Source organism: Capra hircus, chromosome 16 (genome assembly GCF_001704415.2).
Source record: "Capra hircus breed San Clemente chromosome 16, ASM170441v1, whole genome shotgun sequence".
Lineage (NCBI taxonomy): Eukaryota > Metazoa > Chordata > Mammalia > Artiodactyla > Bovidae > Capra > Capra hircus.
In genome coordinates, this window is record NC_030823.1 from 40,302,604 (window position 1) to 40,412,841 (window position 110,238).

The 110,238-nt window shown below is 50.7% G+C and overlaps 5 protein-coding genes across 12 annotated transcripts; 3 read left to right on the forward strand and 2 right to left on the reverse strand.

Moving 5' to 3' along the window:
* NPPB (natriuretic peptide B) lies at positions 8,919-10,358 on the forward strand. Its single transcript, XM_018059984.1, has 3 exons — positions 8,919-9,109; positions 9,387-9,633; positions 10,167-10,358. The coding sequence occupies exons 1-3, from the start codon at positions 8,984-8,986 to the stop codon at positions 10,181-10,183; spliced, it is 390 nt and encodes a 129-aa protein (XP_017915473.1). The 5' UTR covers positions 8,919-8,983; the 3' UTR covers positions 10,184-10,358.
* On the forward strand, positions 20,663-21,867 carry NPPA (natriuretic peptide A). Its single transcript, NM_001287236.1, is given in 3 exon segments — positions 20,663-20,816; positions 20,912-21,238; positions 21,763-21,867. Coding segments are annotated over 3 exon segments (459 nt in total). The 5' UTR covers positions 20,663-20,696; the 3' UTR covers positions 21,775-21,867.
* On the reverse strand, positions 23,955-57,231 carry CLCN6 (chloride voltage-gated channel 6). Of its 2 annotated transcripts, XM_005690671.3 has the most exons (23): positions 56,979-57,231; positions 56,133-56,192; positions 50,326-50,391; positions 49,609-49,674; positions 46,959-47,025; positions 44,890-44,996; positions 44,024-44,150; positions 42,902-42,969; positions 41,555-41,613; positions 40,574-40,706; positions 39,445-39,558; positions 39,031-39,197; positions 38,361-38,487; positions 35,929-36,055; positions 35,503-35,656; positions 34,992-35,151; positions 34,796-34,902; positions 33,624-33,810; positions 32,527-32,684; positions 32,254-32,410; positions 30,666-30,773; positions 30,397-30,522; positions 23,955-27,161 (listed from the first exon to the last, which is right to left on the reverse strand). In XM_005690671.3, exons 1-23 carry the CDS (start codon positions 57,063-57,065, stop codon positions 27,081-27,083), a joined length of 2,613 nt encoding a protein of 870 aa, XP_005690728.2. In that variant the 5' UTR covers positions 57,066-57,231; the 3' UTR covers positions 23,955-27,080. The 2 variants fall into 2 exon arrangements, 1 of the variants encoding a protein (XP_005690728.2); XR_001919283.1 differs by lacking the exon at positions 23,955-27,161 and having other exon boundaries at positions 32,254-32,376; positions 56,979-57,173.
* MTHFR (methylenetetrahydrofolate reductase) lies at positions 57,355-72,073 on the forward strand. Of its 7 annotated transcripts, none has more exons than XM_018060336.1 (13): positions 57,355-57,450; positions 57,789-57,950; positions 59,870-60,195; positions 61,572-61,810; positions 62,620-62,730; positions 65,997-66,190; positions 67,137-67,387; positions 67,663-67,797; positions 67,955-68,135; positions 68,391-68,573; positions 69,677-69,778; positions 70,605-70,724; positions 71,179-72,073. In XM_018060336.1, exons 3-13 carry the CDS (start codon positions 59,891-59,893, stop codon positions 71,395-71,397), a joined length of 2,040 nt encoding a protein of 679 aa, XP_017915825.1. In that variant the 5' UTR covers positions 57,355-57,450; positions 57,789-57,950; positions 59,870-59,890; the 3' UTR covers positions 71,398-72,073. The 7 variants fall into 7 exon arrangements, with proteins under 7 accessions (XP_017915825.1, XP_017915826.1, XP_017915827.1 ...); XM_018060337.1 differs by having other exon boundaries at positions 59,950-60,195; XM_018060338.1 differs by having other exon boundaries at positions 59,953-60,195.
* C16H1orf167 (chromosome 16 C1orf167 homolog) lies at positions 72,547-94,841 on the reverse strand. Its single transcript, XM_018059944.1, has 19 exons — positions 94,772-94,841; positions 92,435-93,696; positions 92,188-92,231; positions 91,538-91,745; positions 90,312-90,448; positions 87,817-87,872; positions 87,090-87,276; positions 83,118-83,293; positions 82,453-82,639; positions 80,629-80,806; positions 80,391-80,545; positions 79,516-79,724; positions 78,496-78,640; positions 76,797-77,195; positions 75,986-76,262; positions 73,996-74,146; positions 73,560-73,759; positions 73,144-73,503; positions 72,547-72,755 (listed from the first exon to the last, which is right to left on the reverse strand). Exons 1-19 carry the CDS (start codon positions 94,839-94,841, stop codon positions 72,573-72,575), a joined length of 4,584 nt encoding a protein of 1,527 aa, XP_017915433.1. The 3' UTR covers positions 72,547-72,572.

The window sequence follows — 110,238 nt, forward strand, 5'->3', positions numbered from 1 at the left end:
CTCTGTTGGTGGGATTTTCCAGGCAAGAAAACTGGAGTGGATAGCCATTCCCTTCTCCAGGGGATCTTCCCAACTCAGGGATCAAATCCAGGTCCCCTGCGTTGCTGGTCAATTCTTTACTATCTGAGCCAACAAGGAAGCCCCTGTGACCTGACCTGGGCTGGATTTTAAAGGAAGGATGAACTTAAATTCTGTTCTGTTCTTTATCCCGCTCTTACCTAAGATGCTTTCTCTCCCTAGTGGGAGTGGAACTCTGCCCCAAGCAAGAAGGTGACGATGAACTAAATGTGCAGGAAAAGCAAACTCTACCTTGATCTGATGCCGAGCAGAAAGGGCACCAAGTTCCAAGAAGAAACTAAGCTGTTTGACTATGGGAATTTTAGAGAATGCTCACTCGCTAAAGGACCACTCAAGACCAAGAGCCTAACATAATCCAAACACAGTTAGTATGATAAATGTTTGACAATGTTTAGTCATAACATGAAAGATCTCTAGGGAAAGATTCCATGGTCTTTCCTGCAAGGACAGGATGGAAGTTCCAAAAACCGTTGTCTAAGATGGCACTGTGGGGAAACGCAGAGCGCAGGGATTGGAAAACAGCCAGCCCAGCAGCCAAGGTTTCTGAAAGATTGTATCCGCTTGGCATTCTCCTTTTATCTTCAGTCCCTTCAGTCGTGTCCGACTCATTTTGGCCCCATGGACTGTGGCCTGCCAGGCTCCTCTGTTCATGGGATTCTCCAGGCAAGAATACTGGAGAGTGTTGCCATTTCCCCCTCCAGGGGATCTTCCCGATTCAGGGATGGAACCTGTGTCTCCTGCATCTCTTGCATTACAGGTGTATTTTTTAACCACTGAACTGCCATGGAAGCCCCTTAATCCTCCCACAAGACCACACTGTTCCTATTTCATGGATGGGAAAACAGCAGTGCAGAGAAGTCTGTGACTTTCCTGAGGTGGCACAGCTCTTGACACCAAGGGTGCTGGAATCTTGCCCATCCCTCTGCCCCACCTCTGAAGGGTGGATGAGGAGACTGAGGCCCCAAGGGGATGCGGCTTGCACAGAGCTGGAGGCTCAATGACCAGGCAGGGTTGATGGTATGGGGGTGGGAAGGGGGCTTGTGAGCCTGTGCTCTTTCTCCTGATACTGGAGGAGGGGTGGGGTGCAAGGAGCCTGCTGATTGACCGATGATGGCCACGAGCTGGGAGGCACGCTGGCCTGCTGCAGCTGCAGAGGTCCGGTCCTGTAGTTAGCCCCCTGGGCTGGGGGTCAGTGCTGTCGTGCAGCAGAATCCTCTCCACCCTCTTAGCCAAGGGCTGCACTGTCTCGCCCCAGATGGTGGTGAGGTGGTCAGACCCAGGATGTCAGCGCTCTTGAGGACAGGCAGCTGGAGACCCTCACAGTGAAGGCCGGCGGTGGATATCCAAGAACAGTGAGGTGGAACCAGGTGGGGATGCTAATGAAAATTGGAGAACTCCCCTTTGTCTTGATTCCCACATCCACTATCTGCAGACAGAAGAACCTGGGTAAGACAGCAGCCCCCAAGCCCCACCCTCCTCTCCGTGTGTCCTGTTGCCAGATTGATATAGGACGTCCAGTTAATTCTGAGTGTCAGACAACATGGGACTAATATTTTAGAGTAAAGAAGCCCCAGTTTACTGGGCTGAGCTGCACCCCCTAGGAATTCCCCTCCTGAAAGAGTACTGGAGGAGTGAGCTCTTGGGGTCAGCTCATTTAAAAAAGTGAAAAAGAGTGAAGTCGTTCAGTCGTGTCCGATTTTTTGTGACCCCATGGACTGTAACCTACCAGGCTCCTCTGTCCATGGGATTTTCCAGGCAAGAGTACTGGAGTGGGTTGCCATTTCTTCAGCTCATTAATGCTCTCTATCCCAGCCAGTCTAGACATGAGGAGACGTTTGTTTCATCAGGGAGTACCAGGTCTGGGAACAGACTCTCCCACCTAGAGACAGGGCACAAGCTTGTCCAGGGTCAGCTCCTGACCCAGTGAGGTCAGCTTCTTGGGCCGTGGAGCATCTCTCCAGGGGCTCCCCGATATGGCTTTTTCCCCTGAAGCCAAAGCCAGTCCTTTAATTGGTGACCCTGAGCCTTCAAACCAGACAGGCTGGATGAAGCCAATGCCCTGCCACCACCCTCAGAGGTTAAGAACCGCATCCCCTAGACCAATTTAAGTTAAATTTCTATCACTTCTCTCTCAAAGATTCTTAACTGAGGCAGTTCCCAGAAGAAACTGCATACATTTTCTTAGAAATGTATCTTGAGAACAAGGTATCTCAGCCCTTGGTAACCGCCCAAGGTCTAGAACCTTTGCAGACAAAATTGCTGAGCACTGTCCAGTTTAATTTTCTCCTCTTGTAATGTGAGTTGATTCCCGTGGTCAGACAGAAAGCAGAGAACACTGAGTGCACTGAGTGCAGACCCCATGTCCCTCCTGGATTAGCAGGGCCAGAGAACGGTTGTCACACCCACTTCCAGGCTCCCAGCTCTGAGCTAAGATAATCCTTTGTCTTGTTTCCTGTGGTAAGGAGGTGAGATTCCTGGACCAAGACAACCTTGGGAGGAAACTGCCTCAGGAGGCAGAGGGACCTCTTTCCCATGGTGTCTCTGGCTCAGCATCACAAGATGTACAAATGTCCAGCTGGTCAGTGGGGGTCAACATGTACATCCTCAGTCCTGCTTCTTAATGACCCCTCCTCAACCTGCTGAAGGGGGAAGTCTGTCTGCTTGTTAAGACTGTAGGCAACTTGAAGGCAGTCTTTGGACCTTCTAATTCCTCCATCTCTCCCCACTGTGCCAGAACAAAACTCTTGTAGGGTGCGGATTCTGGGGGGTACCTTTCATCCTTCCTTCTGTATCCCTCCCACCTGCTGAGACAGCTCAGACTTTCCAGCCTTTTGGAAAGTTATTGGATGTGTTTTCTGCTTTGTCTGACCATGGGGATTAACTCACATTACAAGAGGAGGGAGTTAAATTGGACATTGCTCAGTACTTTAGTGTGCACAGGCTCTAGACCTTGGGCTGTTACCCAGGGCTGAGATAGCTTGTTCTCCAGATACACTTCTAAGAAAAAGATTTGCAGTTTCTTTTGGGGACTGTGTCAGTTAGGGCTTTTTGAGACAGAAGTGATAGAAATTTAACTTAAATTGGTCTAGGCAAAGGAGGGGTATATTTATTGGTTGAAAGTAAATTGACTTCAAGATTTGCTGAGTCCAGGGGCCCCAATGATGTCACTAGAATGTCAGCTATGGGACAAAGAATGAATACAACCCTTTTTCGAGGTGAGGCGAAGGATAAGGTGACCCTTTCAGAATTCTTTTTTCCTTTTGAGGTTATAACAATGAGAAAGAGAGGGGAAGAAAGGAGAGACAGGGAGAAAAGGGGAGAGAGAGAGACTATTACCCTGCAACACACAGGCGGCCATAGTCAGATGCTTTGAGTATTGTTGTTGAAGCTGGACTTGGGATGCGTGCTCGGTTGTGCGTGAGTGACTCTTTTGCGACTGCATGGACTGTAGCCAGCGGGTTCCTCTGTCCATGGCATTCTGCAGGTAAGAAGACTGGAGTGGGTTGCCATTTCCTTCTCCAGGGGATCTTCCTGACCCAGGGATCAAACCTATGTCTCTTTTGTCTCCTGCATTGGCAGGCAGATTCTTTACCACTGCACCACCCGGGAAGCTAGACGTGAAGTGGGAAGAGTTAATAGCTATTTTCTTCCAGGCTACCAAACCCAGACCTTCCTCTGCTAACCATGAGTCTAGAAGTTCACTCCAAGAGCAGAGACAATCTACACACTCAGATTGGTTTCTAAAGCACCTTCAGCATACACACACACACATACACAGGGCTGCCACTGCTGTGAAGGATCTGACAGCCCCTCTGTGGGTGGTTTCTGGCTTTTGGAGAAAGTCTAAGGGTCATAGAGGATGGAGGTTTTGCTGGGGGCTGGGAGTTGGCAAGTAGAACTAACCAAGAACTAGGTAGGGGCAGTTGACTATAATAACGTTTTTGTCTAATTCCTTCTTTCTGCACAAGGGGAAACAGAATCCCAGCGCATAGAAAGGACTTGCATAACACTATTCCGTGAGATAGCAGTAGGCAGAGGCTCGCCAACTGCTGACTCCTGGGGCAGTGCTCCTTGCCCCGCCTTCCCCTGTCCCTGGGTGCCCAGTGCTCTTATGCTGCCCCATAGCTGCTCAGGGCTGGGCTAGAAGTAGGATGTGAAGAGAAGCTGTAGGGAAGTAACTCAGCAAAATACAGCCAAGCCACACTCCCTGATGGGATCAGCTATCCCAAACCTTTCTTTCTTGCATCTTTTTCCTTCTGCCAAGAGCCTAGGTGCTATAGACTGAATGTTTGTATCCTTCTAAAGCAGAAACATTACTTTGCCAACAAAGGTCCGTCTAGTCAAGGCTATGGATTTTCCCAGTAGTCATGTATGGATGTGAGAGTTGGACTGTGAAGAAAGCTGAGCACCAAAGAATTGATGCTTTTGAACTGTGGTGTTGGAGAAGACTCTTGAGAGTCCCTTGGACTGCAAGGAGATCCAACCAGTCCATTCTAAAGGAGATCAGTCCTGGGTGTTCTTTGGAAGGACTGATGCTAAAGCTGAAACTCCAATACTGGCCACCTCATGTGAAGAGTTGGCTCATTGGAAAAGACTCTGATGCTGGGAGGGATTGAGAGCAGGAGGAGAAGGGGATGACAGAGGATGAGATGGCTGGATGGCATCACTGACTCGATGGATGTGAGTTTGAGTGAACTCCGGGAGTTGGTGATGGACAGGGAGGCCTGGCATGCTGTAGTTCATGGGGTCACAAAGAGTCAGACACGACTGAGTGACTGAACTGAACTGAAGTTCATATGTTGAAACTTAACCCCCAATGTGATGGTGTTAGGAGGTAGGGTTTGAGGAGGTGATTAAGACATGAGGGTGGAGCCCTCATGAATGGGATCTATAAAAAAGACCCTGCTGGGACTTTCCTGGTGGCCCAGTGATTGGGACTTTGCCTTTCAATGCACGGGGTGTGGGTTCGATTCCTGATCTGGGATCTAGGATCTCAAATGTCTCTTTGTCAGAAAATGAAACTTAAAGCGAAAGCAATATTGTAACAAACTCAGTAAAGACTTTAAAAATGGTCCGCATCAAAAAATCTTTAAAAGAAACCCCATATATCTCCTTTACCCCTTCTGTCATGTGGGGTTTCAATGAAGACAACTTATGGGCTCTCACCAGACACTGGTGAGATTCTTGTATTTCCCAGTCTCCAGAACTAAGAGAAATAAATTTCTGCTGTTTAATCCACCCAATCTATGGTATTCCTAGTTCATACAGCAGACTGAATGAACTAAGATGCTAGGAGAGGTAGTTGAACACTTAACCAGCCCCCCAGTTCTTCCCAGAACCCTCCTCATCTCTCTCATGGCTGACCCATTCTTATTCTTCAAGCATTAGCCGAGAATCACCTTCTCCAGGAAGCTGCCTCCTCAACTGAGTGTTCCTACCACGTTCCCAGAGCATTGTTGGATCACTCACCACCTTACCCTGGGGGCCTGTGACTGTCTGTTTCTCTCCCTACACTGTATGCTCCTCAAAGGCATAGGGATTTGAGAATTTGGATATACACATCTCAGGGAGGCTCTTATTCAGCTTACCACATATCCATCTCATTTAATCTTTGGGTGGTAGTGCTACGACATAGCTCCATTAAATAGAGGTAGAAAAGTGCATGGCACAGAGTAGGCATTCAATAAATTGATGGAGATGATCTGGTGTAAGAGCTGTCCTTCCCTGGGCAGAAGTCCCTGGAGTGTGTATTCAGTCTTGTGTCTGCCCTGAAGTCTTCTCCCACAATCCCCTCCACTGGGAGAAGAGAGGGGTTCTGTCAGAGTGCTCAGCACTTTACCATTTTCCCCTGGAATGGCTCTGTCTCCCCATTGAGACAGAATCTCCTTTGAAGCAAAGATGAACTCTCATATGTCTCTAAATCCTTTGGCTCTTTTCACACTGCTATTGACTTTCAAAGACACTTTTTTCTCCCTTTTAGACTGTGAAAGGAGGGAGCATATGCCCATTTTGCAGAAGAGTAAAGCAAGGCTCAGGCTAGATACAGAATCAGTTCTTGAAAGGTATTGGTTGATGGACTCTGTCTTGCTCCCAACCCTTAATCTTCATGACTTCCAGCTCTAGGGATTCTCTACACCCTCAGCAGCCCCAGCCTTAAGTCTCAGCTCTGCTCTTGGCTGTCTTTTGTTGTCTCTCTCTGCCATTTAATTTTTGGATATTATTCCTTTGGTGTGCATGTCTGCACTTGCACGCATACACAGGCACACACTGTTCCAGCTCCCAGAATCTTTCCACGACTAACATCTTTACACAGCCCTTACCTCTCCCCCATCTTTATCTGTAAAATGCTGAACTTGCCTCTGTTTGATCTCCTTCCCCTTGCGTCAGGGACCAGACTTACACATACTTCACTGCACAGCTTTCTGTAACTTTAGAAATGACCATAGGGTAATCTAATTTTTCTTTAGTAGAAACACCTAACAATCCCCCTGGCAGTGATTAAGAGCTTCAGGTCTAAAAATCAGACTGCCTAGGTTAGAATCCAGGTTTTAGCACTTGTCAATTGTGTGATCTTAAGAAAATAGATTAAGACAACCTAAAAATTCCATGGATGGAGGAACCTGGTGGGCTACAGTCTATGGGGTCACGAAGAGTCGGACATGACTGAGAGACTTCATGATTCATGATACTGAATGGGAGAAAATATTTGCAAATGATGTGTCTGATAAGAGGTTCATATCCAAAACAAACAAACAGCTCATACAAGTCAATATTTAAAAAACCTGATGGAAAAAATGGTGAGAAGACATGATTTGATGTTTTCCTAAAGAAGGCATACAGATGGCCGAGAGGCACATGAAAAGATGTTCAACAGCATTAGTCAGTGGAGAAATGCAAATCAAAACCACAATAAGATATCACCTCACATCTGTCAGAATGGCTATCATCAAAAAGACCACAAATAAAAAATGTTGGCGAGAATGTGGAGAAAAGGGAACTTTGATGCACTGTCAGTGGGAATGTAAACTGGTATAGCCACAAAAGACAAATAATATATGCTTTTATTTCTATGTAGAATCTAAAAAAATAAAACAAGTGAATGATACAGCAAAATAGAAATAGATCCAGAGGTACAGAGAACAAACTAGTGGCTGCCATTAGGGAGTGGGATGGGGGAGGTGCAAAATAAGAGTAGGGTATTAAGAGATATACTAGGTGTAAAATGATATGATACAAGGATGTAATATATGGTATATGGAATATAGCTAATATTTTATAAATTTAAATAGAGTATAACCTATAAAAATATGGAATCACTATGTTATACAGCTGAAACTAAGTAAATCAATTGTACCTTGATTAAAGTAAAAAATCAATTTTGCTGTAAAAAAGAAAAGAAAAAAGTACATTAATTTTTCTGGGCTCAGTTTCCTTATCCAAAAAAGTGAAGAACAATAATAACAATTTTCTCATTCAATACCTGGGAGGTGCTATTTTTCAGGCAAGATTTGCTTAGTGGTCCCAGCTTCTGCGCCTCTCTCCACTTTTGTCATAACACCTTTCCTTTCCTGAACAACCCTTCTCCCTCATCCTGATGCTTGCCAACACAAGTTATCTGGAAGGGGCAGTGACATCAGTCATGCACGCTTTAAGGGGGATTTAATCTGCTGTGTCTCTTCCCAGGGCCATTTTCCCCTTGGAGCCCCCTTTGCAATCACAGGCAGGAGGCCCAGACCTGCAAATTGCAGACCAGATCTGCAAATAGGAATGAGATCCTGGACGACCAGTTGAAGGAGGCACTGCAGAAGACTCCCTCACACCCCTACTGTCCCACTAAATAGATAACCATCTCGCAGTCATCCTTGCTTTTTCCGTTATGCTGACTTGGTGGGGGAGAGGAGGTGTTGGCACCTGGAGGAGATGTGATAGAAGGCATTCCTGAATGACTTCATCTCTGGGCTTTGCCTCTCAAAATTCCTGTCAAATCAGCTCTACCCTTTAAGGGACGGAAGAAGGGTCAGCATTCCAGAAGTTCCTTGTCATACCCAGACTTTTAATCAGGTGACACTGGAGAATTAGCATCCTAGTGCAGGAGGTCGTGAGAGGGCAGGGAGGGGGTCTCAGGCGTCTCTTGGCCCCTGCCCCGTGCTTGTCTTTCTGGCAACACCGGAGTTGAGGAGAGCAAGAACTCTTGCGTTGGTGGCTCAGCGTGATCAGAACCACGGACAGCGGTCAGCGCCCCCGAGGGACCGGCGGTCTGGCGCAGGGCAGAGTTGCAGGCTTGCGCTCTTCCAGGCGGGGTGCCGAGTTCCAGGCGGGGAGGGAAGACGCGCTGCAGTGATGGGGTGTTGGCTGGGGCTGTTCTTTGTGAGTCACCTCGTGCGCCCGGCATTTGCGTCGAGTCTCTGATCGCTGGGGATCTCTCTTCTCAATTCAGGAATGGGGGTGGGGAGGAAAGAAAAAAATCCACGCTAATGCCCCCGGCGGTTTTGCAGGAAAGGAAGCAGAGAGAGAGACGAAAGACTATTGGTGTCTACCCCTCCCTGCCTACGCCCCCACTCCCGCACCCCACCCCTCCAACCCCCCCCGCCCCCCACCCCGGGCGCGCGTTCCAGCTCCCGGTCAGGCCCATTTCTATACAAGGCCTGCTCTCCCCAGCCTCCACCCCCTCGGCGCGGAGAGGTGCATTCCCCCGCCCTGAGCTCAGCGGGTCGGGCCGGAATGCGGCCGATAAATCAGAGATAACCCAGAGAGGCAGGGCCGGCCCAGCTCCCAGGACCAGGGATAAAAGGCCTCTGTTGCCCAAGGATCCGGGAGAGCGCCCACCGGGCACTAGAAGGTGAGACGTGAGGCGCAACCCAGCGAAGCAGCCGCGGCCGCAACCTCCATCCGCTCCGCCAGCGACATGGACCCCCAGACGGCGCTGTCCCGGGCGCTCCTGCTTCTCCTCTTCTTGCACCTGTCGCTGCTAGGATGTCGTTCCCACCCGCTGGGTGGCCCCGGCTCGGCTTCGGAACTGCCTGGGTTACAGGTGAGCGCTGCTGAACTGCGTAAACCCGGTTCGCCAAGAGGGCGCGGACAGCAGCAGTTAACGGGTCCCCATCCCCCCACCCTCCACTTACATCCCAAGAGGCCCCCACCCTCCCTTGGGAATTAGTGATGTGAGAATCAGAGAGGGGATTAGAATATGGAGAGACTGGGTGCGGGAAGCCGGCACCCAGCGCGGTTGGACCGCTTTGCCGCCGTCGAGGGTGGCTGGGCCCAGGTGCGGGTTTCTGAAGCTGCGGCTCCCCTACCGTGCATTGCAGGAGCTGCTGGACCGTCTGCGAGACAGGGTCTCGGAGCTGCAGGCGGAGCAGCTGCGCGTGGAGCCCCTCCAGCAGGGCCAGGGCCTGGAAGAAACCTGGGACTCCCCGGCGGCAGCCCCCGCGGGGTTCCTTGGGCCCCACCACAGCCTCCTCCGGGCCCTGCGGGGCCCCAGGATGATGCGCGACTCGGGCTGCTTTGGACGGAGGCTGGACCGGATCGGCTCCCTCAGCGGCCTGGGCTGCAACGGTGAGCGCCTATCCGCATTCCCACTGCACATCACCATTAGAGCCACTTCTGGGTCCGATGTCTCAGGGGACCAAATTTTGAACAAAGAACATCATTCTTCTTTGCTGGCAGTCCTCAGGGCCAAGGCCTGCCTCTCTGGGAATATTAAATTTGGACAACGTTCATTATCATGTCTGGGAGCCCCTTCTATCCACCTGCTGCCTCTGACTGAAAGGGGCAGAATCTTTAGGATGTAATTCAGTCACTGTTCAGCAGGCCGCCCTTGGAGCAGAAAGAGTAGTTAACATTTTTCCTCCTGGTTTCCCCTGAACTCTCTAAAGCTGCAAAGGCAGAGGGGAGGGTCACCAGGGGGATGGTAATCCCCAGTTTACAAGGAGGAAGGGGAGGTCCGGGGAGATGGGTTATTCCAAAGCCCCAAACATGCAGATGAACGGAAGAGGGGGGTGGCAGGGGTGGCACAGGGTGAGGGAAAGCTCAAATCCTTCCTGTCTCCCACCCCAAAGTCATCATCACCCTCTCTTTTCCCCCCACAGTGCTGAGGAGGTACTAAGAGGAGGTCCTGGCTGCAGATATGGCTGCATCTGATTCTCCATCAACTCCTGATCCCCTTGGAAGCAACTCCTATTTATTTTTATTTATTTATTTATTTGGTTGTTTTATATAAAATGGTTCTTATCTTCGGACACAAATTTTCCATGATGAAATAAAGTCAGTATTATAGCTTTTTCCTTTTGAAATTCATTTGTCTCAGTGTTTTAAAAAATAACCCATCGTTAAAAAAAAAAAAAAAAAACACCTCTGTGTTTTCTTGCAAGTCCCAAAGGTGTCCATTTAATGGTGGGGTGTCCCCACATGGCTTCAAGGGCTGATGATCAAGCAGTTGCTGGGAGGGGGACTACTTTTCTTGAAAGTTTTTTTTCTTGTTCTGAAATGTCTCTAAACACCTCAGACACTTGAGACACTTTCCAGAAACTACTTTTGGAAGTCTGATAGTTTCTCTGTGGGAGCTAAATGGACCCTGATGTATTCCTGCTTCATGAGGGTGTGTGGCAGGGTATTTGCCCCTTGCCTGCCTTCTGCCTAGAATTCTGTGACTGGAGGTGCTCTCTGTATATTTGTTGTTTCCAGAAGCTCTCAGACATCGAGGGCAGTGTGTGTGTGTGTGTGTGTGTGTGTGTGTGTGTGTGTATCAGAGAGAGAGAGAGAGGGACGCTGGCTTATTTGCATTCTTGATGAGTGTGAGTTCTCCCTCCTGCCTCCAACCTCAGGCTCAAACCTTCAATTCCTGATGTCATCCTGGAAAGGTGACTCCAAAACCCTGAGTTTAATAGCATTTTCATTTCCTGAGCCCACAAGCATAGAAGTGCCTGAAAGAGGCCCAGCATTTCAGAGTGCCCTTCCCTTGGGGTCCCACATTTTTACTTCTTCTCTGCCCTAGAGAGGAAAGATTTTTATTCTAAGGCAGGAAAAGAGACAAGCCCCAGAACCCTACTGTGCTGCCTTAATCAGCTGGGAGTCCTAGTAGGGGGTCACTGCCCTCTCCTCTCAGGATGCCCCTCCCCCTGCATCTTGGGTTCCAGGCATCCCACGTCATGTGATGGAACTTGCTCTTGCTTTCAGCCTATGAAGTTTCCTTTGCCAAGAATGCCTTTTATGGTACCAGCTCAGCAGGAGAACAGGACTATAAGTATCCCCATTTTATGGATGAGAAAACTGAGACCAAGAAAAGGGAAGCATCTTACCTGAAAGCATACAGCTGCTAAGTTCCAGAGCTAGAATTTGAGCAGGGATCCTCGTGAATCTGGAGCCTGTACCCTTTGCCTGAGCTCCAGATCTTTAACTGTACTCATGACTTTCCTCCTGTCCTCATCTGATGTTTCTTTGAGTGAGGGGAACCAGAATTGGTGGATCTTTGTTTTATTTCTCATTTTAACCCAGTTTGCATCTGAGGTGATAGATATCTAATGAGATTAAAGTTTTGAAAATAAGGTTTTAGGACCAATTTATTCTCAAAACAAACAAACAAAAAAACCCTGTGAGTCATCTTTGCCTAATGTTTTGACCCTGGGTGGTAATGAGTAATTAGCACAGTTAATATTTATAAAGAACTTATAATGTCCAGGCACAGTTCCATGAACTCATATCAGCCCTCACAACAGCTATGCAGGAAGAACTCTTATTATCATTCATTTTACAAAGTGAGGCACAGAAAGGTGATATGTCTTGCTCAGGGTCTCTCAGTTGGTAAAGCGGCAGAGCCAGGATTCAAGCCCACACAGGCTGGCCCAACATCCATACACCTAATCACTGACCAATCCACCTCTTCCCAGGCCAGTGAATTAGGCTTGCTGGTGGGATGGATGGTCCCCTCGTAATGGCATCAGTCAGTTCAACATCTGGGGCCACTGCCTGTTGTCAACTTCCCTCCCCTGCTCAGATGATGAAGACAGATTCCTCCCAGAACACCCACTTTACAAACCCAGCCAGCACTTCAGAAGTCTTCCAGGTAAGTCCAGTTCTTCCATAAATAGGGCTCTGGTGATAGAGTCTGTGCATGATACAGATACATTTGTTACTTGAGGCTTTTCACCTAAGCCAAGGTCCAGGAAAAAGGACTCTAAAACAAACCAAAGAGCCAAATGTGACTTCTGGATGGTGGGGAGTTGCTAGTCTGATGTATCCAACGGAATGACATCTCAGCAAGCTCCTCCTGTGCTTGGTGTTTGTCAGCAGTGAAATGGCACACGCACTGTCTAAGGATGCCCTTTAAAACCAGCCCTCCCTGACCTGTGGCCATGGCCCCTTCAAACACATCCCCATGGAGCTACAGACATGGCCTTAATCTCCCTGACTTACCTATGATCAACCTTGTCCTCCAAAGAAGCTGCCAGATTATGTATCTCCATGGATGCTTGTCACTGTAACCTACCCAGAAAGACATGTTGGTGGACACAGACCCATGCTTCACAGCCCACAGCTTTGCAGCTAAAAGGAGCTTCAGTAGAGGGTGAGCATGCTCTGCTGGGTCTCCAGTGTTGAAGCTATTGAAGTCAGGACAGTGTTGGACCTGAATTCTTCATCTCTTGTCACAGATTTTACACTCCCCCCTCCATCCTTTTTGGGGCAGCTTTGACCTCCCTGAGAATGATTTGTGGCACAAAAAGAATGCATCCGCCCCGCCCCCACCCCCGAACCAGGTCTAAGCACGAAGTCATGAACTTGACCATTTGTCTTGTTCATCTTGCAGTTCTCAGCTGTCTTTGTCTCTGTAGAATTTTTCACGTATTCAGTGCATTTCCACTAAGAGGCCTGTTTCTCTCATGGGATGAAGAGCCGGGCCTCATGGAACTGTGTGGGCATTCTATAGCATTTCAGCCCTGGAACAGTGGCTCCCATTCTTTTGCCCCTAGTATTGTGTCTCTGACACTGCCAAACACAATCCTTGCCCTCACAGTGCATACCAGCCCTACTTCCATCTGGAAGCATCCCACTTTCCTGCCCCCAGACTTTCTCTGGCAGCCAGAGCCCACTTCCTGGGGGCAGGCAGGAAGTTCTGGGAAACTGACATGGACCAGGAGCAGCACTCAACCCGTACCGAGTAGTGCCTTCGGTTCACAGGTGGCGTGCATCTTTTACTGGTCCCCAGATTTCTCCGCAGCGAATGGGTATTAAGCTGCAGCTGCCCATGGTGATCACTAAACCCCTCTCCCTGGTCATTTCCCAAGTCTCCTGCCAATATTTCCTGGGATTGTCTCGAAAATACACTACTTTGCTTGAGTACATGTCTCAGGCTCAGGAGAACCTAAACTAAGACACTCCCGAATGAGTAAACCTTCTTCCAGGGCTCCCCACCCTTGATGACTTCAGCCCTTGGAATCTTCCTTGACTTCATTCTTTGACTGGACCACCCAGGCAGGTACCACGTCCATTCCTCCTTCTTCCCCTCACCACTCATGCCCATATTGGTACACCAGCTTCCTAACTGCCCCCCACCACCCCCGCTCCAGGCTTCCCTACTTGGTTCTTCCTGCATCAGTGGGAGAAAGCAGAACCCTCACGCCGTAGCCAAAGGGAGACTCCTCCTCTCTGTGAGGCCCCCAAGGAGGGCATGTACTCCTTGGAGGGCATACACCCAGGTATGTCCATGGGTGGTGTGCTGGAGGGGGTGTGGTGAATCAGGTCACTGCCCAGGAGGAAATTAAGATGAACTCATACTGGAGTAGGGTGGGATCCTGATTCAGTGTAAGTGAGTGAGGTTAGTTACTCAGTCGTGTCTGACTCTTTTCGACCCCATGGACTGTCGTCCACCATTCTCCTCTGTCCATGGAATTCTCCAGGCAAGGATAATAGGGTGGGTTGCCATTCCCTTCTCCAGAGGATCTTTCAGATCCAGGGATGGAACCTGGGTCTCCTGCATTGGCAGGCAGATTCTTTATAGTCTGAGCCACTAGGGAAGCCCAATTCAGTCTGACTGGTCCTTATAAGAAAAAAAGAGAGAAACCCAAGAAGGAAGAGATGAAGATCAGAGAGATGCATCTGTAACCAAGGACCGCCAACGGCTGCTGGCAGCCACCAGAAGCTGCTGGCAGCCACCAGAAGCTGCAAGAGACAAGGAAGGATCCTACCTTACAGGTTTTAGAGGGAACGTGGCCCTGATGACTCCTTGATTTTGGACTCTAGCCTTCAGAACCGTGAGACAATACAGTCCTGTTGTTTTAAGATACCCAGTTTGTAGTACTTTGTTACAGCAGCCCAAAGGATTTGATGCAGTGCCCTCATCCTTTTATTTCCTCACAGACTGTTCCAAGATGCTGGGTCCCATGAAATTCTCTGGAGATGTGCACCATGACCAACCAACCAACAACCAACCAACCAATTACCAACCAACTTACCACTAAATTGTTTTCTCAAAGCTGTGACCAACTTGGTAACATATCGCTGTGTATTTGCTCTTTCTCTTTCCTTACCTGTAGTGGGTAGCCTCTGAGATGGTCTGCAGTGATGCTCATCTCCTAGTATTCATGCCCTTGGTAAGCACCTCCATTTGAGTATGGGATGGACTTAGTGACTCACTTCTAGTGAACAGAGGACAACAAAAATGATGGGATACCACTTCCAAGATTAGGTTACAAAAAGATGGCGGTTTACCTATTGCTTTTCTCTCTACCTAAAAGAAGTCAGCTGCATCTCTATGAAGAGTCCATGTCATAAGGAAATGACATCTCCAGGCAACAGTCAGTGAGGACCCAAGGCTTGCCAAAAGACACACTAGTGACCTTGAAAACAGGTCCCCAGCCAAGCCTTGAAATGACCATAGCCCTGGCCAACATCTTAACTGTAGCCAGTGCAAGATCTGAGCAAGTTGGTACCCAGTTAAGCAGAGCCAGATCCCTGGTCCGCAGAAACTGTTAGATAGTAGATATGTGTTGATTAAAGTTGCTTAGGTAGGGACTTCCCTGATGGTCCACTGATTAAGAATGGACACAGGTTCTGTCCCTGGTCTGGGAACTAAGATCCCACATGCTGAGGGCAACTAAGCCGGTGCGCCACAACTGCTGAGATGTCGCACTGCAACTACTGAAGCCCACACACCTTAGAGCCCATAGTCTGCAACAAGAGAAGCCACTGCAATGAGAAGCAAGCATACCGTAACTAGAGAGTGGACCCCGCTCACTGCAACTAGAGAAAGACCGTGCACAGCACCAAAGAGCCATTGAAGCTGGAAAAACAGAAGGTTGCTAAGAGGTGGGTAATTTGTCAGGCAGCAATAGTTGACTAATACTTCCCTTTCCCCCTCACTCTTATTTCACTTGAAGTAGAAGCCCCAAAAGCTTTAGCAAATACACTTGCCTTGGGCCTTTTCCCCTGGGCAACCTGCCCCCAAATTCCAGTTTCAGTGACCTCCAATTTGCACCAAAGAAACAGAACATCATTTTCAAAGTCTAAAGCAATCATTCCTAAATACGGACCAGTGTCCTACCAATTTCTCCCAACTGGGGCTTCTGCTTTGGGCTATTTAGGTCTGACTGAGTCATGCCAGGAATGTGATGGGTTTTTCACACTAGTTCTGCACATGTGTAACGTCTCTGGGCACTCGTGGCTCCCTGAAGCGGCCCACAGCATCCCCCTGGAGGATCATGAAACCAAACTCAGCTAGAGACTGGAGATGCCCCAATTCTGGATTCTCCCAGCCATTTGCAACCCTCATTCCATCACATGACTAAGATGACTTCTTTCCAGTGATAAGGAAATAAAGGCTTTTTATTTTTCAGCTTGTTGAAGAGGTGGGGGTGGGGGATGGATCTGGTCATCTGTGTCTTTTGCTTTTCACTCCCACAGGCTGGCTTCTAAACACCCCATTAAATATTAATTCTTTCACACACATATCCTGAGGCGGATCAGGGACATGGAAAGGAAGAGAAACTGTACATCAAGTCATTTTCCATTTCAGGCTCAAATCAAAGGCTTTTATAGCACTGGGGTACTGAGTATATTGGGGACTGTCTGTTTTCCCTGGGCTCTGTTAGTGCAGGAGATGGTGTTCTGTACAAAGTCCTCAGGGCAGAAACTAAGTATTCTTTTCTTGCCACCCACCTTCTGCAAAAAAAAAAAAAAAAAAAAAGAAAGAAAAGAAAAAAAACAGACGAAAGAAGAAACTCAAAAAATGACATTCGTGCCTCCACTCCAGATTCACTCTGAAAGGGGAAATGTTTTAATACTAAAAGTAAACTGAAAAAAGTTCTAAATTCTGCTTCTGGAAACTTGCATGGGACTTTCACTTTTCCTTCGGCCACCGATAGACTTCAGAAGAGGCGCTGGATGCAAGAGCAGCATCAGCCCTCAGAGGCTAAGCCACAGCAGGGCCACCCACCATGGTGCCCTTCCGGAATCTTGCCTGCATCAAAGGCCTATCTCAAAAGGCATCTCCAGGAGACAGCCCGTGTGACGCACACTCGAGGAGCATCAGTTCCCCCAGGGTGGCTGCTCACTGAATCCTCTGCTAATAATAACCCTGCTACCCGAGCAATTAAGCTGTGAGCGCATTCCAGGATACGTCAGGATATGGTGGTTCTTGGCCCCCAGAGATATATATGTGCAGAAAGTCTCCTTGAGGGTCAAAAGTCAAGGGATACCAGGCCATAATGAGTCTTGTTTCTTTCCTCCCAGACGCCTCCCTACACAGAATTGCACTCATTTTGGATTTGAAGTTGAGTTTGGCCAATCCAAATTAGTAAAGGGGTTTGCTTTCTCCTTTAGAATAAAACTATCCAAGATGTCTCTCATGTCCTCTGCCCGGATATCCTGTCCTCTTGCTGTGTAACAGCCTCTCCATCTGACCAGCCAAGGACTGAGCGTAGGTGGAAGAGGGTCTAGCTAGGACAGAGCTGTCATTCCATTTGCAGTTCCTGAGGTTCTAGAGGGTAGACTGAAACAAGTTAGGTGTGTAAATAGGTCACGGTAAGGCAGGAGATAGATGGGCTCCAGTTTAGGCATTCATAGCTAGCTTCCTGTTTACATTTCATGGGGCAAGAAAAAGGGGGCTTCAGGCTGGACCTGTATTACTAGCCTCCTGTTTACATTGCCTGAGACAGGACATAGGTGGGCTCCAGGTTAGGCACTTTCCAGGTGGCTCAGTGGGAAAAGAATCCACCTGACAATGCAGGAGATGCAGGAGACACAGGTTTGATCCTCCGGTGGGGAAGATCCTCCTGGAGAAGGAAATGGCAACCCACTCCAATATTCTTGCCCGGAAGATTCCATGGACAGAGAAGCCTGGAGAGCTACAGGCCATGGGGTCACAAATAAGGCCCCAAAGATGCATGCAATTTGACTGCTTGGGGCTGCAGTGCAGGGTTCTCCTCCCTTCAGTGTCGTGTTTCCCCTCTGGACTTGTTTGAGCACGCAAGCACTCTCTCACTCCTGTTTACCCTCTGAAATGAAAGTAACAATAGAAACAGGGTAAATAGCCAGGCTTTGTCTCTTATGCACACCTTAAGATAACAATCATGGCAAGAACAGAGAAGGGCTAAACATTGTTTGAGTGAAGGGTCAAGAAATCACATATTCCCCCTCCTTGGGACAAGGGAGACACTACACAAGTGCAGAAAGTCTCCTTGGGGGTCAAAAGTCAGGGGATGCCAGGTCATAATGAGTCTTGCTTCTTTCCTCCCAGATGTCTTTGTGTTGAAATCTATTTGGTTGGGAGGGGAGGGTCCTGAGACAAACTAGCCAGGAGGGGCAAAACAAGACTATTGGCCAGAGGGGAGACAAAGACCCGGAAAACTGGCCCTTTATAACGGATTTAAACTTTCCAAAGGTGTGACTCTGGAGAGAGCTCTCACAGAGTTCGCCCATGCGTCTTTCTGCATGCACTCTGCCTTTCTAATAAACGTTTTACTTTTCTCTTTACCTTCTACCTCCTCATCAGAATTCCTTCTTATCTCAGTAGGCAAGGGCTGGGGATTTAGGCCCTAGCTGCTGGCCTCTCTGGTCTAATGGTTAGGATTCCTGGTTAGGGAACTAAGGTCTGGATTCCAGCTCACTACTGCTGCTTACTGCAAGATACCACTTGCTGCTGTGTGCATCCAAAATCAATGGGGCTTGGGTATGCTGATTTCCTGAGACAGTCCACATACTCACAGACTTGCCAAGCATGCAAAGCTACAGCCCCAGGGCAGGGGGAAGGCAAGGAGGTGTTCAGAGGCAATCTAAAGGACTAAGACTAAGGCAGTGTTTAATCAGGAACTGAGACTAAATGGATTGTTAAGGAAATTTTGTGCTAAGAAGCAGCAGTATCTGAGAAGTGGGTTGAGATTACAGGCTTTGGCATCAGATCTGGGCTTCATGTCCCGATCCTGCTGAGTGACACTGGGCAAGTGACAGATGCTCTCAGGCTCAGTTCTGTCCCTCTGTGAATGGGGACAATACCCACCTCCTGGGGCTGGTGATGAAAAGGGAAGAATCCACATATAGCTCTCAGCACCATGTCTTGCATATTCCAACCAAACAATAAAGATAACCATTATGAGTATCATACAGTTATATGGCAGTTCACACTTCAGATCAGCTCAATCACTCAGTCGTGTCTGACTCTGCGACCCCATGGATTGCAGCACACCCGCTTCCCTGTCCATCACCAACTCCTGGAGCTTGCTCAAACTCATGTCCTTTGAGTCAGTGATGCCATCTAACCATCTCATCCTCTGTTGTCCCCTTCTCCTCCTGACTCAATCTTTTGCAGCATCAGGGTCTTTTCCAGTGAGTCAGTTTACACTTCAAAATGCGTTTATACAGTAACAGTTCTTTTAAGGCTCACAGATGAGGAAAAGAAGGTCACAAAGATACATGCAATTTAACTGCTTTGGGCTGCAATGCAGGGTTCTCATTCCTTCAGTGTAGTGTTTCCCCTCTGGATACATTGCACTGAAGAGTATATAGCGTTGGGTCTGGCACTTGGTAAATGGAGGCCAGTGCTGTACATTTTCTCCAGTCGTCATGTATGGATGTGAGAGTTGGACCAGAAAGAAGGCTGAGCACCAAAGAATTGATGTTTTCGAATTGTGGTGCTGGAGAAGACTCTTGAGAGTCCCTTGGACTGCAGAGATCAAACCAGTGAATTCTAAAGGAAGTCAACCTTGAATATTCGTTAGAAGGACTGATGCTGAAACTGAAGTTCTAATACTTCAACCACCTGATGGGAAGAGCTGACTCATTGGAAAAGGCCCTGATGCTGGGAAAGATTGAGGGCAAAAGGAGAAGGGGATGGCAGCTGAAGAGGTGGACAAGATAGCATCACTGGCTCAATGGACAAGAGTTTGAGCAAACTCCAGGAGATGGTGGAAAACAGGAAAACCTGGCAGGCTGCAGTCCATGGGGTCACAGAGTCAGACACAACTTAGCAACTGAACAACTGAGCAACAACCACCAAAGGAGGCCATTCATTGCAGATAGAGAGGCTCACTGCCTGGTGTTTCTCTTTGGGGGGCCAGGAAAACAGAGACCTTGATGGCTCATCGCTTGCTGGGCCTTAGAGGACATGAAAGACCTTAAGGGAAACTGCATGGGTCACAGCTGCCTCCATCAGCCAACTTCACCTTGGGAATGTTCCTAGGAAGGTGCGAGGCATTACAAACTTCAGCTGAGTCCGAGTCTGAGTTTCTAGAAGCAGCAAGCTTCCATAAATGAAAATATCAGCATCCTCCTAGTGCAAGTTCCCCCCACACCTTTGAGGGAGCCATGCAGTGAAGGAGGGCAGGCTTTGCACAGGAATGATCGTGTTCCCCAAACTTGTCTTGTGTTTCTTTCGGGGAATGGAGTTCTTGGGACATTGGTCCCATTTGGTTCTGGCTGACTTAGGACTCTAGAAAACTACTTTCTCTTCACCTGGACACTGAGAGGGACAGTCAGGGGTGGGGGTAGCCCTGCGGGGGGCGGGTTCTGCCCTCACCACTGCTGATGAGTCAGGTGTGAGGCCAGCTCCAGCATCTGGACTAATTTGTCCTGAGCCGAGCAGCCGGCTGCCTGCCACATCCTCCCCTCCCGCCCTTATTTGGAGCCCTGACAGCTGAGCAGCAAACCAACAGGGGAGCTGGGCGCCCGCCAACCGTCACCCTCTGCTTCCCCGCATGAGTCCCGTTGCCGAGGAGAAAGAAGCCGGAGGCATCACTGTGAGATAACCAAGGACTCTTTTTTGCTCTTCTCACACCTTTGAAGTGGGAACCTCTTGAGGCAAATCAACAAGAATGTGGCTCCTGCAGCTGAGGGTCCTGGGGGTTGTCGGGGCTGCTCAAGGCAGAGGGGCTGTGACAAGCAGGCTGGACTGATAACTTTAAAAGGGCATCTTCTGCTGCTTCCTCACTCAGCTGCTTTATCACTGCAAGTGACAGAATGGGGAGGGTTCCGTCCCTCTCCCGGACGAGCTCCCAGAGAGCCAGGGGGCTATAAAAAGAGGAGGCTCAGGGCAGCTGGGAGACAGAGACGGACAAAGGCCAACAGTGAAAGGCCAAAGAAGCCAGAGAGGAGGCAGCAAGCACCAGACCGACCATTCCTTGACCGACGCCAGCATGGGCTCCTCTGCCATCACCACGAGCTTCCTCCTCTTTCTGGCGTTTCAGCTCCCAGGGCAAACAGGAGCAAATCCTGTGTATGGCTCTGTGTCCAATGCAGACCTGATGGATTTCAAGGTAGGGCCAGGAAAGCGGCATGGTCTGGGGTGAGGGGGGTTGTGACATTGGGCCAGGCAGCAAGACCTCTCCCTTTCCATTTTCCTTTTGTAAAGAATTTGCTGGACCGTTTGGAGGACAAGATGCCTTTAGAAGATGAGGCTGTGCCCTCACAAGTATTAAGTGAGCAGAATGAAGAAGCTGGGGCCCCTCTCAGCCCTCTTTCAGAGGTGCCTCCCTGGATGGGGGAGGTCAACGCAGCCCAGAGAGATGGGGGCGCCATCGGGCGGGGACCCTGGGAATCCTCCGATAGATCTGCCCTCCTGAAGAGCAAGCTGAGGGCACTGCTCACTGCCCCTCGGAGCCTGCGGAGGTCCAGCTGCTTCGGGGGAAGGATGGACAGGATTGGAGCCCAGAGTGGATTGGGCTGCAACAGCTTCCGGGTAAGAGGACCCGAGGATGGAAGTGGGATGGGGAGGAAGGAAATTATGGTTTCATTGACGTTCAAACCTTGTGAAGGAACACCACCCGGGAATGCCTTCAGTAGGAAAGGGACAGCGTAGAAGCAACCCGTTTAAAATTTCTGCCCCAAACTGGCGGGGAGGGGGGTGTGCTCTGAGTCTCAGGACAATGATACCAACCTCAGCTACAGTTGGCTGAGAAAATGCTAAGAAAAAAAGACTTTACTGCCACGAGCACTGGGGACTTAAATTGTTCATGGGGCCAAATCACCTGTGCTCTGCTGATTGGTAGTTCATGTCCTTTGCAGAATCATCAGATTCCAAAGGATTGAAATTGGGCAGGACTGACTTTACTAGCTCCTAACGGGCAATTTGTTTACCAGTTTACAGAAGTCAGAGGGTCGTCAGGCTGGAGTGGAGGCTGGAGGGAAGGGAGCAGTCTGATGAAGCTGACTTTTCCGGTGGAGTCAGGTCACCAAACCAAACATGTCTCTGCTCTCTTGTAGTATCGAAGATAACAGCCAGGGAGGAAAAGGCAGGCCAGGCCCCGGGCAGTCTTCAAGAGAATCCCCTGGGGTCTTCTCACTCAACTTTGTCGCATCTGGTTGCCATCAAGTTGAGTTGTGACAAGTGTTTCATTCAAGCATCAGCTTCCTGTCAACATTTCTCACATTTTATGCTAAATGTAGACAAAGTGATTTAACTGTGGCTTCTCCACCTCTCCCACCCATGTGTTAAGTTTTTATCACCTGTTACCAACATCAGTTTGAAAATGAATAAACTTCAGCACCATGGACAGAAGCAGTAGGCTCGGGTTGGTGTGATTTCTTTCATTTCCGGAAGGGAGTTCAGCCTGATATTCCTTGTCATTTTACCTTTTGTTGGAGAGAATTCTCAGTTCCTTTTTCATTCTTTTTTTTTTTTTTTTAAGGAATTAACTTGTTTGGGGGAGCAGTTATAAGTTCACAGCAAAATTGAGCTGCTGAAGAGGTAGTTTCTTTGTATCGACTTCTGAAAAGGGTGTTGCCCCGGTTTACCTGCACCAGGGAGCAGGGCTCCGCGCCACCTGCCCACCCATTATCCCTGACACCACACTCCCCGTGTCGGATTTTATGACATTCCTCCAACACCCCTACACCTTCACTTCCCCATGCCTTTATTCATGCTGTTCCTTCCACGTAGATGCCCTTAATCCAGAGCTCCCCACCTCTCCCAAGCATTTCACTCATTTCTTAAGCTCATTAAGAAAGCTACTTCTTCCCTGAAGCCTTCCAGGATACCACATGCCCAGGACAGATCAAGCTCATCACTGGCAGCATTTTATAACTATTACCAGTCACCACAACATGCCTGGGTATGCAACTGGGTCTGTGTCCCTGATCTGCAAGCTCCTGGAGGTAAATGCCCCTTCAGCAGGCCCTGCAGCACGTGGCACAGCGGGCACCCTACATATAGTTGATCAGATTATACAGAAACTGAGAGAGGACGAAGTAAAGTAGTAATATGCTCTGTGTAGAGTGAGGGGGAGGCCAGCAGAGAATTGATGGTTAGGCAGGGAGGTAGGGAAAGAACTCTAGGGTAACTGCTTCTGAAAGAGATGTTCCTTGTGTGGATTTTGAATGCAGAGGGTGGAAAACTAAGAACAGGAGGACCAGGTGGAAAACTAAGGACCAGGAGGGTGGAGAGAAAGGAAGAAGGTCTGGGACTTGAGGAGCAGGGGCTGCTGGGAGGGGAGGAGGGGGGAGCTGGGCTCACTGCCAAGGTGTCACAGTGACACAGCAGGTTCTCACGGATGGGATTGACTGAACGTGCCAAATACATGAGACGCCCCTGGAACTTAGAGGACACTGGGGGATGGGTGGAAGGGGTGATGAGTTGCAGGAGGGACAGGTTGAAGCAGGGATGGGTGAAGGGGGAATGGGTGAGGGAGGCTGCTTCTGCCACTGTGCTTAGTCGCTCAGTTCTGGCCGACTCTGCGACCCCATGGATTGTAGCCTGCCAGACTCCCCTGTTCATGGGATTCTCCAGGCAAGAATACTGGAGTGGGTTGCCATGCCATCCTCCAGGGGATCCCCCCAACCCAGCGGTTGAACCCAGGTCTCCTGCACTGCAGGCAGATTCTTTACCATCTGAGCCACCAGGAAAGCCCAGCCAGCGTTTCTGCCACTGAGGGACAGCAACTCGAAGCAGATCACCCAGAGACTAAGAAATCACATTTCAGGCAAAACAAAATGTGACCCAAAAGCCCTGAGAGGTGGCAGTGATGGAGGCTGACACCAAGCTCTGATTTCTTCTGGTTGGACACTGGGGGAATCTGCCTGCGGGGCGGTATCCTACATGAAGCACTGGCAGGAAGTGAATGGATTCTCCACCAGCTGCTGTGTGAGGGAGTGCCTGTGAGGACAGGTGATTTTATAGGTGGAAAGGATCTGTGAACAAGCCCAACAGTGTTGATCTGAAGGGGGGACAGAGCAGGGCGACTGCTGTGGTTTTTGCTGATATCCGTAGGACTAAGTGGTTCTTATGTTAAGGTGCCAAGTGGCCCCCTGAGGATGAAGAGTCCTGCTGGGAGAGCTACAGGAGACCTGAGGCTATACACCCGTCTCCAGCTTTGCAATCTGTACATGTTAGAGAGGAGGAATGAAATGAAAACAAGTCCTCACCACGCTAAAAAAAGGGCACTGTGCAGACAAAAGGATGGAGATGGATGGAGACGATTTATTCTGACGCATTACGGTTACAATGAGAACCTCCAAGTTCCAAGCGTTCAAATAAAAATAGAACTTTACAAATTAAAAAAAATACAATTTATATACACCATAGAAGTAGCTAACGTTACTGTATAAACAAACAGTGCAAAAAGAAAGAAGGAAGCTGCTTCTGACGAGATGACCGAAGTCCACAAGCTGTGGCGTAACACTGCACATCAATACTGTGGGGCCACCAGGGTGCTGCTGGCCTTCCTGCAGGCTTCTTCATCCCCGAGGGCCATGTCAGTACGTGACTTTGCCTCAGAAATGTCATATGGTCAGCTGGGTCAAGCAAGTGTCCATTCCAGCCAGGAACCGTTAATGAAATGTAGCCGTTTTTATTGGTTAGTCGCCAAGTTGTGTCTGACTCTTTACGCCACCATGGACTGCAGCACACCAGGCTTCCCTGTCCTTCACTATCTCCCAGTTTGCTCAGATGCAGGTCCATCGAGTTGGTGATGCTATCTAAACATCTCATCCTCTGTGGTCATGAGCAGTTATTTCCCAGAGCACAAAGGTCCCACAGTTGGGTGGGACTTGCTCCCTCCTCTGACACCTCAGCTGGGGAACATGAAACCACCTCTAGCCAATCCCAAGCTTGGCCCCTGAGAATCTATTGAGGGGCCACATCCCTGGGAGGTGACCGTGCTAAGAACAGGCAAGATGTTGAAATGCAGATTTCTAACTAACAGAAATCAAAGGAATGAGGCTGACAGTTAACTGTGGTACAAATGGAGCTGTGCTAGTCTTTGGGCTTGTCTGGAAAGGGCAGACGCCAGGACAGAAAATGACGTGCCATTCCAGAGGGGCTGGGTTTGGGTCTGATGCATCTGTTCAGGCGGAGGGAGGTGTCTGCATTCTGCCGTCTATCTCTGGGCTGCACCGATGGGAACACAATATCAGGTGACTTAAGCACAACATGGAGTGCGGGAGGGATAAACTCCAACACCACTCACCCAGGGCAGCCTCCCGGCCAGCCGTGTGACCCTGCCCCCTGAAGCTGGGAGGATCTCAGTCCTGTCAATTTCAGGAAGGGGAGAGTGGCAGCAAGAGGGGAGCGGGTTCCAGTTCCAGATGCTGCTTGAGAACAGCGGCAGCTGTCTGAACACCATCACACTTAGGAGGGCTTGCTCTTTTGGTCCTGGTGAGTTCCTCAATTCCTTACTGGAATGTTCATCTTTGTTTCATAAGTCAAGTGCACCCAAGGGAGTCAAAAAATTTATGTCAAAGTCATGTTGATCAAAGAGATGAGAAAACAGGAAGAACAGAGGGGCCCTAGTCACTGGGGACGATGTGGAAACGGCCCCTGAGTGCAGGGGTTGTTCCCTAGAGTGCGTGGAGCACAGGACCAGAGCTGGCAAGGCAGGACGGGTCCTCGTCCCCAGGCTGAGCAGCAGTCTTGGCAACAAAGCAGGGGGGCTCAGGGGAGAGAATAGCCTTGCCTTGGCCTGGCGCAGATGCCCTCTGGCAACTTCCATGATTAAAAAAAAAAAAAGGAACAACTAGCTAAATGCAAACATATGCCATCTTGAGTCTTCAAGCACATTTGCTGCGGGGCTGTCTAATGCGATGGGAGGGAGGGAGGCTCCGGAGAGGGGGCTGTGTGTATATGTATATAATTATGACTGATTCGAGCTCTTGTACAGCAGAGACCAACACAACCTTATAAAGTAATTCTCTTCCAATTTAAAAAAGAAAAAAAGATGCTGCTGAAAGTAGAGAGAACAAAGAGGAAAGTAAGTGCAAATGCCTGACACCCAGATGCTCATTCTGGGTGCCTGTTCAGAGATGACCGAACAGCCAGGAGGGAAACTGAGTCATAGAAACAGAGAGGGAGGCTTCCTATGTCTGATACTAAAACCTTGGGGAGTGAGCTGGAAGGAAGCACCTCCCCCTACCCACTGCTGACCCCTCCTGAGGCTGCCGCTGCTGAGCCCCTCGGGATGGTGGGGATGGCCAGCAACAGGCGAGTGCGAGATGCTTATGAAGGGCAGACACCCTCTTCCTCGAATGAACACTTGCTGTGCAGTCACACTCTGGCTTTCTCAGCCACATCACGGACCCATCCACATTCCTGGTTCAGGATTCACTCCCTCCCGTCTTATGAATAACGGCACTGTTCCCCAGGGTCAAGTGAAGCAGTTTTATATAAGGGAGCCCTGCTTTTAGGGGTGATGCAAGGTCCTCTGGGCTGTGGCTGCTTCACCACGAAAAGGCAGGTAGAGCTTGAGTGAAGTTTAGTAATCTGATGGAGAGGAGAAGGACCGGGATGAAAATGCGGTACAAGGAGACCATGGGTAATCGGGAAATTAGAGAAAGCCGAAATGCTCAAAGCTGGGACAGGTGGAAATCTGACCCTGTCGTCAGCTTTATCATAAAGTTCAGGGAGCACGAGCAGGATTTAAACGCTTTGTGCTTCTGGAGCTGGTGGTTCCAGGGAGGTTCACACCACAGGGGCCCCACCTCACACCCAGAAGAACTTCCCTTAAAATGAACTAGTGACGGTGTCAACTTGAGTCCCAGTGAGTTGTGTGGGGGGGTGCTCTCTGAAACGTGGGTGGTTTTCTCAGGGCCCAATTCCTCATTCACTGAATTCTGCAACTGGCATATCTCCCCCAACCCGTGTTTGCCTTGGCCAAAGCACCTCCCATGATGCTTTAAGGCAACAGCTGGGTTCCCTAGGGAAGTGGCAAAGAGGAGGCGGGACACCTGCTCTGAGGGTCACCCTCCAGCGGGTGAGGCCTGACTCCCCACTGGTCCTGGTGCTAGCGGGGAGTGGGGCTGGGGCCTAGGTTGGCACTGGATGGAGGAATGCAGGGAGCAGAAAACAGGAAGATACTTGCTGAGCAGTCAGACAAGTCCAGGCTCTGATGGTCCCATACCACCCCCAGGATCTCTGACGGCAAAGTGTTCGATGACTGTAGGCTTTCCAAGCGAGTGGGTGACTGGGGATCTTCTGTGCCCGGGAACAGTCCGGCCAGCCGTGGTGGCGAAGCCAGAGCTGCTGCCCCCCAAGGCGGCTTCCGGCAAGGACAGCCGGCACGTGGCGGTGAGGCTGAGCCCGAGCCCGGCCGTCAGAGGGTCTGGTAGTGCTGCCGCAGCCGGGCCTGCAGAAACTCGTGCGTTAGGTTGTGTCGCGTGATGACCCCCACGATCTAGGACCAGGAAGAAAAGACCCAAGTCACCTGCAGAGTGAAACCCACTGGGAAGAGAACTGACAGGAGTGACCAGAGCTTGCCCAGCCTGTCTCAGGTGGCAGGATCAGGTCCCGGAAGGACCAGGGCGGACCCAACACGATCAGGACGCTTGTTCTGAAGGGTACCTCATTTCTAGACGGAAACGAGATACAGAGAAAGCTCGGGATCGCAAGCTGGAGGCCAATGGGACAAATCCAGTTGCAGAGATTTGAGCTGGGCCAGCTGGAATCTGGACACGAATGTCTTCTTAAGCAGAGCTCATGGTCTGTAGCTTCACAGCCACCACACCCAGCCGGCTTCACCATTCAGAACTACCCGAGTCACTGTGATATTGGATTCATAGTAAGAAAAATATATTTGGTCATCACCCTAGTTTCTGGCACACAGCTCTTAAAACTCTCAGCACTTCCTGAGTGGTGAAAAATAAGGGTGTCTTTTTATTCATAACAAGCCCCTTTCAACCACAGCTGAGTTTATGCTAATGATGTCACTTCTGGGAAGCCTTTAAGGATGGAGGCTGGTTTCCCAGGGAACCAAGTGTATGACTAGACGACTGGAGCTGTCAGCCCTAGCTACCCAGTGGGGTGGGGGTGGGGGGCGGTGGGAAATGTTGACTCCATCGCCAATCGCCATAGAAGTAATCAACCACACCTGTGACATGAAGCCTCTATTAAACCTGAACCACAGGGTTTGGAGCGCGTCCAGGCTGGTGAACCTGTGAGGTGATAGCAGGGTGCCCAGCCTGCCAGAGAGGAGGCAGGGCTCAGCCTCCCATCCCCCATCCCCTGCCCTGTGTACCTCTTCCATCTGCCCACTCCAGGTTATGGACTGCTGCTGCTGCTGCTAAGTCACTTCAGTCGTGTCCGACTCTGTGTGACCCCAGAGACGGCAGCCCACCAGGCTCCCCTGTCCCTGGGATTCTCCAGGCAAGAACACTGGAGTGGGGTGCCGTTTCCTTCTCAGGTTATGGACTACAGTCTATTATAAGAGAATATGAGGGGGGCCTCCCTGGCGGCTCAGTGGGAAAGAATCTGCCTGCCAGCGCAGGAGACACGGGTTGGACCCCTGGTCTGGGAAGACCCCACATGCCGTGGAGCAGCTAAGCCCGTGAACCGCAACCACTGAACATGTGCCTTAGAGTCCAGAAGCTGCAGCCACTGAACCCCACCTGCCTAGAGCCTGTATTCTGCACAAGAGAAGCCACTGTAATGAGAAGCCCACGCACCACAACTAGAGAGTAGCCCCCCGCTCACCACAGAGAAAAGCCTGTGCAGCAACAAGCCCCAGCACAGCCAATAAATCAATCAATCATGAATGAATGAGTGAATGAGTAAATAAATGACTGAATGAAGCAAGAAATTAACGAAAGGATATGAGTGTCTCTGAATTCTGCGAGCAGGGGGTCATGGGAACCATCTATTTATAGCCAGTCAGTTAGGAGCACAGGTGACAACCTAGACTTTCGATTGAGAACTGAGGTTGGGGAGGTGGGTAGGGTGAACCGTCTTGTGGGGCTGAGCCCTTAACCCAACGGACATGATACCATCCCCAGGTAGACAGTGTCAGGACTGAACTGAGTTGAGGACACCCAGCTGGTATCCAGAGAACTGCTTTGTGTAGGGAACTCACCCTCCTCCCACACCAGTGAAAGAAGCTCAGCAGAGGAGAGTCCAGAAAACCAGGGGGTTCCCACAGTCACTGCAGTGACTCACATCTCACTGGGGTGGGTGTCCCAGAACTGTCAGCACAGCTGTGTTCCAAGAAGCACGATTCCACCTCCAGCCACTAAACACATGTAAGGGCATGCACGCTATTGGGGTTTTGCTGGGTAGCCCTCATTTTGGAGAAGCGTCATTTCCTGCAAGGCAGCTAGGGGGCACTGACTGAAAGCCTCAGAAAGATGACCATTAAAGTGACCGTAAAAAAAAAAAAAAATCTGCCTGCAATGCTGGAGACACGGGGCAGGAGACCTGGGTGTGAGCCCTGGGTTGGGAAGATCCCCTAGAGAAGGAGATGGCAATCCACTCCAGTATTCTTGCCTGGGAAATCCCATGGACAGAGGAGCCTGGCAGGCTACAGTCCATGGGGTCACAAACAGTCAAACACGACTGAGTCGTGTAAATAACATACTCACATTTTCACTTTCACACAGTGAAATTTAACTAAATATCCCACCACAGAGAAATGAGTAAGTGACCAGGCAGCTGTGCAACAGAATGCTCTTGAGCCATTAAAATGTCCTAAAGGAATACTTTTTGCCATGGAAAGTCATTTCCCATAGATTCATTGAAAAATTAAGATATAAAATAGTACAGGCAGTGGTAACATTTTCACTGAAACTTGACATATAAAGTCTCTTACTCCTAGATGCAGAGGAAAAAACAAGAGATACTTTAAAAAGTTAACATGGCTGCCTCTATACAGATAAGGGCTTGCCATGTCTTTTTTTTTATCTATAGTTTCACACTTTTCTACAAATACCAATGTTGCTCTAGTAAGAAAAAAAATGTTCTAAGAAGAAAAAATGGAAAAATCTGTAATAATAATTAGGTAGTTCATCTTTTAACGCTCTCTTGAGTAGTTTGTCTGAAATTCTCTCATTTAGTGTTACAAATTCCCATAACAGGTAGAGAACCAATCCCCTTCCCATAAGAAGGCACCACCAAGTCCAACAAGAAGAGAAAGATTTTAGGATACAGAGAAGTTTGTTGTTTAGTTGCTAAGCTGTGTCCGACTCTTTTGTGAGTCCATGGGCTATAGCCTGCCAGGCTCCTCTGTCCATGGAATTCTCCAGGCAAGAATACTGGAGTGGGTTGCCATTTCCTTCTCCAGGGGATCTGTCCAACTCAGGGACTGAACTCGAGTTGCCTGCATTGGCAGACGGATCCTTTACCACTGACCCCCAGGGAAGCTCCAGGCCTAAGCTTTGCTGTTCCACAGAAAGGAAGACCAGTGGGACACTGGCTCCACCTGCCAGCCACACAGGAGACCGCATGTAGGAAACACCCAGGAGGCCAAAGGGGAAGTTTCTGAAGCTGCTTCTCTCCCGCCCAGCCCTCTGCCCCTCACTTCTGCTGGGGGAGCGCTGAGCAGGCTGAGTTTGGGGGGCACCCCTGCGGGGTGCTGCTGCTCCGTCTATCGCCGAGCTTAGAGGCTCCCCTCCAGGAGGCACCGCCTCACAGGCCCCACTCACCTCGCCCACTGCGTTCACCACTGGCAGATGCCGCAGGCCCATTGTCCTGAACAGGGTGAACACTTGGGAGACGTGGGTGTTGGGCGAGACCGTGAAGGGTGCGGGATTCATGTACGGCGTGACGTCCTGCAAAGAACGCAACACGGTGACCCGCAGCCAGTCCTGCCCACCCAGGATGTGATGCTGGCCACGCAGACAAGGAGCAGGCTGTGCGGGATGGGCCCTCAGCCTCCTCACCCAGCCCCAGCCCCCAGGGAAGCCCTGCTTACCACGATCATGCGCGGGTTCAGCAGGGTCAGGTCCAGGTCGTGGATGTCGGGGTACCTCGGGTAATCCTCAGCCATCTCAGCGTAGGAGAGGCGTGGCTGGCTGGCACTCTGCAATCCCAACCCAGACACTGTCCTCGCACCAGATGTGGCCACTGGAGGAGCCATGTTTACGGGACCCTCTCTCAAGGTCTCAGAGCCGGGCAGGCAGCGCAGGGCCAGGACAGGTGCTCTGGAGTGAAACCTCCTGCTCCAAAGCCATTTCTCGGCCAATTCCCTAGCTGTGTCCCCTGGGCTGGTCTCCTAACTTCTCTGAACATCCCTTTCATCTGTAGAACAGATGTGAGCTATTCTAGAGTTTCAATGAGAAAAGTGGTAATAGTAGCTGTAGCTGGGGTGACTTGGGTCCCCTACAAGATTCATCTGCATTTTAATGCCTAGAACCTGTGAACATGGCCTTCTTGGAAAAGAGGTCTTTGCGGATATAGTCAAGGTAAGAGGAGGTCACATGGAGGAGGGTGGGCCCCAAACCCAGGGACTAGTGTCCTGCTAAAACAGGAGAGGGCACAGAGGGAGGGCCAGGTAACAAAGAGGCAGACGCGAGTGATGTGCCTCCAGCCAGGGCAGGCCAAGGGCACCCACCACAAATGAGGGTGGCACGAATCCTCTCCTGGAGCCTTCAGAGGAAGCACAGCCCGGCCGACCGGGGGTTCTGTCCCAGGGCCTTCAAAACCAAGCAAGGACACACTGCTGTTGCTGGAAGCGTCTGAGGGGCCCGCCTGTGCGATTTTGCCCAGTTTGCAGTGACTGGAAACAGCAGCTCCAGGAAAGTCAACCCAGATAAGTCACAAGGGAGCTTTGCCACTATTCCTGCATCCTGAGTCTTCTGGACCGGTCACCACTCCTTCCCAATCCTCCTCCCCTTCTCTCCCCTCGGCCCATGGTCTCTGCTGTCCACCGCTGACCCCCAGGGCTTCCTCAGGCCAGCACTGGTGGCTTCTGTATGCAGGTGAGGCTCTGTGTAGTCTGGCCTGCTTCATTCCTCCAACTCCCGTCCCTTGGGCCATTCCAGTGAGGTTGGGCCTCCCACAGGCCATACCCCCAAGCCCGAGCCACTCCATCCGTGGCCCTTCCTGTCCTGCACACGTGAGCTAGTGACCTCAGGCTTGCTGCCCAAGGGCAAGACTCAAAGGAAAATTAGTTTGGGAACTAGGTTTCTGTGTGAGTTTTTCAGGCTCCATCTGAAAGGGTGAAGTGTGTTGCAGGTCACTGTATGGACCACTTTAAACACACATAAACCACAGAGAAAAAAAGACTACAGGGAAATGAACAAGAACAAAGGTATTTCTCTGGATAACACATGTAACAAAGTGCACACATGGCAGAAATTAAAGTGTAGAAGTTATATTAAAAGGCTACTGGGCAGAAGGACACTTAACAACAGGTGCAGAGGCCCTGGAGGGACTCTGAGCCCCGCTCAGCATCAGGGCAGCAGGGATTGCACGCACTGCTCGGCAGCAGGTGTGGAGACTGGGTTCCGAGCGCCCTCATGCTTTCCAGAGGCCTGGTGCGGACAAGAAGGGAGACTCACCGACTGGCTTTCAGAGTAACAGACTCCTCGGACGAGCAGGGTGACGAGCTGCGAGCGCAGGACCAGGCCGTGGAAGGTCAGCGGGCGGAAGCGCTCCTCCATGGTCCAGTCTTCGCTCGGGGACTGGTCAGGGTACAGGTTGGGGTAGGGGGTGTATCTGTTATACAAAAACCAGACGCTGCCTAGGGCACCCTCAGCAGGACTGCGTCCCGTCCACGGCCCCAAGCCCCGCCCGCTCTCCCAGGGACGGCCCCGGGCGAGGGGCCCCCTCACCTCCGCTCCAGCATCTGCTGCAGGAGATCCTCCTTCTCGCCCGGCTCCTCAGAGGTCACATGCTCGTCGCACATGTTGCGCAGCTCGCTGGATGGGTAGGACTTCATGGACTGGCTTCGCCGGCGCTGCTCGCCGGCGCGGGTGAGGATGCTGGACTTCTGAGAATGGGAAGGGGCAGTGATAACAGACGGCTGCTCGAGGGCAGGCCAGCATCCACTCAGGGGAGGAGGTGGATGACCCTGAGGGTCAAAAGGCACAGGCCCACGCCAAAACGTCAAGAAACCTGCATGGTGGCTCAGAGACTTGTGTTTCAAGGAGCCTCTTGGAGCCCAAGTTTTCTGCCGGCCCCACGGCCCGACTCCTTTGATGTGGGGAGAGCAAGGCAGTGCTCCCATGTCATAGCTCTGCGGGCCTGTCAACTGATGTGCCCCCAATCTCCAAAGCCAAGGGTGGGGACTCAGCCCAAGTGAGGCAGCAGGACCCTCCCTCAACGCTGTTGCCTCCTGGTACCCACAGAGGAGCCGCCAGCCACCTGCTCACCCAGGGTGCACTGTGCCTGGTTCCTCAGCTTCCCTGTCCGTCCCACAGCTTCCTACGGACTTCTTTCTTAAGTAGGTCAGCTTCCACTGTTGGCAATTCAGAACCCTCTCTGGGACAACCTGCACCGAACGCTAACCACTGCTGATTAAAACTGGGCTTCCCTGGTGGCTCAGATGGTAAAGAATCTGCCTGCAATGCGGGAGAGCCGGGTTCAATCCCTCCGTCAGGAAGATCCCCTGGAGAAGGGAATGGCTACCCACTCCAGTATTCTTGCCTGGAAAATCCCATAGACTGAGAAGCCTGGCGGGCTGATTAAAACCACCACTTATCTGCATGCTTGCTGGAGTGAGAATGCACACACATCCTGATGGCCTAATGAAGTCCTTACTCACTGTCCAATCCTTACTCACTGTCGCATACGATGACAAGGGTGCTGACTTTCACAAGAGCCAACCAGGGCCACCCTGTGTACAGGGTGCGACAAGTATGGGGTCAGTGAGAGTGTCAGGGAACCACTTGTCCATGGTCCACCCCTCCTCCGGGGTCCCTTTCTTTACCTTGAATTTGATGTTGTTACTGATGAGCTGGTTGCCCTTCATGAACTCCCTCTCGTTGCCCCGGTTCTCTGTGACCACTGGGAAGGCGTGGTGGACAGTGGTGCGTAGGATGCTGACCAGGGACTGGATGCGGGTGTGCGGGTAGACGTAGGTCAGATTGGGCTCCATGATGTCGCTGGCTCGCAGTCTGGGGGAGGGAGAGAAGTGGTCCAGCCTCACGATGGAGCCCGTGGCCCCGGGAGCAGCCGTGACATGGCCACGCTCCCTCTCCGTGCTGCCTGGACCACCAGGGTCCCTCTTCTGAACCACTTCCAGCCGATCCTTGAACACACGTGTTCCTTGGTACTCCCATCCCCTTCATAGGCACTGTTCCCTGTGCCTGGAATATGCTCTTCCCTGCCTTGTCAGGTGGGTGGGCCAAGACCCTCATCTCAATACAAATGCCCCCTCACCATGAACCCCATCTGCTTGCCCAGGGTTTCAGCTATCCCTCCTCAGCACCCCCTGGCACATGCCATGTGTCACCATTGAACTGCTAATGACATGGGAATTAAAATGAGAATCTTTGGGTGTCCCTTTAGACCAGGGATGGCAAGTATCACCCACAGGTCCAATCTGGTCACACTTGCTCATTTACACGTTGTCCACGGGTGCTTCTGCACTACTATGATAGAGCTGGATAACTGTGATAGAGACCACATAGCCTGCAATGTTGGAAATATTGACTGGCTGGTCCTTTCTGGAAGCTGGCTGACTCCTACAGGACAGACTCTAAGCACCTTGCGTGATTCCAGACATGAGAGGCCTGATGGATAAGCCGGTGTCTATGCCCAGAGGAGTCACCACTGATAGACAACTCTTCACTGGGCACATGAGGCAGCTTGCTGTCACTCACAATGACTGGACCCTTAAACGTTCAATCACAACACTTCCTGTTTCACCAGAATGCCATAGCGGCTGAAGAGTCCATGAAGCGACCCTGCCCACCCCAGCCTCCAGCCCACGAGGCCACTCCACTCTCCTGAAAACACTTGGGGACAAACGTGCTTGCTATTGTTACTTACCTTCTTCCAACCCAAGAATCTGTACTACTACCCCCTAATACAAAAGTTCCTGGGCCCTAGACTTCATAAATTCTGGAACTAAGACACAAAGAGAAATCCTGGCCTTACTTGTCCATTTCCACCTCTGTCTCCCATTCTAGCAGCGGCACGCCTCGCAGGCCCACGTGGATGTCATAAATGCCTTTATTGAAAAAGTCCCCTGTCCATTTGGCCACCTGAAATACAAAGGAAAGGCTTGAAAATAGGCTGCTGTGGGGGGAACTGGGCCTTGAATCTGAACAAGGCCTAGAAGGGGCGTGCTCACCATCAGGGTGATCATAAGGGGAAGGCCGTAAGTGATCTCGTTGGTAGACTCAATCAAGATGACCGTGAGACTGATGGTCATGCGGACGACCCCACCCAGGAAAGCCGCAGCACCAATCAGGGCAAAGGTCCCGGAGTAGATATGGCCTAATCCAATGTAGCTGGTGAAGAAAGAGACCAAGAACATGGCTCAGAATCATACAGTGTGTGGTGGGGTGAGGGTAGTTTAGTCGCTAAGACATGTCAGACTACTGAGATCCTACAGACTATGGCCCGCCAGGCGCCTCTGTCCAAGGGATTTCCCAGGCGAGAATACTGGAGTGGGTTGCCATTTCCTTCTCCAGGGGATCTTCCCGACCCAGGGATCAAACCCAGGTATCCTGCATTGCAGGTGGATTCTTAACTGCTGAGCCTCCAGGGAAGCCTGTGAGGTTGGGTAGGAAGCTATGATTCCCACACATGTGCATAAGTGCATGTATACACACACACACACGCACGCACGCACAGAGTACCTTTTGAGGACATTGGCAACTAAACGTCCAAAAGCAGCTCCACACAGCAGAGAAGGCACGAAAAGGCCACTTGGAACAGAAATGCCGTAAGTCCAACATGCAAGTGAGAAATAGAGGATGAAGAACAAGGCCAAAGTGACGGGGCTAAATGTACCTGTGAAGCAAGAGCAGACTGACCTGAGTCCCACTAAGATGCTTACCAAGGCCTCCCAGACTACCCGGCTCCCACCAGGTCCTACTGTATCCTGTCTGGTTCACCTCCAGTGCTGGAGGCAGAAAGCCTATCTTTGTCTGGGTGATGTCACCAACGAAAAGCCCTGTTCTTGCTCAAAATTAGGGGTAAGCCCAGCTGTGTCTGAGGGTAAACGGAAAGGGCAGGTGAATAATCATTTGTTCCTGTCCCAAAGCCCAACCCCTGAGACTCACTATCCTGGTGGAAAAGCTGAAGGATGGCAGACTCCTGGGGATTGAAGAAGAGGGTAGCCATGTCATTGTAGGTCTCATTGGGACAAAAAAAGGTCTTGATACTTGAATTCACATCTTCTGATGTGACCTGAGAAGCAAGAATCAAAAAGTCAAACACAGGTCCCTGACCAGGGCACCTGAGATTTCAAGTGGGACGTCTCCAGTGAGGTTGCAACAAACCTGGCATGCAAACTTTATTCATAATAAAACAGGTAGCAAAAACAGATCGAGATCCAAAAGCAGCCAACTGTGATACTGTATTCCTCACCCATTTTGAGAAAGAATCAGGATGACGGCCCTTATTCACGCACATTTGCAACAAAAATATAACCACAGCCATGATTCACTGTGGGTCTGGCTCAGTGCTACTTCTGTCAGAGGCGCTGGGGGAAGCCTGGTCCCCAGGGACCACAGACCATGGAGGACGAGGTAGAGGCCTGACAAGAGGCCCAGAGTGGTCAGGTGTCTGCAGAGGAGAGTCCAGGGCACTGCGGACCTAAGCCCAGCTTTGTTCCAAGTGGAAAAAGCCTCTGCCCCGAGTTTGCTGCAGGAGAAACCTGTGTATATGAGGCCTACTGCAGGTACCTTGCTCCTGGTTGCCCATCCCTCACCTGGCTGAACAAAACCCAAGATGGGAAAAGACGAGATTTCTTCACATCCCAGCCCTCTTACCCTCTTCATCATCTTGTGTGAGCAGATGAGAGCCTGGCACTGCTAGACTCATCAGAGGGGTGTTTGTTTTCTGGCTGCTGGTGTTCAGCAGCACAGGGGGTGAACCTCATACCTGTCCCTGGGCAAACAACTAATGGGTGTTACTGCAAAGCTAACTGAGGAGACGGATTGTTCCTGGATCCCATTCCATCAGTGACACTGTAGAGATGCCCTTACGTGGACACTGTAATGACAGCAGGCCATGGGTTAGTATAATCCTACAAGGTGCGCCTGGCTGGGCAACACAACCAGATGAAGGCTGCTGCAGGAAACAAGGGAGCGCCCCCTATGGGCAGAACCTGGCAGGGAAGAGCGGGCAACCGGGATGTGTGTGCAGAGCTGTCAAAGGTGGACAAGCTGAGGAAACAGCTTAATAACCAACAACGCAATGTTTCCCCAACTCAGGTCTGGAGGAACCCAGTGCTGAAGGCGCACTGGAAACAGTCCTGTGGTCAAGTGCATAGAAGAGCTCCAATGCACTTGCTGGAAATCAGTGTACCTGCAACAAGCAGGGAACAGGCTCCATGATCAGACAGACCCAACTCGCACCCTGTCACCCTCTATGACCTCGGGAAAGGTACTCCATTTCGTGAAGCTTCCGTTTCCTCTTCTATAACACGGGAATGACACCTATCTCAGGCTACCTATTACTAGCTGACTGGTCTTGGGCAAGACCTCAGTTTGCCTCAGTTTTCTCATCTGTCAAGTGGGGACAATACTAGCCAGAGTAGCCATGGTAAAAACTAAGTGAGGTCATGTACGTACAGTGCTTAGTGGAGCGTCTGGCACACAAAGAACACGCCGAACATTCCTAACACTTACTGGAACTTTAAAGGCCCTGAGAAGTCTTGTGTTCAAGAAACCTACTTAGGCCTGGTTATCTCATCTGAATCTGTTTCCATTTGTTTGCTCTTGAATCATGTGTACAAATGCTCCTTAGAACACACTTTGGAAAGTACTGGCCTGGTAAGGAGGTGGCCTTGGGGAATAACCAGTAACAGGGATTGACAGATTTTTCCTGCGAAGAGTCAGAGAGTAACTATTTTAGGCTTTGCAAGCCACATATAGTCTCTAGTCCATGTTCTTCTGGCTTTCTTTTCCCAACTCTTAGAACTGTAAAAACCATTTTTAGCTCCGGGGCTACACAGCAACAAGCAGTTGCCAAGGGCTAGATGTGGTCCATGGCCCACAGTTTGCTGATCTCTGATTGAGTACATTCTAGCTATTTAGTGTTCCTGGAGACACGGAAGATGCAGCCATTCTAGACAAAAGCCCAAAGGGGCTCGGAGGGACTCCAGTAGCTCCCCAGGGGCCATTAAGTCATGTACTCAGAGAATCTCCAGCCTCCACCCTAGGGTCCACTCTCAGATCCAACACACATTGTAAACTAAGCTCCAATGCCTACCTCACTGTAGGGGTCAGGGGAGAGAGAGGAGTCCCCTCTTTGATGACCAGGACTGTTCACAAAAGTGAAAAAGAGCCAGTTTGGTGAACATCCTCTCTTAGGTAAAATGACAGCTACGAAGCCCAGCCCCCATCCCCATCCCCCACCTAGCAATCTGACTCAGGTGTGGAACAGTGAACCAATGCATATACTGGCTCTAAACAGAAGCACGTCATACATTCTGGATGCTTCGTCTTTGTGGACATAGGACAAGGGCAGCAGGTACACAGGGGGTTACCTGGAGCGGGATGGAGTCATTCCCAACTTGAGCTGCAGAAGTCACCTGGCGGCATTCTCCCAACACCATGGAGGCCACAAACACCACCACGGTGGTCACCAGGGACACCAAGAGGCTCTCCAAGACTCTAGGAGGCAAAACACAGCTGTTAGCATGGATTAAAAAGATACCTGGTCTTGGGAACTCGAAACTGCCTACCCCCAACCCTCCCTGCCCCCAGAGCATGCACAGCTGCCCCTGGGCAGTCAGCACATGTGCAGAATGTATCAGCGGCTTGCTGCGTTCCAGCAATCTCTATGTACAAATCTGTACAGGTGGTTAGTGGTGAGGCTGCTGCGGCCACATCATCTCTCTCCAAGGAATGAATGGCCTCCCACTTTAAGTCCCAGGGTGAGAGTCTCATGACAGCACACCTCTTGGTGGGGCCGATACTGACTCTGCCATGAGTCCCCGTGGCCAAGTCCAGACAGGCCGGGAGCCAGAGTGGCTCTGATATAAGTTAAGCTCAGCCGCAGTCTCTTGGTCTGTCTGATAAACACATTTATGTTCTCAGTCTTAGACGTGACCTGGAAGCTGGCGTGGGAAGTGGGGTCTATTCCTCAGGAGAGATGGCCCGGTCCACACGGGGCCCGGGAGCCGCAGCAGGTGGGGGAGGCGACTGCGAGGGTACCTGACGAGCTTAGGTTTCGGGTGCACGTTTCGCATACGGTACTTTGCAAGCCTCTTGTTCAGACAGTTGAACGTGGCTCCCAGGAGGCCCCCAATGACCCCCATCGCGATGAAGAAACCCAAGTCCATAGCTGTCCAGAGATGACATTTTTTATCAGAGTCAGAGCACTGAGAGAAAGGGCAGGGGAGGGAGAGAGAAAAACCAGAGTGCCCGTGAGAACAGGAAGGGGCAGGAGCAGAGAAGACAGAAACGAGAGGCGAAGCGGTGCTGGAATCCTGTCCACACTGAGCATACGCGTGCAGGAGGCTACAGCGCTCAGGCGCACCTACCTCTGCCAGCTTCTCGCTGCTACTTTACTAAAGAGCAGTTGTCATGGGCCAAGAAAGAAATTCTGAGGGTAAGGACAAAACATACCTTAAACTCGCCGAAGTTCAGCAGCCCAGGGAGCTGGAAGGAACCCCAACTTCCAAACTGAATTCCAGAACGAAAGAAGTTGAGGGTGAAGGTGGCAGACATGGAGCAGAAGAGCTGGGAAACAGGTGACAAAAACAAAAACAGCTGAAAGCCACAAGTCCTACTTCCTCCCGTAAACCTATTGCTCCACACAGAGACCTCCAACTCCAGGTCTGGACATGGGGCTCTGGTGACCACGGCTGTAAGTTCACCTCAAGTGTGAAAAGCTGGAAATCGGGCTAGTGGGAGTTTCCATTCAGCCTTTTCTGGACTATTTAAAGTCTATGGTGCTCCAGACCCTAGGCTAAAAGAGGAACAGTAAACACCAGAGGCAGAATGTGTTCCCCGAGCGAGCAGATGGGCGCTCAGTCAGGACCACAGCTGGTCTCACCTTCCCAGTCAGATAGTTCGTCATCAGAGGGTTAACGTCTCACTGGGGACGGGAAGGATGTTGACATGGGAAGTAGAGAACAGTCCACAGGAGTTAATATGGAACTAGAATACAGTCCATAGGAGGATACAGGCATCCAGAGCAAAGGAAGTCAGTCTGGCCTCATCAAAACTACAGGTTAACCTGAAACTATCCATTAAATCGAGCCTTTTACCACTGGGATACGTCCCTTATTCACTTTGGTAATTCCCCTTGTCTCAAAGTCTCCTTTAACACTAATAAACTACTTTTTGTTGCTGAGTTGCTCAGTTGTGTGACTCTCTTGCAACCCCATGGGCTGCAGGCCATCAGGCTCCCCTGTCTATGGGATTTCCCAGGCAAGAATACTGGAGTGGGTTGCCATTTCCTTCTCCAGAGGGTCTTCCCGACCGAGCCAGGGACTGAATCCAAGTCTCCTGCACTGGGGGTGGATTCTTTACCATGGAACCACCTACAGCAGCCTTATTTTGGTTAGCACTCACATGATCTACCTTTTCTGTTCCTTTTATTTTCAGACATTTATGACTGTACATAAAGTATGTCTGTGGTAAACAGTGAAAGAGGAGAAAAAAAACTCCTGGTAAATGTATCGAGTAAGAGTTGTCCAGATGAAACCTGGGGTGGGGGTGGGTGGTTAAGCTTGCGGAAGGCCCCCCTTACCACTCTCCATGTGAGCCCTTGGTTCCAGAAGGATGAACCCTCCTCCAGACTGAACAGGGTGCCCCCAATGGGGGCCCCAAAAGCCGCAGCAACTCCGGCAGCTGCCCCTGCTGATACAAAGTCCCGCTTGTCTCTGAGGGGTGGAGAGAGAGATGGTTTATCTGAGAAACAGTCCTCAGGCTGCAAAGGGCAGTTTGCTCACTTCCTTATGCACTGACATTTTATTATCTTGAGACCCAAGAACAGTCAGGCCTCACAAAGGGCTTCGGTTTCTGCCGAACTGACTCGGCACTGAACACAGTTCACTAACCAGCCAGATGCTCTCCCCCATTGAACTCCGCCAGGCAGGGGGTTCCCTGATGTTAGTCAACTCCAAGCATGAACTCTCAGATGGCAGATCGAAGATTTCCGGTGTCACCACTGAGCCACCGGCTCCCTAGACCTTCCTTCCAGAAAGCCCAATACCAGAGAAAATGGCCAAGTGTGGCTGCAAGCAGAAGGACAGGTGACAGTGCCCGGCACGAAGGTGAGAAGGTGGACCCCAACCCGGGTGTGAGCCCCTGACTGCAGGGCCTTGCCAGGCATGCAGGTCAGTAACACCTGCAAATTGCACAGGGTGCAGAGACCTTCCAAGCCTGAAGTGGCGGACCAAGTAAATAAACTCCAATCTTGATACTATGCCAATGGACTTTCCCGGTTGTATTTTTGATTTGGACCATGTTCTGTGTTGCCAGAGATGCTTCTAGGCCCCAGATTATGGCAAAACAGAAGCTGTGATACCTGCTTGCCCCTTGTGCTCCTAATCGTCAGAAAAATAATTCAAAGCCCATCTCCTTCCCGACGGTCGGGTTCTGCATGCAGCCTACCCAAGCTGGGGAGACCGTGAGCCCGGTTACAGCAAGTACAAGATCTCAGTGGCAATAAACGAACAGCTTGTTTTTTTAAAAAACAAAAACACCCCAATTTCTAACCTTTCCATACCTGTCACTTCGAAAATAGGGGAAATTAAACTGGATCTTTCGTAAGGAGATGCTCTGAAACTAGAATGGGAGAAAACAGAGTTAGGGAGGGGCCCGAGGCTGCAGGAAGCCACAGCACTGAGAGTCCCCGCAGCCTGACCGCTCCTGGGCAGGAGCCACAAGGAGGAGAGTCTAGGACAGCAGCTGCTAAAAGAGGTGACTTTGAAGAGGAACTTCTTTCCTACCCCCGGATTCCTAGGCTCTTTGGAAACTGCATTTTGTACACAGTCAACAAGTCTGAAAGGAAAAGGGGAAACAGCTGGGTGAAGGGTGGAGAGAAACGGAAAGCTGCTACGGAAGGCAACGTGAGCTCTGCTCGGGGCAGTCACCAGGGAAGAGCCAAGTGACTGCCTGACAAAGTCTCAGACTACCGCCCCATCCTGGCCTGGCCTCCTTCTACCTCTCAGCTTACTTCCTAGAGGCCAGTGCATGGAGATGAGATGAGGCAATAACAGGAGAGATCAAAAGATGGGCTCTGGACGACAGGGACTTCTCTCCTTCTCCTGGACAACACGATGACCACAGCCAACTCCCTCCCCTTAGAATGTGAGACATAAACTGTTTACAAGTGACAGTTCACAAGGAACTGAGACTTTCCTCTGTGGACCAGCCTGTGAGAAGGGAAGTCTGGGAGTCCGAGTGAGCCCCTTGGCCTCCCTGAGCCTCAGTTCCTCATCTAGGAATGATGAGGAGGAGGACAACTAAACCCGAGGGGGCTTTTTTCTGGTTGGGCCACATGGCTTTGGGATCTTAGTTCCCCAACCAGGGACGGGACCCGGGCCCATGGCAGTGGAAGCTCAGAGTCCTAACCACTGGACTCACCAGGGAAGTCCCTAAAGTGGCTTTAAAGAAGAGAGGAGACGGGACAAGAGAGTCTGGCCCAGATGGCACCTGATGAACAGCAGTTGTTATTCCCTTGCTGCATCCAATGGTATCAGCGTTGGCCTGTGCCTGAAACCATCATAGCCAAGGCTTCCAGCCTCTCTTGAGACGCTCTGCAAGCCACCCTGTGTGCAGGTGCTTGGCAACGGCTGTGGGAGCACCGGGTAACTTTCGTTTAAACTTTCTCTCTGTTCCATTTCTGCTCCCAGGACCCCACAGGGCCCCAGTACAACCTCCAGGTACCAGCTACCTGCTCTCCTGGGAGACAGATCTCATAGTTTCTCATCAACCCAAACTGATAATGGAGACCAAGGCCACATTAGGGTGCTCTTGATGGATTTTTTTCCAATTTTAACCACGGACATGCCCCTGCCCAGGAGGCCCACTCTGAAGGCTAATTAGCCCCCGACAGCCCATCAACCCTTACCTGTGGGAGGCCAGCCCCCACCACTGCTCCACTGTGGATCATGGGGCCTTCCTTCCCCACGAAGAGCCCTGGGAACAGGTGGAAAAAGGCAAGACAATCTATCAGCACAGAACAATCTTTGTTACATAGACCTTTCTCTTGACAACTATAAAAGAGGTGATCAAGCGACTTGCTAACAGTAAGAGTGAGTCAAATCCCCATCAAATAAGATAAAGTAACCTTGAAATTCTAAATTGGGGGTCAGCAAATCATAGCCTGTGGGACAAGACAGGCTTGCTGCCTATTTTTATACAGCCCAAGAGCTCAGAATGGTTTTTTACATTCTCAAATGGATACATTTGAAGTGGTTATATAAGTTTAAGCACCTACATAATAGCTCCTTTTTGCCACTTGGCCCACAAAGCCTAAAATATTTACCATCTGGCACAAAAATCTTGCTGACTTTGCTAAAAGCCAACTCCACAAACCAACTAGACAGACACTCTACTTTGAAACTCAATGGTGCCCTGGTCAGACAGCTCTGAATGGTAACTTATTAACAGCATTTACATTTAAAAACTAACTCATCAACAAAAAGTACAGAGATCTGTTTGAGGGCAGAAACTTCAAGGCCACATCTGCTTAATGTACACCCATAATGATTCTTGTCGCCTTCACCCCTGGAAGGCTTGAAGGATAAAGGTCAGGAAGACGCTTTGATGACTTCCCTGGTGGTCCGCTGGCTAAGACTCCAAGCTCCCAATGCAGGGGACCTGGGCTTGATCCCTGGTCAGGAAGTGGATTCCACATGCTACAACCAAAAAGATCCTGTGTGCTGCAAATAACAGGGCTTCTGAGGTGGTGCAATAAAGAAATGGCGCCTGCTAACACAGGAAATGCAGGAGATACGGTTTTGATCCCTGTGTTGGGAAGATCCCCTAGAGGAAGAAATGGCAACCCACTCCAATATCCCTGCTTGGAGAATCCCAGAGACAGAGGAGCCTATCAGGCTACAGTCCACAGGGTCACAAAGAGTTGGACACGACTGAGGATGCTTGCACACCCCAAATAAGACCCAGCGTAGCCAAATAAATAAATAAATATTTTTAAAAAACAAAAAGAAGAAAGAAAGACCCTCCTGACCTCCAGCCACACTGAACAGCACTCCAAAGACTTTGCAGAGCAGGGTTCGGAGACGCACGATTCCAGGCACTTTCACGCCGTTCAGATAGCATTTGATCTCGGGGATCCCAGAACCGGCTGCCACTGGCTGAGGGGGAGAGCAGGCATACTGAGAAACTCAGAACCCACTGGCCTCATCCTGCACAGCACCACACTCAGTAGGCCTGATGCATTTCTAACAAGTTCCTGGTGATTTAACATCTCTTGAGAGGGGAGGCTTTTCAACAATCAATCTGTTCAGTCGCTCAGTTGTGCCCGACTCTTTGCGACCCCATGAACCGCAGCATGCCAGGCCTCCCTGTCCATCACCAACTCCTGGAGTCTTCCCAAACCCATGTCCATCGAGTCGGTGATGCCATCCAACCATCTCATCCTCTGTCATCCCCTTCTCCTCCTGCCCTCAATCTTTCCCAGGATCAGGGTCTTTTCAAATGAGTCAGCTCTTCGCATCAGGTGGCCAAATACTGCCCTTTATTTCCAGAGATTCTTACCTCATTTGTCTAAGCTGGTCACTTTTAAAGTTCTTTAAGGTTTAAAGCATTTGTTATTCTAAGATGTTTTTACAGTTCCCCAGGTGTTTCTTCTAATGTGCTGCCAAGGTTGAGAAGCAACCTTCTAGTCTAGATTGTTCCTCTTTTATCTCCCCAGAGCCTGAAACCACTTTCAGAAAACCTAAGTGAAAGAGAGATCACTTTTTCTACAGGAATCTATACTCTTAAGACTAAATCAGTGTCTTGACATTTTGGAAATGAAGATGGAGAAAAATGGAGAACAACCTCAGGAGCAAGAGGCAAGACCCCCACTGCCTCATCCCCATCACACCTCACCTCAATTAGGACAAGAAGGCTTGCGAAGAAGACAAACGTCAAGTTGAAACCCAAGAGTTCCAGGAGGGACAGTGCAAGACAGCCTTTCTGGCTGCACTCCTCCACCGCTGCAGACATGGGGTTAAGGAAAAGGAGCCTGCCAGCAGGGGTGGTCCTGCCACCACTAGATATGAAGCAGTTTCTCTTCCTCTGAAGCATGGGGGCTGCTTACTGCACTTCTTCCTGTTTTCCACATATAAACCTCACAAAAACACAACTGTCTGAGATGTCTTCTCATTGGTGTTTTCAGTCATTAAGTCACGTCTGACTCTTTCGCAACCCCATGGACTGTAGCCTGCTGGGCTCCTCTGTCCAAGGGATTTCCCAGGCAAGAATACTGGAGTGGGTCTCCATTCCCTTCTCCAGGGGATGTTCTCAACCCAGGGGTAGAAACCGCGACTCCCGCATGGGCAGGCGTTGAGCCACCTGGGAAACCTTTGTCTCCTACACTAGGAACCATTTTAAAATCATGAAATACTTCAAACATTACAAGATGTACAAACATCTATACCCTCAGAGCCTTAACAAATCTCAGTGTTAAGCCACATCTGCTCCAGGTGCTTTTTGAAAATTAAAACACTAGATACCATTCAAAACAGCAACAAAACCCCTTGTGTTTCCCTCTCTCCTAGAAGAAACCCCTAACCTGAACCCTTGCACATCCTCCCTGGAACATGTCCATGTGCATCCACACTGTTCTCAGTGTTTCTGAAATTGAAACAGTGGCGTTGCGGTTGATGCACCTTCTACCCTTGCCTTCTCTCCCTCAACACTTTTTGAGAATTAGCCATGTTGATCTAAAAGCTCTGGTTCAATTTTACTTCTCTGTGAAATTAAAATTACACCATCCGAATTACAACTGGCCCACTCGCCCCTCTGGTGTGACAGCAGTGTTTTGCAATCCCAGAGATGCAATGAACATCTCTGTGCATGCCTGAGGGCCACACCTAGAACACAAACACAGGAGTCAGGGGCGCCACCTTCCTGTGTATTTAATTTTCACTTCCCTGCTGGTGGTGAGGTAAGCGCTCTTCCACAGGTAATTTTCCTCTTCTGAGAACTGTCTGCTCACATCCTTTATACGTTTTTCTACTGAGCTGTTTCGGCTTTTTTCTTAACTGAGTTGCCATTCTCCCTCTATTATGGATTCTAGTTATTTGTCTCTTAAATGCACAGAGAATCACTTCTCCTAAGCTGTAAACTTGTTTTTCAGTTTGTTTATGGGGTTTTATTGTCTGCGTTTTGTTTTTTTTTTTTGGCGTGCGTATAAACAAAATGTTTACTTTGATGTCATCAAGTTTATTGATCTTCATGCCTTCTGGAGTTCTTAGAAATTACTCCCTAGTCTTGATGTTACAGTCTCTTCAAATGTTGTTTTGCCTATTTACATCTTTAATCCATCTGGAATTAACGTATAGCACAAAGTAAGAATCTAATTTTGAATTTTTCCAGATGGGTAACCAATCTCCCAGCATTTTTTATTAACAAACCCATCCTTTCTCACTGACTTATAATATTAACTCCACTCACTGCATTGCTGTATGTGTGTGGGCCGGTTTCTGCTTCTCTATTACTTTCCACTGGTCTAATTGGGTGTTCTTGTACCAATATGACACTGGGTTAACTACTGTATCTTAAATTACGTAAATCTTGACATCTAGGATGGCCAGTCCCATCTGCTGTTCAAAGCTGTCTCAGATACTTCGGGCTCTTTATGATTCCACACAAATTTAGGAAGAGAATTTTCAAGTTCCATGAACAATTCTAGTGAGACTTTCCTTGGAACCACAATCAGTTCACAGACTGATGAGAAAAAACAGGTATCTGGGCTTCCTGTGTTACTACCATGACCACGAGCATCTTTCTATTCAAGTCTTCCTCTGTGCCCTTTGATAATAATGAAAAACTTTAAACCCAAGTGGCCAATAAGTAGCTCTTCAAAGATCACGTCTGTAAACTCATTTCTGTATGGGAAAGCAGGGTGAGCAACCACATATGTTGGGGAACACTGTGACCCCTGTCAAGGATACAAGCCTGCACCACTCCAAACTTGAGCTGCGTGAAGAGCCGAGCAAAGAAGTCCACAAAGAGACCCACCTGGGAAGAGAACAAGAGCTGTCACCTGAGTTTCCACGCTGTCATAGGCACTCCCCTGGAAACATAGCCTCCCACCCCCCCACCGCTTGTTCTTGTTGGTCACACGCACCCATGCTACCAACAGGCCATGTGTGAACAGGCCTTTCCTTAGTCAAGGAGTGCCCCACCTGAGTCTGGTCCCACAGCCCTTCTGAGGACAAAAGAAGGGGTGTAGCTAAGCTGTCAGAAGGAGAGTTACAACACATAGGGATAAGAATAAAAAAAGAACCTAAGACCAAGGAAGACTGAGAGCGCTTAGAAACAGCACAGAGGCGTGTGAGGGCCTGCTCTGCTCTTCCAAAGGCAGGGTCAAAAGAAGAAATCCAAACACATTTTCAGTGATCCTTAGCTGGGTAAGTGTAGAAAGGATTAGGGTATCAGAATATTACTTTGAAAGCCAGTACCTACTCAGAAGTAGTATACGCCTCTTGCACGTCTATTGTTATTCATTCGCTAAGTTATGTCCGAGTTTTTGCAACCACCTTGACTGCAGCACGCCAGGCTCCTGTCCTCCACTATCTCTCAGAGTTTGCTCACGTTCTTGTCCATTGATGATGCCATCCAACCATCTCATCCTCTGTCACCCCCTTTTCCTTCTGCCCTCAATCTTTCCCAGCATCAGGACTTTTTCCAATGGGTCGGCTCTTTGCATCAGGTGGCCAAAGTATATTCAGGACTGATTTCCTTTAGGATTGACTGGTTTGATCTCCTTGCATTCCAAGCGACTCTCCAGAGTTTTCTCCACCACAATTCAAAAGCATCGATTCTTTGGCACTCGGTTATTACCATTTCATAAGTCATGACTCTGATTTATAACCATTGTACAGCCAATGGTTAACCTGGTGAATAAGAGAAAACCACTCCTGTTCCACTAGCTCACTCTCTGAAGTGCATGCTCAGGACTTCAGAGAACTGGGAAGACTTCTGACCATGTGAATTCAGGATCAAAGGCTTTGTGCCTTTAACTCTGGTCTTCCCACAAACCAGTGCTTGGGGGCTTTTAAATACTGAAACAATAAACAGTGACAGATCAAAGGAGAAGAGAGCCAGCAGCAAGAGGAGATGGTTGCTACATTATTAAGGCAGGTCTGCTTTCCCACAACAGGAGGGTGTTCAGTGGAGTTGCTAGAGTTTGACATGACAGTTGCAGAAAGACTAACACCTATATGGCTAGCGACTATGCTTATTACACGGTAATTGGCAACCAGGCAACTATATAGCAAAATAAAACAATTACATCAGCCCACAGTACCCCCACAATGGCAGAACATTATCAAAGAGGCCTCCTGAATGCTATTAATCTTAAATAGTAAGATGTTCCTTGATCTCTGAATTTACTACAGTAAAAATCTGAAATTAAAACCTGTGGTCAGTTCTTGTGGCTATGTTATGTTTAAACATGTATTTACACTTAACGGGTATGTTATGTAGAATTAAGTTTGAAACCTGTGGTTAATTCTAGAGAAAGGTGATTAACAGGCTACTGCTTAAGAATACATATACAGTGTTATGGGCTAGTGTTTGTGGTCTCGCCTGCCCACTCCCAAATTCGTATGCTGAAATGCTAACCTCCTCTAATTAGGACGTGGGAGGGGGCTGTGTAGGTAATTAGGTCATGAATAGGATTAGTGTCCTTATAAAAGAGACCCCAGAGAGCTCCCTTGCCTCTCCTGCCACCTGAAGACACAGCAAAAAGACGCCCATGTGTGAGTGACAAATTGGGCCCTCACCAGACACCAGATCTGGTGGCCTGGACGTTCCAGACCCCAGAACTGTGAAAAGTAAATGCCTGTTGTTTAAACCCCTCAGTCCATGGTACTTTTGCTTTAGCAGTCTGGATGGATGAAGACAATCCCCTTTTCTAACAACGTATTGACAAAAATCAGATTTGACATTTATCATTTGGATTACAAACTCTTCCAGCTTCTCTGCTCCGGGTTGAAGCACAGTGAGTCAGCAGTTATGGTTCCAGAGTTTTGCTATGACAATCTTTGGCGATGTTTCATGATTTCTTCTCGTCTGGGATTCATCTGTGAACGTGCTGACCCAGAACCCTGTGCACTTAGGCGTATTCCTCTACCCACAACTGCCAGCTCTACCTTCTAGGTAAAATGAACAGTGTTCAGGGAAGAGGGACGGCGTAATGAGTTCATGGAGATCCGCGATGTCCTGTTTACTGGCATGCTGTGCTTGAGCAAAGAGCATAATAGCCACACTTTTGTTCTCATCATGTTGCTTTCTCCCTGCAGAGTGACCTCAGCATCCACTAAGCACCCTCCCCACTCTGCCATCTACCTAATGGGACCACATAACAAAGGACAGGTCTTGAGCAAGACTTCGAGTGCTTTAAAGGGCATCAGCGTTGCATGGCTCACTTGCATTTCATAAATTGAAAAGTATAAAAAAAGTATCAGGATTATACTTAAAAAAGAAAGAAAGAAAAAAGGCATTCTCTGTTATAAGGACAAATGACTTATCTGCCAGACTGGCGCATGCCCTCTGCCCTCTGCTGCCCCTTGGCCCACGATCTCCCCGCCTGCTCACCAGACCGGTGCAGACTCCAATGGCAAACACCATCATCCACTTGACTGCCTCATACTTGCGACCTTTCTGTTCACAAAGGAAAAGAATGACTCAGGATTATGATGGCAGCAAGGAGGGACTACATCTCAGCCAACCAGTGTCAGACTAGATTCCACACGGACAGCAAGCACAGAGATGATGTCTGGTGTGACAGGTAAGCTTTACAATGCAAGAATGAAGAATGCGAAGGGCCAGGCCAGGTGCACTGACAGTGGACATGCTGGCTGGCAGGCTGAAGGACTAAGGAACTAATAGATTTAATTTAGTTAATAGATGGTATTAATAGATATCCCATGAAAAGGGTTAAGAGTCCAAAGGTTAAGGAAAATCACTGAAGTATTTAGAACAAAAAAGAGGCTGTCCAAAAGAGACACAGATGTACAGAAAAGTCTTTTGGACGGTGTGAGAAAAGGTAAGGGTGGGATGATTTGAGAGAATAGCATTGAAATATGTACATTATCACATGTGAAACAGATGCATGAGACAGAGTGCTCAAGGGTGGGATGGGGGGGGTTCAGGATAGGGAACACATGTACACCCATGGCTGATTCATGTCAATGTATGGCAAAAACCACTACAATACTGTCATTAGTCTCCAATTAAAATAAATAAATTAAAAAAAGAAAAAGAGGCTGTCATAAAACCTACCTGGTCCCAAAAGATCAATAAGGAACTCACCTTATTATCCATAGTCTCCAAAACTTCCAGATAAGGGTCATTGATACAGCGATCATAATCCAAACTCTGAAAGAGGGATGTGTGAATAAAGAAAAAGTCATAAGCAGATAGGAAGAATTACCATAACCTGGAAAGGATAAACCTTCCAGTTCCCACCACTCAAAGCACTGATGGCCAGAGCTGCACCGAGGAGGGGATTGTTAGAAACACAGACTCTTGGACCTGCTCAGGTCCTTCTTAATCAAAATCACTTACACGGACGTTTCAGCAGCACGCCTGTAGGTGAATACTTAATGCTTTAGAAAGTTTTAAACTACATATTTTTAAGTGCCCTGTTTCTGCCAAACACTAAAAGACCTCATGCCCTCACTGGTGCTACCCAACTTACTCCATTAACAAACAAATGCTTCCATTAACCAGAACCAAATTAATTTAGCAAGTCTAATTTTAAGTATCTTCTGCAGTTAGCATCTGTGAAAAAGGTGAGTCACAAGACAAACATGGAGACTGTTTTAAAAAACAACTTCCAGTTTATGTTAGGAAGAGGCACAGATCCAGCCTGGCTCCTAACACAGTTCCTTAAACTTCACAGAACACAGCAGTTCTGCAAACGATCTGCAGGTGTGCCAGGGGCATTTCTGAGGAACAATTCAAAGGAAGTGATTTTATTTCTACATCATGCACAAGCAGCAACAGTCTGGCACCAAAGGAAAACAGTCTGCTGTGTGCTCTCTCCCCGTAACCTGTTGCTACCTACACATGAGCTAGTGAACAAACTTGGACACTGGCCCGGTGGCCACACTCCCACACAGGAGTTCAGAGTCAGCCGCTAAACCAACGCAGGTGTGACGTGTGACAGTTCATTCCATTTCTGTGACTACCCAAAGTCCAAATTCCTTTTCCAAAAGGGTCCTGGAGTAGCAGCAGGTGACTGATCAAATCAACTGTTATCCACCCAGTATGGAAGACTATGTAGTCATAGGGCTTCCCAGGTGATACTAGTGGTAAAGAACCTGCCTGCCAATACAGGGGACGTAAGAGACTCGGGTTGGGAAGATTCCCTGCAGGAGGGCATGGCAACCCACTTCAGTGTTCTGGCCTGGAGAATCCCATGGACAGAGGAGCCTGGCAGGCTACAGTCCATAGGGTTGCACATAGTTGGACACGACTGAAGTGACTTAGCATGCACACATTCATGTAGCCATTAAAAGAATTTGGACAGGTTTTCAAGGACAGATGTGGCCAATGTGCAAAGATTAAGTAAAAAAGGCAAGATGCAAAATAAATAAAGGCAGATGCAGATTAAATGGTGTAATAGCATCCTATTTTGATTAAACAAAGATTTGTATGTCAGCATACAATAGAAAACATTTGGGAAAACCGTTCACAATGGTTAACTCTGAGGTGGTAATTTCAGTAGCCACTCACAGCTGGATATTACTTAAAATTCTCCAGGCAAATATGGTGAACATTTTTTTATATTAGAAACAAAACTGTCTGCCTGATTATAAAACGAAAAAAAAACAATCAGGAAAAAAAATCAACCAGTAAACAATATTTCTGCTGGGAAACTAGACCCATCAGTGAATGATTAAACATATGTTTATCTAGTGATAATATATATATACATAAATACTTTACATATACACACACATACACACACACGCACACACACATACAGTAAACCCTTGAACAACAAACAGGTTAGGGGAAGCAACTTTCCACACAGGTAAAAATCCACATTTTGCTAATTCTCTCTCAAAAATGAAGAATTTGATAAATGGCTCAACCAAGGACAAGAAGCTGAAATAATGTGGATAGAATCAGGACTCAACCCTAGTTCTTTAGATTCCACACATTGTGATCTCTAATGGAACACAAATTTTTCCCCACACTTAAAATGTGTAAAATGAAAATACAGTATTTATTGAAAAAAAAAAAACCAAAACCTTGCATATAAGTGGAACTGAGCACTTTAAACTCATGTTGTTCAAGGGTTAACTGTATGTCCACGCACATATACATATATGTGTGTATGTATATACACATGTTTTAATCAATTAAGGACACCACATTCTAGGAACAAATGGGAAAAAATTAACATGTTGAAAAATATGATATCCTTCATGCCCAACATGTATAAAAATCACTAGCAATTATTTGCTTGATGGTTCTAATAACACCTAGGTTCCATGAACATTGAAAAGGTTTGCAGACGTCCACAACAGGCAAAGGTATAGCTACAGAAAGTAGATTAGTGCTTGCCCATGGTCAGGGGCAAGAAGAGTGGACAGTGACTGCTAACAGATGCATGTTTTCTCTCTGGGTGATGAAAATATTCGGAAATTGATTTGATGATAGTTGTGCAACTCTGTGAATATACTAAAAGCCACTGCATGTACAATTTAAATGAGTAAATTGTACAGAATGTGAATTATAGCTCAATAAGGCTATTAAAAGGGACATTTAGAAAGAACTGTAATATAAGAACACCAAACTTTTTTTTTTAAGTTTTGAAAATCTGACACTTGGTAAACATGTACCCATGAACTGTACGATCTGTTATTAAAATCAGATAATTCCTTCTCCTTTGCCATGACTAATTTTCTTTTATTTCTGCTGTATATGTTACTCTTTGGTTTGGGAAACTAACAACTTCTTTAAAATAAAATTCTTTAAAAATAAAACTTGTATAGGTAGGCTGCAGGGTTGATGTCCATGGTTACAAGCAAACATAGCATCCAGCTATAGGGCACAAATGGGGACTGAGGTGTAGCCCAAATTCACTCAGGAAGCCATCTTAGGGCTCACACAAAGAGCACCTTCGGTGGGCCTTTAGCAGGGGTATTGGCGTTGAAATGACTCAGAAAGGGGAGGCCTGTTATTCTAAGTCCTCAGCTCTGAGGGGGAGCCTTTCTCTACCTCAAAAGGGCACTATAGGTTCTGTGACATGCAGAAAAACAATACTCCTTGGGAATGGTCTCATCTCACAGACAGGAAATTGATACTATTCAAACCATCTATAATGAGAATGGATGTCAAAATGGGGATTCTAACATCTTGTAAGACCCCCAACTTATTAAAGAAAAAGTCAAGTATGTACAATGAACTCTTACTAAGGCAGGAACTGTGTGTGTCAGTCACTTGGTTGTGTCCAACTCTTTGCGACCCCATGGACTGTAGCCTGCCAGGCTCCTCTATCCATGGAATTCTCCAGGCCAAGAACACCAGGGTGGGTAGCCATTCCCTTCTCCAGGGGATCTTCCCAACCCAGGGATTGAACCCAGGTCTCCTGCACTGCAGGCGGATTCTTTACCAGCTGAGCTACCAGGGAAGCCCACTAAGGCAGGAAGGAGCACATTTTAGAAAGATCTTCAGCAGAAGGGTTTTCTAGTTGATCCCTCATAAACAAAATCTGAGCTGGCTTTTCTGAGTCAATGCCTAACTAAACTTGCTCTTACAGCAGATGCTCTCAAGAAGATGGTTAATTGAGAAATATTAATGACTCACATGGAAGAATATTAACCCATAAAATTTACACAAATATGCGTATCAGGTGAGAGTAAATACATTACTGATGAGTGCAACTTAGCAAAAAGAGTGAAGGGACAGAAGATCAATGGAGGAGACATGCAGTGTTGAGATCCCAGGAGGAGGATAAAGGCTGGGACAGCATCGGTTGTAACCATCAGAATGATATCACCAGGTTCAAGGGGGGATGGCAAGGTGACAGCACGAAATGGATCATCATACTAATTCTTGCAAATCTTTCTACTGTGTACAAGCAAACACGTATTTAAGAGTTATGGGACTTCCTTGATGGTCCAGGGACTAAGACTCCATGCTCCCAAAGCAGGGGGCCCAGGTTCCATCCCTGGTCAGGGAACTAGACCCCACATGCTGCAACTAAGAGTTTGCATGCCTTGACAAAGATTCAAGGTCCCGCTTGCTGCAACTAAGACCTGGCGCAGCCAAATAAATAAAATAAATTAATTATTTTTAAGAAGAAATATGAGATAATACATCACTGGATATAGTGCTTTTTGATTGATTAAAAGCACTCACATCAGAGTAACACATTATACCACTGCGGTACAGTTGGCAAATTTTAGACTCAAAATTATTTTGTTGAGTCAATTGCAAGGGGGAAAAAAAAAAGATGAAACAACAAAACAAAGGTGAAACAACAAGACAGAGATAAAGGTGGAATCTACTTCATCTCAAACCTATTTGACTTAAAAGATATATCAAACAAGTGCAACATTAGGACCTTACTTGGAACCCAATTCAAACAAACTATGAAAAAGTACTTACGACTTTATAAGTACTTTTATAAATACTTTATAAGTATTTATAAGGCAACTAGAAAACCCAAACACTGGTTGTTTGATATCAAGGACTTATTGTGAATTTCTTAGGTGTGAAAATGGCACTGGCTTATGATAGGGAAAAAAGTGTCCTTATCCACTAGAGACTTGAAATGAATTATTTATGGGTGAAATGATATGATGTATAGACTTTCCTTCAAGATAATATGGGAACGGGGAAGTGGATGGGTGCACACATGAAACAAGGTTAGGCATGACTGAACGATGCTGTCTGATGAGTACAGGGGGTTTTCAGTGTACTATTCTGCCCATTTTGTCTACATTTATGATTTGTAGCTTCTCATGGAACTTAAAAGAAAAAAAGTTCCATAAGAAGCTTCAAATCATAATAGATACACTAAATTCTACAGCAAGAGTGGATAAAATATTAGAAAGAAAATTAGTCTGGGTATGTTATTGCTCTAGAATACTGAATTTTTTAAGGACGTGGTATTCTTTTTAAGTCATTAAGTATAGACACGATTAATCTCACTTTGGGAATTAGTTCTAAGAAAGCAATTAAAGATAAACAAGAAAGGACGGTCACCACCACGCAATTCATAACATAGAAAACTCAGATAAAAAACATCTTATTTCATAGACAATGAAATACTATTTCCCCGTTTAAAAATGAATTACAGAAAAGTATTGATAAACAAAAATTTGTTATAAACTGGGAGGGAAAACCATGTTAAAATAGTGTATCTAGTAGAATTTCACTGTTATTTAAAAGAAGGCATGGAAAAGGACGTTTAGTAAAATCAATAGTCATCTTTTCATGAACAGGATTGTAGATTTTTCCCTAGCTTCTTTTTGCAAATCATATGAAAATCCTCTATCACAACCATGGCTTGTTTTTGCCATTTCAAAAGTCATAGTAATGTCACTATAAGCTGACTAAATAATAAAAGGTATACTCTAGCAGCACTGGCCTTAGTGCTCCCCACCACACAAAACACACACACTCTCTGTCTCTGAGTCCCGTGCATGAAGTCAGGAACTATAACCAAGAACTGACAGTTCCAAGAGAAGCTGCTTGGGCAGGAAACAATCATCTGAAAACTCAGTTCTCTTAGAAGAAAAGCAAGGCTTCCTGGCTCACACCTGTTTACAAGCAAATGCTCTCAGTGGCTTTGACTCTGGGTCTCTACAAGTTACAAAAGCAAACAGTCTAATGGCAAACACATGCTCTAACCAGGTTAAGGTGCAATAGATTGATGAAAGCCTGGAGACACACTCAGACCCTGCTTTGAGGCTAAAATGAGAAAAGGGTTTCTTAAACAGCCCCTTCTGACAAAGAAGTTATCTCTTACCTACTCACTCCCTGGAAGAGAAGGTCATAGAGCATCTCTGGTTGGAATCCTAATGCTTTTGCTTCAGTCTGAAGTGAGCTGGTCACTCACTTCTTCTGTTACCCAAGACAGCATCTAAAAATCTTACCTCATAGTCTTTCCTTGGAAGGATCTCATCCTCCTCCTCCTGTGTTTCTCCAAGGATGGTCTAGAAAAACAAATTCAGAGAAGGGAGACCCTTTCAATGTTTTTAAAAGTGGAAAGAGGCAGAAAAATTTACTGAACTTAGATACGAATTTCTAAATCCTCTGTAGCCATTATCATCAAATGGGAACACCTAAAACAAACAAAAAAACCATTTGGGGATGGGGGTGATGCGGTGAGGGTATACAGTCATCAGCTGCGCTCTTCACTCCTACCATACATTCTTCAAATCACCACTCATCTTCAGAACACTTCAAAGATGTCACCCGCCAGCTTAAGAGGGAAACAATTCAGGTTCCTTCTGACAACATGTGGAGTCTTACATCAGGAAAGACTTGTCAACTCTGAGGATACAACTCAAGTTTTCCCAGGGTGCTTTGCAGAGGGAAGCTGGATTATCAGTGACCCAGAAAGGGTGAAGGATACAGTGACAGAGCGCTGGAAAAACTAAGCCAGCGGCATGATATGCAAAGTCCAGTGAAGGGGTTCATTCTGAAAATGCTCATTTCATTCAAAACTCCTTTTAGGTGGAAACTAAAAAACTAATATGGATGAGATTGACTAGAGCTGGCCTAGATCTTCCCTCAGATTCCAGGGAGGGCTTATGAGAAAAGACCCCAGACTTGGGCACGTAAAGCCGGGCAGATGCTTCGAGAGCCTAGGGTGCGGAGCCCAGGCCCCACCCGCAGCCACCTGCGGGCCTAGCTCGACCCGGCCCCACCCCCGGCAACGCCTCTCGCAGTCCCTAAGCAACCGCCCCCTTCTCAGCCCGACTCCACCCGCTCCTTACCAGCTCCTCCGGGGTGCGGGTCTCACGGTCACCGCAGCAGCAGCACCACCTGCAGCAGCAGCACAGGGACCCTCTGCATCCCGCCATCTTCCTCCTTTACTGCCACTCTGGACCCCTCTGCCCACCTCCCTCCCACCCAGGATCCGCGCCTCACGTGACTGGTCCCGGGAGTGTCACGTGGCCCTCTCGAGCTTGAGGATGGAGACGGGGAGTGGCTGCAGACGGGTGGGGCGAGGGGTCGCGTCACATGACGGCGGAGGGCCGGCTTCCAGCGAGACTTCTGGGCGCGGCCATGTTGGGGGCGGGGCTTCCGGGGGTCCGCGAGGGCGGTTTCCGTCCTCTGCTCCCGCCTCCCTTAGCAACCTGACACCCGCGCCTCGCCTCCTCCCGAGCCCCGCCCCCTCCGCCGGAGCCTCATTAGGCGCCAAGCCGCAGCGGAGGCCGCGAGCTCTGAGTCATCAGTGACCAGAGGGTGAGTGACGGCGAGGCGTATGTCGCCCGCAGGGGAGACCCGGGCCTTGGGGCCACCCCCCCGGGGGCGGGCTCTTGAGGGGGGCGCGGGGAGCGGTGGAGGCTGGCCAGCCCCGTCTGCGCGCGCGCCCTCGGTGAGACTAATGTAGCCCCCACTGGCTGCCCTGCGACCCCCCAACCCTGGAGCAGAGACTCAGTTTCGGCCCCCAACCTGGACGGAAGGACTTCAGGGCTGAGGCGGCCCTGAGGTGTGGTGGTGACCCCATGCCCTGGGACCGGACTTGGGCCTAGGTTTCCGCCCCCGCCCGTGACCCAGTGACGCGGTGATTCTGTTCGCAGCGCACCAGAGCGGCTGAACACCTTGAGACGAGCCGAGGGCCGCTGGCACTGCTGTCCCCGACGCCCACTGCATCGGGCTACACACAAGTGCCCACCCGGGCCCCTCTAAGTGTGGTGGACTCCAGTATTTCCCCACTGTTCCGGGTGCCTGGCACCGATTAAGTAAGTGCTCATCAAATGGCAAAGGGGCTTCCCAGGTGGCTGAGTGGTAAAGGATCCGCCTGCCAGTGCAGGAGAGGAGGAGACACCGGTGTGATCCTTGGGTCCAGAAGATCCCCTAGGGAAGGAAAGGACAACCCAACCCAGTATTTTTACCTGGGAAATCCCATGGACACAGGAGTCTGGCAGGTTACATGGAGTCTCAAAGAGTTGTACACACTGAGTGACTGAGCACATCCGTTGGTGGAGGGTTGTTTTGAGAACGGTGTGACCTGGCCTGTTGGTGCCCAGTGAGTGCCAGTTGTTATTACCGGATGCCAGGCATTGGGATACCATAGGTAGAATACTTGGCCCTGGTCTCAGGGAACTGGGAAGAGGGGAGATAAACATGTGAATCCACAGCTGCAACAGGGTTCTTTGGGGTCCTAGCTTAAAATGAAAAGTGGCAGCACGTGAAAAAATGCTGAAACGAGTAGTACCTGGTCAGCTAGGAAGTCTTCATGAACAAAGGAAAGAGCAGTCAGTTTGTAGGTGGTTCAACCTCTTCCCCGCTCCTGTTTTGGTCCAGCAGATGATTAACGATGCACTCGCTTGCTTTCTGAGGAGAGGCCAGAGTGTGATCTTGACACACTCCCCTTTCTTACTCTTCGTGTTCATCCCTTTCAGAGAAACTAGAGCTTTAGGTCAGAATCAAAACGGGCGTCCCTCAGGATGGAAAGCACAGTCTGGAGTCAACTGCTTGACCCTGGATGTACCAAGGACACTCATGTATGTTTTAGGGTAGAGGAGCATTGGATCTCATCAGTTTCTCATGAGTCTGGGACCCCAAACTAGTTAAGAACATGGGCTTGGCAGCAGGCATTCCCTGAAACACATGATCTTGGCCTGGTTGTTCCTCTAATGTTCTGAGTTGCACACTGGATACTCTTGCGGTGTATGAGTAGTGTGTCCCATGTTTCCCACCAAACTGCCCCACGGCCCTGTGCCCTCTGTCAGCCTGGCCTGCCTGTGGTTGCCATGGTTCAGGGCTTCAGCTGTGGTGGCTGTGCAGTTTCTTGAACTGACTTCACTGATGTGTGTAAGGACAACAGCTTGGAAGGCATGCACAGACTGGACAGTCTTTGTTCCAAGTTGGACATAAATCCATGCCTTACAGAGCTTGGATCTGGCTACTTTTGGAACCCAGCCAATGTCAGCCTCTAACCCATGACATGGTCTTGTCAGAGAAGCACAAACTTGGGAGAAATCTGGCAGCTTTGTCAAGCCCTAAGCCCTTCCATCCTGCGTGCACACAAACTGTTCCCCGTCCCAGGAGATGTTTCCAGGGCCGAACTGTTCTTCTCGGCGAGTGCTCCAGTTGCCCCGAACATCTGTTGACCTCATCTCCACCCAAACGCTGCGGTCTGCAGCCCCACGTCCCCCTCCTCCTATCCGTCTTCAAGGCTTAGTGCCTCAGCCCTCCCTCTCTCCTGGAATCCTGTGCCCGCCCCCTCGCGCTGGCCCCAGCCACAGCTTTAAGCTCTTCCTTTGTCATGGCTCCGCCCAGTCAGGCACACCCGCTGGGGAAGTTTCCTCGTTTCTCAGGAACTCAGAGGTCCGGGGTCTGAGTTTACCCCCAGCGGAGATGGACCGTCCAAAACCCAAGGTCTTCCCAGTGGGGCACTGCTGCCCCTCCCTGGGAATGAGAGCCTTGGAGGCTGGCAGCGGAAGGCTCTCAGTGCCACCCTCCATCAGGTAGCGGTCACGGAGGACCCAGGGGCTGAGGAGCATGTGCCGGGTGGGGGCTGACGTCCCTGGAGTCAGGCAGCAGCGGAGGGCCAAGCTTGGAGCGAGGCAGCGCAGACAGTCCTTACTGCAGAGTTGCTGGGTGGGGGCCTTGTCACCCAGCCCCTCACCAGCCTTCTTCCTGCGTGAAAATGCAGCATCTCTCACCTGACCCTGCCATGCTGGGGCTCGGCCACCTGCCCTGCAGTCTCACGCCCCCTGCCCTCGCCCCGTGCAGCAGGATCTCGGCCATGGTGAACGAACCCAGAGGGAACGGCGGCCCTGGCCCCCGCTGGGAGGGCAGCAGCAGCGGCAGTGAGAGCTCCAAGGACAGTTCAAGGTGCTCCACGCCGGGGTTGGACCCCGAGCGATGTGAGAGACTCCGGGAGAAGATGAAGCGGAGGATGGACTCTGGTGACAAGTGGTTCTCCCTAGAGTTCTTCCCTCCCCGAACTGCCCAGGGTGCTGTCAATCTCATCTCCAGGTGAGTTGGTGTAAGATAAGGAGTACAGACTGGGGAGTGGAGGCAAGGTGAATAGGTGAACTGTGCCCTGCGGCTGGGCTGCACTTTGATCCTGCGGTAGCTCCAAGGGGTGGAAAGAAACCAAGCCAGGAGAGATGCTTTGATACGCAACTTGCCACTTTCTGGTCTGTAAAAGTCTCTCCAGGCACGTGGAATTTTTGTTCACAGTCTTCCTTGAGTTAAAAATGTTCATTCTCCCAGACAACATTTTTTGATGGAGTTTGTGGCTAGATCATGAGTAGAGTGTAGAAAGTTAAAAAACAGTGGCTTGGAGAACATTTTTAGCAAGTTTGGATTATGCCCTTGAAATCGAGAAATGCCAACTGGATCACATTAGCGCTTTATGAATTGCAGTTCTTTTTTTAAAATTTATGCTTTGTATTGCTTGCGCTTATGTGTCATTCCCATGGTTGTGAAATTTGAAGGCACAAAAATGTGCAAATGCACCATAGCTTATAACGGGCTTCTTTGGTGGTTCAGATGATAGAGAATCTGCCTGCAATGCAGGTGATCCGGGTTCAGTTCTGGGGTCAGGAAGATCCCCTGGAGAAGGGAATGGCTACCCACTCAAGTATTCTTGCCTAGAGAATTCCATGGACAGAGGAGCCTGGCAGGCTACAGTTCATGGGGTCACAAAGAGTTGGGCACAACTGAGCGACTAACACTTTCACTTTTTCACAGCTTATAACACAGCATCCATGTGGCTCTTGATACTTGTCCTGGTGATGTGGCTGTGCTCTGCAGGACTCTTGGCTGCTGCCAGGACTGGGCAGTGGTGGGAGGCTGGGGGGTGGCGGAGGCAGGTAGCATGGAAGAAACTCGTGTCTGCTGACCCTCTTTTTCCCTAGAATAAGGCCTTGCTTGCCACTCTGAGGAGTGCTCTGAACCCTTATCCATCAAAATGTCTTAATTCACCCGAGATGGTAAATATCCAAACACTTTGAAAAGTCCAAAGTGCTGCTCTCACAGAAGATGGCTTTATTGTTGTTATCTTTGCAGTAAGAGTAATCGTAATAGCAGCACACTGATTGCTTGTTCACTGCGTACCCAGTACTGTTCTTGAGTCGTGGAGCCATCTGTCATGATATCCTCAGAATGTTATTAAAAAGTAGGCACTGTCCCCTGCCACATTGTAGAAATGAGAACACTGAGGCGCAGAGAGTTTAAGTAATTCTCCCAGAATTGCACAGTTGGTGAGTAGCAGAGCCAGGATGTGAATGCAGGTCAGTCTGATGCCAACCTGCAGGTGAGGCTTCTCTAAGTCCAAGACCCCATGGGAAGGTGGTCACGGGCGGTGCACCTCCAGGAGCCCCTCCTCAGAAAGAAATTCCCTACAGGTTTGACCGGATGGGAGCGGGTGGCCCCCTCTTTGTAGACGTGACCTGGCACCCAGCTGGGGATCCTGGCTCCGACAAGGAGACCTCGTCCATGGTGATTGCCAGCACCGCCGTGAACTACTGCGGCCTGGAGACCATCCTGCACATGACCTGCTGCCATCAGAGCCGGGAAGAGATCACGGGCCACCTGCACAAAGCCAAGCAGCTGGGCCTGAAGAACATCCTTGCGCTGAGGGGAGGTGTGGAGCCAGCGGCCTGCTCTCTGGGGTCTTGCTTTCTGGAGGACCTCTTCTGTTTCTGCAGTGGTCCTTTACTTTTCTCCAGGTCCCATCCCTGGCATTAGTAGGTGGTGTGGGTCAAGAGGACCATGGGCAACACACAGATGGAGCCACTTTTTGACCTTTTGACCTCTCAGTAGGAATTCAGTCAGGACCACAGCCGGTGCCTGATAACCCGCTGTTGTGATGTACACCACTGAATCGATCCCTTCCTGCTCCCGGCTTTTGACCCAGTCACAGAGTTCGGCTCTGACTTGTGTCCCAGGAGTGAGAGTAGCTGTTATGCCTCTGGCCCGGGCTGTCATTGGGGCACACAAGTGTGGGAAGCGGCAGTCGGCTGGGTGGGCCCTTGTGGCCTCATGCTCCCTATCCCCAAAGACCATGTCTCACCCGAGATGAGTGGAAGCTTCTCCCAGGAGGCAACGGTTCCCAGGGAGTGGGAGAGCGAACAGCGGGCTTGGGCGAGGTGCCTGGACACACCTAGGTGTGAGCAGGTGGGGGGATCTCAGATGCTCCGGGCTGAATGCAGAGCAGCAGCTGTTCTCTGCCAGCTGCTGCCTGCATCTGTGCCTGGCGACTATTTGGTGGCTTGGCTGCTGTCGTCCTTCCCACTGTTACCAAGTGCTACAGTGGAAAGCGCAGACACCAACTTCAGCAATAGGAAGGCTCTGCCTTCGAGATTCTGTTGGCCCTGGGTGTGGGCGTGGGAGAAGGAACAGAGGTTCCTGGAGGTGGGGTGAGACCCAGCACTGTGACCTCCAACCCTGCAGACCCCATAGGTGACCAGTGGGAAGAGGAGGAAGGAGGCTTCAACTATGCTACGGACTTGGTGAAGCACATCCGAAACGAGTTTGGTGACTACTTTGACGTCTGTGTGGCAGGTGAGGGGCTGGGGCATCCCAGTGGGTGGGGCCTGAGAGAGGAAGGAAGGAGAGGCACAGGTGAGGACCCTGAAGGTTCACTGCACCACGGGGGACTGCCTGCACTGTGGGGGGAGGCCTGTGCTGTGATGGAATGGAGTGATGGAGGTGTAGAGGTGCTTGGACAGACCACGTCTTCTGCCTTTTCCTCCTCCTCTCATACACCACACTCCTGGGAGTGTCACCATCCCCTAATTTATTTTTTTTTTCCAGTTTTATTTTTAAAAAACATTTATTGATTTTTGGCTGTGCTGGGTCTTCGCTGCTACACGGGGGCTTTCTCTAGTCGCGGTGAGTGGTACCCGCTCTCTAGTGGTGCTCGTGCTTCTCACTACAGTGGCTTCTCTTGTGGAGCCTGGGCTCCAGCGCACGTGGGCTCCGTAGCTGCGGCGCATGGGCTTAGTTGCCCCACAGCATGTGGGATCTTCCCAGACCAGGGACTGAACCTGTGTCCCCTGCGTTGGCAGGCAAATTCTTACCCACTGGACCACCAGGGAAGTCCTCCATCCATTTTTAAAAATGTAACATCGCTCAGATGTTTTGATACAGAGCAGCTTTTCTTTTCATTTTGAATTTGAAAGTACTATACAACTGAATACAATGGAATGAAAAGTTCCGAAACTGAACTTGATGCTCTGTTCATGTAGCACAAGCCATTGTCCTATGGCCAGGGCTCCTCTGTCCTTATATCTGAGCCCACCGTTGCGACCCCCTTCCTCTCCCCTTCTTCTTCAACTCCTGGTGGCCCAAATCTAACCACCCAGACTTCCAAGGAAGATACGTATGTGTTCTTGACCTGATGAAAAAAAGATGTTATGTTTTCACGTGAAAGGGAAAAGGGCCACATTATTTTTAATTGTATTAGGGAGGTGTGAACAGTTCCAAAGTGAGGTTTTATTTGCTCAAGGTGAACACAAATCAGAACTAAGGATTTTCCCCCACCTCGTATCCCTTCATACTGTAAAGTTTTGTTCCTCTGCCTTTTCTTGGTATTAGCCTGTTCCCCAGCTCTATTCCTCCTCAAACAAAAGAAATATATTTATTAAGATTCCGAGGGCAGGGACTCTCAGAATAAGGTCAGGAAATGGCATCAGACCTCACTAAGCCCTGGAATCCCCAGCCCTCCCTCATCCTCGCTGGGGCCACAGAGCCCCATCTCTGCCTTCCACTGCTCCATGCTTCATCCAGTAGATCTGATAGGTACACTTTCCCTGTCTTTGATACGTATGGGACACACGTGACCCACTGCTTGCTCCTGAGTGTAGCCAAGATGGACCTACAGGCCTCAGTGATAAATCCAGATCTCAGGAGAGAGAACTCTAGTCTCAACTCTAGTTTCTTTAGCGACAGCCGGGAGGCGAGGTTCACCTACTAGAAAGAGGGCATAGCCTTCCCTCTTGCCCACACTCTTGTCTGGGCCTTAAGCTTCTCGAATAGGGGCTTAGATATGATGAGGCAGTGTGTGCCAGACACACTGGACGTCCAGGGATTCATTTGGTGCATCATCTTGGCATGATGATTTTTTTCATATATTTTGGAGAAAATTCTATCAGTCTTATTAAAGTGAACCCAGGTATGTTATGGAGTGGAACATCGGAGTGATCTGAACTTTAAAAAGTAAGCCATGAGACTTCAAGGAAATGACTTCTTGTGAGGGCTTTGGGCTGTGTCCCCAGGCCCCCAGTGTACAGGCCCACTGTTCTCAGTGTTCAGAATAGGCTGTTGAGGTAGATAAGTGTGGGAGGCCCTGATGAGGAATTGAGAGTTCAAGTGTCCTTGCTCACGGGGCCACGAGACAGTTGGTTGATTGGGGAATGTGCCCACGTGTGGTGGGCATTGGATGGTCACAAGTAGAAACCAGCAGAGCTGTGAGCGTACAGTTGCCAAGTGGTTTGGTGTCTTGCTCATGGTGAAGTGGATGAGAAGGCGGACGGGTGGATTAGGAAGCACCCAGCTGGCCACCATAGAATAAGAATGTAGCAAAACCCAAACGTCAGCAACTGCTGGATCTCTTGGGTGCTGTTGAGGTTTTCTAGAGTTTCGGCTGTTAAACCCTCTGTTTCTGAAATTCCTGCTGGAAAAATAGCCTTGTTATTGAAAAGTGTAACAGTCTGGTGTTTAATCCTCCCACCCCCTTACCCCTGAAACAGTAGTTCTTCTATCCATTTTTGATGACTCGGGCTTTCTTAAGAGCGAAACTGCCTTGTCACAGCAAAGCAGCCTGGCTGCCCAACAGCCTGGGTTCAGGCCTGTCACTTCCTTAGGGTTTTGCCCTGGCCTCAGGCTGAGGAAGCCCGTGCTCTGCTTGTAGTTCATTAGGTCCTCCGGTCTGTCAGTGCAGGCAGAGCCACTAGTGAGTTTAGTCCTTTAGGGAAATGGGGTGGGGTGGGGTGGGGTAAGGTACACCGTTCCTGGATCTAGACGTGCCTTGGGGAGGTCTGGCCCTGCCTGCCAGACATCCCTGCCGTCGCAGCATTGGACATCCGTTCCTCCCACCCCCTGGCCCCCGCCCCGTCCCCGCCCCCCGCGCCCCGCCGCCTGCGTTTTCACACTCTGGGAGTTTGTTCTTTTGTGGGGCTGCTCTTTCCACTGCCAGGCAGCTCTCTGAAACTGATTCTAGTTCTGCCATCAGAAGCAGCACAGGATATGGCGTATAAGGAACTAAGGTTATTCTGTTTTCCTGGTGACACACCTGTGGGCATTTAGGAATAATTACGATGTTCTCTCCATTGTTTTCTTCAAGCAGAACCTCTCTGCTCTCTTCACTTCTTCCTTGTGTAACGTGGTTCTGACTGTAACGTCTGGAACCACTGAGTGATTTTGATGTGAAATTAAAAGCACTGTTTTCATCCGGTACCTAGAGTCAAGCCCAGCCTCCCAAGCTGCCCAGCCAGTGTGAATATAGCATTTTCTCTTTTCTGTGGCCACCAAATCCAGGTCAGCTTGGCCTGACTGTGCCGGACCATGAAGCAGGACAGTGTGGGAATTTGAGGGCAGTCCACCCCCACTCTTGGAGGGGAGCGGTGCTGACTCTAAGCCAGCTCTCACCAAGAGTCAGCTTCGGGGAGAGGGGCCCATCTGAGCAGCTCAGTCATCACTTCAGCCTGTCCGTGCTGAGAGGCTAGAAGGTATGGGTCTGGAGCTGTCCACTGCCGGCTCTCTGGTTTCTTCATCACTCACTTTGAGCAGGTGGAGCCAGCCTCTTTCTACGGTATCCCTGTTGGCAGGTTACCCCAAAGGCCACCCCGAAGGAGAGAGCTTTGAGGCCGATCTGAAGCACCTGAAGGAGAAGGTGGCTGCGGGAGCTGACTTCATCATCACCCAGCTATTCTTTGAGGCTGACACGTTCTTCCGCTTTGTGAAGGCTTGCTCCGAGATAGGCATTACCTGCCCCATCCTCCCTGGCATCTTCCCTATTCAGGTGAGGGTCCCAGGAGGGCTAATGGACTCCCACCACTGTCCCTGCTCATCCTAGCACTTCCCCCTTAGCCAGGGCTCTGGGGTGAAGTGCCAGGTTCAGGCTCAAGTTCTTTCTGATGCTCATTAGATTTTCATTAAACGGATGCTCAGTCTTTGCAAAATGCTATCTTGCCAGCCGCTACACACCGGTGATGTCTTTTCAAATAGCAGTAGTACCTGTTGGAGAGGCTTGCTGATAGTGTCACTAAAAGGGGTTATTACTCTCATTATAAATTTTGGTTAATGGTTTCCAAACTTCACTGTCACCAGAATCATTTAATGAGCTTTTTCAAAGGATAGATTTCCAGACCCCGTGCCTTGAAGTTCCGGTTCAGTAGATCTGAGGTGGGGCCTGGGAATCTGTCCATTACTTCTTAAATGTGGTGGGCGATTCTGGTGATTGGTGAGGCTTGGGAACCACTGGCTTAAATGATCACTGTGCTATCAGTAGATCCATCTAGGGGCCAATGGGCTGCCTTAGGCCTGTGGCTGAGATGCTATGAAGTATGAAAGTGTTAGTCATGTCTGATCTTTGTGACCCCATGAACTGTAGCCCGTCCAGCACCTCTGTCCATGGCATTCTCCAGGCAAGAATACTGGGGTGGGTTGCGATTCCTTTCTCCAGGGGATCTTCCCAACCCCGGGATCATATCCAGGTCTCCCTCGTTGCAGGCAGATTCTTTACCACCTGAGCCACCAGGGAAGCCCAAGGGATATTGTGGGCAGCTGCTCTAATCTGCAGAGTAGAAAAAGCTGCAGTAGGCAAGGTTGCTTGTGGTTTATGGCCTGACTGTCCTGGGTCACTCTGTGTCGCATTACAGAGGCCAGGAGACCCAGTGGGGGGATGAGTATGTGGGGTGAGAGACGAGCCGGGAGATGGCACCTGCAGCCCCCCATATCTTGGGCAGGGCTACCACTCCCTCCGGCAGCTGGTGAAGCTATCCAAACTGGAGGTGCCGCAGCAGATCAAGGATGTGATCGAGCCCATCAAAGACAATGACGCTGCCATCCGCAACTACGGCATCGAGCAGGCTGTGAGCCTGTGCCAGGAGCTGCTGGCCAGTGGCTTGGTGCCAGGCCTCCACTTCTACACCCTCAACCGCGAGGTGGCCACCATCGAGGTGCTGAAGCGCCTGGGGCTTTGGATCGAGGACCCCAGGTGAGGCCAGAGGCCCTGAATTCAGGCTTGGGAGCTACAGAGGAGAGTCAGGTGGGTCAGGAAGTCAGAAGTCCCAGAAAGTGTGCACCCTAGCTGTGCCAGCTGCTATGGGGCACAGAGGGTTGTGTAGTGTCCAGTGTCTTAGAGCTGCAGTCTCAGCCAGAACTGCCTGTCCAGCTTGATGTTTGAGTTCAATGGAAGAACCTGGGCTCAGTGCTGCCTCCCTCCCTCCCTCTGTCCAGTCCTTGACCCTTTCTGTCTCCATTCTCACCCAGGCGTCCCCTGCCCTGGGCCCTCAGTGCCCACCCCAAGCGCCGGGTGGAGGATGTCCGGCCCATCTTCTGGGCCTCGAGACCAAAGAGTTACATTTACCGCACACAGGAGTGGGACGAATTCCCCAACGGCCGCTGGTGAGTGGGGTTCTGTTTACCTGGAAGGAGTCTGAGTGTGGAGGAGCCCTTCGGACAGTTCACAGGAACGCACCACCCCAGGGGCAGGTGGAGGCCATTGTCCGCCTGGAGCCCAAGGTCAGGAGTTCGACTTGACCTAGGGCACCTCCTCCACCAGGGGCAATTCCTCCTCTCCGGCCTTTGGGGAGCTGAAGGACTACTACCTCTTCTACCTAAAGAGCAAGTCCCCGAAGGAAGAGCTGCTGAAGATGTGGGGGGAGGAGCTGACCAGTGAGGAAAGCGTCTTCCAAGTCTTTGCCCACTACCTCTCGGGAGAGCCCAACCAGAACGGCTACAAAGTGAGTGCAGCTGGGGTGGGATCCCCAGGTACTGCCCCTCGTCCCGTGGGCCAGACGCCCTACCCTGAGTCTTGTCACCATGTCTGGATGTGGCACCTCGGCCAAGGGAGGAGGTGAGTCGGGGGTCCCCATGTGGGGTGCCTGGAAGGGGCTTACCGAGGCAGAGACAGGCTAGGTCTCTGATGGGGACTGTAACAGGGAGGGACCCAGGGTGCCAGGTCGGGTTGTTGCCCCAGCTGGACTCACCCTCCTCAGGTGACTTGCCTGCCCTGGAATGATGAGCCCCTGGCGGCCGAGACCAGCCTGATGAAGGAGGAGCTGCTGAGAGTGAACCGGCGGGGCATCCTCACCATCAACTCCCAGCCCAACATCAACGGGAAGCCGTCCTCTGACCCCATCGTGGGCTGGGGCCCCAGTGGGGGCTATGTCTTCCAGAAGGTGTGGCAGGGACCCACAGAGCTACCCACCCCTTGACCTGCATGAAGGGGTTCTCCAGGGCTGAGGACAGAGCGGCCTTCCTCTCGGGGACTTTTTATTCTGAGCAGCAGTGAATCAAAGTGGACAGGAGCTCAGGCTTGCAGTCGGACAGACCTGGGTAGAATGGTCACTTGGCCGCTCTGAGCCTCAGCCTTCCCTTCTGTAAAGTGGGGATATGCCAGGTGTTCTGGGAATGAAACACAACAAAGCACGTAAAGTGCTTAGCACGTGGGACACGTCCCCTAAGGGGGAGCTGTTATTACTGTTCCTTGTGGATCCCTTTCTCCAGGGGCTGCTAGAGTCAAAATTACATTCTAAACTAAAGCCTGAAGGCTCAGGGGTTGACAGGCTTGCGTTTGAATACCAGCTCTGCTGTGTACAGTCAGTGCAGACAAGTTCCTTAACTTCCCTGAACCTAAGTTTCCTCATCTGTGAAATGGAGCTAACAGCCCCCACCTTGCAGTTTTATGAGTGTTATAGCAAGTGAATTTAGATAAACCCAGCTTCGGAGTTCCCTGGCGTCCAGTGATTAAGACTCCACACTTCCAGTGCAGGTGGATGGGTTAGATCCCTCAGTCAGGGACCTAAGATCCCACATGCCGTATGGTGTGGCCAAAATTTAAATAAATAAATAAACCCAGCTTAATTCCTGATGGCCAGGTAGTGCTGGAAAAGCCCTCCACCCAGCAGACAAGGGATTGGGTGTGTCAGGCCTCTCTCGCCAGTCTGGGCTCCCTGTACAGCTTCTGAAATGGTTTCTCTGTGGACACTTTCTCCACTGGATGGAAGGGTGCCAGATGGCCCTCAGACCCGTCGAGACCGAGAAACTGCGCATACCTGCTCCCCTCCCTGTCATTCATGTATTTGCTAACTCCAGCTAGTGGCCACTGTTCATCCCGACACCTTAAGTGTCCTGCCACACGTGTCCTCATGAGTGCCTCCCCAACACGGTCAGCAGGACAAGCGTCCAGTGTTTCAGAGCACAGAGCTCGCTCAGCAGCGCTCATGGAAGGTGTCCAGCGAGGCCTGCAGGTTACGTGACAGTGCCTGTCTCCCTCCCGCAGGCCTACTTAGAGTTCTTCACTTCCCGAGAGACGGTGGAGGCACTTCTGCAGGTGCTGAAGAAGTATGAGCTCCGGGTGAATTACCACATCGTGGATGTGAAGGTAGGCCAGCCCTGGGTCAAAGGGTGTCTGACAGGGCCAGAGCACCAGGGCCAAGGGCACCACATTTACTCTACCATTCAGCAATCACAGAGCACCCGACTGGGCCAGGCATTATGCCAAGTGGATTAGCAGACAGAGCCAGGCCTCACTCTCCCAGAGCTCCCAGCCTAGTGAGGAGGCCATCAGTGGATAATTATGAATGGGTGCAAGCGGCTGCACTTTGTAACAGTGAACTTCGGTAGAGGAAGCTAGAGATGCAGGAGGGATGTCTAACTTGAGAGGTCAGAGGAGGCGATGGGAGGGATCTTGTGTAACCTGAATCTTTAAGGATGAGGAGTAAAGGGCAATCCAGAGAAAGGGCCGAGGGTGTGCAAAGGCCTCACTGCTGAATGGGGTCAGAGGGAGGCTGAAGTGTTAGCCAGGCCCAGGTCCTTAGGGGTCTCAATTGTCCTGCTTGGCATTTGAGGTTTCCCTTATAGGCAAGAGGTAGCCTTGGCCCTGTGTTTGATTGGGGGCAGGTCCCAGTGGACAGCTGTGTGAATAACAGGGCTGGGCAGACAAGAGTCCCCAGGCCTGGTGATCTAAGTAGCAAAGAGAGGCCTGGTCAGACGAAACATCAGAGGAAGTGAGCAGACCACTGAAAGAAGAGCTGATTGGCGCTTCGGGTAGAGGGCAGAAAAGGCCAGGATGACTTCTGACTTTCTGGCTTGTGGCTGGTCACAGAGCTGCAGAGCTGGGGGGTGGAGAGGGGAACAGGGCTGCGTGCTCCAGGTGAGAGGACTGCAGCTGTCTGCACCCCAAGTCTGCTCCCGCCCACCTCCCCCAGGGTGAAAATATCACCAACGCCCCCGAGCTGCAGCCCAACGCGGTCACCTGGGGCATCTTCCCTGGCCGAGAGATCATCCAGCCCACAGTGGTGGACCCGGTCAGCTTCATGTTCTGGAAGGTAAGGGGGCCAGGAGCAGGCCTGCCCTGCCCACCTCCAGAGCCTTGGGCGGGTGGTGTTGCCAGGTCCTGGGTAGGTGGCTGGAGACCGCACTCCGGGGCTGGCAGCACCCTGACTCTGACTCACGGTGTATTACCTCTTGCCTGGGGAGGGGGGTGGTACTGGCAATGGGCTATGCTGAGTCCTTGGAATATGTCCTGTTGGGCAGCAGCAGAAGCCCTTGGGATGCTGAGCATGGAGCCCCAGCGTAGAGGCAGCTCTCTTAACCTGGCTGTTGTGTCTGTGTATCTCTGTCTGTCTGTGTGCGGGACTGTGTGTACCTGTGTGCCTGCGTCTCTGTGTGTGTGTTTCTGTATGTGCGACTGTGCGTCCCTGTGCCTCTCTGTGCGTGTGTGCCTGTGACTCCGTGTGTGTCTGTGTGTGTGCCTGTGTGCTCGCATGTGCACACGTGCAGGATGAGGCCTTCGCGCTGTGGATTGAGCAGTGGGGCAAGCTGTATGAGGAGGAGTCCCCTTCCCGCATGATCATCCAGTACATCCACGACAACTACTTCCTGGTCAACCTGGTGGACAACGAGTTTCCGCTGGACAACTGCCTGTGGCAGGTGGTGGAAGACACGTTTGAGCTTCTCAGCAGGCCCCCCCAAGACGAGAGGGAGACAGAGGCGCTGTGACCCTGCACCCTGACAACCTTAGCTTGAGGCCTCTGTGTCCCGCCTTCCTCATCTCCATCCTGGCTCTCTGAGAGACCCCTATTCATTTCTCCCCAGCCCTGGCCTCCACCCTCTGATACAATGATGGCAGCTAGACTGGTGTGAGGTTCCCAGGCTCTGGCTGGACTTGAGTCCACCCCACATGGGAACCTGGTGTTCCAGCTCAGCTGAGAGTCTGTGCTCTGGTGGGGAGCAGCCCCTTCCACAAGGACCCCATGGGCAGAACGCCGTCCACCCCGAGAAGGGCTGTTGCTAATGGAGCCCCGTGGGGCCAGCCTGGGACTGCCAGTGACCTCGCTCCTGGGGCACCAGGAGAACAGGCAAAGTGAACACTGCAGCAGACCCTGTGGGGCTGCAGAGGAGACAAGGTCATAGCGTCTCATCCTTCCGCCTCCCAGGCATTGGCAGCCGGGCGCCACCCATTTGGGAATGAAGAGGCAGCCACTGCCCCGCCTGCCAACTGCCCCGTCAGGCAGCGGCCCCTGGACGGACCTTGAACTGAAACCTAATAGTTTTGGCCTCCTTTTAGCAGAGAGCTCAACTGGGTTTCTCCCCTTTCTACAGTGCTGCTGTTTGAAAGACTTATCCCCATGACTCGAGAAACTGCCTAAGGGTTAAAGGTGTTTGAACCCTTGTACCCTTGGCCTTCCCATTTCTCCCCTGGCCCTGAAGGGTGAAAGGATACCCTGCCTGTTACCATCAAGGGTGAAGATGAGGTTGGCCGAGCCTGACTGACTTCTTCAGCTGGCTTATTTTTCAGGCAGAACCCCCTCCTCCTGCCAGCTGCTTCCTCCCCTCGGAGCACCCTGTCTAGGAAGCTGTCTGCCTGGCACTGCTCCCCGCTGCCCAGGGGCTGTGACTTGACACAAGCACACAGGCTGGTCCCTGTCCCAGTCCCTCTTGTGAGTCTTCACCAGCTCAGGGGCAGGAGAGGGGGCGAGTGTCCACAGGGCAGCCTGATGGCAGAGGAAATGGATCCCAGGGGCTGGCCGGCAGGGGAGAGACAGAGAAGCGGCTGGGGTTGAGGAGGGCGTTTTATTGTCCTTCACAGCACTTGGCCTGGGCGCTCTGTGGCCTGAGCCTGCGCTCCGCAGATGGGTGGAGCTCCAATCTGTTTTCCTTTCCATGAGAACAAGTCACAGCTGCAGCTGGGCCCCCTTCTCCGCCCCAGGTCCACCCAGTGCTGGGGCTCTGGCAGCTTCTGGCCTGCTTCCAGGCCTCCTGAGGCCTGCCTTGCTGCAGGGCCTCACGCTGCTGCTGGCTCTGGCCCTCAGGCCCCTGGCTGCCAGACCCTGGTACCACTTCTTAAAGGCCTGGAATCAGGAGGGAGGAGCTCTGTGGCTCCCTTCCAGGTCTGTGTGGTCAGTACTGGGCCCAGATCCTTCTGTCCCTGAGGGAAGAGAGGGCCCTTCTCTCTGCCCCAGGTCAAAAGCCCTGGCTCAGGATATGTGTGATTTGTGACCAGGGAAGCTGGGCTCTGCATGTCAGGAAGGGGTGACGCTCAGCAACCCACAGCCATCACGGGCTGGTGTGAACAACAGCTGTGTCACGGGCCAAGCCTTGTCCTCCAACCAGTAACTAGGACTGGGCGGAGCCCTTCCTCACAGCTGAATTAAGGAATCCAGGCTGTTTTCTCCTAACTGAATTGACCCTCCCTGAAAATGGAGAGGCTCTGGGGACAGCTGTCAGGGAGGGTGCAGCTCAGGAATGCCCAGGTGTGGCCCTGTTGGGAAGGGCCTGCTGGAGATGGGGCCGCCCGCCGGTACCTGGGAAAGGACCCAGCTGTCTTCCTGACTCTGTAACCGCTGAGCCACCTGCAACCGCAGGATGCGCCGCCGCCACAGTCGCCAGGCCCATCTCAGGTGCCACTGCCTGAGCTGTGGGGACAGTTGCTAGGAGGCCCTGAGCTGGGCCCACCGCTGTCCCTGGCAGCCCCCAGCCTCTCTGCTGCCTCTCCCCACCTGCAGCCCTGAGGGTAGAAGGGGCCTTTCCCTCTACTCCAGGCCAAAAGCCCCAGCTCGGGGGGAAGGGGGTGGGGTGTGACAAGGGGATGTCATCTGAGATGTGCTAACAATGCAGGTCTCTGGGCCTGTTCCCAAGGTTTCAGGCTGGTAGGTTCAAAGACCAAACTTGGAGAGAGAGCGTGTCCAGGGTTTAGGGCTAGGAAAGGGACGGGATGGGCAATCAGCGTGAGGTTGGGAAGGGGCCCACCACTCACCAGTGTCTGTGCCAGCCTCTCCACCCCCTGAGCATCTACCCAGCGCTGCCACATGGCTGCCCGGAGCCTGGCCTGCTGGGAGCTCTGCAGCCGGTGCAGCCGGGCCTCAAGTCGCCAGCACTGCAGGTACTTCCTCCTGAGGGGAGAGGCCCTGGTGGGTCCTGACAGCTATTACGACTTCCCCATGGTCAGGATAAAGGGCAGAGCCTCAGGCCTGGGCCTGGGATAATGTGGGACAAGCACTGGCCGGGGGGCGCCGGCTCTGGCCACAGGTCAGGCAAACCCTTCGGCCCGGCCCCCATCCTCACCTCTCCCTCTCTACGCACACCCTCTGCTCCTACCCCAGATGCCTTGTCTTGCCCTCGAGGTCTCTGGTTTCAGAGCTGCAGTCCCCTCCTGGCCCCGCAGGGCACTGTTCCCGGGCCCAGCAGGCGCACCTGGGCCCCTGCAGCTGGAGCTGGGAGGTGGGGCTGAGGGAAGGCTGGCTGTCACCTGGAAAGGGGAGTTGGAAGGGGTTAACACATCACTCAGGGGAGCAGACTTACCCACCCCGATGCTTCTGGAGGTTGAACTGTAAGAGAAGGGTGAACAAGAAATGGTGTTGAGCAAATGAAGCCAGTGTCCCTGCTTCCACCACAGCTGCCCAAGTCTCCTGTGGCCCTAAGAGAAGGAACCGGGTGGGGCGGGAGAAGTTGTCATTGTTTTCCCAACATTGGGAAATGTTCCAGAAGAGGAGATGGCTGGGGAAGACAGTAAATACATAAGACAGGTTCGCAGAGAGCTCGATGGCTGATTTCCAGGCCTGTGAGGGCTGGTAACTAACTTACCGCTGCACTTCAGACCTCATTTATCCCCAGAGGGAGGGTCTCCTTACTCTGAGCCCAGGACGCTTCTCCCTGCATCCGTCCACTGGGGCTGCGGTGCTGGGTTGGGCTGGGCCCCATGGCCCATGGCCTGCAGCTGCGGGTCTGAAGGAACAAAGAGAAAAACCTGAACCCCAGCGACCTGGCAGGATTCCTTTTCTGTCCTACCCCAGCCAGTCAGGGGACTTCTGTTTGTGTGCACACAAGTGGGACGGTTCACATTGCCTCAGGTTCTGTGAGGCTTCCAGAGGGGACAGAAAAGGGCCAAGAGTAATGTGGCTGCTGGTACGTGCCACTGCCTCTTCCCCCATCCTCCCGCGTGGCTGGAGACTCTGGAAGGCGAGTGGACCAATAATAGCTACCGCTCAGAGCCTGCCTGTGTCAGGTACAGCCTGTGAGGTGGGCGTTTCTCTCCCTACTTAGTGACAAAGTTAAAGGTAACTCGTTTGAGGCCCTACCTCTCCAGAGTGGTCTGACTCCAGGGCTGGAGCCCCCAGCGACTGCTCTGTTCAGGTGGGGGCTCTCGAAGGGAGCCTGTGCCACCAAGAGATGGCATAAAGCCTGTCCCCATTATGTGAGGGCTGCCTGGGCACGTGAGTGCATGTGGTGGGGGGGGGGGCGGGGGCTGGAATTCACCCTAGTACCACTGACCGTTCCTGGCATTTACTGTATTTTGTTTCTACAAGCCTCAGTTTCTCCATCAGTAGACGGGATCCCTGCCTGCCTTTGCTGACAGGAATGGAAGTGTTTATAACATACTCTGAAAATAAAGTTGTCTTGAAACACAGATCTAGAAAGAAAATACCCAGAGACCTCAAAATCTGCAGTTGCCATAGCCCCACATAGGTGAAAATGCAGATTCTGCAACCAAAGTTAGTCCCTTTCAATTCCATTTAAAATAAATGACTCGAATCTTTTTTTCTTAGAAACTTCCTAGAGGCTATGGCATGCTTCCTGGCATCCTAGAATAGGATTCGTGATGCTGCGAGTCATCTAGAGGAATACTGTGTGTCCTGCAATGAAGTGTCCCTAGACTGCCGTGCAGTGGCACTCCTGGTGCCTGGAGTGACGCACTCACTGTTGCTTCTCCCCTCCTGTTAGGCCACCTAACTGTTTGTCACCATTTCTACTGAACTCAAATCACCTATCTTGATCCCAGGCTGCACCTTGACTTGGGAGTTCAGGTGTCTGCTCCTTAACAGTTGCCACCCAGGGTGTGTCCTTGTAGCAGACTGCACTGGCCTGGCACTCAGCAGGTGCTCAGTAAATGTTTGCTGATGGTCCCACAGTTGGGTGACTGCCAGACCAGAGGCTGTCTGAGAACCTGTAGGCGTGGTGTCCACAAGGCCACTGGGATCCTGGAGAAGCATCCAGCCACCCTGGCCGCCTGGGCTGAATCAAGCTGATTCTGAGGCCACTGGCCCTCGGGTCATTTGGGACCTCCCACCCAACCTGGGCCCAGCCTCACCTGCCTCTTCAGGGCTGGAGGGTTCATTAGCACCAGGAGGCGCCCTCTGGTGGTCAGCCCAGGCCAGCGCCGGAGGCTGGCCCTGGGCCTGGCTGGGTGGGCTCTGCTGGCCTCCTGGACCTCTGCCTGTGGTTCTAGCCACACTCTGAACAGTGCTGTCCGCCACTGGGACCAGTGGGTTCGCAGGAAGCACCTGGGCTCAGCCTGCTGGACGTGAGTGACGGCACTTCGCTGGACATGCCCCTGAGTCGCTGATTTGGTCCAGGTCTCTTGGACCCTGAGGGGAAGGAGGATCCCACACCGAAGTCATCAGGGCTGGGACCCTCCAGCGGGTCCAGGCAAAGCCCCATGCCTATGCTTCCCTCCCTCATCCCTCTTCTGTTGAAATCAGGTTCAAATGGGCACAGAGACCGGCAGAATATTACACATGGGGACAGAGAAAAAGCAGGCCTGCCCACTGCTCCTATGTTCCCATCCCCCGACAAGCACTGCTGTATATTTTCAGCACCTGGTGTGCGTCTGGCCTGAGCTGAACTGAGAGCATGCCCACGATAACCCTGGGGCCACCCTGCAAGGCAGGGCTATTATCTTACTTTGACCTTCAAAGTCAGACTTGCCCAAGGAGGGAGTGGCATGACTGGAGAGTACAGAGCTGGCATTTGACCCCAGGACTAGTTGCAATGACCAGGATGTCCTATCCTATCACCCTCAGCCCCCTGAGCCCCACCACTAGCCACCAAATACCCTGTACCCTGACTCTAAACAAGTTCAAGGTCTAAGCTGGCCCCACATAGTACGGGACTGCCCTCAGGTTGAGGGCACCCACCTGGCGCTCAGAGTCGGGACAGTATGGTCTCGAATGACCCGGTGCTGGCAGGACTCACGTGCCCACAGCGTCCAGCAAAGGGCCTGGGCCCTGGAGCGCTCTCCTGCCTGCCGACGGGCCTTGCAACACTGGCCTGGGGCCACTCGCCTTGCAACAAAGGCCTGCTGGGCCCAGGTCCTCCTCAGCTGCCTGTCTGCCTGGCACCCCTGCTCTCGGCTTTTCCAGCAGGAGGCCTGGGCCACATGCAGCTCCTGAGGCTGGGCTGTGATCGCTGGGGCCTCACTGGCAAATGTGGCCCCGGGTATCCGTCTCCTCAGACCATCTTGGAAGGCTGGACGCTTGGCCCAGGAGGCTTTCACGACTCCAAACCAGGCCTGGAAGTGGCTGCAGAACAGGGGCAGCAGAGGGGCCTAGGTGGCTTCCCAGTCAGAAGTCTCATTTATTCAAAGTTCAGTTCAATCGATAGTCGTGTCCAACTCTGCAACCCCATGGACTGCAGTACTCCAGTCCAGGTATTCAAAGCTACACCTGAAACTCGTCCACAAACCATCACAGGTTATACACAGTTTTGTATACACAGCCTCGGTGCCTTAAGAACATCTGGACCAGACTTCCCTGGAGGTCCAGTGGTTAAGACTCTTGCCTTCCACCCACTGCAGGGGCCTTGGGTTCAATCCCTGGTTAGGGAACTAAGATCCCACATGTGATGCTATGCAGCATGGGCAAAACAAAAAAAAAATCAATACTTTTTTTTTTTTTTAAGGAAGAAAAGGAAGTGTGGACTGATGTGTGACAGGTGAGAGCCCTGGCTTTCATTTAGGGGCCTTGGCGTGCGTGCACCCTGGCTGCTGAGGGCAGGCTGCCTGGGACGGTGTGGGAGCCTGGTGGTGTGGGTCCAGGTCCCCTACATCAGGGGAACAGCCACACCCTGTCTGCCCTCACACGGCAACTCTAGGGCAGGAGGTCAGTGAGGGGACTGTGGTCAGAGGGGCCAAGAAAACATCAGCTACTCTGCAGTGAATGGCTCACTGCTTCTGTGGGAGCACTGAGAATGCCTGTGAGTTTGTATAGAACCAGCCCTGGGAGAACACGCATCCAGGTAATTCCTTGGTGGTCCAGTGATTAGATCTCCATGCTTTCATTGTCAGGGGCCCTGGGTTCAATCCCTAGTTGGGGAACTAGGATCCCACAGGCTGTGGGGTGTGGCCAAAGATAATTTTTTTAAAAACCACACGCATCTATGATCTGTATACATGTGTCACTAGACCGTCTCTATTTCAGATTTCACGCTCTTCTTTGACTATGGTATTCTCCTGTGCTGTGATTCATTAAACAAGACGTGGAGTTGGAACACACGCTCTAGTGGCTGTTTGAGGAGTTGGTTCCCCCATCTTAGCAGTGAGCTTTGAAACCAAAGGGCTGACCCAGCCAGGAGATGGAGACCCAGGGCTTGTCAGGGCATTGGGAGGGGTTAGGGGCTTACCGTCCCCCACCTCCTGAACAGCATGGAGAATGGAAGCTTGGCGGTTTTGACTCCAGGCTGGGGTCTCCCTTCATGCCCCTGTTGCCTGGATGCCAGGTCTCCAGCCTGGCCTGTCTCTCGAGCTGCAGAGGCCACCCAGCCTCCCATCCCTAGGCTCTCTCCCTGCTGCTTCTGAGGTGGGGATGACCCTCGCGCACCCACCTCTGCAGTAGCAGCTGCTCTGGACTGGCCGCCACGGGTCTCCGGCGAGCTGCTGCCTGCTGCCAGCCCCAGAACATGGCCCTCTGCAGGCCCTGGAAGCGGGCCTGCATCCACCGCTGGCATTTCTCCTGCAGGAACGCCTGTCCTATGGCCAGAGAGATGCTGAGGTGCCTCTGAGTGCTCATTCCAGCCTCAGCCTGGGCCCTGGGGAACCATGGGCCCCTGCTTTGCCAGTCTCAATCCTCTACCCAAGCGGGAAAGGCTAACTGGGTTAAAATGCTCCCATTATAGGTGTTCTACTGGTAACTAAGCCAACCAACTCATAGAGTTCTTTTTAATTTCTTGATGATGTTTAGGAATCAGGAGAATTCACACAAAAATATAGATTTCCAGCTTTTCTGTAAAAACAGAGGTCTGGCAACACTGGGTCAATATCCCTGGGCAACAGTTGGGTCAGGGAAGTTGCTGTCCCCAGTGGACAAGACACAAACTTTCTGAACAGACAAGTCCCCACCTGCCAGCCCATTGATAGGACATTGGAGGAGTGAGAAGCCTCTAAAATGGCCCCACTGACCCCTGCTTTCTGTGCTGGGCTCTGAGGACCACCTGACTCCTAAGAGGATGATGAGGATGCAGTTGAAGATGGTGATGATGATGGTCACACCCACAAGGAGCTGGGTTCTGAGCCAAGCACTCCATGTGGATTGTCTCATAGAAGCCCCACCACTACCCTAGCAGGTGGGTACCAGTGTCCCCATTTTATGGATGAATAAGCTGAGACTCAGGTTAAATAGCTTGTTTAAAGTTCATACAATCAGGGAATGGACGAGTGGGGAGTGTGAACCCAAGCATACAGCATCCACACACACACACACACACACACCACACCCCGCCCCCCCAACCCCGGTCCCAATCTGTCACCCAGTCCATCACTGGACTCTGTGCTAGAGGACCTGAATCCTGGATGTCCCTGCTGGATCTTGGCCCCTCCCTCACCCCTGGTGCCCCGTCCCGACTCACTCTGCCAGTAGCAGTGCCAGTGGCTCAGGGCATGTCGCTGCAGTCTCTGGCCCCGTTCCCGGGCCCGCCGCTCCACCTCCTGCCGCTGTACCAGTCGCTGTCGCCACAGGCCCAGGGCAGCCCTGCCCCTCTGATCCCAGGCCCAGCGGGCAGCCAGCTTTCTCTGGGCCCCTTGGGCTGTTGCCCAGTGGCTCCAGTCAAGGAGGGTGCTGGGAAGGGGAGTGTCCACCCTCAGGTGGTCACTCCCACCCTGGGCCAGCCTGGCCCTGCCCTCCCCTCCCCTCAGCAGCAAGGAGGCGTTTGGGTGACCCTTCCTCCTGTTTCCATCATGGAGGAGGAGGGATTGCTGGGGGCTGGAGGGCTTCAACGCTACCCTGAGGGTCATGCTGACGGGTGGTCAGGATACAGTGGGACCCGAGACCCCCGATGCCAAATGCTGTGATGAACAGCACTGTGAACTGAGTGCTTGCTAATGCCAGGCACTGTACTTGCTAGGGGATGTGCGTGCCCCTACCTCATTGAGTCCCACCAGTGAGAGCCCTAGTATGAACCCCATACAAATGGGGAGATAGAGGCACAGAGAGGTTAAGAAACTTGCCCAAGATCACACAGCCAATGTGGGGCAAAGCTGAGTTGACCACAGCCATGAAATTTCTGGGAGAAATGAATACCCTGCCTCACATGATCCCTACCCTCCCCCTCATGCCTCGCAGCAGGGCAGGGTAGGAGGGCAGTACCTGAGTCTGGGGAGTGAGGGGGGCCCTCTGGGATGCAGACCCCAAGGGGATGCAGATGGAAAGTCAAGGATTGCCGGGAAACAGTAAATCCACAGTGGGGGCGGCCAGCACGGCTCCCGTCCTGGGAGGGGTCCTTACCGCCTCTGAAGCGTGCCCTGGTGCCACCTTGCTGCGTCCCGGGACTGCTGGGCCCGCGCCCGCCAGAGCAGAAGACATCGCCCCTGCTGTCGCCGACCCGCTGCCCACAGAAAGCTCAATCGGAGCATCTCCAGGAGGGCAGGGGCCCTGGAAGCCTGGGGAAGGAGGTGTGGGGTCCTGGGTGCCCTGGCCTGCCACCATCTCTCCCCTGTCCTCCTCCCCACCCTCTGCCCCTCACCTTGTCCTGGGAGCTTCTCCGGTGGGTGCTGCAGCCTGGCGGGGCCTCCCCTCCCAGGGCGCCGCCCAGCAGATCTGGGCCCGAGGCAATCCTGGCGCTGCCTGGATCCCGTGCTCTCAGGCGCCAGCCCCTCAGGATGTGCCGCAGTGCCCGCCACTGCACGCCCTCGAAGAAGGAGCTATAGGAGGGGGCAGGGGAGTGCCGGGGTCGCACCTCACCCGTGGCTGGGGGTGCTGGAAGGGCGCAGAACTGGGCACCACCAGACTGGCTGCACACTGGGACCAGCCGGGGCTCTAAGAGATACCGATGTCCACTGGGGTCCACTGGGGCCCCACCCCTTTAGATTCTGCTTTAATGGTGTGGGTGCCGCCTGGGCTTCCCAAAGTCCCAGGGTGAGCTTCATGAGCAGCTGAGGCCAAGAGCACAGCTCTACCTGCCTGATCACCTGCTTGATTCTCACCACACTCCCTGGGAAGGGGGGTGGAGCCAGGCCCAGGCCCATAGACCCAAGACTCAAGAGCCCACACCAGTATTTCTGCCTCCACTTGGTTACAAAGGTAGGGAAACGGAGGCTTGAGGAAAGGTCATTTCCTCAAACGGCAAACAGTGTTAGACCTGGGATCCTAGCACTGGTCTCAGGCTACAGGGAACCCCAGACATGTTGCAGGGAGATATGGACAGTGCCCTGGTACCCAAATGCCAGAGGACAGTCTGGCAGAGTGAGGGCTACATTCTGAAGGATCATGGTGAATTGAGTTTCCCTGGAGTTCCAGCATTAAAAGAGACTGAGGGTCCAAGTGGACCAAGTGGGTGTGGGGCTGATGGATGCCAGGTATACAACTTTTAAGGACAGAATTCTTAACCCTGCAGCAGCTAGTTTTCATTCCTCCTGACATCCCATTAGTGAAGCTGACCCCTCCTGACCTCCACCAGCCCCCTCACCCACAACCATCAGCCTGGGCCCTGAATCCCAGCATCCTGTCTTGTATAAAAGCATCATGAAGAAGGTCTCACTATAGGGACTTTCTTGCCAAAGATTCACAGTATGATTTAGAGCACGGTGCTTGACCCCTCTGAACCTGTTTCTCTAGCTGTGTAATAAGGCAACTGTGTTGTGTCTTAGTCATTCAGTCGGGTCCGACTCTTTTCAACCCCATGGACTGTAGCCCACCAGGTTCCTCTGTCCATGGGATTCTCCAGGCAAGAATACTGGAGTGAGTTGCCATTTTCTACTTTGGGGGATCTTCCCAACCTAGGGCTCAAATCTGCATCTCCTGCATTGGCAGGCGGATTCTTAACCACTGAGCCACCAGGGAAGCCCCAGTAAGGCAACTAGGGGCAGGGAAAAGTGGCTCGCTTTTATTCATTTAGAGTATCTACTCTGTGCATACAGGCAGTCCAGGCACCTGCAAAATACTGGGGGGCATTGGTGAGGAGACAGACATGGTTTCCCACTTGACCAGGAGATGGGTGAGAGGTGGGTTCAGGTTCTGAGGAGGGAGTTGAGCATTAAACCAACCTCCCATCATGTTCCGGCCATCCTGGTGGGATTCCAAGTCTGTGCCCCTGGCACGCCCTGCCCACCCTCCCCACCCCCTGCCACCAGCTCTCTGCTCAGCCACTGTCTCAGTGTCCCTGGGTCACCTCCCACAGCTCCATACCCGCTGGGCACCATGGGGTGCCAGGCCCCAGGCTGAGACTACAGGGAGGAGGAGGATGCCACCTGTTCCTATGGAATGCTCCATCCTGTGCTGAGCACCGCTCACACGCCCACCCTAGGTTCCCCCAGACCCTACCCCAGGTCACAAGCTTGCGGTCACCTACTCCGCCTGCTGGCGCTGGGACAGCCGCGTCCTCCAGAGCAACAGCACCCGCTGGAGGGCCAGCTTCCGGCAGGCTTCTTGCAGGGAGCCCTGGCCTTGCTCCTGAGGCAGCACCCGGGCCGCGGCCATCAGCCTCAGCCCATGGGCTGTGGCCCCTCCAGGGACTGAGCTGAAGAGAGCCATGTTCCCTAAGAAGTAGACAAGAGATGAATCAGTGACCTCTCTCTGCTCAAAGCCATTGGCGGTCACTGCCTCAGCCCCTTAGGACCTCTCTCCTCATGGGCACTGCCCCCTCCCACCACCTCCAAACCCTCCCCCATCAGGACACCTCAAAGATCCTATTTGGTCTCAGGTGCAGGGGCTGTGTGTCTCCCTTAGATCTGGGGCTTCCCAGGAACAGGCGCTACACAGCCCTTCGAGGTAGAGGATGGAATGGGTTTCTCCTCTAGAGGAGCTCATGACAGCGGCCAGGATGGGACCCACCAAGGCCTGCTGCTCCAGGGACCCTCCCAGGTCTGCCAGGCTGCACCCTTGAGAAAGCTCCCAGTCTCATCACCTCCCATCCTGAGAATCCGTAAGTCAGCCAGGGCAACTGCAGAAGGAGCTGAAGTGGCACTATTTGCTAGGTGCAGGGAGGGGAAGCTCTTTGGCCAGCCGCTCACTCACCTGCCTTCTGCCAACAAAAGGACAGCTGGGCCACCTTCGCCCCGTCTGAGGCCCGGAGCTGCTTCATCTTCACCCACTGCTGCAAGCACGTCCTCAGGGTCCCTGCTTGGCGGTTGGCCACGTGGTCCCGATACCGGGTCCCTCTTTGCACAAAACGCTGCCAGGCCCCAAAGCACCTGGACAGCCAAGAGAAAGTGCTGGTGTTCGTCGTAATGACAGCAGCTATGGCCACCTGCCACGTGCCAGACACACCACTGAGGCCCTGGGTGAGCCACTCGCCTCCCTGAGCCTCGGCTTTCTCATCTGTAAAATGGGGCTGCTGTAAGGATAGTGAGGCATGCCATCTGCTCAGGCCGCACCACCATCACTTCTGGGTGCCTGGCAGTTCTTTGCTGCCTCCTACCTGGCCTCCCGCATCCACTGTTGCCCCCACTCCTCTGGTCAGTGTCTACAGCATAACCAGAGTCATATTTTTCTTTCTTTTTTAAAAAATTGTATTTTTATTTTTTGGCTGTGCCTCAAGGCTTGTGGGATCTTAGTTCCCCGACCAGGGACCAAACCCGTACCTCCTGCAGTGAAAGTGTGGAGCCCTAACCACTGAACCCCAGGGAAGTCCCTGCTGCTAAGTCGCTTTAGTTGTGTCCGACTCTGTGCGACGCCATAGACGGCAGCCCACCAGGCTCCGCCGTCCCTGGGATTCTCCAGGCAAGAACACTGGAGTGGGTTGCCATTTCCTTCTCCAATGCATGAAAGTGAAAAATGAAAGTGAAGTTGCTCAGTCGTATTCGACCCTCAGCGACCCCATGGACTGCAGCCTACCAGGCTCCTCTGTCCATGGGATTTTCCAGGCAAGAGTACTGGAGTGGGGTGCCATTGCCTTCTCCGAGGGAAGTCCCTAGAGAAATATTTTTCAAGTGTTAGGAGAAGGCAATGGCACCCCACTCCACTACTCCTGCCTGGAAAATCTCATGGACGGAGGAGCCTGGTGCGCTGCAGTCCATGGGGTCGCTAAGAGTTGGACACGACTGAGTGACTTTGCTTTCACTTTTCACTTTCATGCACTGGAGAAGGAAATGGTAGCCCACTCCAGTGTTCTTGCCTGGAGAATCCCAGGGACGGCGGAGCCTGGTGGGCTGCATAGTCCAGTCTATGGGTCGCACAGAGTCGGACACGACTGAAGCGACTTAGCAGCAGCAGCAGCAGTCACTCTATTCTGTCTGACTCTGTGACCCTGACAGACTATAGTCCACCAGGCTCCTCTGTCCGTGGGATTTCCCAGGCAAGAATACTAGGGTGGGTAGCCATTCCCTTCTCCAGAAGCTCTTCCTGACCCAGGGATGGAACCTGGGTCTTCTGCATTGCAGGCATCTTACTCTCTTGCAAAAATCCTCCAGTAGTAGTCTCCCTGCTGTGATGAAAATTTCAACTGCTCCCCACTGCCAACAAGGCCCTCTCTGATGATCTGCCCCTCAACACCACTGCACACCTTTCCAGCTTCATCTCAGACCACCCTGGCCTCCAACCCTGCACTAACAGGGTTCCAACTTGACTGTCCTTCTTTGAATTCTCCATGTTCCGCTGTCAGAGGCCTTTGAACGTGCTGTTCCCTCTGCCCGGCGCTCCTGTCTGCTCTCCTCTGACCAGTCAACCATGCATCCTTCCCATCTCTGCTGAACTCGGGTCGAGGTCAGCTCCCTTTGTTAGACGTTCTCACAGAGAAATTCTCTAGTGGTCCAGTGGTTAAGAATCCACCTGCCAATGCCAGGGACACGGGTTCAACCCCTGGTCCAGGAAGATCCCACATGCCACGGGGCAACTAAGCCCGTGTGCCACAACTGTTGAGTCCGGGACCTCTAGACTCGGTGCTCCGCAACGAGAGAAGCCACTGGAGTGAGAAACCCGCACACCGCAACTGGAGAGTAGCCCCCGCTCACCACAACTAGAGACAGCCCTCGCGGCAATGAAGACTCACGCGGCACAAAACAAGTTCTCACAGAAAACTCTATCAGGGGACTCAATCAGCAGAACGCAGACCGTGGAAAACTGCCAGACAGGCAACCTGGTTTCTTCAACAGATCATTGAGAGGAAGAAACAACAAGAAGCTCAGAGGGAATGCCACAGACTTTGACGATTCCTCAACCAATGGCAGCACATGGGCCTTATTCAGATCCCGATTCAAACAGATGATAACAACACATAGTAGAAGCGGAAATTTGAATGTTGACCAACTATTTCTTGGTGTTAAAGAATTATTCATATTTTAGGTGTGGTCATGGTATGGTGGTACGCGCGTGCTCAATTGCTTCAGTCCTGTCTGACCCCATGGACGGCCGCCTGCCAGGCTCCTCTGTCCATGGGATTCTCCAGGCAAGAGTACTGGAGTGAGTTGCCATTTCCTCCTCCAGGGGATCTTCCCAGCCCAGGGATTGAACCGGTGTCTCTGGTGTCTCCTGCATTGGCAAGAGGGTTCTTCACCACTAGCACCACCTGGGGAAGCCCATGGTATGGTGGTTCTGTTGTTTAAAAGACTCTGTTTTAGAGATGCTGCAGAAATATGTACATATGAAATGATGGGATGCCTGGGGTTTTTGTGGGGGAAGTAGCTAGGGTACAGATGAAACAAGTTTTCTCAGGAGGTGATTTTCTTGATGGGTACATTGAAGCTGTTTATTCTGTTTTCCTACTTTTGTGTAAGATAAAAATGTCCCATAATAAAATAGTTAACAGGGAAAAAAAATCTTCATGTAGCTCTGTGTTCCTTCACTTTACAACACTTAACTTGGGTGGTATTCATACACACGCATCCTTTGTGATTGTTAATTTCCTTCCTATCTGTCCCTGCACTGAGTCATGGGTTCCACGGACTTTAAGCTCTGCTTATAATTGAATCCCTGGCTTCCCAGGTGGCTCAGTGGTAAAGAATCCATGGTACATATACACAATGGAATATTACTCAGCTATAAAAAGGGATGCATTTGAGTCAGTTCTAATGAGGTGGATGAGCCTGGAGCCTATTATACAGAGTGAAGTATGTCAGAAAGAGAAAGACAAATGCTGTATATTAATGCATATTTATGGAATTTAGAAAGACAGTACTGATGATCCTACATGCAGGGCAGCAAAGGAGACACAGATGTAAAGAACAGACTTTTGGACTCATTGGTGAAGGCGAGGGTGGAATGATATGAGCGAATAGCATTGAAACATGTACATTGCCATACGTGAAATAGATGACCAGGGCAAGTTCAATGCATGAAGCAGGGTAAAGCCGGTGCTGTGGGACAACCTGGAGAGATGGGGTGAGGAGGGAGGTGGGGGCGGGTAGAATGAGGGGAACACATGTATACTTGTGGCCAGTTCATATTGATGTATGGCAAAAACCATCACAGTATTGTAAAGTAATTATCCTCCAATTAAAATAAATAAATAAATTTAAAAAAAAAGAATCCACCTCCCAATGCAGGAGACACAGATGTGTTTTGATCCCTGGAGGAGGAAATGGCAACCCACTCCACCTGCCTGGAAAATCCCATGGACAGAGGAGCCTGATGAACTGTAGTTCATGGGGTCACAAAGAGTCAGACAGGACTCAGCAACTGAGCACGCATGCATAACTAAATCCCAGCCCCTGGGTGGTGTCTGGCAGGTCTTAGTATCTCACTAAATGGTGGATGTATTCATTTCTTATTTTCATTGTTCTCTCAACACCAGGAGTCAAGAATTGACTTACGGGGCTTCCCTGGTGGTCCAGTGGTTAAGACTCCACACTCCCATGCAGCAGCCCGGGTTTGATCCTTGATCAGGGAACTAGATCCCACATGCTGCAACTAAAGATCCTGCTTGCCGCGATTAAGACCCAGTGAAGCCAAATAAATATATATTTTGTGAAAAACTGACTTAAAGGGTGTCTCCCAGCTGCATCCCACCTCTCTGCCTCAGGGAAAGTGGTCCCCATTCTCTCTTCCCCCTACCTGCAGAGCCAGGTTCTCCGATGCTGAGGGTCCAGTAGGGCCACCCAGGCTGCACCTGCAGGAGGAGAGCGCCAGGCGTGGGGGGGCCTCGCCATCCTCTGAGTCCTCAGCGTAGCCTGGGAGGCCTCTCCCTGGACCCCCTTCTCCTGCCTGCCCCATTCCTTCTGATGGCACCACAAGAGGAAGACTAAGGGAGGGAAGAAGGTGGGAAGAGAGAGTGAGTGGAGGGGAGCAACAGGGTCAGGAGGGACCACTGAGTCCTGGGATGCCAGGCTGAGTGGCCTTGGACCAGTCAGTCACTCTCCATCTCTGGGCCTCTGTTTCCCCATGAGTGAGTCATGTCTAAGGACTTCCCAGTTCTAACATACAAGCTTCTGTCTGGTTTGTATCCATCTTCCACGGCACACAAATGCGGGATGTGCCCCTCTTATACTATGTGTCCTTGAGCTGGTCACTTAATTTCCCTGTGCCTCAGTTCCCCATCAGTAAAATGGGAACAATGCCTTGCCGAGGTCACCATGAGACTTAAATGAGATCATGTCTGGGAAGTTGCCAGGGTAGATACTCAATAAGCACTCACTTACTCACTGAGGAGCCCCTGCCCCCTTGCCCTGCCCAGTGTGGGGGCCTGGGCCTACCCTGCCTGGCTCTGTCTGCCCAGTGTAGGGACTCGGGCCCTGCCCTGCCTGGATCCATCTCCCCCTTTCCCCAGAACCCCACATCTCACCAGACAGATGCTGCAGAGCCTGCAGGATCGGGACTCCCCTGTCTCCTCCATCTGGCCTTGGCCCAGAACACAACGGAATCGGCTGGGCTCCCGCCTCCTCTCTCAGACTCCCTGGACTGAGAGTGAAGTTGCCCAGATAGAAACTGATGTCCTCCCCAGCCTAGGGAGGGCACCCAGTCCCAACCCATCCACCCCAGTCCTGAAGGACCATTTGCCGGCAGGAGCAAAGGTGCGCTGAGCCACCCGCCTGTTCTATTCCAGACAGTACATTCTGTTCCTGATATGTGAGTAATTTGTGGGGAGGGTTCTGCTTTTGCTGTATTCTCTTTAATACCATTTGGGTTTTTTATAACAAACATGCATTAAAATAAATATTACTTAAATAAATATTTTAAACACAATTGTTTAAAAATAAGAATGGGATTTCCCTGATGGTCTGTCCAGTGGTTAAGAATCCACCTGCCAACAGGGCACATGGGTTCAATCCCTGGTCTGGGAAGCTCCCATGTGCCATGGAGCAACTAAGCCTGTGCACGCGACTACTAACCTGTGCTCTAGAGCCCGAGAGCCACAGCGACTAAAGCCCATGAGCCTAGAGCCTGTGCTCCACAACAAGAGAAGCCACCACAGTGAGAGGCCTGAGCCCCCACTCCCTGCAACTAGCGACAGCCTGCCAACAGCAACAAAGACCCAGCAGAGCCTCAACTAAATCAATAAAATTTTAAAAATGAAAAAAAGAACAAAAACAATACATTGTTGGGATGGAAAACTGAGGAACTGAAAATAGCCATCTTAAACCTCACTGCTCCAGAAATGACCATTATTTCCATTTTAGCATTTTGGGGGGGGGCAGGGGGAAATGAGATTTATTAACAGTGGTAATTAAAATGCACATAAAATTTACCATCTTAACCATTTTAAGTAAATATTTTAAACACAATTGTTTTAAAATAAATATTTTAAACACAATAACCATTTTAAGTGAACAGTTCAGTGGTGTTAACTAATTCACATTGTTATGCAACATTTAAATATTTTATATTAAAATATTATATTTTATAATATAAAATATAATTTTATATTAAAATTTTACCAGTTGAGCCACAAGGGAAGCCCAAGAATACTGGAGTGGGTAGCCTATCCCTTCTCCATCGGATCTTCCTAACCCAGGAATCGAACCGGGGTCTCCTGCATTGCAGGTGGATTCTTTAACAACTAAGCTATCAAGGAAGCCCATCTTGGGTATACTATTTTTCCTTTTTTTTTAGCCACACAGTTTGTGGAATCTCCCCAACCAGGGACTGAACCCAGGCCCTTGGCATGAAAGCAGAGTCCTGCAGCAAATTCCCACTGGCTGTCTATTTTACATATAGTAATGCTTATGTCTCAGTTTGCTATATGATGCAGGGAGCTCAAACCCGGTACTCTGTGACAACCTAGAGGGGTGGGATGGGAAGGGAGGCTCAAGAGGGAGGAGACATATGTATACCTATCGCTGATTCATGTTGACATAGGACAGAAACTGACACAACATTGTAAAGCAACTATCCTCCAATTAAAAATAAATAGTTGTTTTTTTTTTTTAAGTACAGAATCCTAACCACTGGACTGCTGGGGAATCCCTTCTTAGGTACTATTTTGGTGGGGGGAGCTGTGCTAGGTCTTCATTGGTGCATGGGCTCTTTTCTAGTTCTGGCAAGTTCTAGTTGCAACTAAATGCAACTAATCTCTAGTTGCATTTGAGCGGGCTTTTCATTGCAGTGGCTTCTCTTGTTGTGGAGCATGGGCTCCAGGGCACACAGGCTTCAATGTTGTGGCACAGGGGCTCAGTAGTTGTGATTCCCTGGGCTCTAGAGAAGAGGTTCAGTACCTGTAGCACACAGGCTTAGTCGCTCCGCAGCAGGTGGGATCTTCCCAGATCAGGGATCGAACCCATGTCTCCTGCATTGGCAGGTGGGTTCTTCACCACTGACCCACCAGGGAAGCCCATTAGGTACTGTTTTTTTAACCCTCTTTTTTTTCTCCCACCATTAAAAATACCCGTATGCAAATACCCATAAAGCTACTTCTAGGAAGGAGGATAAGATACATAAGGAGGGAGATGAAACTTTTGAATTAACTGAAATACTTGCAACTATCTTGAATGTTTTTTTCAAATCAAGCATGCATTCCTATTATGATTACTATAATAGGAAAAAACACCAATAAAGATATGGAAACAAAAAATAAAAAAAGAATGAGGAGGAATTTTTAAAATCTTGATAAACATCATATTGAACAGTTGCCAAATGTTTATCACATGGTTAAATTACAATTTTCTCACTTGATGTTGGATAGTTAGGCTGTTTTGAAGTTTTCAAAGGTATAAATAACGCCGCAATGGACATCCTTTTGCAAAAATCCTTGACCACATTTGAGGGGAAGTGGGGGACAAGGAGGGAAGGCCACAAGCACTGTCCAGGTCACACTGACCAACCTGGGGTGTCCCAGACTACCTGCTTCTCCAGGCACCATCCATCACCGGCTTCCTTCCTGAGGGGCCTTGGTCCTGGTCTACCCTGGAGGACAGGGGTCTTGGCCCAGCCTGGACGTGAGGCTGCCCTTGTTTGTGCTGCTGAATCAAGTGTCTCCACTAGGTCAAGAGAGAAGGGGAAGAGGGACGTTGGCTGATGGCTCAAGTATGCCCTGAGCGGAAAGGGCAGAGACAAAGTCAGACACTGGTCTTAACCAATTAGATGGCTCTGCCTCTTTGGGAATGAATGGATAGATGGATGGATGGATGGATGGAGAAATGGAGCCCAAGAGGCAAGGTTTTCCTTGGGAGACAAAACCTGGAGCTAGACCCTCTCAAAACACTTTTCCTAAGGAGGGACAAACACCGAAACGCCCTCCCAGTCCTGGCTAGCAAACCTCTAGTAAAAAAATGTTGTTTAATCGCTAAGTTGTGTCCAACTCTTTCTACAGCATGGACTATAGCCCACCAGGCTTCTCTGTCCATAGGATTTCCCAGGCAAAAATATTGGAGTGGGTTGCCATTTCTTTCTCCAAGGGGTCTTCCTGACCCAGGGATCGAAACTGCATCTCCTGCATTGGCGGGCAGATTCTTTACTGCTGACCCACCAGGGAAGCCCCTACTTGAAAAAAAACAAAAGCAACCACTTAAATAGCAGAGGGCTTGCTATGTGCTAAGCAGGGTTCTGAGTTCCTTATATTTATTAATTTAACCTCACAACGGGGCTTCCCTTGTAGCTCAGCTGGTAAAGAATCCACTTGCAATGCGGGAGGCCTGGGTTCCATCCCTGGGATGGGAAGATCCACTGGAGGAGGGCATGGCAACCCACTCCAGTATTCTTGCCTGGAGAATTCCCACGGACAGAGGGATTGCAGAGAGTCGGACATGACTGAGCAAATAAGCACAGCACAACCTCACAACAACCTTGAGAGGTATGTACTATTGTGAGTGCATTTCAGAGCTAAAGAGACTAAGGCACAGAGAGGTCAAGTAACTTCCCCAAGATCACACAGTGAGAAAATTGGAGGAAAGGAAAGCGGTGGAAACAGGATTTGAACTTGAGCAGAGTTCAGTCACGTGTCTGGACTGATGCCTGCCTGCTCTACTGCTAATCACTCAAGGGGAACAACCTGTGCCTCAAGAAAGCCTCCTTCCCAGACACACAAGTGTTTCATCACCTCCCCATGCCCTAATCTAGAGGTTCCTAACCTTCTGGAAGGTTCGGGCCAGCAGGGTCTGAGTGTGTCGCTCCCATGCCACCTCCAGCTGGGCCTCCCGGAGCCACAGTGCCCACCGCAGTGCCTGCAGACCCCTGCGTAACAGCTGCCGCCGGCCCAGCGCCACAGCTGCCGCCACTGCCCGCCGCCGCTGTGCCCAGCGCCACCATGCTCTGAAACATCTGGACAGCCACTGCCAGCTGGGGACAGATGACGCTGACCAGGGGTGGGCCTGGCCATCCAGCCCCAGGGAGCAGCTGGGGGCTCAGCACCACCCACATTGCCTTTCCAGCATGGAGGGTGATGCTCCACCCTGAGGCAGGAGGGCTGGCTGGACACCGGGAGCCCTTTCCTCTGCAGAGGGCTAGCCTTGGAAATTCCATAAAAAAGGGCTCCTGGAGGCAGGGGAATGCCCTGTTTGACTGCCAAGAGTGCAGGGCAGCCTAACAAGTTTCAGATCCCAGGAAGCAGCAGCCCCCACATTCCTGTCCTTAGGGGCCTGGGAGGTTCCCTCCCCCTTAAATTCTGCAAGGATTTGCCAGCCGGGCCTTATCGCCATCAGGCCCGAATCTGCAGGCAAGTGGGACAGGAGCTGTTCTCAGAGCGTGGCCTCGGTCCCCACGCCACAGCACATATCCTCACCGGCCGAACTCAGGCTCCAGGTTCACAGTGTTTCTGGCTTTGTTCTTGGAAAATAAAAGAACACAACACACTCTCAGGCCGAGAAGCAAGCAGGACTAGATACCCCCTGCTAAACCTGCCTCCCCAAGGCCTCCCTTTGGAGGGAGGGTGACAGGGTAGTGACAGCCAGCTTGGACTGAGAATTCCTGGGAGGGAGGGCAGCCCCCAACCCAGGGTCCCCTAACTCCCAGACTCCTCTGGCCCCTACCTGCAGGGCACTCCTTGAGGAGGCTCTGTCTGGCAGCCCGGAAGCTGGCCTTTCTTTCTCCCTGCTGATCTGCTCCCTTGGGGCCCTGTTCCCTCCTTCCCGCCCAGGGAGGATGTCCCGGGCTGAACTGGATGAGGTTGGAGAGCAGAATCTGGCCTCCCTGCTGTCCGCCTCTGGAGGGAGCAGGGGGTTCCCCCTCTGCCCCCAGCCGTGTGTAGTCCCCGGCGAGCACTGCTCTCCTTGCCTTAGTGGGCAGGCAGAAAGGACCACCTGCTCAGGGTCAAGGGCATCCCCAGGCAGCATCTGCAGAGTGGTCCTCAGTGATGCACGCTTGCTGCTTGCCTGAGAGTCTGAGAGACCCTCCTGGGCCCCCTGTGTCGCTGGGAAACCGGGAGTTCCCCTGAGGCCTCGGGAGTGTCTCCTCCTCTCATCCCAGGAATCAAGAACAGGCTGGCTGGGCTGGGAGCAGACAGGGAGTGTCTGGCCAGTTCTGGTCCAGGGCTCCTGCAGCACAGGGCCTGGGGGTTCCCGGGATGCCTGGCACCTGAGCCGCACTGCCTCACACTCCAGGCGTTGCACACAGACCAGCAGCTGGTGAATGGCAGCTTGGGATGGGGCCTGAGGCGGGCTCTGGGCAGGGACAGCCAGGTCTTTCAGGGTCAGGGGTTCCCCCGCGAGCCTGGAGGTCCAGCCCCCCAGGCCACACTGGGATCTAGGGTCTGACCATGCGGGCCCTTTGAGTGGGGCCAGCCGTGTAGTAAGCCTGATGTCTGGGCAAGAGGTATCTGTGGCCAGCAGCCAGGACCGCCTCAGACTGGAGGATGGGTGAGCCAGTGGCCCTCGGGATAGGGGGCTTCCCTGGGGCATCAGGTGGGGCCAGAATCTCTTCTGAGGCTCTGACCAGAGCTGGGGGCTGGTGAGACGTCCACACTCAGCTGTGTGGGTCTCCCTGGCACACAAGTTACTTTGCTGGATCGCAAAGTCTTGGGGTCTCCCAACCAAGGGCTGCAGGTTGACCTGCTGCTGGAAGCTTGAGTTGGTCAGACGGCTGGTCGTGTCCCTCAGGACGAGGCCCAGGCTGGGGCTGGGGCTGGGGCTGGGGCTGGCCAGGTTGCTCTGGACTCGGCAAGGCTCCTGGTGCAGCACTGTCCCCAGGCACGGCGTGGCAGCAGGCCCTCCCCTCTCAGCCGGGCCCACGGGCACCCACTGGCCATGTCTACTGGCCAAGCCAACACGCAGGCTCTTCCGGAGTCTCCGTGGCTCTAAAGAAAGGACAGACAGTTATGCACTGGGGGAGGACTCTGTGGTCAGTACTCAGGAGGGACAGGGGAGGGAGCCCAGAGTCCAGAGGTCTGTGTCACCTTTTGTCCTGGGTGGACCGATGGATGCACCCCAAAAGCGGTGGACCGACGGATGCCAGGATACACCCCTGGCATCAGTGCAGGGACTCAGAGTGGGGATGGGGCAGGGGCTCGGAGGAGGGCAGCGGGAAGCAGGGAGAGAGTAGGGAGGCTGCTGAGGGGGTTCCCAGGGGAGAGGTGATGGGGCTGAGATGGGGACAGTAGGAGGGTAGAGAGGAGGCAGATCAGATCTGCTGAGAAGGTGAAGGCATGAAAGAGGGTGAAGGGGAAAGAAGCATCAAGGACGACTCCCTGGTGTCCAGCTTGAGCAGAGGTGCTAGGTGAGGGGTGGCTCACAGCTGGAGTCAAAGCAAGACCCAACACATTAAAGTTAAAAGGGAGCTGCTCTGGGGACCAAGGGCGTGGGGCTTAGAGCTCTCCCCCTCACAGCCACCACCCCCCAACCCCGCTCCACCGCCACCAGTCTCCCCAGCCCGCCTCCCTTCCACCCAGCCTCTTGGGTGCTGGTGAGATGCCTCGGAGGGCCTGGCAGGTAGAATGGGCCATGAAAGTTCGCAGACAGGAACTAAAGTTCAGAGAGGTTAAGTATCTTGGCCTATGGTCACACAGCTAGAACACAGAGAACCTGGCATGTGAATTGGAATCTGCACTGGTTCTTGGGTTGCTCCCACTCTTGGCTGCACAGCTCTGTGGCCTGGAAGCCACAGGCACCTGAGCAGGGGGGTTCCTCAGCCACCACTGCAAAGACCTAGCTCTGGGGCTCCTGTTTCCCCCTTTTTCACCTCACGTCCTGACTTCCTGATCCTCCCTTGGAGCCTGGGCTGGAAGACTTTGTCCTGGTCCAGTTGGCCTCAAACAGCTAATCTCAGGAATTAACAAGGCCCTGGGCTGGCCTGTCTGCGAAAGGGGCTCTGGGCTGCTACCCAAGGGGGCCCTGCTCTTGCCACCTCTGATCCAGACCCATTGAACCTCTTGCCTGGCCTCAGGGAGGTTGCCGGCCTGGGGGGCACATTCTCCTTGTGGCTGGCATCAGGTCTCAGCTCCATGTGCTCCAGGGCAGCGCTGGGGGCGAGGGGCAGTGATCTTGTTCCACACCACAGCTGGCTGTCCTATTTGATTAGAGGGGCTCTGAGGGGTAAGGACAGGGTGCCCAGCTCCTACCCAGCCATGTCCATCCCTGGTCCCCAACCCCACCCTTCACCAGCATCCCTGGCTGCCCTGACGTCCAGCCTGGCTGTCCTGTTCAGGGCCCCTTTGGGTCTCCTCTCCCCAGCCCCCTACCACCCTTTTCCCTTGTCATTTTCTCATGTCTTCAGCACCCACTCCTTCTAACACTGATGACAGATTCCTGTGGACTGCGCTTCCCCAGCAGCCCTGTCAGGTAGGGGCTCTTTCTTTCAGACCTCTAGGCAGGATGAGGTGCCCCTCTTTGATTCCTGTGGCCACTTCCCAATCATTCTCCCTCTCTTCTCTAGAATGCTCTGCTTCTAAGCTCCAGGCGAGCCAGCAAGGAAGTCCTGATTATTTATTTTTTGAAGATGTCAGCTTCAGCTCACTGTCACTTTGTCCAACACACACCTAAGTTCTGGGTGGTTTTACCCTCCATGTGGATGATCCCTCTAATTCCTGGTCTGTGAGTCCTTGATCTTCTTGCCTCCCACTATCTTGTCCTTCAACCAACCTCAGCCACTGGTGCCCAGGGTCCCCCCAGACTTTGTCATCCTCAGTAACTGCACCCCTCCCTAATTTCTGCTTCAGAGCACACACCCATCTTTCCAGCTCCCTCCTCTGGACCTTGCATGAGACCTAGTCCTTCCTTCTCATCACCCTCTGTCCTTTGATCCTTGATGTCTCTCTCCTGCCTCCTGCAGCTTAATCATCCAGTGTTCTAACCATCCCCTCTGTGCACTCCCAGCTCCTCCTCTCTGCCACTCACTCAGAAAAATGACAACACAGGTTAAAGTGACTAAAGGAAACCCTACAACTGCACTGGTGGCCTCACTCAGAAAGTACCACCTCAGTCTCAAGCGGGGCCCCCAACGCTGCTGGAGAATCAGACTCTAGTCCCCTCGTCCCAGCCCTCCCAGATGCTAACTCACACTTTCTCTGCTGTCTTCAAGCCTCTGCCATCTCTTCTCCGCTCACCCCCTACAGCAGAACTTGTTCCTATTTTACCCATCAAATAGGGACATCAGAAGAGAAATGCTGGCACTTCCTAGCAGTCCAGAGGCTAAGGCTCCATGCTCCCAGTGCAGGGGCCTGGGTTCCATCCCTGGTCAGGGAACTAGATCCCATCTGAAGGTCCCGATGCTGGGAAAGATTGAAGGCAAAGGAGAATGAGAGGTTGGATTGAGCGAGGATGAGCAGAGGATGAGATGATTGGATGGCATCACTGACTCAATGGACATGAATTTTGAGTGAACTCCAGGGGATAGTGGAGGACAGAGGAACCTGGCATGATGCAATCCATGGGGTCACAAAGCGACAGGCATGACTTAGTGGCTGAACAATAATAAAAGCTGCAATTAAAGATCCCGTGTGCTGCAACTAAGACACAGTACTGCCAACTAATATATAAACAAAAATAAATAAATATATATAAAGAGAAATGCTGTTAAGTGTCCCTACTTGTCACCTTTGTATAGTCTCTCCCAGCCCCTCAGCCATCCTGTGTGGTCCCACCCCCAGCCTGACCCTCCTCTGTGCTCTGGAGGCCATCCTGTCTGCCCTGCCCAAAGCCAGCACTTGGGGCCACCACCAGCCTCTGAGGTCCCATTCTGTGACTCAGAAAGAGCACCTTCGATCCCCATAGCCCCACAGCTGATTCAGCCCCCCACCCCCACTAGGACACAGAGCTGGGGGGCAGGACACAGGCTATGGTGTGTCAGGGCCTTGTCGCCGCTCCTTAAGTCACTTCCCCCACCATCAACACTTTCCTTTTTTTGACTGATTCACTCCCATCAGCACTTAAATGGTGGTTATTTTTTTCCATCTTTGAAAATAAAAACACCAAACAACAACAAAATTCTCCTTTTGAGCCTCCAGGAAGGATCCAGGCCATGTCTTCCCTTCTCATCACTCCCAAATCCCAATTCCTTCCCCACCTTCACCTCTGCTGACCTCACTGCATTCAGGCTCCCCACACCCCAAAGATCCTTTCCTCTAGGTGACCTCTGAGATGCTACACCCCTGGCCAGTTCTCAGCCCCCAGCTTGCAGGATCTTAGCTCCCTGTTGTTGTTTAGTCGCTAAGTAATGTCTGGCTCTTTGCAACCCCATGGATCTCAGCATGCCAGGCTTCCCTGTCCATCACCAACTCCCAGAGCTTGCTCAAACTCATGTCTATCGAGTCAGTGATGCCATCTCATCCTCTGTCATCCCCTTCTCCTCCTGCCTTCAATCTTTCCCAGCATCAGGGTCTTTTCCAATGAGTCAGTTCTTCACATCAGGTGGCCAAAGTATTGGAGTTTCAGCTTCAGCATCAGTCCTTCCAGTGAATATTCAGGACTGATTTCCTTTAGGATGGACTGGTTGGATCTCCTTGCTATCCAAGGGAATCTCAGGAGTCTTCTCCAACACCACAGATCAAAGGCATCAATTCTTCGGTGCTCTGCCTTTTTTATTGCCCAACTCTCATATCTTTACATGACTCTGAAAAAACCATTGCTTTAACTATATGGACCTTTGTCAACAAAGTAATGTCTCTGCTTTTTAATACGCTGTCTAGGTTTGTCATAGCTTTCCTTTCAAGGCTCATCAAACCCAGTGAAAGTGCGGAGTTCTAGCCACCAGACCACCAGGGAATGCCCAGCCCTCTGATTTCTGGGGCCAGGACACTGATTACTTAGTCTCCTCAGAGTCCCTGTCTCCCTGACTCCAGGTTGCCCCTCTCAGTTTTCCTCCCTCCCTCCTGCCTGTTTTCTAGTCTCTTCTGCTGGTTCCTCCTCCTCTCCATGTTCAATCCCAGCCCCCACCCCCACTCCTCTGATGCTCACACCCCAGGCGACCTCAGCCTCGGACATCTCTCACCCAGACTCCCATCCCGCTCTTCTTCCAGAAGGACGGCTCCATCGGGACATCCCGATTCCTCACTCTCTCATCTCACATGCAATCCATCAGCTAACTCCATCTGTCCTACCTTCCAAAGACACCCAGAATCTGCCGCTGCTCCCCGCCTCCATCCTTACCTCCCTGGGTCGAGTCACCCTCTCTTCTGGCTTCCTAACTGGTCTCCTCACTTCTGCCCTTGTCCCAACACCCAAGAGCCTCCTTCCCATGGAGAGCAGAGTGAGACCTGTGAACACTGAGATCCAAGTGTGCCCTGACTCAACTCCAAGACTGCCAAAGTTTCCCCCACCCACTCAGTCCTCAACCAAGGCTTCGAAGCCCTACCTTGGGGACCTTTATTTTATGTACAAAGTGACGATGGAACATAGTCCCACTCTTTGGTCATGCTTGTCTATGGCTGCATATGTTTACTCTCTGACCCCTGCCCTATGCTATCTGCTCCCCACCCTTAGCTTACCCCACCTCCCCTCACCCGTCCCTGCCCTTGTTCTCTCTGCTCTGAACACATCAGCTTCCTCCATGTTCTTCCAAAATGCTGTGCATGTTCCCACCTCAGGGCCTTTGCACTTGCTGTCCCTTCTGCTCAGAACTCTCTCCCTCCCACGCTCCCTCATTCTTTCAAATCCTGCTCAGACTTCACAGGGAGCCCTTCCCTGACCATTCCCCCAGCCCTTTCCACACTACCCTCCCTACTCCTCTTTTCACTCAGCCTGATTTTTCTCCATGACTTTTCCCCGCCTAACAGACTGAAAAAATTGCTCTTCTCCCTTCAGCGGACTGAAGCCACTGTCTCTTCTCCTGCTGTATTCACAGCACACAGAATAAACAGTATCTGGCACGTAGCAGGGGCCTGTACATTGTGTTAAAGGAGTGACCGGCTGGTACTCAGCATCATGCAGCCTTTAGGATGCTTCCTGTCATTTAATCTTCTCTGCAGCCCTAAGAAGTAGCTCCTGCCCAGCCTAAAGGTTAAAGTAGATCAGCAGCTGCAGAAGCGCTATGCCTGGGGTCCAGCCCCACAGTGCATGCTCCTAACCAGGACCACTTGGACCTCTACCTCTTTTCAAAGGAGAGTCGAGACAGCTCAATCCACAATATCCTCTCCTACCTCCAACTCCCCTGGTCCCGAGCCTGGACTCACCTGCCCATCTACCTTCTCCTCACACCCCACCCTGTCTGCCCCCTGCCCCGCAGGCACTCCATCCTTGGCCGGTTAAGGTGATCAGAACATCTCTTCTCTTCCCACCAGAACTGTTTTCCTGCCTTCCTGGACCTGCCCTCCCGGACCTGCCCTCCCGCGTGTCTGTCTTTCTCTGGTCCACCTTCACCTTCCGTCCACCTTCACGGAAGGGGGTCTCAGGCCGGACCGCTAACGACCCAAGTAAGTCGGATATGTGTTGGGAGACGTCGGAGAGCGCGCCTGCCCAGCGTTCAGCTGTTGCCTGTGGAGGGTGCACGCGGCACCTGCGTGGGAGTTCTGAGCCCGACGGCCGGTGTCTGCGCGTGCGCGAGCTCGAGGGCGCTGGAAGGGATAGTCCTCCATGCTAGAGTACTGGCAAGGTAGGTGGCCTTGTGCAAACTTCTTGCACAAAGCTTTGGGTCCCTTCAAAACTGGCTGGAATCCACTCTACCCACTCCCCTCCACGGTGTGTCGGCGCAATCCTTTTTCCAGGCATTTTCTCCCTGCCAAGCCTCTTTGCCTATGTGCTGTTCCTCACCCAGCCCTGCCCTGCTGTTTCCCATTTTCTCCTTTCTAAATACGGAGAGCACGGAGCCTGGAGTCAGTAGACTTGTGATCAGTATTGATTGCTGTCTGACCTTAGGCAAGTCTCTAACTTCTCTGAATCACAGGCTCCTTCCTCATCTGTAAAAGAGGAGGGATGAGACTTACTCGACTGTTTCACGGGTTTGATATGAGAGTTAGCTGTTTGGCAAGGTGATGCCAAAGAGCCTTTCAGTTCAGTTCAGTCGCTCAGTCGTGTCCAGCTCTGCAACCCCATGAACACCAGGCCAGGCCTCCCTGTCCATCACCAACTCCCGGAGTTCACTCAGACTCACTTCCATCGAGTCGATGATGCCATCCAGCCATCTCATCCTCTGTCATCCCCTTCTCTTCCTGCCCCCAATCCCTCCCAGCATCAGAGTCTTTTCCAATGAGTCAACTCTTCGTATGAGGTGGCCAGAGTATTGGAGTTTCAGCTTTAGCATCAGTCCTTCCAATGAACACCCAGGACTGATTTCCTTTAGAATGAATTGGTTGGATCTCCTCGCAGTCCAAGGGACTCTCAAGAGTCTTCTCCAACACCACAGTTCAAAAGCATCAATTCTTCGGCGCTCAGCTTTCTTCACAGTCCAACTCTCACATCCATACATGACCACTTGAAAAACCATAGCCTTGACTAGACCGACCTTTGTTGGCGAAGTAATGTCTCTGCTTTTGAATATGCTATCTAGGTTGGTCATGGCTGCAATCACCATCTACAGTGATTTTGGAGCCCCCCAAAATCAAGTCTGACACTGTTTCCACTGTTTCCCCATCTATTTGCCATGAAGTGATGGGACCAGATGCCATGATCTTCGTTTTCTGAATGTTGAGCTTTAAGCCAACTTTTTCACTCTCCTCTTTCACTTTCATCAAGAGGGTCTTTAGTTCCTCTTCACTTTCTGCCATAAGGGTGATGTCATCTGCATATCTGAGGTTGTTGATATTTCTCCTGGCAATCTTGATTCCAGCTTGTGCTTCTTCCAGCCCAGGGTTTCTCGTGATGTACTCTAAAGAGCCTTTAAATTAAAGCAGTTCTTGGAGGGTGTGGTTATTATTTCAAGTCCTCTTTTATCTCTAGTAATACTTTTTGTCTTAAAGTCAAATCAGTCTGGTAATTATATTTACCAGCTCTATTTTGGTCCTTCTTTGCCTGGTTTAACTTTTTCATCCATTTACTTTCAGGCTTCCTGTGTCTATATATTTTAGTCATGGTTCTGAAAACACAATTTGGCTGGAATTTTTTAAAAAGTCGTTTACAAATGTATGACTATGTATATATAAACCATGTTATTTGGTGCTTGCTAATGGTCACATTTCATGGGGTTTTTTTTCCTCCTTTCTTGTCTTTTTAATTTATTTTTAAATTTTTATTTATTTATTTGGCTGTGCGGGGTCTTGGTTGCCGCACGTGGATTTTCCATCTTCCTTGAGGTATACAGGATCTTTGACTGCGGCATTTGATCTCTTAATTCCAGAATGTGGCCCCTAGTTCCCTGACTAGGGTTCGAATCTGGCCCCCTGCAGTGGGAGCAAGGAATCTTAGCCACTGGACCACCAAAGGATCTTCCTTTCTTGTCTTTTTTATAATCAATCAAGGTTTCCTTTTTCCTCATATTTTTCCCCACCACTGTTTTGGAAATTACACATTTTTTTTTTTCTTTCAGTGGTCCTCCAAAACATTTTAATATGTGTATTTATTTAACAAAGTCTGAAGGTAATCCAGTATTTACCTTCCCTTCAGACCCCAAATGGACTTGGTGGCACTGTGCCTGCTCCGCTCCTCCTGACATATAGTATTACTGTCCTGAGCACTAAGCCACATGTTCACTGTTAATATTTCCTTCATGGGCGTCAGAGCTTCCTCATGGAAAAATTTCCTTCTTCCCCAAAAAGGTTCTTCAGAGCCCTCTGCTGCTGCTGCTGCTGCTAAGTCGCTTCAGTCGTGTCCAACTCTGTGCGACCCCATAGACAGCAGCCCACCAGGCTCCGCTGACCCTGGGGTTCTCCAGGCAAGAACACTGGAGTGGGTTGCCATTTCCTTCTCCAATGCATGAAAGTGAAAAGTGAAAGTGAAGTCGCTCAGTCGTGTCCGACTCTTAGCGACCCCATGGACTGCAGCCTACCAGGCTCCTCTGTCCATGGGATTTTCCAGGCAAGAGTACTGGAGTGGGGTGCCATTGCCTTCTCTGAGACACCTCTGTAGGGAATGTCTATTGGTGATAATCTCCACTGGTGTTCCTCTGAATATGTATTTCATCCTGACAGATACCTCTCTAGACATCAGCTGACAGTATAATTTTATGAAAGAAAAAATGTTGCTGCCATATCAGTAAACAAAGGATGCTGCGGTTGTCAAGCCACCACATAACAGGGGCCCACGAGGTGCCCCCTGAGGACACTCAGAATGAGAAAGCACAGGATACTGGCCCCAGGTAACTGAGATGCATATCAAAGGAATGACGTCAAGGAGCCCAGACTTTTGCGTCTTCGCATACCTAGAAAATTGCTACATGCATCTACCTGAAATGTCTGGTTTTCTTTAATTAACAGTAACCTTTTGATGTTCCGATTAGCTGGTCTTTGTTGCAAAAACGCCTATATACCTTGGCTTCCCCCTTACTTACCTTTTTGGAGCCGTTTCCCAGAGCTTTCTGAGAGGCTGTGTCCCTGGCTTAAGTCCTCAGTTTTGTCCACCAAATAAAACATAATTTTCCACCTTTAGTCTGTGTGTTTTTTTTCAGTTGACAATTGTCATTCCTTTTTAGGACAATATGTATCTAACTGCTTTTGGCATCTTAATGTTTGTCCTTGATGTTCTGCTGTTTTCATTCATCCATTCATTCCATAACTTTTTTTTAACTGGCTGCACTGGGTCTTTGTTGCTGTGCACAGGCTTTCTCTACTTGCAGTGAGCAGAGCTACTCTCTTGTTGCAGCACATGGACTCTAGGGCACCAGCTTAGTAGTTGTGGTACATGAGCTTAGTTGCCCTGGCAGCATGTGGGATGTTCCCAGACCAGGGATCAAACTGGTGTCCTTGCATTGCAAGATAGATTCTTAACCACTGGACTACCAGTGAAGCCCCCATTCCATAACTTTTATAAAGGACTTACTGGAAGCCAGCACTATTCTTGGTGCTGAAGATACATCAGTGAGTGAGCAAAGTTCCATTATGTTGATAAACATGGATTTCCTCGTATTAATTCTGTTTGGAGATTGTTTGGCTCCCTGGATCTTGGGTTTGGTGTCTTTCCATTTTGGAAAACTCCCCACTATTGTTTCTTTGGATGTTACCTCTCTCTCATACTGTCTCCCTCAGAAACTCTGATGATATTTTTATTGGACCTTCTGACTCTGTCCTTTGTTTAACTTCTCCTGTTTTCTGCCTGTTTTTGCTGTATCCTTCACCTCTAATCTTCAAGGCTACTGATTCTTTCCTCTGGTGAATCTCTTCTATGAATTAACCTATCCACTGAATTTTTAACTTCAGTCACTTTGTTTTTCATAGATAGAAGTTATATCTCTTTCCAGTTTTTTATTTGGGCATGGCATGCAGCATGTCATTCGAGATCTTAGTTCCTCAGGGATTGAAAACACGCCCCCTGAATTGGGAGCCCAGAGTCTTAAACACTGGACCATCAGTGAAAGTGTTAGTTGCTCAGTCATGTCCAAGCAACTCCATGCAGACTCTATGGACTGTAGCCTGCCAGGCTCCTCTGTCCATGGAATTCTCTAGGCAAGAATACTGAATTGGGTTGCCATTCCCTTCTCTAGGGTATCTTCCTGACCCAGGGATGGACCCCAGGTCTCCCTCACTGCAGGCAGATTCTGTATCATCTAAGCCACCAGAGAAATCCCCTATTTCTTTCCTATGAAATTCTACCTGACATCCCATTTTGCACAGTCACAATCTGGCTCTAAAATCAAGAAGCTTCCATGTGCTCTTGTCTGAGTCTCCTCTTCCTGGGCTGTGTCCCCAGTTGTGGAACAAGGAGGATCAGGGGACCAGTTTTCATATTTTGCTCAGAGGCCCTACCTTAGTGTGGCACTGGTGATGGGAGCTTGGGATGTGCTTTGTCAGACTAGCTCCATTCCATATACTAGATAAGATTTCTTTTGAACAAAGCATTCGAAATAAAAGAGACTTTCAAATTGGTTAGGGGAGCTGTAAGCTCTCTCCAAGTTCAAATCTATGATTCTGAGTTTAGATCTCTGATATAATATTTTAGTCACCCAGAGCCAGACATTCTGGAGTGAGAAGTCAAGTGGGCCTTAAGAAGCACTGCTGTTAATAAAGCTAGTGGATGCGATGAAAATTCCAGCAGAACTATTCAAATCCCTAAAGGAGGATGCCATCAAGGTTTTGCATTCACTATGTCAGGAAATCTGGAAGACCCAGCAGTGATCACAGGACTGGAAAAGGTCAGGCCTCATCCTAATTCCCAAAAAGGGTAGTATCAAAGAATGTGCTAACCATTTGACAATTGCACTCATCTCCCATGCTAGTAAGGTCATGCTGAAAATCTTGCACTCTAGGCTTCAGCATTATGCAAACCAAGAACTTCGAAATGTCCAAGCTGGTTTAGAAAAGGAAGAGGAACTAGAGGTCAAATTGCTAACATTCACTGGATTATAGAGAAAGCAAGGGAATTTCAGAAAAACATCTATCTCTGTCTCATTGACTACACTAAAGCCTTTGACTGTGTGGGCCATGACAAACTGTGGAAAGCTCTTAGAGATGGGAATACCAGACCATCTTACCTTTCTCCTGAGAAACCTGTATGCAGGTCAAGAAGCAACACTTAGAACCCTGTATGGAACAACTGATTGATTCAAGATCGAGAAAGGAATACGAGAGGGTTGTCTGCTGTCATCCTGTTTGTTTAACCTATACGCTGAGCACATCATGAGAAATACCCAGCTGGATGAGTTACAAGCCAGAATCAAGATAGGCGCCTCTTCTTGGGCTCCAAAATCACTGTGGATGATGACTGCAGCCATGAAATCAGCAGACGATTGCTTCTTGGCAGGAAAGTGATGACAAACCTAGACAGTGTGTTGAAAAGCAGAGACATTACTCTGCTGGACAAAGGTCCATATAGTCAAGGCTATGGTCTTCCCAGTGGTCACATACGGTTGTGAGAGCTGGACCGTAAAGAAGGCAGAATGCCAAAGAGTTGACGCCTTTGAACTGTGGTGCTGGAGAAGACTCCTGAAAGTCCCTTCAACAGCAAGGAGATCAAACCAGTCATCTGAAGGGAGATCAACCCTGAATATTCACTGGAAGGACTGATGCTGAAGCTGAAGCTCCAGTATTTTGGTCATCTGAAGCACACAGATGACTCACTGAAAGAGTCCCTGATACTGGAAAAGATTGAGGGCAGAAGGAGAAGAGGGCATCAGAGGATGAGATGGCCAGACAGCATTAGCGATACAAGGAACATGAACTTAGGCAAACTCCAGGAGATGGTGAGGGACAAGGAGGCCTGGTGTGCTGCAGTCCATGGGATTGCAAAGAGTTGGACACCACTGGGTGACTGAACAACAGTAATGTTTTATAAAACCTTTTGATCTCTGTTTCCTGACAGTTTTTTCAATTTTTTGAAAATTTGTAGAATGCATTCAATAAATGTTTATGGAATTAATAATAAATGGATAGATAAATGGGTGGTCAGACTGGTGATGGGGTTCAGGACATGCTATCCCCAAATATGGCACCTTGGCAGATAGAATATTTTAAGCTTTGTTGTTGTTCAGTCACTGGGTCTGCAACCCCATGGACTGCAGCACTCTAGGCTCCTGTCCCTCACTGTCTTCTGGAGTTTGCTCAGATTCATGTCCACTGAGTCAATGATGCTATCTAACTATCTCATCCTCTGTTGCCCCCTTCTCTTTTTGCCTTCAATCTTTTCCAGCATCAGGTCTTTTCCAGTAGTCAGCTTTTCCCATCAGGAGGCCAAAGTATTGGAGCTTTAGCTTCAGCATCAGTCCTTTCAGTAAATATTCAGGGTTGATTTCCTTTAGGATTGACTGGTTTGATCTCCTTGCTGTCCAAGAGACCCTCAAGAGTCTTCTCCAGCACCACAATTAGAAAGCATCAATTCTTTGATGCTCAGCCTTCTTTATGGTCCAACTCTCACATCTGTACATGACTGCTGGAAAAACCATAGCTTTGACTAGATGGACCTTTGTCAGCAAAGTGATGTCTCTGCTTTTTAATATGCTGTCTAGGTTTGTTGTAGTTTTCCTTCTAAGGAGCAAGCGTCTTTTAATTTCAAGGGGATTTTAAGCTACAGGAGTTTTTGAGAAAACAGCAGAAGGAAAGTCCCTCTGACCTTTCCCCAACTCTCCTGCTCTTCTTCCCTGAAACAGGTCATGAGACACCCGCATGCAAGGTACCCTTGCTGTTTCCGGAGAAAAGAAGACATTTATCACCAGAGACAGGGGATTTCTGATCAAGAAATCTGTATAAACAAACCCTTATCTGTTAAACCCTTATCGGTTGATGGGTGTGATGCAAAGGAGGGATGGTGTTTCCTGCTCTGGTCCAGTTTTGACAATAAGAAAAGACACCGGCCCTCCCAGGGGAGTTTCTCTGATTCCTAAATCTGGAGGGCTCAGTTTTGTGAAGACAAGAAATACAAGATTTGTAGACAAGATAGGTAACTCTAGCTCTCGCCAGCAGGGAACCAAAGGCAAGAGGAATTTGCTCCCTGTGGTTGAGTTTCTAGAATGTCAGATAACACTATAGACTCAAATATCGACACTCAGGCTTTGCCGGTGGTCTCGCGGTTAAGAATCCGCCTGCCAAAGCAGGGCACGTGGGTTTGGTCTCTGGTTCGAGAAAATCCCACATGCTGTGGTGTGGGGGTTGCTCCGCAGAAAGAGAGAGGCAGTGGAACTTCCCTCGGCAGAGCTGAGAGGTCCTGAGGAAAAGTGAGCCTGCTGTCAGCCAACCCAGCCCCTCAGTGAGCGAGAGACAATCAGAGGCAACAGGGGTTCTGTCTAAGCAGTTCCGCTTTATTGTCGTAAGCTCCTGATTTATATAGGCAAGCAGGGGGGTTTTTGCGAGGGACTTTCCATAGCTCTACCAATCAAGTTAAAGGTCAGATTACCACGTGCTTACATCATGACAGGGGTCTATGGTGATCACGAGTTGTCCACGTGCACAGAAATCAAGAGAGCCAATCAAAAATTTTGACAAACAACTTAAGCCTCGCCCTTATCTCTTCCGCCAGGCACCATCTTAGCTCTAAACCGCAAAGCTAGCCCTTCTTTTTAAGGTTTCCCATTTAGGGCCCCACACTGTGGGACATCTAAGCTTGTGTGCCACAACTACAGAGCCTGCGCCCTAGAGTCGGTGCTCAGCAACAAAAGAAGCCACCGCAATGAAAAGCCTGCACACTGCAGTGAAGAGTAGCCCCAGCTCCCTGCAACTAGATAAAGCCCATGTGCAGCAACGAAGACCCAGTGCAGTCGAAAATAAATACGTTAAAAATATATAGTCTCTTTCCAAATCCCTACAGAAACTGGCTTTTTAAAAAGAATAAGTGGGAATTCCCTGGGCAGGGAGGGGGTGGGATCCAGTGGTTAAGACTCAGCACTTTCACTGCTGTGGGCCTGTGGTTCGACCCCTAGTTGGGGAACTAAGATCACACAAGCTGCAAGTTGCTCAAATTAAAAAAAAAAAAAAAGGAAAGAAAGACCACAGTGGTGAGAATGTTTGGCTAGAAAGCCCCATTACCTCAAGCGTGACCCATTGGAGACTGAGCTTGTGGCCTTGTTGATGCCAAAACCCGGCCTCTGGGCACCAGGGCCTACTCGAATCTCGGAGAGAGAGGTTTGGGTTAAATAGAAGAGAACAGCTTTATTGCCTTGCAGGCAAAGGAGGATACAGAAGACTCCTGCCCCATAAAACTATGTCCCCCTTCGACTGGCAAAGCAATAAACCTATTCTTTTCTACTTCACCCAAAACTCTGTCTCTGAGATTCAGTTCAGCCCTGGTGCAACAGGGGCCAAGTTTTAGGCATCGTTGCCCTGAACCTGGCCTCCTTGCCTCCTCCTGGTGAGTGGTAGCTCCAGCTGATTGAACCCCAGACTTTGCCATGTTGATATCCTCTTTTCTCTTTTTCTCCTGTATCCAGTCCAAGAGTGAAACCTGCTGCTCTGCCTTCAGAACAGACCCCAGAGCTTCCAGGTTGGGAGAGGTAATCTCTGCAGTGTGGCCTTTCCACCCTGCTTGGCCTGGGACACTTCCTCACTGAGAGATGGAGAGCCCATGCAGCCTTGCCAAGCTCATCACCTGGCGTGGGAATATCTTACCCTCTTTCAGGCCAGTGTGTGCTCTTTTGTTCCGTTTAAACATGCCTGTCATATGGCACCCCGCCAACCCCACTCCTTTATCTGTCCTTCAAGAAGGGATAAGGTGCTTCCACTGTGACATGAGAGGGCCCAGCAAGCAAACTGCCCATCAGCTGCCGGGAGAGACCTGCTGGTCCCAGGGGACACACACCACTTGTTGTTCAGTCACCCAGTTGTGTCTGACTCTTAGTGATCCTATGGACTGCAGCGTGTCAGGCTCCTCTGTCCTCCACTATCTCCTGAAGTTTGCTCAAATTCATGTTCAAGATGCCATCCAACCATCTTGTCCTCTGTCGTCCCTTTCTCCTCCAGCCTTTCCCAGCATCAAGGTCTTTTCCAGTGAGCCATCTCTTCACATCAGGTGACCAAAGTATTGTAGCTTCAGCTTCAGCATCAGTCCTTCCAATGAATGTTCAGGACTGATTTCTTTAGGACTGACTGATTTCTTTTAGGATTCACTTGGACTCAAGTGACTCTCAAGAGTCTTCTCCAGCACTGCAGTTCGAAAGCATCGATTCTTTGGTGCTCAGTCTTCTTCACGGTCCAACTTTCACATTCATACATGACTACTGGAAAAACCATAGCTTTGACTATACAGACCTTTATTGGCAAAGTGATGACCACTACTGATGCTGATCATGCAGCTTCTTCTTGGCATGAGTCCAGCACTGTCCATCAGTGCTTGAGTGCCTGGTGTTTTCCTTGGTGCCTCCAATACCAAGTTGCCGTGGGCATGAAACAATTCACCTCAGATTGGGACTTGAACCCAGCTAAAACCCACAGTCTTCCAACTAAGATCACACACCTGGTTTCAGGACTTAATGAAGCTCAGGTTCTTTGTCTCTCAGCACAGAAGGAATTCAGCAAGAGGCAAAGTGATAGGCAAGAAGCAGATTTATTAACATAGGATGCTTGTAAGAGATGCAGGTGGGCAGGTGAGGGAACTCTGCCCCAGGATTAAGTAGACTACAGTTTTATTGTCAAAGGAAAAAGGGAAGGGAAAAGACGACCTTCTTCAGAAGATGTGAAGCTTACATCATGAGCTTCTCCTTCCTATCAGTCAGGAGAGTATCTGACCTGAGGTCAAACTAGGGATTGTTCTTTTTGTTCAGTTGTTGTGTCTGACTCTTTTTGACCCATTGACTGCAGCAGGCCAGACTTCCCTGGCCTTCATTATTTCCTGGAGTTTGTTCAAATTCACATCCATTGAGTCTGTGATGCTATCTAATCATCTCATCCTCTGTCATCCCCTTCTCCTTCTGCCTTCAATCTTTCCCAGTATCAGAGTCTTTTCCAGTGAGTCAGGTCTTTGCATCAGGTGGCCAAAGTATTGGAGCTTCAGCATCAGTCCTTATGAATATTCAGGGTTTATTTCCTTCAGGATTGACTGGTTTGATCTTGCTGTCCAAGGGACTCTCAAGAGTCTTCTTAACTACAGTTTGAAAGCATCAATTCTTAGGCACTCAGCCTTCTTTATGGTCCAACTCTCACTTCTGTACATGACTAGTGGAAAAATCATAGCTTTGACTATACAGAACTTTGGTGGCAAAGTGATGTCTCTGCTTTTTAATAAGCTGTCTAGGTTTGTCATAGCTTTTTTTCCAAGGAGCAAGCATCTTTTAATTTCATGGCTACAGTGATTTTGGAGCCCAAGAAAATATAATCTGCCACTGTTTCCACTTTTCCCCCATCTATTAGCCATGAGGTGATGTGACTGGATGCCATGATCTTAGGTTTTTGAGTGTTCAGTTTTAAACCAGCTTTTTCACTCTCCTCTTTCACCTTCATCAAGAGACTCTTTAGTTCCTCTTCACTTTCTGCCATTAGGGTAGTATCATCTACATATCTGAGGTTGTTGATGTTTCTCCTGGTACTCTTGATTCCAGCTTGTGCTTCATTCAGCCAGGCATTTTGCATATAAGTTAAATAAGCAGAGTGACAATACAGAGCCTTGATGTACTCCTTTTCCAATTTCGAACCAGTCCATTTTTTCCATGTCTGGTTCTAGCTGTTGCTTCTGGACTTGCATACACGTTTTGCAGGAGTCAGGTGGCTTGATATTCCCATCTCTTGAAGAATTTTCTACAGTTTGTTGTGATCCACACAGTCAAAGGCTTTAGTGTAGTCAACGAAGCAGATGTTTTGCTGAAATTCTCTTGCTTTTTCTGTGATCCAGTGGATGTTGGCAATTTGATCTCTGGTTCCTCTGCGTTTTCTAAATCCATTTTGAACATCTGGAATTTTTCAGTT

Excerpts from the sequence above, each read along its gene's own strand:
- NPPB (XM_018059984.1), top strand. The coding sequence starts at position 8,984 with ATGGACCCCCAGACGGCGCTGTCCCGGGCGCTCCTGCTTCTCCTCTTC. Across the intron at positions 9,110-9,386 it reads CGGAACTGCCTGGGTTACAG|GAGCTGCTGGACCGTCTGCG; the intron begins GTGAGCGCTGCT and ends CGTGCATTGCAG.
- CLCN6 (XM_005690671.3), bottom strand. The coding sequence starts at position 57,065 with ATGGCGGGATGCAGAGGGTCCCTGTGCTGCTGCTGCAGGTGGTGCTGC. Across the intron at positions 56,193-56,978 it reads CCCGCACCCCGGAGGAGCTG|ACCATCCTTGGAGAAACACA; the intron begins GTAAGGAGCGGG and ends TTGTTTTTCTAG. Across the intron at positions 30,523-30,665 it reads TGAACCCGCGCATGATCGTG|GACGTCACGCCGTACATGAA; the intron begins GTAAGCAGGGCT and ends CGTTCTTTGCAG.
- C16H1orf167 (XM_018059944.1), bottom strand. The coding sequence starts at position 94,841 with ATGGAGCTGAGACCTGATGCCAGCCACAAGGAGAATGTGCCCCCCAGG. Across the intron at positions 79,725-80,390 it reads CAGGGCACGCTTCAGAGGCG|CACCCTCCTTGACTGGAGCC; the intron begins GTAAGGACCCCT and ends TCCCCTTCCCAG. Across the intron at positions 72,756-73,143 it reads ACAGGGCCACACCTGGGCAT|TTCCAGGCCTTTAAGAAGTG; the intron begins TCCTGAGCTGCA and ends CCTCCCTCCTGA.
- MTHFR (XM_005690672.3), top strand. The coding sequence starts at position 59,263 with ATGTTTCCAGGGCCGAACTGTTCTTCTCGGCGAGTGCTCCAGTTGCCC. Across the intron at positions 62,731-65,996 it reads CTTTGACGTCTGTGTGGCAG|GTTACCCCAAAGGCCACCCC; the intron begins GTGAGGGGCTGG and ends CCCTGTTGGCAG. Across the intron at positions 68,574-69,676 it reads GGGGCTATGTCTTCCAGAAG|GCCTACTTAGAGTTCTTCAC; the intron begins GTGTGGCAGGGA and ends TCCCTCCCGCAG.